This window comes from Myotis nattereri (assembly GCF_964212035.1).
Source record: "Myotis nattereri genome assembly, chromosome: 16".
Classification (NCBI taxonomy): domain Eukaryota; kingdom Metazoa; phylum Chordata; class Mammalia; order Chiroptera; family Vespertilionidae; genus Myotis; species Myotis nattereri.
Window position 1 is genome coordinate 3,938,290 of NC_138091.1, and position 118,173 is coordinate 4,056,462.

Sequence of the window (118,173 nt, forward strand, 5' to 3'; positions counted from 1 at the left end):
CACCAAGGTTCCCTGCCTGCCGCTGCAGTCTAAGAAACAATGTTGCAATTATAGAAGCTAAACAAATCCCAGAAACCTGCTTTCAGCCAGCCGGGCCTCAGAGCTGGAGTTGCAACAGTGTTTCAATTATAGAAGCCAAACAAACCCAGATACCTGCTTTCAGCAGCCGAAGTCTAAGAGCTGGAGCTGAGCCTCAGAGCTAAAGCTGGCTCTCAGTTCCAGTGACAGCCATAGAAGGTAAATAGATCCCAGAATAAAAGAAAAAAAGGAGAGGTTGGGAGCTTCAGTCACCCGCCAGCCTGAAAACGGCCCTCAGCCCCTCACCCAGACTGGCCAGCCACCCCAGTGGGGACCGCCACCCTGAAGGGGGTGTGACCAGCTGCAAACAGCCATCATCCCCTCACCCAGGCTGGCCATGCACCCAAGCGGGACCCCCACCCTGATCCGGAACACCCTTCAGGGCAAACCAGCCTGCCCCCACCCATGCACCAGGCCTCTATCTATATAGTAAAAGGGTAATATGCAAACTGACCCTGACAGCAGAAAGATTGGGAATGACTGGTCACTATGACACACACTGACCACCAGGGGGCAGACACTCAATGCAGGAGCTGCCCTCTGGTGGTCAGGGTGCTCACATGGGGAGCTCTGCTCAGCCACAAGCCAGGCTGATGGCTGCCAGTACAGTGGTGGTGGTGGGAGCCTCTCCTGCCTCCTCAGCAGCGCTAAGGATGTCTGACTGCAGTTTAGGCCTGCTCCCCTCTGGCAAGTGGACATCCCCCGAGGGCTGCTGGGCTGCCAGAGGGTTGTCTGATTGCCATCTTAGGCCCAATCCCCCGGGGAGCGGGCCTAAGCCAGCAGGTGGTCATCCCCTGAGGGGTCCCAGACTGTGAGAGGGCACAGGCCGGGCTGAGGGGACCCCCCCCCCGCCCCAGTGCACAAATTTTTGTGCACCAGGACTCTAGTATATATATAAAAGGCTAATATGCTAAGTGTCCCTCCTACCGTCCGACCGGTCACTATGACACACTGATCACCAGGGGGCAGACGCTCAATGCAAGAGCTGCCAAGCTGCAGTGTCTTGGCAGCGGTGGTTCTTGGGTGATGCACCCCAAAACCAGAGAGGAGGGAGCCTGATTCCTTGTGGGGCTGCGTGATTCCTCCTTCAGCCATGGGTCATGTTGCTGGGGCACTGATGACCCCGAATCTGGTTTACTGCACACTTGCGTTTGCTTTCCACACCCTATACGACAGCAACTTTGCAGAGAGCCCTCTCTCACTCCGGAACTCCTCAGGGGATGTTGGAGGGCCAGTTTCAGCCTGACCGAGGGGCCCCACCTGCTGGAGGGACCCCACAGACTCCCTTTGAGCCACGGCGACACACCAGGTGCAGTCGGCCAGGGAGGGACGGTGGGAGGTTGGCTCCAGGGTATGTCCAGCCCGTCTCGCCCAGTCCTGCCCCACCGGTCACCTAGTTAATTTCCTTTTGATGAGCACGAATCTGTGCACTGGGTCACTAGTATGGAATAAAATAGTCGACTGAACACAAAGTTGAGTTTAGCCACTTACTGTTTGCCATGCTGGGGTTTCTTGGCACTCCCCGAAAGTAGGGTGGCTGCTGGGAGCAGGCCTGGAGCCCTGTGTGTGCTGAGCACCGAGAGACCCCCTCCGGCAGCTCCCGGGCTACTCGAGGCCTGCACATCCCTTCCGCACTCACCACATGCAGTGCCCAGGCCCCACATTTTACTCCCGAGCAAAGGTGTCCTCACCACCTCCCTTCCCATTTCCTAATCCAGTTCCTAACAGAGGTGTCCACTTTGAACATGTGTTCTTGCTTTTTGAGAACCTGTTCCTAGAAATGGGGGTGTCGATCTTCATAAATGAGCTTTGGAAATAGCACAGGGAGAGCTGGCCAGTGCAGCTCTGGTTAGCAGGTGTCATCCTCTGACCAATCACCACATTTGGAAGAAGAGCTTTGGGTGTCAGGTGTCTCAGTCACACACACACACACACACACACACACACACACACACACACACGCCCCTGAGAGGAGCCAACCGGTACCTGGTGGGCCTTCTGAAATGAGTTCTGTGAAATGGCTGAAGCAGCTTCACAGCAAACCTCACATCCTCCGACTCGGCTATGTTATACACACACACGCCCCCCCCCCCCCCCCATCTTGTGCCCTTTTGCTACCATATTACTGTTGAGCTCATTCAGCAGGAAATTTCCTATAGGTGGCTGTGTCCCATGAGGTTTGACCTGCATGATTTTTCTTTTTCTTTTTTAATTGTTATTGTTGGAAATATTACATATGCCCCTTTTTTACCTCATTGACTCCTAGCCCGCCCCCACCCCAGGCCTTCACCACCCTATTGTCTGTCCATGGGTTATCATATATGCATGATTTTTCTTGGTGTTTCATGAAGAAAGGTCAAATTTATAGAAGAGAAGTGAATGAAACCTGTAATGGGATGTTTTTCTCGTGTGATGCACTTACGGTAAAGCTAGCTAGGGCCCTTCCAATCCACGAAGACAGGTATCTGCCCAGAGCTGCCTCTGGAGGGATGTGCAGAACCCCTGAAAGAACGCCATGAAGTGGGGGCTGAGGCCGGGCCCCCTCGGGCCTTAACGGGGTGGAGGGGCATGGCGAAGAAGCGGCTGTGCGTGTCAGGCTCAGCAAGGGTAGTAGGTGGAGAGGAGGAAGAATGAATGAGGAGCAGAGGCCCAGGGGTGTGGTGAGCGTTATGTCATACCCCACGGCTAGAGCAGGAGAAAAGGTGCTGCTGGGGCTGCAGGACGGAAGCCCTCCAGGGACAAGTGCAGGAGGTGGGAAGCACAGGGGGTCTGAGGGCCAAAGAGCACAGAGCCCCTCAGCCACTAGGTCCCCTCCCAGAGAAAACCAGGGTGACCAGATTTTTGTCTGTTGTAGGGTTTTCCTGAGCCAAAGAAGTCCCGTTTACCCTCCAAACTACCATCTCTACTTAATCAGCCAGAAATATGGGGAGTTGAACTTATAAATTCTGTAACAACAAAAAAAACCACGCTAATAATTTCTATTCTTGATTCTGTGATGTCGTCACTCTGGACAAACAAATGTGGGTGAGAACTATGCTCTTGGAATGAACGCAGGCACAAACATCAACTGAGCCACGACTGTGTGCCAGCATGGCTCTCATTTGGTTCGCATAATTTCTTGATTATATCAAAGGCTCACCACTGACCCATGGAGCCAGGATTCAGACGGAAGCTCCCTGCTCCACAGCCCCGTGCTCTTTCCAGTCATTCCAAGCACATCCCGACCACGAGAAAGCCCTGAGATCTCCTCCTTCACTGACCCTGGGCTCTGCCCAAGCAAGCAGGGATGGCTGAGTGCGGAAGGCATGTCCCAAACACATTTAGAGCCCATCTGAAGACAGATTTTATTTTTATTTTGGGGGTTTAAGGCTTTTAACACATTTCGTACCGCACAGAAATCTCTTAAGACATACGCCAGGGGCCGCACGTTTTTGGGCAAACTGCACGTTATTTAAATCATCATAACTACAGATCACAATGCACTTTAGGTGTTGTTTTTTTCAATAATTATAACATTTTTATTTACAAAAACAAAGTTCCTAGTACTTTTTTAACGTATGGTACTGTGTAAAACATTTTCCTCTATGAAGAGGGACCAAACAAAATTTACATAAGTATCTAGATTCGCTCCTTTTTCCATGGGCGGCACAAACTGCAGGCTCTCGTAGGAAATGTTTTCTTTCCGCTCGCTGGAATACACGTAGGCTCATGCTGCTTCATGTCACCTGACAACCTTTTGGATGGATCTTTACGAGGTGCTCTCCTTGCACCCCCAAGGGAAGGGCTGGACAGATTTGCCTCTGGTTCCGGAGAGCCTTCATTATTGTCATCCGTTATCCAGTCTCTCCACCGATACAGAAACTGTTTATACTTCATTTTTGCCTGTGGATTGAGGACGTTGTACACTCTAAATGAATTGGAAAGTCCACAGTTTATAAGGCACAGCACTGCTTTTTTTGTCCATTTCATCGTTTTCCTTAGAATGGAACAACACGAAAGGAAGTGTATCAGTTTCGTTGGTTTCCTTCCTTTTTCTGAGAGAGGGCATTGCTAAAAGCGCCAGGAACTTGAAGGTGAAGACTATTCGAATGACCAAAATACAATGTAACTGCAATGCTTTATGGGTTCGTGCAATGATATAGTTTTTCGTAGACTGACCTGCACGGTTTCCACCAATGAGATCGCTTCATTCGATGTGGACAAGACAATGTGTTGACATCTAGGGTCCTTAACAGATGGTGCGCGAAACACGAGAAAGCTCATGAGTGGTACGAAAGATGTTAAGGAAGTCTGTGGTGACTCACCCGTTGACCACTGAGCTAACTCAACAGAGGCTTCAGTTGCCACAATCAACAAAGACTACAGACTTTACAAAAATAGTTCAGAATAGCCACCACACAGCTACAAGCAGCAATAAACCCTGGGGAAGGAAGATCATTTGTATTCCAGGCTTCCTGATTATAATATGCAAAATGTCCAGTTTTCAACAAAAAAATTTGAAGGCATGAAAAAGAACAAGGTTGGGCCCACCTGTGAGGAAGTCCAATCAGACTTACCAGACAAAAATATACAAAGAACTACCTTAAATATGCTCAGAGAGGTGAAGGAATCCGTGAGAGTGATGTCTCACTCCATAGAGAACATCCATAGAGAGAGAAACACTAAAACCAAACCGCATTTGGGCAACATGGAGCAGGAAGCACCAGGTACCCCCCTATCTGCACAGACTGCAGTGGCAAAATCTGCCCAATGCAGCGCCTGCAGTCTTGACTGTTGGCACCTTCCAGGGAAGTCTTGAATGGCACATCGTGGTTACTTTTGGTCCGTTTGAACTCTTAGCATAGCAGCAAATACCCATTCCTCAGCCCAGCCCCGTGGCAAGCAGAAGTCTGCACAAGCTTGTGGAAGCCAGAGTCAGCAGCGTGGGCAACTGTGCTCATGGCTGCTTCTGGTCAGAGGGATACACACAAGGGGTGTGCACTAGGAGAAGAACAGCAAATGAAATCCAAGTAAGCAGAAGGAAAGAAATAATTAAAAATAGAGCAGAAATCAATGAACTTGTAAGCAGGAACTCAATAGAGAAATCAATGAAACCAAAAATTGGTTCTTTGAAAAAGATGAATAAAATTAGTCCTGGCCAGTGTGGATAAATGGTTAAGAGTGTAGGCCTCTGGGCCAAGGGGTCGTGGTTCTGTTCTGGTCAAGGGTACGTATCTGGGTGGCAGGTTCATTCCCGGGCCCCAGTTGGCATGTTCTCTTGCATAAATGTTCTTCTCTCTCCCCCTCGCTGCCTTCCACTCTCTCTAAAAAATCAATGGAAAAGGTATCATCAGTTGAGGATTAACAATAACAACAAAGAATAAAAATAAGCCTCTAGCCAGGCTAACTAATAAAAACGAGAGGCCATAAATGACTAATACCAGAAACAGGAGAGGGGACATCACTACAGACCCCATGGATATCAAAGTGATAATGAAGAGGTGCTATACACAACTCCATGTCCACAAACTTGATACCCAGGTTAATGGACCAATTTCTTTTTCTTTTTCTTTTTTTTTGGTTAATTCTCACCCAAGGATATTTTTCCATTGATTTTCAGAGAGAGTGGGAGAGAGAGGGAAAGACAGAAACATTGATCTGAGAGACACATGGATTGGTTGCCTCCTGCACAAGCCCTGACTAGGGCCGGGGTGGGGGAGGAGCCTGCAACCAAGGCACATGCCCTTGACCGGAATCGAACCCAGGACCCTTTGGTCTGAAGCCCAACACTCTATCAACTGAGCCAAATTGGCTAGGGCTGAACCAATTTCTTTTTAAAAAAATTCTCATCCTAGGATATGTTTTTTCTATTGATTTCTAGAGAGATGAAGGAAGGGAGAGTAAGAGAAACACCAGTTGCCTTCCATATGCATACCGACCATGGATCAAACCCGCAACCTAGATATGTGCCCTGACTGAGGATCGAACCCGGAACCTTTGGTGTATGGGTGACACTCCAACCAAGCCCCCAGCCAGTTTCTTGGAAGATAATAAATGGCTCAAATAGTTGGTCCTTGTTTATTTTGTCTCTGTTTCCCTTATTTCTCTAGCTTCTTACTAACACTTCTCAACATGGTTCATGGCAGACTTTCCAGGTAAGGAATGAAGGTTGCTTTCCTGAGAGATGGCAAAGGAGGAACCTTAAGACCAGAACTTGAGGAATTTACCCAAACCTATTGGTAATTGAAGTCAAAGCCTGATGACAACAGTGTGACTTGGCTTCTTTGGCCTGAGGGGATGAGTAAAGCTCAAGCTGGAGATTCCAGCAAAGCAGACTTAAAAGAGCCTATGAAGCCTGCCCTGCCGGTGCTTAGTGGTTAGAGCATCGGCCTGCGGACTGAAGGGTCACAGGTTCAATTCCTGGTCAAGGGCATGTACCTCAGTTACAGGCTCAATCCCCAGCCCCGGTCTGGGTGCAAACAGGAGGCAACCAATTGATGTGTCTCTCTCACATCGATGTTTCTCTCCCTCCCCTAGCCCTTCCACTCTCTCTCTAAAAAAAAAAATCAATGGGAAAGTAATAATAAAAATAAAAGAGCCTATGTGATCAATTTCTGTTCTTGTGTTTATGCAAATAATCAGGCCAGATTGAAATTAGACTCAATGCAGACTCTTTCGTGAAAATAAGGTCATTTTAGGGGGAGGAATTGTGTTTCAATAGAAATTACAGCGCCCCGTTGTGGACATTGGACTCACTTGCAGGTAACTGTCTTCAGGTTTTGTTTTTACCTGTGAGCTAAACCGGTTCCTGACTTCGCCAGTCCTCCAAACCTGTTTCATCTCCCATCTCCAGACTAGGAATTATTGAGAACTAAAACTTTTTCCTAAGGCTGTCAGGGTTGCTGAAGGAGGAACGCACGAGGCCGAAAGGGGTAAAGAATTATGAATTTATCAGGTCATCTGGAAACCAGAGGGGCTGAGCCCCAAAATGGCGCCAGCACCCAGGAACCGCGGAATTAGAGGTTTTAAAGGACTCCAGGCCGGCTTTTTTGGCGGGCAGGAATTCTCTGGGCCTGTCGGACCCTGGGCAAGTCTGGAGGGGAGAGTTACTCGTCTTAGCAAGTGGAATGTGGTCTAAGCGAAAGGGAATGTCAGTTGCAAAACCATCTAAAAGTCGGTGTCCCAGGGCTATCGATTCGATGATTTGACCAGACCTAACAACGCCATGCAGAATGTCCCTCAGCACCTGAGGACGTCGCCAGAGACGTTCAAACTGGAGACAAAGAGAATCTATCAGGCTGTCACTGCGCTTCATTCCAGCAAAAGCCTTGCATCTGAAAGTCTTCTCAGCTGAGTCTTGCAGACTCAGAAAGTGGTTTGTGACGTGCTGTGCTCAGTAACCTTCGTGTCTTCTTGCGCCTGTTTCATAGGCTGGGTGCCGGTGACCTCATTACCTGTTGCTGTTTACACAGGTGAGGCCTCTCTCCGCCCACCTGCAGGGCTGGGTTGACTGGCCTGGACGGGACGGTGGAGTCGGTGACGTACGAAGCGGTCTTTCGGCTTTTCTGTCCCTTCCGCCCAAGTGGTTCAGACAGAAACGGCCCAGAGTTCTTAGAGGGAAAATCTTAGCATGCTCCCCTGGCTGAATTTGAATTAAGGGTGGTAAACAAGAGGCTTCAGACAGGTGGGACACCCCTTCATACAGGGACGTCCCTCCTCCACCCCGACCTGGGGCACTGCAAAGTTCGTCTCTCCTTTTACCTCACCAGACCGTTATTGGCTATATTTCTCCTCAGTTTGGATGGCACTGCCAGCTTGTCCAACAACGCCGTCCCCTTACTGCCCTCAGGATGATCTGGATTTGCAAACCCCTCCTCCAGGTGTGAAGATGCCCACTCCCTTCTGCTGCTTTCTCCCTTGGCAGATCCGAAGGACTGAAGGCTCCTGGGCCGGGGCAGAGGCAGGACTGTGCGCCTGGACAGCAAGAAGATGCTAAAGAAGAGGCATCACCCTTTACCGTCTAAGATCACAGGCCCACGGTCTTCAGGAGGGAAAGGTGTTCATAGGGGGCTAGTTGTTAATAAAGGAAGGGAGCTTAAGACATTATCAGCCCAGCAACGAGGGGGCAGAAGCCTGCTCAACCAGGAAGCAACCGCTGCACCCCCTCCAGGGGCTCCCCGCATTGCCCTGTCCAGGGGACTAGCGCACCCCAGCGCCCCACCTCATGTACGGAGCAGCCTGCCCTTCGCTGGTGGGGAGAGCGAGCGTGGGGGGAGGGGGGCGGTAAGCCCATGCGCAGAAGTAAAGTTGGGGCCGTAGGGGCCTGTGGGTGCAGCCTGGGGAAGGGATGGGGCTGGTAAGGACCATCAGGAGGTCTAGGAAGCCGGTAGGTGGGCTGGAGACCGGAAGCCAGGAGCGCTTGGGAAGCTCAGTGGTTGGTTAGCATCACCTGGTCTGTCCCGGGTTGAGATGAGTATCAGCCTGATGGAGACGCGCTCCTCCCTGTGAGCAGCCTCTCCTCCTGGCAGCCCCGTGGGCCTCCAGCTGCGGGGGGCGGGGGCGGGGGGCGGATGGGCACCAGCTGCCAGCCGGGATGCGCTGTGCCAGCCGGACCTTGGCAGGGCCTCGGCCTGGGGCGCAGCGCCCCTGACACCGGCTGAGCGCGGGCCTGGTGAGGACGAGACGGGACGCAGAGCGGTGGGCCGAGGGGGCAGGGGACCCGGGGGCGGTTCGGAGACCGGCCTCCACGGTTCGTCCTCATAGACAGGAAGCAGCAGGCGGCCCGTCGGTCCCGAGCTTCCCGGGCGAACAGGACGCGGGAGGCTGTGCACAGGGGACTGGAGCACGTTCTCCTGGAAGGTCCGCCTGGCGAAGGGAGGAAGAGAAACCTAGAAGAGGACTCCGCCCATTTTTAAAAACACCCAAAAGGAGACCTAAGACCTGGGCGACCTACGGGATAGTCTGGAAACTCCACAGGACTCGGCCAGCGAGGCCCCGGAGGGACTCCCGCGCAGTAGGAGAAAACTGCCCGCTGCTGCTCCGGGCGAGCCCGCCCCCCGCGTGAGCCCGCCGCCCCCCCGTGAGCCCGCCCCCCGCGTGAGCCCGCCGCCCCCCCGTGAGCCCGCCCCCCGCGTGAGCCCGCCGCCCCCCCGTGAGCCCGCCCCCCGCGTGAGCCCGCCGCCCCCCCGTGAGCCCGCCGCCCGCGTGAGCCCGCCCCCCGCGTGAGCCCGCCGCCCCGCCTGAGCCCGCCGCCCCCCGTGAGCCCGCCCCCCGCGTGAGCCCGCCGCCCCGCCTGAGCCCGCCGCCCCCCGTGAGCCCGCCGCCCCGCGTGAGCCCGCCGCCCCCCGTGAGCCCGCCGCCCCCCCGTGAGCCCGCCGCCCCGCCTGAGCCCGCCGCCCCGCCTGAGCCCGCCGCCCCCCGTGAGCCCGCCGCCCCCCCGTGAGCCCGCCGCCCCGCGTGAGCCCGCCGCCCCCCGTGAGCCCGCCGCCCCCCCGTGAGCCCGCCGCCCCGCGTGAGCCCGCCGCCCCCCGTGAGCCCGCCGCCCCGCGTGAGCCCGCCGCCCCCCGTGAGCCCGCCGCCCCCCGTGAGCCCGCCGCCCCCCGTGAGCCCGCCGCCCCCCCGTGAGCCCGCCGCCCCCCCGTGAGCCCGTGAGCCCGCCGCCCCCCGTGAGCCCGCCGCCCCCCGTGAGCCCGCCGCCCCCCGTGAGCCCGCCGCCCCCCGTGAGCCCGTGAGCCCGCCGCCCCCCGTGAGCCCGTGAGCCCGCCGCCCCCCGTGAGCCCGCCGCCCCCCGTGAGCCCGCCGCCCCCCGTGAGCCCGCCGCCCCCCGCGTGAGCCCGCCGCCCCCCGTGAGCCCGCCCCCCCGTGAGCCCGTGAGCCCGCCCCCCCGTGAGCCCGTGAGCCCGCCGCCCCGCCTGAGCCCGCCGCCCCCCCCGTGAGCCCGCCGCCCCCCGTGAGCCCGCCGCCCCGCGTGAGCCCGCCGCCCCCGCGTGAGCCCGCTGCCACGGACCCGCTGAGAGCTGGTAGAAGGCCATTTGCCACCCCTCTGTCTCCCAGCCCAGGATTTGAATTCGGACAGGTGAGCATTTCTCACAGGCGGCCTTCCGTTTCCACCCAAATACGTCTCACCGCCAGACCTCACCCTCCCTGGTGGGTCCCCGAAAATGTTTTTCTCTGCACATTGCAAGGACCCCACTTCTACTGGCGACACTGTGTTTATTGCGAAAGCAGGAGCCACCAGCGGGAGGGTGCAGCCCACAGCTGTAAGGACGCGACAGCACACCTGCTTTAGCTCGTTCCAGCTCATCCATGTGGGTCGCCGCCGCTAGACTCCTGCACATTCTGAGGCACCAAGAGAGGAAATAACCCCATAGATGTCTCCCCCCCACCGGAGAGGGGCTCCCAGCCCCCCTGCTTTGGCCCCAGCCAACCCCCCTCCTGCCCAGCCCCCTCCTTGTCCAAAAGACGTTTTATCATGAATCTGGGGCTGTAACATAATAAAAAAATGAATACAACTGTGCCCCTTAATGACAGGGATGCGCTGAGACATGCATTGCTAGGTGAATTCGTCATTGTGTGAACATCATAGAGAAAAGGCTAAAAAGGGCTAATTCCAATGTAACCCTGCTTTTTGGGGGGCTAGCAATTGGAATCCATGCCAGCAAGCCCAGTGTACAGTCCTGATAATCTATAATTAAGCCACTACCTCCTTCCCAGAAACTGGTCTTGCAGAACCTGTTACAGAGGCCATAAACCTGAGAACAATGCACTGCCCCAGAGGGAGGATTATTAACGCTGGCGCCAGGCCAGACCATCAGATACGGCCTGGAGACCCCCAACACCTGGGGGCGTTCTTGCAAGGCCCGCGAAAAGGACCGGAAGCATAATCCATATTTGCAGGACAAAGACCACAGGGAGATATAAAGAGAAGCCCCCTGCATGTTTCTTCACTCAGATTTGGAAAGTTATTCCCTGAGTCCGCTGGCATATTAAACAGTGTCCCTCCTTTTCCTTAAAGCGTCGCTTGGTTTTTCTGTGGTCTTCTGCAACAATAGAGCACCTACATGGCTCTATGGCTACCACCAGAATACATGCAGTTCATCCTTGCCAAAACCTGGTTATGAGGGGAATGGCTGTACTTGGTCTTTGTTCCAGATCCTGGCACATAGCTCCTAAAACCCTTGGAATTTCCAGAGTGATAAGAGTGTCTTTTGTATGATAAAAACAAACAAACATTGAAACCTGTAAAGAACTTTTGTGAGTTTATTTGAGCCAAACTGTCGACATATGCCGGGAAGCACAACCTCAATGAATTGAGATAATGCTCCGGAGAATGGCGGGTTACATCTGTATTTATACTTTGCAATCAAAGGAGGGACGTAGGTGGGTTACATGAAATCCATTGGTGATAGACGAGAGAGGCGGGAGAAAGCAAAGCAGGGAAACCTCTGGGATTGGATACAAAGTAAAATGATAGACACACACTTAGGTGGGTACAGGATCAATTAACATGATAGTGAAGGAATTTGTGGTCTCTGTCCTGGAACCCAGGCACATTAGGTTGTGGCCCAAGGGGTGCAGAGAAAGAAGTTACACGTTACCCAGACATGTCAAGGGTGTGTAATCACAGATGCAAAAAGACAGACGGGCTCAGTGAAGGTAAAGGCTGCCCTTGTCAGGGAAGATTCCGGCCGAGGACGTAACGGCCCCCCATCACTGCTGTAGTTACAGTTTCATTTCAGACCGTCCTTTATGCTGACTGTAGGTCTGAGTCTGCAAGACCGCCACGCGGGCCGCCCCTGAGCTGTCAGGTCAGCACGTGGCCCCTTCCGTCCACAATGAGATAACTTGTTTCTGGGGGCCCCTAGATAACTTAAGGATGGGGGACGGTCACCCAAAAAACCAAGCCGATTAGAGGGTAGGAAACTGGCAGCCTACCGCCCACCCAAACTCCAGGAGAGAGGGGCTGGAGTTGGTCACCAGTGGCCCATGACTTCAGCAGCCCTGCTAGGCGATGAAGCTCCTTAACCGTCCACGGTGAGTGGGATTTGGAGAGCTTCCAGGTCGGTGAACACACCCATGTGCCAGGAGGGTGACGCACCCCAGCTCCACGGGGACAGAGACTACTGCGCTCAGGACCTTTCTGAACCCCCCTTCTGAACCCCCTTCTACAGGCCTCTTTGTCTGGCGGTTCATCTGTAACCTCCATCAGACCTTTATTATAACCATAACAGCAAAGTGTGTCCCTGAGTTCTGTGAGCGGTTCTGGCAAATTATAACCTGAAGAAGGGCTGCGGGAACCCTGATTATGGACGTTTGGCTAGAAGTACGGGAGGCCTGGGACTGTCATGGCGCCTCAAGCAGGAGCAGCCTGATGAGTCTCTGGGAGACGGCGTCAGAATTGAATTGAATTGCAGGACACCCCGTTGTCCAGAGACGGAGAATGGTTGGTGTCGAAAACCCCACACATCAGGTGCTGGATGGTGTCTCCGATATGACAGTGATGCTTGCTCTCGGGACGGATGCAGCTCACCGGGTGTGATCTGGTTGGCTTCTTGGCTGGGCAGAGTCCCGACCAGAAGAGTTGGGTCTGTGTGTGTGAGCATGTTGGACCGGATGGGGGCGGGATATAGACGGTGAGTGGGCTTGAGCGTGGAATTGCTCCCTCATGTCCCCCCTGCCACGCTCTCCCTGGCTCTGCCCACCGGCTCCTCCTGACCCGCTGTCTTTGTCCAGGACTTTTGATCAGAAGGGAGTCGGGGTGTTCTCTCTAAAAGGTTTATTTCCTCTGAGACCCAGGCTGAGGAGAGGGGATCAAATACTTTATTATTTTTATTTTAGAGAGGGGGAGGGAAGGGAAGAGAGAGAGAGAGAAACATCAATGCGAGAGAGATGCATTGATCAGTTGCCTCCCATATGCACCCAACTGAGGATTGAACCTTCCACCTAGGTATGTGCCCTGACCAGGGATTGAACCTGTGCCCTCCCGGTGCACAGAACAACGCTCTAACCAACTGACCCACACTGCCCGGGGCACTGTTCTTTTCAATTGCTTGATTTTTAAGAGACATGTTTAATACATCTGGATCCTTCTGCCGTCAGAAGCGGCCTTTTGATTTGTGGTACACTTCTAGCGATGGCTTGGGAAATAAATGCCACCTGAGGGGTTAGTTGATTGAAGGCGAAGGGAGTTGGGGAGGGCAGCCTGAGCCTTCCCTAGCTTACTATAAGCCGTGACTTAATGTTTCCTGCGTGGGAGGGGGTTAATTTTAAACCCCGCACCCCCTGTTACTAAATAACAGGCACAGCTGGGTTTGTAGGCCAGCTTGTTCCCAGTGGCAGCCGCTCACCCATGAAGGCTCTGGAAGGGCTGAGTGTCCTGGTCAAACTCCAAAGGTGTTGCAAAGCCACAGGCCCTGTCACTGCGATGCCCGCAGCCGCACATGATTGAATTCGTGAGTGAGCACCAGGGCGGAAGGACGACGGCATCTGACGGGCCCAGAGCCATCACTGCCACCAACAAGGAGGGCCTGGAGTCAGGTCTGGAGCTAAACCCCGGCCTTGTCCCTTAAGTGACATGACAGATGGCGCAGCCTCCTGCCCTCTGTTCCCGGCTGGGGTGACGTCACCTGCGTGGTTTGCTGAGCACAGGAAGGGACAGTGTGCAGAAAGCTGAGCCAGGCCTCGGCCTGGCAGGCCCGCTGGATACCGGTCGCTTTATGGCCCTAAGAAGACCACACCGGCCCGGAAGAGGTCACCCTGGGGGGCCTGGGCCTGCTTCACGGTCTAGAAGGGTGTTGGGGCAGGTCCTTACTGCCCCTCATGGGTGCCATCTGGGGCCAGGCTGTTGGGCGGGAAGCAAACCACGAATGTGAGAGTCGCCGTCCCAGTCCCCTCGCCCAATGCCAGCCCTGAAGGGGCGCCGCCTGTGGCCTGTGCCGGTGGGTGCGGTGGCCTCTGTCCCCGCCCTCCGTGCTTCTCGCAGGAACTACACGGAGGTCGGGCCACCCATTGGGGAGCAGCCTTTCTGGGAACATTCTGGTGGCTTTGGATCCACTGCACTTTCTTTATTTCCCCCCAAACCTCCTCTGAATTTAAGGAGGCTCCTTGCTCCCCCGCCCTTTCAGTTCTCCCCGAGGAGAGAACTCTGAAGCAGTTGCCCTGCCGGCCACAGGGGGCTGGGGACGCCCTGTTCTTGCTCGGTTTAATGATCAATTTATTGCTGCCAGGAAGTCCTCTCTGCCCGGCTCGGCCCCTGTTCCCTTTGGCTCAGAGAAGGCACTGCTGCAGGATGGCGGTGGACAACTCCACGGGCGACCCCCGGGCCCCGAGCTCGCAGCTGAGCCTGGCTGACATCATCATCATCACCGTGTACTTTGCCGCGAATGTGGCTGTAGGCATATGGGTGAGAGACCGGCGGGTGTGGGACCTGGCCGTGGGCATATGGGTGAGAGGCCGGCGGGTGTGGGACCTGGCCATGGGCATATGGGTGAGAGGCCGGCGGGTGTGGGACCTGAGCGCCGGCAGCATCTCCCCGGTGACCAGGGCGCATTGGGTCCTTCTCCCAGTCTGGGATGGATGTGGTCTTCATTTCTGGCTTCGAGCCTGACTCTGAGGGCTGGGAGGGAGGATGGTGTGTGCGCTCTGGAATCCTGGGAAGTTGCTAGGCTTTCTGGGCCTCGGAGTCCTGGTCTGTAAGATGGACACACCACCTACCTTGTCCTCAGTCCCAAGTCCTTGAAGTGGGGGGAGGTCTACCTAAGAGTCCACGGGGCTGGACCCTGCTGCTGCTGCTTCCATAGCTGCAGTGGTGCTGGCAGCTGCCGTGGTGCTGGTGCTGGTAGTGGTGCTGGTACTAGTGGTGCTGGCAGCTGCCGTGGTGGTGGTGCTGGTAGTTATGGTGGTAGTAGTGCTGGTACTAGTGGTGCTGGTATCTGTAGTGGTAGTGGTGGTGGTAGTAGTGGTGCTGGAGGCTGCAGTGGCAGTGGTGGTGGTGGTAGTGGTGGTGTATTAGTGGTGACAGTTGTGGTGGTAGCTGTGGGGTATTGGCAGTGTTGTTGGACAGTGTGGTTAGAATATTAGTGGTGACAGTTGTGGTGGTAGCTGTGGGGTATTGGCGGTGTTGTTGGACAGTGTGGTTAGAATATTAGTGGTGACAGTTGTGGTGGTAGCTGTGGGGTATTGGCGGTGTTGTTGGACAGTGTGGTTAGAATATTAGTGGTGACAGTTGTGGTGGTAGCTGTGGGGTATTGGCAGTGTTGTTGGACAGTGTGGTTAGAATATTAGTGGTGACAGTTGTGGTGGTAGCTGTGGGGTATTGGCGGTGTTGTTGGACAGTGTGGTTAGAATATTAGTGGTGACGGTTGTAGTGGTAGCTGTGGGGTATTGGCGGTGTTGTTGGACAGTGTGGTTAGAATATTAGTGGTGACGGTTGTGGTGGTAGCTGTGGGGTATTGGCGGTGTTGTTGGACAGTGTGGTTAGAATATTAGTGGTGACAGTTGTGGTGGTAGTAATAGCAACAACAGAAGCAGCAGTTGAAGTTGATCCTTTTGTGATTAAATTGTGAATTCGTTGGTAGCTGGGTTTGGCCCTGACTTTCTCTATGTACGTGGAGCTCTTTACGGAGCCTCTGTGGCTCGGTTTCCTCAAACACACAGTGTGAACGTCAGTGCAGTCCAGGCCCCTGGCTGTTCCAAGGAGCACAGGGACGTGTCTGGTGCCGACCATCCTGGCCATGTTCCGGGAGAGCTGGGACCTCGGAGGCGGGGCCTGTGCACGCACCGAGGGGCCAGCAGAGGCTTTCTGCGTGGGACAGTGGGAGCGAGGCTGAGAGGTCAGCAGACCTCAGCACGGACAGGAGAGGAGAGGAGGGACGCTTTCCCGCCAGCACCAGCGGGGCTTTAGCGGGGAGCGCATCCCTAAGGAAGGCGTTTGGGGCCTCTGAGGCCAGGCACTGTGCCACGCAGACCCGCCTGTCCCAGCGCAGCCTGGCTGTGGCCCGGGCAGTGTGGGGTGTGGGAGTTATGGCCTGCCCCTCCCGGAGGCCATGCCAGCCCCACTGGGTGCCGCTGGCAGAGAGCTGTGAGCATGTGCAGGATATAGCAGGGCTGGAAGAGGGGGGTGCCGAGCCAGGTCCCACAGGGTTGTAGGTGCTCATGGCCCAGAGGCAGGTGGACCAGCGGGGCAGGTGCAGCTCTGCAAAGATGCTCTGGTGGTGAGGTGAGGCGAGGAGAGCCAGGGGAGGGCCTTCAAGGACGGTTCCTGGAGGAGAGGGCTCTGAGTTAAACCTTTGCACCCATTAGGCCATCTGTTAACAAGTGACAGGAAACCTGTTTCAAATGAGCTAGAGCACTGAAGGACATGTAAGGCATCCACCCTGAAAAGTGCAGCAACTTCAGGTACCGTGTGATCTGGGGGTTCGCAGTACCATCAAGGCTAGGGCTGCACGCACTGTGGTTCTCTCGCCTCCACCTGCTGGCATGTGTGGCTTTGTCCTGAGTCCACTTTCCCTCCGGAAGGGGAGATGCCCAGCCTAGGGTCCAGCCTGGGTGTAAATTCCGAGTTCACTTGGAACCGACTCTGCCACAGAGGGGCTCTCCGTGGGTGCACACGAGGTGTCCATGGTGCCGGCAGCCCCAGAGCCCAGCTTCCTCCTCCACCTCGCGGTCCAGGAGCAACCCAGCTGCATGTGCTCTGACTACCGCCTCTTAAGCCAGGACTGCCCCTGACCAGGTGTGACAGGCGCAGGGCCCGGCGCTGGGGATGGGGGGGCGGGGGGGGGACACTCAAGCCAATTGCTGGGAAAAGGGGCCCCTTTAGGAATGGAAAGGAGAATAAGGAGGCAATTGGCAGGGCGCTGTGTCCTTGAAAGATGAGAAGACGTTAGGAAAAGGCAGGGGCTACGGCCAGAGCTGCTCGAGCTGTGGGTGCGCAGGCCACGCTGCCGGACGGAGCCTTCGGACTGCGCTGCTCTCAGTTCCGCTGGTCACAGGCAGGGGAAGGAGGAGACGCGAGTGGACTTGGGGCCGGAGAAAAGCAGGAAGGAGCCACATCAAAAGCCTTGGCCTAGTCATCTTGAACATGGCCTGGGGGACAATGAAAAGCCAGGAAGACAGAAGCCTACATTGGGACTGGTAGTTTCTGATCCAGCCTTGAAATGTGTATCCAAATACACCTCCTGGGTCCCCTTTTCCATATTTCTCCTGTTTTCAATTTTATATCTTTCCAATTTCTCTCATCCAGGTAGCGTGAGAGGCCCTCCCCTGGCTCTCCTCGCCTCACCTCACCAACGGGGCGTGAAAAAGCCACCTGATCACTGACCCTTATTCAACACTCACCGGCCCCAGGCGCCAGGGTCAGAGCTACCTGCCTTCACTCATTAACCTCCTCAGAGCCCACGAGGGGAGAACTCCTATTAGGGCCACAGTTCGGAAGAGGACACGGAGGCACTGGTTACACTAAGCCGCTTGCCCAGGCACTCTGATTTCCGATTTTAAATTCCAAACACATAGAGCCAAAATCCATACTCCCCCCAAATAAAAGGCAGGCAGGACACTCAAGTGATCATTTGTTGAAATGTATTAGAAATATAAATATTAGAAGGAATCAAGACCAAAGGGCTTTCAGCTTCCAGAGCAGAAATAAGAAAGCCCAGCTTAGCTGCGCACTGGGGCACGCTCTGAGGAAGGTCGAAGCTTGACCTTCAGGGCCACAGCAACCTTCCTGAAGCAGTTTGGCTGGTCAGGGATAAGAAGCCAGGAGGAGCCGGCTCAGTCAGCGCTGGCCAGCTCTGCTCGTGGTCACAGCTCCCCGTTATGTCTGTGTCCATCCCTGCCTGAGGCCCAGAGCTCCCCCTGCCCCTGGGGTGGCGGTGGCGGCTCCAGGGGCGTTGGGCAGTGGCTGGAGTGGGCTGGACAGAACTGAAGCCCTGGAAGCTGACTGCTGCGCCCAGGGCAGGGGGAGCGGGCTGTGGATGGGGAGCTGGCTGCCTCTGCTCTTTTTTCTTTTAATGGGTAATATTCACGTAACATAAAAGTCACCATTTTAACCATTTTTTAGTGTTATAATTTTTTTGTGTTTTTTCTATTAGTATTCAAAATCAGGTAGCAAAATGATTAATAGTTGTATCCATCTCATGGAGCTACAATCATGAATGGGGAAGCGTGTAGGATGTGGGGTTAGGAGTGCAGTGGGAACCTCTCGTGCTGCTTGCTCACCGGCCTCTCACTCCATTGAGCTCACCGTCCTGCCCATCTTTGGAGGAGCCTGCAGGGCATAGTTAAAGCCACATGCAAACGTTAGTGTCTTCCCAGACCAAGACCCAGCAACACTTTTTTTTCTTTTTTTTATTTATTCATTTTTTTTATTGTTGACAGTATTTCAGATTCCCCCCTTTTCCTCCCTTTGCCCCCTCCCCCCAACCCCTGCCTCACCCAGGCCTTCACCTCAGTATTATGTATCCATGGGCTATGCATATGTTCTTTAAGCTAATCTCCTCCCCTGTTTCTCTCTGAGATCTGTCAGTCTGCTCCATGCTTCCCTGTCTCTGGATCTATTTTGTTCATCAGTTTGTTTTGTTCACTAGATTCCACATATGAGTGAGATTATGTGATATTTGTCTTTCTCTGACTGGCTTATTTCACTTACCATGATACTCTCCAGGCCCCTCCATGCTGCTGCAAAGGGTAAAAGATTCTGCTTTTTTCAGCTGCATAGTATCCCATGGTGTAGCTGTACCACAGCTTTTATCCACTCATCTACCGATGGGCACTTGGGCTGTTTCCAGATCTTAGCTACTGTAAATTGCGCTGCTATGAACATCGGGGAGCATATAGTCTTTCTAATTGATTTTTGGGGCTCTTAGGATATATTCCCAAAAGGGGGATTGCTGGGTCAAACTGTGGTTCCACTTTTAATTTTTTGGGCAACTCCATACTGTTTTCCACAGTGGCTGCACCAGTCTGCATTCCCACCAGCAGTGCAGTACGGTTCCCTTTTCTCCACATCCTCGCCAGCACTTGTTGTTTGTTGATTTGTTGATGGTAGCCATTCTGGTAGGTGTGAGGTGATACCTCATTGCATTTTAATTTGCATCTCTGGGATGATTAGTGACTTTAGAGTATTTTTTCATATGTCTCTTGGCCATCTGTATGTCTTCTTCAGAGAAGTGTCTATTCGGGTCCTTTGCCCATTTTTAATCGGATGATTTGTCTTCCTGGTGTTGAGTTGTATGAGTTCTTTGATTTTTTTGGAAATTAACCCCTTATCAGATGTATAATAGGTGAGTATGTTCTCCCACACAGTGGTTCCCTTATCATTTTGATGCTGATTTCTTTTGCTGTGAGGAAGAGTTTTAGTTTGATGTAGTCCCATTTGTTTATTTTTCCTTTGTTTCTGTTGCCCTAGGAGATGTATCGGTGAAAATTCTGCTACATGAGATATCTGTGATTTTACTCCCTGTTTTCTCCTAGGATATTTATGTTTTTGTGACTTATATTTACGTCTTTTATCCATTTTGAGTTTATTCTTGTGTATGGTGTAAGTTGTAACCTAGTTTCATTTCTTTTTCATATACCTGTTAATTCTAAGCACCGTTTATTGAAGAGACTGTCTTTGCTCTATTGTATGATCTTGCCTCCTTTGTCAAATATTAATTGACCATAATGGCGTGGGTCAATTTCTGGGGTCTCTGTTCTGTTCCATTGATCTGTATGCCTGTTCTTGTGCCAGGACCAGGCTGTTTTGATGACAATGGCTTTGTAGTATAGTTTGATATCTGGTATTGTGATCCGTCCAACTTTGATCTTCTTTATCAAGATTGCTGCAGCTATTCAGAGTCTTTTTTGGTTCCTTATAAATTTTTGGAATATTTGCCCTACATGTGTGAAATATGCCAATTATATTTTAACTGGGATTGTATTGAATCTAAAGATTACTTTGGGTGATATGGACATTTCAATGATGTTAATTCTACCAAACCATGAGCACGGTATATGGTTCCACTTGTTTGGATTGTCTTCTCTCTCTTTTTTCAATGTCCTGTAGTTTTTCAAGTACATGTCTTTTACCTCCTTGATTAAGTTTATTCCTAGATATCTTAATTTTTTTGGTTGCAATGGTAAATGGGATTTTTTTTTTTAGTTTCTCTTTTTGATAATTCATTATTGGTGAATAGAAATTCCATTGATTTCCGGATGTTAATTTTGTATCCTGATACTTTAACAAATTCATTTATTAAACCTAGTAATTTTTTTTATGGAGTCTTTAGGGTTTTCTATGTACAATATCATGCCATTTGTGAATAATGAGAGTTTTACTCCTCCCTTCCAATTTGGGTGCTTTTTACTTGTTCATCCTTTCTGATTACTGGGGTTAGGGCTTCCAGTACTATGTTGAATAGAATAAGAGTGGTGAAAGCGGACATCCCTGTCTTGTTTCTGTTCTTAATGGGAATGCATTTAGTTTTTGGTCATTGAGTATGATATTGGCTGTGGGTTTGTCATACATGGCCTTTATCATGTTGATCCCTCTATTCCCACTTTGCTGAGAGTTTTTATCAAAAATGGGTGCTGGATTTTGTCAAATGCTTTTCTGCATCTATTGATATGATCATGTGATTTTTAAAAAATATGTTTTTACTGATTTCAGAGAAGAAGGGAAAGGGGGAGAGAGATAGAAACATCAATGATGAGAGAGAATCATTGATCAGCTGCCTCCTGCATGCCCTCCACTGGGGATCGAGCCCGCAACCAGGGCATGTGGCATTGATCAGAATCGAACCGAGAACCCTTCGGTCCTCAGCAGCGCTCTATCCACTGAGCCAAACCAGCTAGGGCAGTGGTCGGCAAACTCATTAGTCAACAGAGCCAAATATCAACAGTACAACGATTGAAATTTCTTTTGAGAGCCAAATTTTTTAAACTTAAACTATATAGGTAGGTACATTGTTATTAACTTAATCAGGGGACTCCTAAGCTGGCCTTTGCTAAAAACATCCTCAATCTGATTGAGGTATGTTCGCTGAGGTCGACCCCTTCCAATTCTCCCATCTACACTCGCCTTGTATACTTGTTTCAGATAGACGAGTGTGGATGGGAGAGTTGGAAGGGGTCGACCTCAGCGAACATACCTCAAAACAATGTACCTCCCCGGAGCTGCATATCCCGCACCCAGCTTGCGCTGCGTCTCCCGTCGCCCAACCGACACACCCCCACTTCTTCTAATGCCAGTTCTTCAAAATAGACTCTCCTAGGCCGAAAACTGACTTCTGCACATGGGCCACGGAGTTTCAATTGCACTGTACGTGCGTGCCCGCACATGGTATTTGTGGAAGAGCCACACTCAAGGGGCCAAAGAGCCGCTTGTGGCTCTCGAGCCGCGGTTTGCCGACCACTGAGGTAGGGTGGTTTTTATCCTTCATTTTGTGATGTGATGCATCACATTTATCGATTTGAGAATATTGTACCAGCGTTGTATCCGCAGAATAAATCCCCTGGTCATGGTCTATGATCTCTTATTTTTTTAAATTAAATTGATTGGGGTGACATTGGTCAACATGAACATAGGTGTCAGCTGTGGGTTTCTATGTTATAAGATCTGTATATGGCACTGCGTGCCCACCACCCACAGTCAGATCTTCTCCTGTCACCTTGTATTAGGATCTCCTTCTCCCCCACCCCCTTCCCCCTGGCACCCGCCACACTGCTGTTTGTGTTCACGAGTTTCGTTTTTACATCCCACACATGAGTGAGATCGTGAGATGGTGTGGTTCTCAGCTTGTTCTGACTGACGGGTTTCACTCGGCATCATGTTCTCAAGGCCCGTCATGTGGTTGTAAACGGCGCTGATGCATCTTTTCTCGTGGCTGAGTATATCCACTGTGTGCATGGACCACAGCTTCTTTACCCATCCTCTATGGCCGGGCACTTTGGTTGTTTCCATGTCTTGGCCACTGTGAATAATGATGCAATAGGGGTGCATGTATCTTTGTGAATACAAGATTTCGAGATCTTGGAGTATATACTCAGGAGAGGGATTGCTGGGTCAAATGGTAGTTCTATTCTTTTTTAAAAAAATTATATTTTTATTGATTTCAGAGAGGAGGGGAGAGGGAAAGAGAGATAGAAACATCAATGATGAAAGAATCATTGATTGGCTGCCTCCTGCACACCCACTACTGGGGATTGAGTCCGCAGCCCAGGCATGTGCCCTTGACCAGAATTGAACTTGGGACCCTTCAGTCTGCAGGCTGACGCTCTATCCACTGAGCCAAACCAACTAGGGCAGTAGCCCTATTCTTAACTTTTTGAGGAATCGCCAGACTGCTTTCCATAGTGGTTGTACCATCTACATTCTCATCAGCAGTGAATGAGGGTTCCCTTTCTTCCACAGCCTCTCCAACACTTGTTGTTGCTTGTCTATTTGAGAATGGGCACTCTAACAGGTGCGAGGTGGTATCTCACTGTGGTTTTGATTTGCATTTCCTAATTGCCAGTGAGGTTGGGCATCTTTTAATAGATCTATTGGCTGTTTGTATCTTTATTAAAAAGGCAAAGCAAGTAAATTTATACGTTTGACCCATGAGGCACAGATGCTGCCCTACCCCCAGCCTATTTAAAATGCAGGCTGCTTAGGGCTTTTATTTGCATTTTATTTTTAAAATTTTGCTGGTGAAAATTTCTGGTTTTACTTAAGAAATATTTTATTACTTGTTTTGCCCTTCCTTAGAGGCCAAAACCTTCATTGCATATAAAATATATGTATATAAGTAGAATATAGTTATTAATTTTTATTTGATAAAGCTTTCCATGTGCTTTCAAGTATACTAGATCAGTTTAATTTAAAATTATTTCCTTTAAGAAGAGAGAACAAACTTTTGAAAACCTTTTAGGGCCCGTGAAATGTCCCAAAGGTATCTCTCATTAAAGTCTTGAAATTTAACTTGGAAAGATCATCAAATATATATATATGTATGTATATATATGATCTAAAGATTTTACATTTTTTATAATTATTTTAAAAGATAATTAAATTTAAATTGGTTTTTATATTAAAAATTTAGTTGAGATCACAGAATTAATCCTCTTTTTCAATTAGACCAGTGTTGAAATTTTACTACAATCATATGATTTCTCCCAATTTAATTTGAACCTTAAACTCTTAGAAGTCTTAAATTTTTTTGCTAATAAAAGTTAAATATTTAGCATTTCTCAGATTAGTAATACCTTTACATTTTTAAGAATACAAGATACAATTAATTCAATTCTGACCTCTAGATTTTTCATGAGGCAAATTCAGATTAATATTTCAGTATTTTGTCATTTCAAAATACTTAGACATTTAATTTTATTATTTAACTCAGCAAACTTCCAAAGTTTTAAGCAGCCATAGTTTGGCAGCAGGTCGGTAGCCATTCAAATGTAAATTACTACCTTCTTCCTTAAGAGATTACCATGGGAAGCCAGCCTTCTAAATTGACAAAGGGTGTAGCTAGTCTTTACCTGGGCTACTAGGACCTTTATAATTAATACTAGGGGCCCGGTGCACGAAATTCGTGCACTGGGTGTGTGTGTGGGGGGAGTGTCCCTCAGCCCAGCCTGCCCCCTCTCACATACTGGGAGCCCTCAGGCGTTGACCCCCATCACCCTCTGATCACCTGATCGGCCCCTTGCCCAGGCCTGACGCCTCCGCCAGGGGTGTCAGGCTTGGACAGGGGACCCCCATCTCCCCCCGATCACTGGCTCTGGCCCCCGCCCAGGCCTGAGGCATCTGGCCCAGGAATCATGCCTGGGCAGGGGACCCCCATCTCCCTCTGATCGCTTGCTCCAACCCCCGCCCAAGCCTGACGCCTCTGACCCAGGCTTCAAGCCTGGGCAAGGGGACCATCATATCCCCCCAATCCCCGGCTCCACCCCCCGCCCAGGCCTGATGCCTCGGCCAGAGGAGTTGACCCTCATCACCCTCCGATCACCAATCACCGGATCGGCCCCTTGACCAGGCCTGAGGCCTCCGGCAGAGGTGTCAGGCCTGGGCAGGGGACCCCCAGCTCCCCGCGGTTGCAGGCTCCGCCCCTGCCCAGGCCTAACGCCTCTGGCTGAGGCATCCGGCCCGGGCAGCGGGGACCCATAGCTGCAGCGGCCTCGTGATCGTGGGCTCCGCTTTAGGCCCAGGCAAGGGACCCCTAGATCCCGGGACTGCCAGCTTCGACCGTGCCCAGCTCCCATCGCTGGCTCCACCCCTACTTCCTGCTATCACTGGCCAGGGCGGCAAAGGCGCCTGATTCTCCGATCATGGCTGGGGGGCAGGGCAAAGGCGGCCCTGCCCCCCAGCTCTTAGCTCCCCCCTGGGTTTCAGATCACTGTCAGTGGCAGGGGGCTTCTTCCTGCTTTCCCTTTCCCCTCCCTGCATTGTGCCTACATATGCAAATTAGCTGCCATCTTGTTGGCAGTTAACTGCCAATCTTAGTTGGCAGTTAACTGCCAATCATAGTTGGCAGTTAATTTGCATATAGCCCTGATTAGCCAATGAAAAGGGTATCGTCGTACGCCAATTACCATTTTTCTCTTTTATTAGTGTAGACTAGAGGCCTGGTGCACAAAAATTTGTGCACTTGGCAGGGGGTGGGGTCCCTCAACCCAGCCTATGCCCTCTTGCAGTCTGGGACCCCTCGGAGGATGTCCACCTGCTGGCTTAGGCCCGCTCCCTGGGAGATCAGGCCCAAGCTGGCAGTCAGACATCCCTCTGGCAGGCTGGCAGCCCTCGGGGGATGTCCACTAGCCAGCGGGGAGCAGGCCTAAGCTGCAGTCTGACATCCTTAGCACTACTGAGGAGGCGGGAGAGGTTCCCACCACCACCGCTGTACTGGCAGCCATCAGCCTGGCTTGTGGCTGAGCAAAGCTCCCCCTGTGGGAGTGCACTGACCACCAGGGGTGGCTCCTGCATTGAGTGTCTGCCCCCTGGTGGTCAGTGTGTGTCATAGTGACCAGTGATTCCCAGTGGTTCTGCTGTTAGGGTCAATTTGCATATTACCCTTTTATTATATAGGATAGAGGCCTGGTGCATGGGTGGGGGTCAGCTGGTTTGCCCTGAAGGGTGTCCCAGATCAGGGTGGGGGTCCTGCTGGAGTGCCTGGCCAGCCCGGGCAAGGAGCTGAGGGCTGTTTTCAGACTGGCCAAACCCTCTTCAGGGTGGGGGTCCCCGCTGAGGTGCCTGGCCAGCCTGGGTGAGGGGCTGATGGCTGTTTTCAGGCTGGCCAAGGCCCCTCCCCCCCGCCCCCCGGCAACAGAAGCTCCCAGCCTCTTCTTTCTTTCTTTCTTTCTTTCTTTCTTTCTTTCTTTCTTTCTTTCTTTCTTTCTTTCTTTTTCTTCCTTCCTTCCTTCCTTCCTTCCTTCCTTCCTTCCTTCCTTCCTTCCTTCCTTCCTTCCTTCCTTTCTTTCTTTCTTTCTTTCTTTCTTTCTTATTCTGGGATTTATTTACCTTCTATAATTGAAACTTTGTAGCCTTGAGAGGAGCTCAGAGCCGGCCAGGGCGGGTGGGAGGGAAGCCTCCTGCTCGCTCCATCTCTGTGGCCATGCTGGCTGAAAGCAGGTATCTGGGGTTTATATATCTTCTATAATTGAAACTTTGTTGCTTTGAGTGGAGCTCAGAGCCTGCCGTGGCAAGCGGAAAGCTTGGCTTCCTCCATCATTGGGGCAACCAAGTCTTCTGCTTGCTCCAGCTCTGTGGCTGCCAGCCGCCATCTTGGTTGGGTTAATTTGCATATAGTCGCTCTGATTGGCTTGTGGGCATGGCTTAAGGCATAGCGAAGGTATGGTCAATTTGCATGTTTGTCTTTTATTAGTGTAGATATTATTTAGCTATGTTTTAGCAATTTTGAGATTCTAGAGCCAATTACAATGATCTAAGGCATTTACTTTGGCAAATTCTGTAACAGAGATAACTTACTAACTGTTTAATTTTTTAACTTTAGAATGCAATCCATTATTATTTAAAAACTACCCTTTAATATGGAAATCTTTGGGTCATCTCTGCCATCTTTCTTTTGAAAAAAAACAGTCTTTGGCTTTTATTCTGTAGCATCGTAAAGAGATTAAGGTTAGCTCAAAACTATCTAACATCCAAAATCGAACCGTGTGCACACATTTTTTAAGCTAACTTCTCTCTTTACACGTGCACAGAAACCTCAGATGCATTTCTAAATTCTGCAAAACTTTTCATGGCGAGAAGGAGACTTTTCCTAGAACACTCGTGAGGGGGCGTACATGTTACAGGATCACCACGTGTCTCCCTTCCCCCACCTCCTATTTGCTTTAGGGGAAAATTCAGTAATGGTCTGGTTGTCTACTGTTTGTTTGTTTTTGTTTTTAAATTAAAGGCATGCTTGGAATTAGCTGGCCTTTGTTTAAACTTCCCTGGGTTGCAATTTTTTTAAAATTAAACCTTTATTGTTCAGATTATTACAGTTGTTCCTCTTTTTCCCCCCTATAGCTCTCCTCCACCCAGTTCCCACCCCACCCTCTGCCCTTACCCCTTCCACTGTCCTCATCCATAGGTGTACGATTTTTGTTCAGTCTCTTCCTACACCCCCACACCCTTTTCCCCCCAGGAATTGTCAGTCCACTCCCTTTCCATGCCCCTAGTTCTATTATATTCACCAGTTTACTCTGTTCATCAGATTTTTTATTCACTTGATTTTTAGATTCACTTGTTGATAGATGTGTATTTGTTGTTCATAATTTTTATCTTTAACTTTTTTTCTTCCTCTTCTTAAAGAATACCTTTCAGCATTTCATATAATGCTAGTTTGGTGGTGATGTACTCCTTTAGCTTTTTCTTATCTGTGAAGCTCTTTATCTGACCTTCAATTCTGAATGATAGCTTTGCTGGATAAAGTAATCTTGGTTGTAGGATCTTGCTATTCATCACTTTGAATATTTCTTGCCACTCTCTTCTGGCTTGCATAGTTTCTGTTGAAAAATCAGCTGACAGTCGTATGGGTACTCCCTTGTAGGTAACTGACTTTTTTTCTCTTGCTGCTTTTAAGATTCTCTCTTTGTCTTTTGCTCTTGGCATTTTAATTATGATGTGTCTTGGTGTGGTCCTCTTTGGATTCCTTTTGTTTAGGGTTCTTGCACTTCCTGGACTTGTAAGTCTATTTTTTTTTTCACCGGGTAGGGGAAGTTTTCTGTCATTATTTCTTCAAATAGGTTTCCAATATCTTGCCCTCTCTCTTCTTCTGGCACCCCTATAATTCGGATGTTGGTATGCTTGAAGTTGTCCCAGAGGCTCCTTACACTATCTTCATATTTTTGGATTCTTTTTTCTTTTCGCTTTTCCGGTTGAGTATTTTTTGTTTCTTCGTATTTCAAATCTTTGACTTGATTCTTGGGATCCTCTTGTCTGCTGTTGGATCTCTGTGTATTATTCTTTATTTCAGTCAGTGTATGCTTAATTTCTAGTTTGCCTTTTTTCATATCCTCCAGGGTCTCACTAAATTTATCAGCGGTTTCCAGAAAATTCTTGAAAAACCTTGTAACAGTGGTTTTGAACTCTATATCCAGTGGTTGCTTTCCTCCATTTCTGTCATTTGTGACCTGTTTCTTTGTCTCCACATTTTTTATGCTACGCTGTGTTGGTAGAGTGGCTTTGTGTGCTAGGTGACCTATAGGGCCCAGTGGCTCAGCTTCCCCAATTACCTGAGGTGGACACTCTTGGTGCACCCCTTTGTTGGCTTTGTGCACAGTCTTATTGTAGTCTTGTTGTAGTTAAGCCTTGATTGTTGTAGTAATCACTGGGAGGAATTGACCTCCAGGCCAATTGGCAGTGAGAATCAGCTGTGTCTGCAGTGGGAGAACTTCTGTGCTGAAGACACCCTTCTGGGACAAGACTTGCTTCAGTGGGGCTTTGGTGCTCACTGAGTCTACCCCCTGAGTGTGTACCTTATGGATCTAAGGAGTTGTAATGTGGATGGTTCCACTCTGACCACTGGGTACACTGGCTCTTGGATCTAAGGAGGTGCTAATTTAGCCTCTGCCTGAGGCTACCCAGCAGGAGCTACAAAGAGATCTGCAGATTCCCCTTCCTTTTTGGGAGTTTGGAGATGCCCAGTTGAGGCCCAGCTGTGAAGCAATGCAAGCTGCTGTGGGGCCTTGGGCCTTCTCTTGGAAGTTCTGGGTCTGTCTGGCCCAGCTGCAATTTGTTAGGTAATTTTCAGATTGCAAAGGGCCAGGGCATTCATATGCAAAAGCCTCTGCCACAGCCTGGGTGGGGCAGGGTCTCAGGGAATCAAAGGGCGGAGCAAGCAGCTATGGCTGATCCTCAGCCCTGCTCTAAGGGGCCCGGCCACTCAGGAAGGGAGCAGCCAGGTGAGCTCTGACTCTTCATACAAGGTTAGTTGGAAAACTACTGTGACCACGAAGCAAGGCCCGGGGTCAGAGGAGTTTATGCAGTTGCTTAAGGTGCCGTTGCACCAAAAGAAGGTACCGGGGCTGGCCTTGGTGGGACTGGCTGGTAATTGCTGCAAGTACCTCTGAGGGAAAGCCGCCCTCAAGTTCTGAGTTCTGCCTGATGCCAGACAGTCCAGTTTCTCCCTGTATGAGTCTGGGTCCCCAGAGACTTTCCGGGACTGGAGTTCAGAGCAGTTGGGAGCTTGTGACTCCCTCCTGATTAAAAAAAACAGCCGCGTCCTCAGGTGCCAGCCCCTTTCTGCGCATGCTCAAGCCTCCATACCTCTGCACTTTACTTCCGCAGCTCCTCTGAGTTTCAGTGTGCTTTTCTCTTTCCTTCTAGTTGTAGAATTTCCACTCAGCCAGCCTTCCTGTGGTTCTGGATGATGTCCGTTTTGTCTTTTCGTTGTATTTTTGAAGTTGTTGTGAGAGGCAGCAATTTCCGGTGTTTACCTATGCCGCCATCTTCATTTTTCCTGGGTTGCAATTTTTACAGATTTTACACTTTTCAAATTAATCTTAAAATCTCAAAATATTAACACAGCACAATAAAATCATAAATCAGAGAAAAGCATATTAAATTTACAATACAGACACATAGAAAGAATTTAACTAGCTAAGAGTTTCTGGTGGTCTGGGAGGGAAAGAAAAAAAATTTAAGATAAAGAATTATTGGCAGTTGCTGAGAAATTCCTTTAATACTTTCTACTTGGCCCAGCCCGGTACAAGTAGTTTGAGCCCCCAGCAAAATGAAATATGAAGTCGCTTTCACTTTCGGCCGAGCTTCTGCATCCAGCTGTAAAGGCTGGGCAACTGTGAGTAAAACCTTTCTTATTTTAAGGTTCGCAACACAGGAGACAAGGTCAGAGAGCCAGGCAGGTCGAAAAGAAGGAACTTTAATCTGCATTCCCGGGTGAGGTTCATGGGTCCAAGGGTGGGGCCAGTGAAGTCTCGCCAAAAGGGAGTGGAGGCACTTTTTTTATACAGCTGTTCAGTGAGGGCATGGGAGCATGAGCTGTGGGAGTTTCCGCCGCGGGCAGGTCTGTCATGGGTTCCAGGAAGGAACCAGTATCTGTGTCACCATCTACCTGGTGCACTGGTTTGTTACGGGTTCCAGGAAGGATCCAGTGTCTGCGTGACCACCTGCCTTGCGGTTGCATGCAGCGGCTCCTGGACTTCCCTCCGACCTAACACTTATCATCTGAGTTATCCCATCACAGTGATGCTTCTCCTGCTCTGCCTCAAACTCCAGCTCCTGCTCATAATTACAAGGCGAATCTTTATCAGGTGGGCTCTTGACTGCGGTTGCAGGAGCGACAGGCGGAGGCGAAGGAGGCACAGAGGGGGGAAGTGGTATTTTTAGAGATTCGCACCTCTCCACTGTAGGCTGTGAAGCTGTGGCCACATCCTGCTTAGACATTCTTAAACTCTCCTGCGCTGGATCAAGGTAATCGTGAATTAAAGACCATAATGTGAATGTAGAAAGGGGAATCTTCTCTGGACCTTCTGCTGTGTATCGGTCATGCAACTGCTTTCCGACCTTTTCTCACGTTTGAAAGTTGATGGTTCCCTCTTCAGAAAACCAAGGGCACGTTTCATTAACAAAATTTAAGAAATCAAGAATCTGACTACTCTTAACAGAGCATCTTCGAGCTTTGAGCATATTTTAAGCATTTGAGAGTAGAGGTCTTTCCTGAGACCCTGAATTGCCCATGTTTTACACATAGCCAATGCAACTTACAATATCCACTCCTTTCCTTACTTCTTTAGTCTGTTGTGCAGCACACTTCTCGTAGCAACCCCCTCGCTTGACTTTTGAGAGTTCCCCTGTAATCAAGTCCCTGGATCCGAGTGCCAAATGTAAATATTTCTCTCCTTTCTGCATCCAGCTCAGCGAGAGAGTGGACCAGTTCCTGAGTAGGGGCTGCTGGGGATTGAGAAAATGAAAGAAAGAGACAGACACAGAGTTAGAAGGGAAAAGCTGGGGCCGGGTGGGACAGCTGTCCTCTGACCCAGAGCCAATACAGCGCATTCATTTTATACAGCAAAAACCAGGAAGTTTTACTACAGGTCAAGACAAAGGAGATTATGTGCATTCTTGGGTGGCCAGAGTCATATTCATTCCTGGCGCTTGGCTGGATTTAGATAACGAAACCCACCCGCTGGTGCCTGGGCTGAAGCTGACAACACTCCTGCCTCAGGCAAGGTGTGTTTCCAGGACGTGGCTCTGCCAGTGCCACTGGATTCAGCTGACAATAATTAAAGAAATGACCATGTGCCTTCCCAGGTGCTCTCTACAGTTTCTGTTGACAAATCAGCAGATAGTTGCATGGGCACTCCCTTATAGGTAACTAACTGCTTTTCTATTGCTGCTTTTAAAGTCCTCTCTTTGTCTTTTGCCCTTTGCATTTTAATTATGATGTGTCTTGGTGTGGTCCTCTTTGGGTTCCTCTTGTTTGGGGTTCTCTGTGCTTTCTGGACTTGGGAAGTTTTCTATCATTATTTCTTCAAATAGGTTTTCGATATCTTGCTCTCTCTCTTCTTCTGGCGCCCCCATAATTCAGATGTTGGTATGCTTGAAGTTGTCCGAGAGGCTCCTTACACTATTTTCATATTTTTGGATTCTTTTTTCTTTTTCCTCTTTTGGTTGGGTGTTTTCTGCTTCCTCATATTTCAAATCATTGATTTGATTCTCAGGATCCTTTAGTCTACTGTTGAATCCCTGTATATTATTCTTTATTTTAGTCAGTGTATGCTTAATTTCTGACTGGTCTTTTCCATTTTGTTGACATTCTCACTAAGATCCTTGAAAGTCTCAATAAGTCCCTTGGAACAGCGGTTGCCAACATTTCAGACCTCATGGACCACCAGTGGTCCGTGGATCACTGGTTGGCGACTGATGCTCCAAAAGTTTCCTTAAACCAGCAGTTGCAACCTTTTGGACCTCACAGACCACCAGTGGTCCGTGGACCACAGGTTGGCCACCACTGCCTTGAAGGTTTCTAGAAGATTCTTGAGTAACCTTATAACTATGGTTTTGAACTCTATATCTAGTAGTTTGCTTTCTTCCATTTCTTTCATTTGTGACACGTTTCATTATCCCTGCCTTTTGGCTGCTTCCCTGTGTTTGTTTCTATGTGTTGGGTAGCTGCTAAGTCTCCTGAGTTGATAGAGTGGCCTTGTGTAGTAGGTGTCCTACAGGACCCAGTGGTTCAGCCTCCCCAATCACCTATGGTGGACACTCTAGGTGTGACCCTGTGTGGGCTGTGTGCACAGTCTTGTTGTAGTTGAGCCTTGATTGCTGTTGGTGTCACTGGGAGGAATTGACCTCCAGGCCAATTGGCTGTGGGGACCAGCTGTGACTACAGTGGGACAGCTGCTGTGCAGGAGACTTGTTATGGAGCAAGACTTGCTTCAGTGGGGTTTTGGTGCTCACTGATTCTGCCCCTTGAGCATATCACTTATGGATGTGAAGAGTTGTAATCTGGTATGGTCTCACACTGACCACTGGGTACACTGGCTCTTGGGTCTCCAGGGAGTTGCAAAGTCATCCACTGCCTGGGACCATCCAGCAGGAGCTACAGAGAGATCTGCAGATTCTTCCTCTTTGTTTCAGGTTTGGAAGTGCCCAGACAAGGCCCAGCTGTGAAGCAAGGCGGGCTGGTCCTGAAGCAAGGCGGGCTGGTGCTGGTGCCAGGTCTTGGGGCTTTTATTGATAGGTTTGTGGCTCCCTGACTCAGCTTCAGCTTGTTTAACAGGTGTTTAGGCTTTGGAAGGACAGGCCATTCATATGCAAAAGCCACTGCGCACAGCTTGGGTGGGGTTATAAATTGGGTGGGGCAGGGTCTCAGGGAATCACCAGGGCAGAGCAAACAGAGATGGCTGCCAGTCAGCCCTGCAACAGGGGAGGTCCCTGCATGAGAACAATGACTGCTGTGAGCACCTCTGTCTGGAAGAAAGCCACCCCCAAGTTCCTGCCCCAATGCCAGACAGTCCAGTTTCTTCTCATATGTGTCTGGGTCCCCCAGAGACTCGCCCGACACTAGAGCTCAGAGGAAGCAGGGGCTTGTAAATTCAATTTGTGGTGCTAGCCTTTTAAGAGGAGCAGCTGGGTCTCAGTAGCCCGTGTGTCATTCAGCCCCAGTCCGCACTGGTTTTTACAGCCTGTAGTTCTTACTGCCAGCCCATAGGAACTTCTTTTCCCAGCTCTGGGACCCTAGGATGGGTGTCTGGTGTGGGGCTGGGACCCCTTGCTCCTCTGGGCAGCCTCCGCAGAGGTGCTCTCCCTCCTGATTAAAAAAAGCGGCACACCTGGGTGCCGGACCAGTCTGTTTTGTGCCTCCGCACCTCCTACCAGTCTGTGTGCTTTCCTCTTTACTTCTCTGGTTGTAGGACTTCCATTCAGCCAGCTTTCCAGCAGTTCTGGATGATGGTTGTTCTGTATTTTAGTTGTAGTTTTGATGTGGTTGTGGGAAGCAGTGAGCACAGGCATTTGCCTAAGCTGCCATCTTGGGTCTCTCAGTGGTTCACTCTTAATCTACTTAATTGCATGCTTAATTTCCAGGATTTCTGATTAGTTCTTTTTTAAAGTTTCAATCTCTTTGGTAAAGTACTCGTTTTGTTCATTGATTTGTTTTCTGAGAGCATTGAATTGCCTGTCTGTATTTTCTCATATTGCATTGAGTATTTTCAGAACTGCAAATCTCTGTCATTTATGTCATATATTTCCATGTGGTGTAGGTTGCTTCTGGGGGTTTTTCCTTTTCTTTCTCATCATCCTTGTTATTCATGGTATTTGCTGTTCTTTGCCTAGGCATTTATATCTGTCTGTATATGTATATGGCTGATAGCAGCTTCCTCTGAAGAGGTCTTTCTACTATTTTCCAGTAGATGGCACTGAATTGCAAGATTTTGTTTTCCTCCGTGATCTCCCTGTCAACCTCCATAGCTTCTGTAAGAAAGTACAGCTGTGCTGCTTGGGAGTGGGGTTTGTTTTGCCCTCACAGTAATGGCGACCCCTGACCTCCGTGGGGTCCCACCCCAAGCACCCCACCTGGGGATCAGTCACCGAGGGAAACAGCAGGTCTACTGCAGCAGCTCTTGGTTTACAGATAATATGCTCCTCCCTGACCCCAAGGGCAATGGGAGGCACGTTTTGGGAGCCCAAGCGGAGGCAGTCCTCTGTGGTTCCATTTCTTTGTCTGAAACTCCACTGCCTGCTCCAACAGTGGAGCTGCGCGGCCAGACCCTGTGCTCTGTCAGGCATCTGCTGGCTCAATCATTGTTCGCTCCCTTGCTGCTCCCCCTGCTGGACGGCTCCTCTCCCTCCCCACCCCTGCTTGCATCTCTCTGTTCCTCCGGTGGAAGAAAGCACCTGCTACTGCTGGCTTCCTCCACTAGGCAGAGCCTCCAGCTCCCGGCTGCAGTGCTGCACCTGCAGGCCATCTGTGCTTTCCTCTCTTCTTGTGTCCTGGTTTATTCTTGGTTGCCCACCTGTAGATGTTTCAGTATGCAGGTGTCTGAGGCCTGGGATTTCTTTGTTAAATTATAGTTGGTTAAGTTGTTGAAATTGCTATGATCTCTTTAATGTATTGCTGGATCCGATTTGCTAATCTTTTGTTGAGGATGTTAGCATCTATATTCATCAGGGATATTGGCCTATAATTTCCATTCTTTGTAGTATCTTTAGTTGGTTTTGGAATTAGGATAATGCTGGCCTCACAAAAGGAAGTCTCCCCTCCTCTTGAATTTTCTAGAGTAGTTTGCGGAGACTAGGTGTTAGTTCTTCTTTGAGTGTTTCGTAAAACTCGCCTGTGAAGCCATCCAGGACAAGTTTTTTTGTTTTTTTTATTTTTATTTTTTATTTATTTTTTATTTTTTTAATTTAATTTTATTTTTAATTAAATCTTTATTGTTCAGATTATTACATTTGTTCCTCTTTTTCCCCCCATAACTCCCCTCCTCCCAGTTCCCGCCCCACCCTCCGCCCTCACTCCCCACCCACTGTCCTCATCCATAGGTGCACGATTTTTGTCCAGTCTCTTCCCGCATCTCCCACACCCCTTTCCCCCCCAAGAATAGTCAGTCCATTCCCTTTCTATGTCCCTGATTCTATTATAATCACCAGTTCATTCTGTTCATCAGATTATTTATTCACTTGATTCTTAGATTCACTTGTTGATAGATGCATATTTGTTGTTCATAATTTGTATCTTTACCTTTTTCTTCCTCTTCCTCTTCTTAAAGGATACCTTTCAGCATTTCATATGATCCTGGTTTGGTGGTGATAACTCCTTTAGCTTTTCCTTATCTGTGAAGCTCTTTATCTGACCTTCAATTCTGAATGATAGCTTTGCTGGATAAAGTAATCTTGGTTGTAGGTTCTTGGTATTCATCACTTTGAATATTTCTTGCCACTCCCTTCTGGCCTGCAAAGTTTCTGTTGAGAAATCAGCTGACAGTCGTATGGGTATTCCCTTGTAGGTAACTGAGTTTCTTTCTCTTGCTCTTTTTAAGATTCTCACTTTATCTTTTGCTCTTGGCATTTTAATTATGATGTGTCTTGGTGTGGTCCTCTTTGGATTCCTTTTGTTTGGGGTTCTCCGCACTTCTTGGACCTGTAAGTCCATTTCTTTCACCAGGTGGGGGAAGTTTTCCGTCATTATTTCTTCAAATAGGTTTTCAATATCTTGCTCTCTCTCATCTTCTGGCACCCCTATAATTCTGATGTTGGTACGCTTGAAGCTGTCCCAGAGGCTCCTTACACTATCCTCACATTTTTGGATTCTTTTTTCATTTTGCTTTCCGGTTGGGTGTTTTTTGCTTCCTCGCATTTCAAATCATTGACTTGATTCTTGCGCTCCTTTGGTCTGCTGTCGGGAGTCTGTATAATATTCGTTATTTCAGTCAGTGTATGCTTAATTTCTAGTTGGTTCCCCAATATAACATTGAGGGTCTCATTAGTTTTCTTGTAGATCTCATTAAGTTTATAGGCGGCTTCTAAACAGTTCTTGAGAGACCTTAAAAGTGTGGTTCTGAACTCTATATCTTCCATTGACAATTTTGTCCTGTTTCTTTGTCTCCACATTTTGTTATGCTTCTTTGGTGCACCCCCTAGTGGTCTTTGTGCGCAGTCTTATAGTTAAAACTTGATTGTTGTAGCTAATACCAGGGAGGGTTTGACCTCCAGGCCAAGTGGCTATGAGAATCAGCTGTGTCTGCAGTGAGAGAACTTCTGTCCTCTAGGGAGGTGCTAATCTAGCCTTTGCCTGAGGCTATCCGGCAAATGCCTCTGTGCAGGGCTTGGGCAGGGCGGGTTGCACAGGATCAACAGGGTGGGCTGGAGAGAGCAGTTATGGCGGCTCTCAGTCCTGTCCCCAGGGGCTCTGCCTCTCTGAGTCCCAGCACCCGCTGCAAACCTCGGAGAGAAAGCTGCACTTGCTCTGACCGAAGCCAGACAGTCCCGCTTCTCCCGTTTGAGTCTGGGTCCCTAAAGACTCACCCGTATCTGGAGCTCAGAGTCTGCGACTCCCTCCCGATTGAAAACGCCAACCTCGCCCTCCGCCACCAGCTCGCGCCGCGCACTCCGCACCTCAGAATTTGACTTCAGCACTGCGCCTCCTCTGAGTGTCCGTATGCATTTCTCTTTCCTCCTACTTGTAGGATTTCCACTCAGCCAGTGTTCCTGTGGTTCTGGGTGATGTCCGTTCCGTTTTTTAGTTTCACTTTTGAAGTAGTTGTTCAAGGCAGCAAACTCCGGCGTTAACCTATGCCGCCATCTTGTTCTCCCCTTGTTTGTTTTTTTATTACTGCTTCAAATTCATTAGTTGTTATTGGCCCATTCAAGTTTCCTGATTCTTCCTGATTGAGTTTTGGAAGATTGTATATTTCCTGGAATTTGTTCATTTCACCCAGGTTGTTCAGTTTGTTGGCATATAGTTGTTCATAGTATTTGTTTTTGTTTGTTTGTTTGTTTGTTTGTTTTTTACAATTCTTTGTATTCCTGTGGTGTCAATTGTTACTTTGACTCTTTCATTTCTGATTTTATTTGACTTCTTTCTTTGTTTCTTGATGAAGTCTGGCTAATGGTTCATCAATCTTGTTTATCTTTTTAAAGGACCAGCTCTTGATTTCATTGATCTTTTATGTTGTTTTTTATTCTCTATGCCATTAATTTCTGCTTTGATATTTATTATTTCATTTCTTCTACTTCTGGGCTTTTCTTGTTGTTCTCTTTCTAATATCTTAGTTGTGGGTTTAGGTAGTTGATGTTTTTCTTGTTTCATGAGGTAGGCCTGTAATGCTATGAACTTCCCTCTCGGAACTGCTTTCACTGTATCCCACAGCTTTTGGGTAATTGCATGTCCCTTTTCATTTGTTTCCAGGAAGTTTTTTATTTCTTTCTTGATCTCACTGTTAACCCATTCATTGTTTAATAACATGCTATGTGGTCTCCATGTGTTTGACTGGTTTTGAGATTTGTTATTATAGTTTCATGCCATTGTGATCTTAGAATCCTATATAATAAAGAGCTAATATGCTAATTAGATAGATGGAGGAACAACCTTCTAGAATGACCAGTGGGTGGGGGTGGGGCCATAGGGCTGAGAGGCAGCCAGGGCCATGAGGCAGCTGGGGCTGCAAGGGTCAAGCCCCTTGCCCAAATTTCGTGCATTGGACCTCTAGTATACTTGATATGATTTCAACCTTCTTGAACTTGTAAAGGCTTATTTTGTGCCCTAACATGTAGTCTATCTGTAAGAATGTTCCATGTGCACTTGAGAATAATGTATATTCTGCAGCTTTGGGATGAAATGTTCTATAAATATCAATTAAATCCACCTGATCTAGTGTACCATTTAAGGTTGCTGTTTCCTTGTTGATTTTTTTTGTGTGAAAAATCTCCAGTGATGTCAGTGAAGTCCCCTAGTATTGCTGATAATCTCTCCCTTAAAGTCCTCCAGGAATGTTTTTTAATAATTTTTTTATTTGCTGAATCCAGATTGGTTTCTAGTGCCCTGAGTGTACATCAGCCTCTTTTGTACTTTGAGGGTTTTATTTCTATTTATTTATTTTAATATATTTTTTTTATTGATTTCAGAGAGGAAGGGAGAGGAAGAGAGAGATAGAAACATCCATGATGAGAGGGAATCATTGATCGGCTGCCTCCTACACGTTAGACTGAGCCTGCAACCCAGGCATGTGCCCTTGACTGGAATCGAACCTAGGACCCTTCAGTCCACAGGCCAATGCTCTATCCACTGAGCAAAACCGGTTAGGGCTAGTTCTCCAGGAATTTTTAGATATATATTTATGTGCTCATTTATTGGGTGCATATATATTTACCAGGGTTAAATCCTTTTGTTAGATCAATCCCTTTAGTATTATGTAATGACCATCTTTGTCTTTTTTATCACCTTTGTTTTGAAGTCTATTTTCTCAGATATAAGTATTGCTATCCCCATCTTTTTCATTTCCATTTGCATGGGAAATTTTTCCCCATTCCTTCATTTTCATGTTGTGTGAGTCTTGTTCTGAGGTGGGTCTCTTGAAGAGAGCATATATATGGGCCATTTTTTAAAAATCCATTCAGCTACCCTATGTCATTTGGAGCATTTAAGTTTATTATTATAGGTACTTATTTATTGCCATTTTTATTCTTTATGCCTATGCTCCTCTAGTTCTATATTTTTCATTCTTGTTCCAACAGTCCCTTCAGCATTTATGCTATGCTGGTTTAGTTGTAATAAGCTCATTTAGCCACCCCCCCCCTTTTTTTTTGATCTGGGAAGCTCTTAATTTTCCCTTCAATTTTATTTGTTTATTTTTAAATATATGTTTATATCAGAGAGGAAGGTAAAGGGAGATAGAGATAGGAATATCAATGATGGGAGAGAATAATTAATTGGCTGCCTCCTGCATGCCCCACACTGGGGATCAAGCCTGCAACCTGGGCATGTGCCCTAACTGGGAATCAAAAACATCTTGATTGGGTCTCTCTCTGCCTCCTGAATTTGTGTGACTTTTTCCTTCACCAGGTTTAGGAAGTTTTCTGTCAGTATTTCTTCAAATAGGTTCTCTACCCCTTGATCACTTTCTTCTCCCTCTGGCACTCCTATGATGCAGATGTTGTTACAGTTCATGGTGTCCCAGAGTTCCCTTAAACCAGGGGTCCTCAAACTTTTTAAACAGGGGTCCAGTTCACTGTCCCTCAGACCGTTGGAGGGCCGGAATATAGTTTTTAAAAAAACTATGAGCAAATTCCTATGCACACTGCACATATCTTATTTTGAAGTAAAAAAACAAAATGGGAACAAATACAATATTTGTATTTGCATGTGGCCCACGGGCCATAGCTTGAGGACCCCTGCCTTAAGCTCTTGTCATACTTTTATTCTTTTTTAAAATATATTTTTTTGATTTCTGAGAGGAACAGAGAGTGAGAGAGAATTAAAACATCAATGATGAGAGAGAATCATTGATTGGCTGCCTGCTACATGCCCACACTAGGCATGTTCCCTAACTGGGAATTGAACCATGACCTCCTGATTAACCACTGAGCCATGCTGGTCAGGCTGTCATTACGCTTTTTAAGTGTTTTTTTTTTTTTCTTTTTGCTGCTCTAATTGAGTTTTTTCTACCTTGTCTTCCAAATCACTAATTTGATCCTCTGCTTCCTCCAGCCTCTTTAAATTCCTTCTAGTGTATTCTTGATGTCAAATATGGTATTCTTCATTTCTGACTGGTTCTTATTCATGGTTTTTCTATGTCCTTTTTAATGCTGATGTCGTCCCCACTAAGTTCCGTATAGTTCCCATTAAGTTCTTTGTAGTTTTCACTAAGTTTCTTGAGCACCCTTATAACCATTAATCTGAACTCTATGTCTGATAAATTGCTTACCTCCATTTCATTTAGCTCTTTTTCTGGAGAGTCCTTCCCCCACCCCATTTCATTTAGGGGTTGTTTCTTTGTCTCTCTATTTTAGTTGTCGCTTTGTGTTTGTGTCTATGTATTAGGTAGAACTGCTATGACTCCCAGTCTTCGTGGGGTGGTCTTTTGTAGTAACTGTCCTGTGGGACCCAGTGGTACAATCTTCTTGACTTCCTGAACTGGATGCTCTCGGATTGTCTCTTTTGTCGCTTCTTTGGGCTCTCCTGTGTAATTGGGTCTTTTTAAAAACATATATGTTTTTATTGATTTTAGAGGAAGAGAGAGGTAGAAACATCAATGATAGAGAATCATTGACTGGCTGTCTCCTGCATGCCCCCCACTGGGGAGTGAACTCACATCTGGGCATATGCCCTGATTGGGAATCAAACCATGACCTCCTGGTTCATAGGTTGACGCTCAACCACTGAGCCATGCGGGCTGGGGCATAATTGGGTCTTGATTATTGTTTTCCCATTCTTCGGTGGGATCTCCTCTCAGGCTGGTTGACTGTGAGGCTCAACCCTGACCATGTCATGTGAGCTGTTGTACAGGTACAGTTGTTCTAATACTCCACCAAGAAGTTAGTGTCCCCACTTGTACAATTGGTAAGGCTCTGTTGATTGCTGTATTTAAGGATATAGTCTAGCCCTGGCCAGGTAGTTCGGTTGGTCGGAGCGTTCTCCTGATTCACCAATGTTGCGGTTTCAATCTCAGTGAGATGAGAAATGAGTAAAGCTGCAGGAGACCATGAGCCAGGAGTCAGAATGCAGAAATCAGAATTGGAGTGAGAACCGAGAGGAAGCTGTGTGTCCTTGGAAAGTTCGTTAATATTTTAAGTGTCAATTTCTCTGTCAGTTACCTTTCTGTGAGGAGAGAAGCTATTGTGATCCATTTTAACCATTTTAAAGTGTACAATTCAGTGGCATTTAGTACATTCACAATGTTGTGCAATCACCACCCCTATCTAGTTCCAAAATATTTTCATCACCCCAAAAGGAAACCCCACACTTATTAGCAGTCATTTCCTATTGCCCCCTCTCCCTAGCTCTGCACTGTTACTTTTTGTTTAAGGGCTTACCTATTCTGGACATTTGTATGAACAGAACCACACCACATGTGGTCTTTTGTGCCTGATTTCTTTCACTTAAAAGAATGTTTTCAAGAGTCACCATGTTGTAGCATGTATTAGTATTTCATTCCTTTATATGGATACTATTCCATTGTGTGGAGAGACCATATTTTGTTATCTACTCATCAGAGGGTGGACATTGACTGGTCTCTACTTTTTGGTTATTGTGAATACTGCTGCTATGAGCATTCATGTGTATGAGTTTTGTCTGAATGCCTGTTTTCAGTTCTCGTAGATATGCACCTAGGAGTGGAATTGCTGGACCATAGAGTAATTGTATGTTTAACTCTCTGAGGAATGGTCAGACTATTTCCCACAGCAGTGGCGCCATTGTACATTCCTTCCAGCAATGCAGAGTTTCCATTTCTGCTCTGTGCTTGCAGTCCTCCTGTCGAGCCAGCAGGAACACAGTGAGCGGCTACTTCCTCGCGGGCCGGGACATGACATGGTGGCCGGTGAGTGCACCCGGACTCCTCCCACCCCTCCTTCTATTGGGGCCACATCTGACCTCCAGGTCAGCCAGCATCTGCATCCTTGAGGTCACTGTCCAGTCCAGTTTAAGCAGGTGGTGATGGGGCAGGCTGAGGCTGTCAGGGGGTCCCCAAGCTGGGGGTATAGGAGTGGGATCCTGGAAATTGTGTGAAGGGCGGGGGCCTTGGAATCTGGGTGGCTCACAGCTGATTCCTTTTCCTCTCTCCCCACCAGATCGGAGCCTCCCTCTTTGCCAGCAGCGAGGGTTCCGGCCTCTTCATTGGACTGGCCGGCTCAGGCGCAGCTGGAGGCCTGGCTGTGGCAGGTTTTGAGTGGAATGTGAGCTCCCAGAGTGGGTGCAGGGTGTGGAGAGCACAACCATCCTGCAAGGCCCTGGATAGGGGCTCCACTGGAGTCCACACCTCGATGGCCAGAGGGGCACCTCCCAGCAACTTAGGTCTGCCAGTGTCCAGATGTGTTCTGTGCAGCAGTGTTCCTGGCGGGGAGGGGGAGGTCTGGTCTTCAGAATGCCAAAGTGCTGGGCAGACCAACAGGAAGGCAGCTGCTAGCCTTGGCCCAGGCCATCTGTTTACAGAGGTGCAAGGAGAGGAAGGGGCTGGCCTGAGTTCTCCTGGCAAGTCAGGCCTCCAGACCCCTGGTCCCAGTTTCCCCTGTGGAGCAGGGCTGTGGGGACTGTGCCCCCTGTCCTCACCCTGCCCCTGTCGCCCGCAGGCCACCTACGTGCTGCTGGCCCTAGCGTGGGTTTTTGTGCCTATCTACATCTCCTCAGAGGTAAGTCTGCTCCTAGAACCTTGGAGCAGCCTCCCTTGGGTCTGGGCCTTGGTCCTAATTGGTGGTGGTGATGGGCAGGACCCTCTGGCTTCACTCACAAGTTGGCAAACTCTCCCAGCTGTTTATTATGCAATTAGCATTCCTATCAGCCCAGCAAGGCGGCCCCAGGACGTCAGTCCAGGTACCTTATCTGCTGGTTTGCATCTTGGAGTCCACACCTCAGTGGCCAGAGGGGCACCTCCCAGCAATTTAGGTCTGCCAGTGGCCAGATGTGTTCTATGCAGCAGTGTTCCTGGGGCACACAAGCCACACACCTGGACAGCACATCTGAATGGCACATCTGGATGGCACACCTGGGTGTTAACACCTGAGCTGCACACCGATGCGGCACACCTGGGCTGCAGACCTGGGCGGCACACCTGGGTGGCACACCTAGGCAGCACTGTCCTTGACTCGCCCACTCTTTTAGCCCCAGCTGAGCCATCACTAAGTCTAGGGGATTCCATTTCCTGGATGTCTCTCTCTGTCCCCTGCTCTGCCCCTCACAGTCACCTTCTCCATTCAGCCTCACATAACTCATCTGGTTTTGTCCTATCAGCTTCCGAGCCTGTCCCTCTGTCCCCAGCAGCGGCCCCTCCAGTCCATTCCTCATGTCAGTCTTGAACAGCCCACGTAAGCCTGCCCGCCACTCCCCTGCCTGGAACCCTTAGGAGATGGTGAAAACCCTTCGCCTGAGTTCAGTGCTCAGTGTGGGCCCGCGCCTGCCCTTGAGCCGCTCCCGGCCCGCGTGCTGGTGTGGTCTCAGGAGAGTGACCCTGTCCGGCCTCCCCAGATCGTCACCATGCCTGAATACATCCAGAAGCGCTATGGAGGCCAGAGAATGCGCATGTACCTGTCTGTCCTGTCCCTGCTGCTGTCTGTCTTCACCAAGATATCGGTGAGCCGCCCCCACTCAGCTTCTAGCCAGCAGAGCCGGGGCACATCCCACTCTGGAGGCCCCCCAAACAGACCTGACATCCTCTCACCCTTGTGTAACATCTGGGGAAACTGAGGCCCAAAGCGGGACAATGACTTGCCTAGGGTCACACAGTGAGTTTGTGACAACTGGCCCGGGGCCCCCAGAGTGTAGGCTCAGCAGCCAGCATAGTTGGGGGACGCATGTAAGTTCTGTGACTCCTGATTCACCGCGGTGCTAGATGTGGGGGCCCCAGGGGGGTTGGTGGTGGACATCCCTGGTCAGCCTCTGGTCTTCCCTGGACCTGAACTGAGGTGAGCAGGACTGCCACGAGGGGGCGCTGAGAGCCCACCTGGTCTGGGCTGAGTTCAGAGGCTGCATGGAACCCACCTTCTGCCTCTCACTGTGGTTGGTCAGCTCTGTCACCAGCTGGTCCCCAGCAGCACCCCCACCCCCTGGCATTGGGCTGCCATCACAGGCCTCTCCCCCGGGGGCCTGGACCTGGTCCCGCTGGAGGGTAAGAGCAGAAAGCACACCAGAATGCCAGGCAGCACTTGCTGGGGCTTTCCTGCCCGAATCCCTGATTTTACAGGCAGGGAGCCAAGGCCCAAGGAAGGCATGGACTGGCCTCAGGCTTGCTGATGATGTCATGGCAGTGCCAGGATGCCAGGCCTGGCTCTCACTGCCCTGGCGGGGTTCAGGAGAGGGGACCTGCTGCGTCCTGGGTCAGCCTGCTGTCAGCTGAGTGAGCCTGGACGAGACCCGAAACCCTAACCTTGGCCCCCGAAGGCGGTGGATGGCTGGCCTGCCTCCCAGGCTCTGTGCAGGGGGGTGGGCTGGCATGTTGGAGGCGGGACATGCTCCGTGAGCCCGGCTTTCTCCTCAGTGGTGCTCACATCCTGGGCTTTCTTCAGGTCGGCTCTGGGACTGGGAAAACCCAGACATGCCATGGATTTTGAGGAGGGAGTGGAGGCTTCACTGGTCAGCCAGGACCTGCAGGCAGGGCTCCCTGGAAATGCGGTCCTGGGAGAGTGACTGCTCCTCAGCGGCCCCGAGGTGGCCTGGTACTGGCCTGGGGCGTCCTGGGACTGGCCTGGGGTGGCCTGGGACTGGCCTGGGGTGCCCTGGGACTGGCCTGGGGTGGCCCTGGGAATAGCCTGGGGTGGCCTGGGGCGGCCTGGGACTGGCCTGGGGCGGCCTGGGACTGGTCTGGGGTGCCCTGGGACTGGCCTGGGGTGGCCTGGGACTGGCCTGGGACTGGCCTGGGGTGCCCTGGGACTGGCCTGGGGTGCCCTGGGACTGGCCTGGGGTGCCCTGGGACTGGCCTGGGGCGGCCTGGGACTGGCCTGGGGTGCCCTGGGACTGGCCTGGGGTGGCCTGGGACTGGCCTGGGGTGGCCTGGGGTGGCCAGGGACTGGCCTGGGACTGGCCTGGGACTGGCCTGGGACTGGCCTGGGTGGCCTGGGACTGGCCTGGGGTGGCCTGGGACTGGCCTGGGGTGGCGTGGGGTGGCCTGGGACTGGCCTGGGACTGGCCTGGGGTGCCCTGGGACTGGCCTGGGGCTGGCCTGGGACTGGCCTGGGGTGGCCCTGGGACTGCCCTGGGACTGGCCTGCGACTGGCCTGGGGCGGCCTGGGGCGGCCCTGGGACTGGCCTGGGGTAGCCCTGGGACTGGCCTGGGGTGCCCTGGGACTGGCCTGGGGTGGCCTGGGACTGGCCTGGGGCGTCCTGGGACTGGTCTGGGGTGCCCTGGGACTGGCCTGGGGTGCCCTGGGACTGGCCTGGGGTGGCCCTGGGACTGCCCTGGGGCTGGCCTGGGACTGGCCTGGGGTGGCCCTGGGACTGCCCTGGGGCTGGCCTGGGACTGGCCTGGGGTGGCCCTGGGACTGCCCTGGGACTGGCTTGTGACTGGCCTGGGGCGGCCTGGGGTGGCCCTGGGACTGGCCTGGGGTGGCCTGGGACTGGCCTGGGGTGGCCTGGGACTGGCCTGGGGCGGCCTGGGACTGGTCTGGGGTGCCCTGGGACTGGCCTGGGTGCCCTGGGACTGGCCCTGTGGCCCCCGGCATCCAGCCTGGCCTCCTTGCAATCTCGTGAACATGCCAGGCGTGAGCCTGCTTCAGGGCCTTGCACGTGCTGTGGTCTCTGCCTGGAACCTCCGTTCCCTGGGTATCCACATGGCTCACCCCCTGACTTGTCTCAGGTCTTTCTAACCTCACCTTCACCATGACGGCTAGTCCTGCCCAGCAGGCCCGGACTCCCTTACCTGCCCCCTCTTCTCCACCCGCGGACTATCTTGCAGTATGCTGCACAGTTTGCTTAGAATGTCTGTAGACAACATTTCTTCTCTTTGTTCATTGATGTATCTCCAGTCCCACTTCATGGGAATGAATGAGAGAATATATGCCAGGGATCAGCTGTTTTTATTTATTTTTGGTAAAGGGCCAGGAGCAAGTATTTGTGGCTTTGCAGGCCACATGCAAACTAGTTGACCCTTCAACAACCTGGGTGTGGACCGTGCAGGCCCACGTCGACGTGACTTTTTTCAGTAAATACAGTGGGCTCGCCATTTTCTGGGCTTTGCATCCACGATTGGGAGTCCACAGACATGGAGGGCCAACTGTATGGATTCTTCTTACTCCACTTCTACCAGGGACTTGGGTGTCAGAGGACGTGGTGTCTGTGCGGTCCTGGAATCAATCCCCCGCAGGTACCGAGGGACTGGAGTTAAGTCTCAGGGGGTCAGAAGTTATAGGTGGATTTTCAGCTGCACAGGCGTCAGGACCCCTAGCCCCCAAGTTGTTCAAGGGCCATTTGCCGCTGAAGTGGAACGACACCACCAGTGGCGTGGCGGTTGGTCTGTGGGCTCCGGTGCCATCTCTGACACAGTCCGTGCTTGGCGGCTCCCCAGGCCCTGGCTGAGCCTGTGATGATCTCTTTTCTGGCTCTCAGGGAGCTTACGTTCCAGACAGATGAGATAAGTAAACAGAGCGATGCCATCTCAATAAACAGTGAAAGTGCGAAAAAGAAGCGAAGGCTGGGCTGAAGTCTAGAGAGAGAGGACTGGAGAGGGACCAGGCTCGCGTTGGAGATGAAAACGCAGGGTTTGCAGCAGCTGAAGGGAGCTGGTGGGGCTGGAGCTGCGGAGCCGCAGCTGGGAGAGGGGTGGCTTTCACTCTGCACGCAGTGGACATGCAGGCCTCCGGGGGCACGCGCTCGCTCATGGGGATCCGGGGGCCCAGCAGGTCCGCCCAGCAGGGGAGCTCAGCGGCACAGCCCCTCGCTGGGCCTCGCTCCCTGCTCCCTCCGTGTCCTAGGCTCTGGGTTTCTTTCAAGCTCCAGGAGATGGTGCCACAATGGGGTCCGCTGGCTCTAGGGACCTGGGAGCTCAGGGTCCCCAGGGCCAGCCCAGCGCGAAGGCTGCAGCCATGGCCCCGCCTCGTGACTGCAGGGCTTTGGGCAGCGTGTTTCCCTCCATAGTGCGCCTCCTCGTGGCGGAGCCCGGTAGGACACCCACCGGGTAGGACAGCCGAGCCTCAGAGATGCTCAGAATAAAGCATAGGTGTACCAGGCACCAGCGGGCACCGCCTGGGGGAAGGGGCCTTCCGGAGGGGCAGGGTTTCTGTGGGGTGAGGTGCCTGTGGGCAGAAGGCATGGTGTGGGCGCCGCCAGGCCTCACGCTTGGGGAAGAAGTAGCAGGAAGTGGCAAGGACAGCTGGCGAGGAGAGTTTGAGGTCAGATCACAGAACAGCCCCCACAGCGGGTCCTGAGTGAAGGTGGGCCAGCAGACCTGGCCAGCCTGTGCCCTTGAGGGGCCTTCCTTGAGCCTCCCGTCCTGCTGCTGTCCCTTCATCTTCCCAGGGTTTTGCCACCAGGGCAGGTCCCTCTGGCTTCGCCTCTCTGTGAGCACGGAGTTCAGGAGACTGCGCTTTCCCGGGCCCAGGAAGAGAGGCGCAGGGGGAGTGGCCCGCAGGGGGTCTGGAGGGGCTTGGGGAGCTGAGTGCGCCTGTGTTCTCCCCTCTCCCCCCATTTCATAGATAAGAGCCAGCGGCTCAGGGGGTGAAGCAACCTTTAGCTGGGACAGTTGACCAGGGACACAGACCCAGGTCCCTGCAGCTCTGGGTTTAGGGCTCTGAGCTTCTACCAGGTTGCAGCTTGCCCCGCTCTGCAGAGGAGAGTTCTGGTCGGCTTAGACCCGGAGACGGACCGGGTGTCCCTGAGATTCATCGGGGACTCCTTCGGAGCCTGCAGGCAACTGCACACTGGCGGCTGCGCCTCGGTGACAGCAGCAAGCCTTCGCTGGCCGCTGTGTGCGACCCGGAGCGAAGACAGGGAGCGTCCCACCTCCACACCTCGGCTGTGCTGCCCTGCGGCCCGTCAGTCCTCGCCCTCTTTGGGGCCTGCTGCCACCAGGGAGGGTGGAACTGGCCTTGAGCGGAGAGGGGGGATCAGGCAGCTGGGGAGAGACTTCTGGAGGATGAGATGCAGAGACTGGGTGCCGAGGCCTGGAGGCGGCAAAGTGCTGGGCGCTGGATGGTGTGGCCAGTGTCACCTGTGCTTGAAGGGATGTGTGGCCGGAAGGTCAGGCACAGACCAGGGCTCCACTCTGAGGGCAGCTGGGGTTCAGGGAGGGTCTTTCGTGGCGGCCGGAGGAGGGCCGGAAGGAGCCTGCTCTCTGGAGCCTCCCGCACCCCCTGCCCTCGGCCTCCCGCCCCCCCTGCCCTCGGCCTCCCGCCTGGCATCCCGCTGTCTTCCTGGGTCTGACCTGATGAAGTCCTTCCCTCCCTGTGCCTCCGTTTCTCCTCCAGTCTCACGGGAGCTGGAGGTAGATGCCTCAACACACGCGTGCACGCACACACAAACACGCGCACACACACAAGCTCACACACACAAACGTGCACACACGCAAACACGTGCACACACACAAACACGCGCACACACACAAACAAGCACACACACAAGCTCACACACACAAACGTGCACACACACAAACACGCGCACACACACAAACACGTGCACACACACAAGCGCGCGCACACAAACAAGCGTGCACACACACAAACACGTGCACACACACAAGCGCGCACACACAAACACGCACACACAAGCGCGCACAAACAAGCACACACACACAAACGCACACACACAAGCGCGCACACACAAACATGTGCACACACACAAGCGCACACACACAAGCGCGCGCACAAACACGTGCACACACAAACAAGCGCGCACACAAGCACGTGCACACACACAAACAAGCGCGCACACGCGTGCGCACACACAAACAAGTGCACACACACAAACGCGCATACAAACACGTGCGCACACACAGGCGTGTGTGCACACACAAACATGCGCGTGCACACACATGCACACACAAACACGCGCAAACACAAACACGCACACACACAAACAAGCGCACAAACGCGCGCACACAAGCGCACACACACGCACGCACACACAAACGTGCACACACAAACACGTGCACACACACAAACATGCGCACACACAAAAACGCACACACACATCAGTCTCCACACAGCTGGTGTCCTCCCCAAAAGGGAGGAGGAGCCTGGAGGGAGGCGCGGGAACGTGGGCTCTGTCCTAAGGCCCGGGAGCAGGGTGTCTGCAGGCCTCACCCCCCGCAGTGCTGGCAGCTCCAAGTTGGACCGGGCGCTGGGGCAGCTCCGGGGGCTGGTGCCCCTGGCCTTGCAGACTGGCCCACAGCCCGCCCAGCCTTCTCAGAAGCTTGTGCCCCAAAGGCTATTTCGGGTGCCTCCCCCTCGTAGCCAGCACGGAATGGCCGGCCTGGCAATGGGCAGGGCCCTGCCCTTCTCTTTCTGGGCCCCCTACACAGGGGGACGGGCAAGCTCTGGGGGGCTGGGTCCAGAGCTCACCCTGGAGCTCTGGTTCTTGTCCCAAATGGGTCCTGGGCTGGCAAGGGCGGTGTCGAGCCCAGCCCCTGGGTCCAGCCTCAGCCTCAGTCCTGACTCAGTCCAGTCCCGCCGGGACATGAAGCAAGACCGCCTTCCCCTGCCCACCCCGGTCTCCTCTCAGAGGCTCCGGCTGACAGGGAGCAGGGTCCAGACAGGCTCCCCTGGACAGTGGCATGTGCACCCGCTTCCTGAGGCCCCTAGAAGCCCTCCTTGGGTCCTGCTCATCAAGGATCCCCTGGGAACCACAGGGCCAGGGCTCTGCCCTTACCCCCGGCAGGGGCCAGGTTCAGCAGCCAGGCTGCTCCCGGTGGGCGCGGCTCACGAGGACTTTCCATCAACACTAGCGTCCCTGCTGCAGTGGCCCGGCCAGGACCTCCTCCGCCCTCGCCCAGCCCCTGGCAGGTGGGGTCCCTCATCCACAGGGCGCTGCGGCCACTAGGGGAGTGAGCAGCAGCGGGGGGCTCGCTCACCCTGCGGTCCCCCCGGGCCTCTACACAGATGCCTTTCCCACCCAGATCGATCTGTACGCGGGGGCTCTGTTCGTGCACATCTGCCTGGGCTGGAACTTCTACCTGTCCACCATCCTCATGCTCGCCATCACCGCCCTGTACACCATCGCAGGTACAGCGCCAGGCCCGGTCGGGTGGCAAACTGGAGAGAGGGTCCTGACCGCTGGGCTGGGCATTGGTGCAGCCAGCGGACATGTGCCCGAATCTGAGAGGCCAGCAGAGCCCACGGGCATGAGCAGGAGGCAGGGCCACCTCCCCCCACAGCCCTGGACAGCTGTAGTCCGGCTGTGCTGGCCCAGCTGCCTGCTACCACTGCTCACCCACCCGGGAAAGGGCAGGGCCTGGATGTGGAGCAGTAGGCCCGCCCGGAGCCCTGGAAGCGCTCCCTGTCCCTGCTCTCTGGGTACCAGGCCGCTCCAGCTCCCTCTCCCCCGCAGGAGGCCTGGCTGCCGTGATCTACACCGATGCCCTGCAAACGCTCATCATGGTGGTGGGGGCTGTCATTCTGACGGTCAAAGGTGAGGGCTACGGACTGGCAGGGCCGCCCAGTAGCACGCCCTTCGGGGTCTGGGCGTCGGCGTCTGGTGCAGAGCTGGCTCAGGGCTGAGGGTGAGGTGGGGCCCAGGGCGGATGTGCAGACACACAATGTGACCACAAACCTGCCTGGGTGTCTGCTCCGATTGTTAAGAACCACAGACAAGAGCCCAGAAGCGCTGGGCAGGGCGGAGGAGCGCAGGGCGAGGCAGACCTGACCTGGCAGAGGCTGTCCCGGGGCTCTGGGGAACACCTTGTTCCTGGAAGGTGCCAGCAGAGCCAGGACCCCACAGAGGGGGGCCAGTTTCTTCCAGATTCAGGCGCCAGATCCCGTGGCAACATCTGCCTCTTGTGTAGTGTTTGTACCTTTGCTCTGAGCACAGGTGGCAAGAATGCTGGGCCCAGGGTCCGGGCAGCAGATGTCCCGCGTGGGAAAGGTGGGGAGTAGGGCCTGGGTCTCCTGTGTCCAGGCTTCTGGGTGTCTGCTTCCTCAGACCAGGGGCCTGAGACCCTAGAACCCCCTGCAGGTGAGAGGCCTGGGCGGCCAGGCCCGGTCTGGACGGAGGGGAGTGACTACAGACACAGCCAAAGCCACAGGGGGCCAGGCGGGGCCTGAGGGGCTGACCCTGAGGCAGACAGGAACAGTGAGGGGGGCATGTGGTCTGGGCTTGAGGCCCAGCTGGCCCTGTCACGCCCTCCCTGTCCCCTGGGACTGGTTTCCTCTCTCAGGCCGTCACTGCCGGCCACTCTCTGCCTGCCCCAAATCACGTCCTTCAGAAGCCCCTGGGGCAGGACTTTAACACTAAACTCCTCAGAAGGTCCTTACGTGCTGAGAAAAAGTACTTTTCTTCCCTGAATTGAGAGTTTAAAGCCCGTGCCCACGGCCAACCAGCATGAGAGGCCATAGGACCACGTGCTCATTTAATAGTATTTAAATACATAGAAAACAGTGGGGGACTCACCTCTGCAGAGCGCCCCCCCGCCCACGCTCTCCCCGACGCTGGGAAGGTGGAGTGGGGAGGCCAGCGGGACCCACAGGAAGTTCCCTGCGAGGTGAGGGCAGCGGGGGGCTGGGAGTCAGGCCACCAGCCACCAACCGCCCCGTCCTGCCCCGACCCCACCAGCTTTCGACCAGATCGGCGGGTATGAGCAGCTGGCAGCCGCCTACGCCCAGGCCATACCATCCAAGACGGTTGCCAACACGACCTGCCACCTGCCGCGTGCGGATGCCATGCACATGTTCCGAGACCCCCACACGGCCGACCTCCCGTGGACCGGGATGACCTTCGGGCTGACCATCATGGCCACCTGGTACTGGTGCACCGACCAGGTGAGTGTCCGCATCATCGCCTGCGGCCTTCCTGCCTTCCAGGGTGGGCTGCAGGTCCGGCGCCCACCTGCCCGTCCCGGTGCAGCCCCAGGAACACCCCACGGCCTGGGCTTCGGTGAGGCCGGGATGACCGGGCTAGGGGTCCTTGTGGTCCCGAGGGGCCTGCACCCTCCGCCTGGAATCGGAGGCCCACTGGCCGCTGCCTGGCCGGGCCTTGAGGTGCTTCGACTGGGACAGTTTGGAGTACGGGATCCCCAGGGGACTGGGACGCGCGTCGGGGGCCAGCCGTGGGCTCCCGGGGTCGGGCAGGGTGTGGGGCCCGAGGCTCCCCTTGGCCTGCCAGTAGTGGGGACCCACTCTCCTGGCAGAGCTCTGGGCGCCCTCGGCAGCGGGGCAGTACGGCGGGGGTCCCGGGGTCCTCAAGGGCCGTGGGAAGCCATCTTTATCCCCCGTCTCCAAGGCAGAGGGTCCCCGATGGTGGTCCTGGGGGGAGAGAAAAGACAGGTGACATCCGAGGAGCACCCACCTCCGCGGGCTGCCAGCGGCTGCAGCCGCACGCTCGCAGCTGGTGGCCTGACCGCTGGTTTCCTAACTTGGTGCCTCAGCGCCCAGGTGTCCGGTGGCAATAACCGCCTTTCGTGGCTGTGATACGCCAAGTGCGGCTCCTCGCTGCCCCTGCCCCGCCTCCGCCCGCCTGCCGGAGGTCCTGTGCGCAGGGCGGCCCTGGGAGCCTGCCTCCAGTCCTCTCCGAGAGGTGCCGGCGCCAGCTGACCTCACAGCCTCCACCCCTCTGGGTGGCAGGCCCTGGGCGGCGGCGGCACCGGCACCGGCACCGGCGGGGAAAGTCGTCGAGAGGCAGCAGCGCCTTAGCCGGCACAAACCCGGGGCCGTGCCCCTGCACCGAGCCCGAGGGCCCTGTCCTGGGAGTGAGGCGCCAGCCCCAGGGCCCGCCCAGCATCTCTGTGGGCCGGTGGGGACACCTCCCCTTGCAGGAGGTTCCGTGAGCCCCATTCCCAGGCTGGACCACTGAGGCCCAGAGGGCAGGACCGGGGCTGCACCCACAGGGAGGGGTTTCCCTGGGGCCAGGGCTGCCGTCCAGCGAGGGGCTGCGAGGGGCTCTCCCCCACCAGCAGCAGGTGCTCAGTGTGTCTGCTGACAGACCTCCCGGGGCCGTGACAGTGGGAAGCGACCCATGTGGGCGTCCGAGGAGCACTGCTTTCACCGCAGGGTCCGTCTGGCTCTCCTGGGAGGGCCGAGGGCACGCCGGGGGAGTGAGGGCTCGCTATGGAGGGCATACGGCTGAGCTGGCCGGTGCCCCTGTACCCCGGGCACCTCTCGTTTCCTCCCCACTCAGCACAGGCCTGGTGCAGTGCTGGCACGTCTGGGCGGGATATCATTCAGATTTCTCATGGAGGCAGGGCTGGCCTTGAGGTCAGGGCTGAATGGGCCCGTCTGGAAAGAGGGCGACACGGGGAGGCTTGGGCGGGACGGCACCGGCATTGGTGGCCTGCAGCCTGGCCTCAGCCTTACCTCCCATCCTCCTCCTGCCTACGCTGGGCCTGCAGGGGGCAGCCAGGCCGGGTCCAGAGCACCCACAAGGCAGAGACGGGTCCACTGGGTCCCACCTGTCTGGACCTCCTGGGCCTGCTCTGCTGTGACCCACACGAGCACCTGTGGACTCCCCAGGACACCTGGAGGGCTAACTCCACACAGTCCCAGACCAGGATGCCCCTTCGAGATGCCCAGTCTGGCCAGCGCCAGGTGGCAGCTCTGTGCTGGGACCAAGGGTACTTCTCATTCTCTCCTTTAGACTTTTTTCACTGTCTCCTAGCTCAGTGGTCGGCAAACTGCGGCTCACGAGCCACATGCGGCTCTTTGGCCCCTTGAGTGTGGCTCTTCCACAAAATGCCACGTGCGGGCGCGCACATACAGTGCGATTGAAACTTCGTGGCCCATGCGCAGAAGTCGGCATTTTGTGGAAGAGCCACACTCAAGGGGCCAAAGAGCCGCATGTGGCTCGCGAGCCGCAGTTTGCCGACCACTGTCCTAGCTCATCCACAAGGCACAGGCTGCACTCTTGTAGTTAGAAACAAGCAGAACCAGTCACACAGGAGGCCTGACGGCCCCCGAGCCTCAGCCTCCACCTGCAGGCGGCCGAGCGCAGTGACATGCCGCCCGCCGTGCCAGGGCTCGTGTCGTCACAGGGCACCAGTGGGGAGGGTCTACAGAGCCTCCTCATTGTCCAGACAGGGAACCTGAGGCTCCGCGTGAGGCAAAGAAGTGTCCCCAAGTCACCGGGAGCTGGTGGGGAAGCAGGACTGACATCAGCCTGCCCCGAGTCCCCGGCACCCTGCGCCTCGTGCCATCGAGAGCCGTGCACGGAAGGCGCTGCTGGGCGCTGCCCGTTCAACTGGCCTGTGCTTGCAACAGCTAAAGCCTCAGATAATTCCTGCTTCTCCATTGCTGGTAGGGATTTACAATGCAGACAGCAAAGGGAAAACACTTATATTTAAAAGTCATAGGTGCGCCCTGGCTGGTTTGGCTCAGTGGATAGAACGCCGGCCTGCGGACTGAAGGGTCCCAGGTTCGATTCCAGTCAAGGGCACATGCCTGGGTTGTGGGCTCGATCCCCAGTAGGGGGCGTGCAGGAGGCAACCAATCAATGATTCTCTCTCATCATTGATGTTTCTCTCTCCCTCTCCCTCACCCTCTCCCTTCCTCTCTGAAACCAATAAAAATACATTAAAAAAAAAAGCCACAGGTGCACAGTGCTGTGAACATACGAAAAAGCACTGACATGTACACTGTGGCTGAACCAGAGGAGAATTATAGCTCGGTAAAGCTGTTTTTAAGGAGAGTGGATTTTTTAAAGAAGTAGACTCGTAATGTCAGAGTCGGGAGGGATCTCAGATGCCATCAGTTCCATGAGCCCTCCCTCCTCCCATTCTGCAGACCTGGAAGCTGAGGCTCAGCCAGGATCTGCCCAAGGCTACCTGACGATGCCTCAGGCAGACCTAGAACTGGAAGCTTCCCCCAACCACAGGTCTGAGAGCTCCCGACCTCTGCCAGTGACACAAAGCACATGCATGAATATGCCAGCCCCTCCTGTGAGGGTACAGGAGCTGAGGGAGTCCCCTGGTACCATCCTACCAGAGCCCCTCCAGCCCTGCCAACTGCTGGGAGGCAGGCTGGGCAGGACCCACTTTCCCTGCTCAACAGATGGGGAGACTGAGTCCCTGGAATGAGTACCTTGGCCCCAGTCGCTCGGCCAATCAGGATGAGCTCTGCTTCTGGGGGAGCCATCAGGTATCAGGCTTGGGCGTTGGTTGTCTCAGGCGGGTCTGGCACTAGTGGGACAGCACCCCAGGCCTCTCCCTGGGGCTCCCCCGGATATGTCCTGCCCCTGGGACTCACTGCCTCCCTGTGCCCCCAGGTCATCGTGCAGCGGTCGCTGTCTGCCCGGGACTTGAACCACGCCAAGGCAGGCTCCATCCTGGCCAGCTACCTCAAGATGCTGCCCATGGGCCTGATCATCATGCCAGGCATGATCAGCCGTGCACTGTTCCCAGGTAGGGCCGGGGCTGCAGAGGTACCAGGAAGAGGCCAAGGATGAATATGAGCTGTTTCCTGGGTGGGGGTGGGGGCAGGGAGGAGAATGGTCCCCAGGACCGTAATCAAAGGGATCCACACAAGGCCCCTGGAGGACCACTTGCTGTGTGCCTGGGGGATGCCACTGACTTCCTGTAGCACACGGGTGCGGAACAGTGGGTTCCACTCAGCGCCAGTGCTGCAGAGGCTGCCTTGAGGGGAGACTGGGCCCGAAGGTCTCTAGCATCGTCATGCGCCTGTGCCTGCGCCTGCGTGCAGGGTTCCGGGGTGGGGTGCCTACCCACTCCCTACCCCGCTCATCAGGGAGCCCAGCGGAGGCCGCTCTGGCTGCTCAGGCCCAGGGAAGGGGCTCCCAGACCCGCTGCAGAGCCCTGACCCACCTGTGCGTTCTTGTCCACGGAGCGAAAGGCCTGCATCTTCCGCAGAGAGCCCGCTTCTTCTCTCTCCCGACCCTGGGCCCACGGTGAACCACACAGGGGCTCCCCAAAGGTCCCGCGGGTGATGTGGGGGGCGCTCAGCTGTCGGCGAGGGGGCTGGGCCGGCCCATTGGCTTCTTGCTCTGAGTGGCGCCTCCGGAGAGGGGGCGGGTGTCCCCTCACCTCGAAATACTCATCCGACACAGAAGAGGAAGCCACTGAGGGCCGCCGCGGGCCACGGCCAAGGCCAGAGCTGCCTGAGAGGCTGTCCTGGTCGCTGAGGGTTATGTAGTCATCGTCGTCTTCCTCGTCCTCCTGGTCCAGGCCATTGGGGATCCCCCCGCCCTCACCGCCAGGGTCACCCTGGGCCACAGACAGCTGCCGCCGGAGCGGGGCAGGGCCTGGGCCTGGGGCCGGGGTCCTGGGCAGCCTGTGGTCTGTTCTGTTCTGCAGCACCTCCTCTTCCGGGCTTTCTGGGGCCCAGCCGGCACCGCCGCCATCCTGGGCAAGCACGTCTGCCACAGGGACTGTCCGGGGCTTGGGCACAGGGGGCTCTGGCTTGGGGTCCCCCTGGGGGAGGCCGTTCCTGGCTGGGAGACCGTCTTGGGGTGTGCTGGGCTCCGGAGCGGGGCTGCAGTCCTGGCTCTGCCTCCACAGCTGGGCGCCGCCCTGGGAGGTGTCTCGGATCTTGATGCGGTTGATCTGGCTGGGCTGGGGGTTCCAGATGTTGGGGTCGATGATGTTGATGTAGCCCAGGATGTCGCTGCCCGGCTCCGGGTCCGGCTCCACCCACGTGGGCAGGTATTCGAACATGTTGGCCCGCTCCAGGTGGAGCAGCCCCGGGTGCACGGGCAGGGGCGGCTCCGGGAGGTCCCCCGGCTGCTCGGCCAGCCCTGGGCCGCGCAGCCCCGGGGGCCTCTGGCCCTCCTGCTTCTCCGAGGAGACCTTGGCGATCTCCTCGGCGCTCTTGGCCTTGACCAGCGCGTACTTAGGGTTGACGAGCTTCTTGGCCACAGCGCCCGAGGGCGCCAGGGGGACCACGGCGGGCAGCACGATGGGCTCGGGCTCGGGCTCCTTCTCCATGGGGATGCCCTTGAGGCTGACGCCGTGCGAGGTGAGGTACAGCTCCTGGAACTGCCGGTCGAACGTCTCCACCACTTGGCCCGACAGCACGGAGATCACGTTGCGGTCGGTCCGGGCGGCGGACCAGGTGAAGCTGCAACACAGGGCGGCTGCCGGTCAGCGCGGGCCGCTCCCCGGCCGAGCCCCCACGCGGGCGTCCGCGCCCCCAGGCACCCCCCAGGCCGAGGGGCCCTGGGCAGGACCGATAAGTGAGGGGACAGAGGACGGGGCACAGCCTCGGGGTCAGACCTGCCACCAAGCCCTCGCCCACCTGCGCTCCTCTGGGGTTACAGCACCCCAAACGCCACGCCCGGTGCCCAGAGCAGCCCTGGACACCTGGTGTCATTCTGAGTGGCCGTGGGCAGCGCCACCCTGCTGCCCCTGCTGGTGGGGCTGGCAGAGCGGGGCCACGCATGTCCCATCTTGGCCACACCCCCCACCTCCAGGCTGGTGACACCTCTAGGCTGGAGCAAGTCTCAGACAAAAGCCCTCCTCTGCCTCTTCGGGAGAGCTGGGTGGTGTGCGGGCGCGCCCCAGCCCAGCTCACACCTCAGCAGTTTGGGGGCCAATGAACCGGAATAACCAAGGTGTCATAAGGCAGTATTAAGGGCAGAACTAGCTGGGACCCAGAGCCACCTCTTCCCCACCCCAGAAAGCCAGAAGTCACCTGTAGGAGCCACAGACAGCCCGGTCTCCATCCACGAACATGAACTTCTGGGCCAGGACGCCCTTGAACTTGGTAGCTGACCTTGTGAAGAACTCTGTTCCCCCGCTGCTCCGCACCCTGAGATTCTGGGGGCGACAGGAGACAGAATGACATGACCACAGCACTGACCACGCGAAGGGAGGCCCAGCAATCCCTGCCTGGGCTTCGAGGGCTGTGGGGGAGCTGGGACGGGGAGGCTGAGGCTGGGAAAGGAGCTGGTGTGGGACGGCAGCGTGGAGCCAGGGCGGGAAGAGCTGGGATGTGAGTGGGGCAGGAGGGTGGGGCAAGGCCTGCAGGTGTCAGAGAGCACGCCCAGGCAGGACAAGACCTGCAGACCTGCAGCCTGCAGCCGGCGTGGGGAATGCTGCTCCGGTGGGGGCGGGGCCAATGCGGGGTCTGGAGAGATGTGGGCACACTTCAGGAAGGTCCCCATGGCGGCACAGCGGGGCGGGGGGACCGGCCCTATGGGGTCTGGCTCTGGTGCTCAGCCGAGCTGTGGCCTTCCCAGGCCGGCGGCAGGCGGCCTCTCCCGGGGCCTCTCACATGCCGTCTCTGTTGCCCTGATGCCCGCTCACCCAGGGCGCACTGCCTGTACCCAGGAGCAAGCCAGAGGGGCCCTGAGAAGCAGTGGGGGGAGGGGGGCAAGGGGGGAAGGGGAGCCCCAGACGAAGGAGGGGGGTCCCCAGGAGTCACGAGCAGTGCCTCCCGTCCAAGTCCACGACCAGGCCACTCCTGCCCATCTCTGGACTCTGGCCATGAAGGCCCCTCCCCGTGGAGTCTGTGGCTCTGCCCACAGCCTCTGGGTGTGACGGGCTCAGACCCCTGGGCACTGCACGCCCATGCGGGCTCCAATCCTCCCCATGGCGGCAGCTCTGAGGGGCAGCTGTGAAAAGCCAGTGGTGGGCCTGGCAGACACAGGAGGGCAGATGAGCCGGCTGAGAACCAGAGTTAAGGGAAGGGCGGGGGGGAGGGGGCGCCTGGAAGGAGACCTGGGCTCCTCTGGGCAAGCACCCCAGGATGGCGTGTTGGGAGACACCGGCCTGGGTCCCCTGGGTCCCCGGAGCGTTGACGCAGGAGGCTGTGGTCAGGCTGGGAATTTCCTAGTTCACACAAGCCCTAGTGAGTCCAACACCCGCCCAGGCAGGTCTGCGTGGCCGCGAGGCAGGTCCCTCCTGAGGGGCTCCGTGCCAGCTGCGGGCGCTGGGCTGTCACACCTCCTGCGACTCCTGTCACCCTCACCCCTGCACTGGCCTCAGCTCAGTGACTGCCCACCGTTGGCACTCACCAACCCCCACCAAGGTCCCAGCTGCCAACAGAACAGACTGTGATGAGGACCCCGCAGGGCAGGGCAGGGCAGAGCTCGAGCTGTGAGGGGCTGCAGGCCGGTGTGTGAAGGGCGGGAAGAAGGGCAGGGGCAGGGGCAGAGGCAGGGCTGGCATTCCAGACAGGAGCGCAGGCTGGTGACAAGTCTGTTTAAGACACACGAGGACTTCAGGGGCAGCGGTGGGCACTGGAGCCTGCGAGTGGGCTCAGCTGGTGCTGGTGGCAGGCCCTACACCTGCCAAAGCACCCGACTCCGCCTGCGGGACTCGCGAAGTTGGAGCTGGCACCCAGCAGAGGCCGCATGGCATGAACCGAGAGCCGGAGGCTGAGGGCAAGGAGGGGCTGTGGGCAGGGGAGGTGGGCCTGTGTCGGGGCAAGGGCAACAGAGAAGGGATGGGCCTGAGACTGGAGTTTGCCCTCCGCCCCGCCCTCAGCCTCTGGGGGACTCGTCTCAGACCCCTCTGCTTGGGTCAAGGGGCAGGCCCCGTGGACGCCCACCTGGCCAGGCACGAACAGCCGTCTTGTTGTTGGGCCCAACCCAGAAGGCAGATAAGTTCCGTGCCCAGGGCCTGCTCCCTCTGCCCCAGGCCGCCCGTCGCAGGCAGCCAGCTCAGCCGGAAGCTGGCCGCAGCCCAGGACAATTAGCGCTTGTGACTTTGTACCCAACACAGGGCACGCTCAGGACCAGAAATCGGGAGCAAAGATCCTGGAGGCGGTACAAGGCCTCCCTTGTCACCTGTGCCCAACCACAGCCAGCTCCGCGGCTCCTGTGGGCTCCGCGCCCAGCGCTCTGGGCGCCAGGGCCTCAGCCCCTCCTCCCAGGAAGGCCAGCCACTGCCCCACCCACCCCACCTTGTGTGGATGGAGGGCTCGGCTCCGTGCGAGAGGCACCAGATTTGCTGTGTGACTCTAATCAGGTCTCTGGCCCTCTCTGGGCCTCGGTTTCCCTACCTGCATGCTGGGGACAGGCCTCGCATCTCAGGCCCATTAGCCTGGGGCTCAGTGGCAGGCGGGGCCTCGCGGCAGCGGCCACTCCCCCTCCCCCGGCCTCATATCAGCTCAGAGGCCTGCTTCCTGGGCGGGCCCCCCCCATGGGGCCTGGCCCACATGAGGTAATGTCTCAGGAGTCAGGGCTTGGGGAGCAGCGGAGGCTCCCACAAAGCTGCATTGTCTCTGAGCCATGACATCCCTGCCGAGGACACAGCGGCCAGGGGGAGGCCAGGGGGGCCACTGGGCTGGCCCGAGCGGGTGCCCCGGGCAAGCCCTCGGACTCTGCGGAGCCTGTGTCCTCAGACCCGAAAGGGGCAGCGATGGGTCCCTGAGGGGATGTCAGGGGAGGGTGGCCGGGCGCACAGCACCTGTCCCCAGGGAGCTCTGCCCCAAGCATGTGTGGGGCAGGGCGGGGTGGGCACTAGCGATGGGGCAAACCCTGCCCCACACCCCATCGTGACCCCTGTTCTCATCCAGAGCTGGGACTCGGCCGGGTGCCAAGTCCGCCCGAGACCAGGCCCGGGCTGTGGGAGGCAGAGGGGACAAGCGCAGGCCCCTCAAGCAGGGTGGGTCTGGGTATTCTTCAGCTCCGGTCAAACAGGGCTCCAGTCCTGGCTCCAGCCAAAGAGTTGGCATCTCCACACCCCAGTCTTCTCGTCTGTGAGATGGGCCTCCCCACCCTGATGCTGCAGGGCTGCTGTGAGGCCTGAATGAAGCCACACGCATGCGGGTGGGCCCGGCAGGTGCCTGGCGCGCCGTGGGTGCCCCACACGTGCAAGGTGACAGGCGGCTGTGACTGCGCCTGCCTGGGTGTGATCCCTCCCACTGAGCGGAGGGGGCGGGGACAGGTGGGGACCGACACCGAGGAGCAGAGAGTATCTGGAACGACACGGACGCGGGTCCGGGGAAGCCAGCACTGTCAGCTGTCCGTGACGGCCAGGGCTCAGAGGAGGGACTCACCACAGCGCCCCAGTGGCATCCACCCCCGGACTGAGGACAGCCCCCAGCTGTACCGTGGGGACTTCCGCCCACACTCTGAAGGGGCCTGCTGGCATCTCCTGGGCCTGAGGACGAGTGGGGAGGCCCACGGGAGCGCAGTGACCAGGCCTGGAGGTGGCAGCCATTAGGCCAGATGTGTGGAGCAGAGGAGGGCGTGTCCCCGTGTGCTGGGTGCCTGGCCAGCATCCACTCTCTTCTTTTTTAAAATTATATGTTACTGACTTTCAGAGAGAGGAAGGGAGCAGCATGGGGAGATAAAAACACCAGCTGCCTCTTGCACGCCCCCTACTGGGGATAGAGCCCCAAACCTGGACACGTGCCCTGACCATGACCTCCTGGTTCACGGCCACGCTCAGCCACTGGGCCTCCCTGCGGGGCCTCCACTCTCTTCTAAAGGGTCTGTTTCACTCTGCAATGGGGGGGGGGGGAGGGGAAGGGGAAGGGCAGGGCACACCCTGGCCTCCCTGGCCGTCTGACCTGGGATGGAGCACCTTTGTGCACCACCACTGGGGATGGGGAGCGGGCAGCGCCGGGCCAGCCCAGACCCTCCCCTCGGCCGGCTGCTCAGCTCAGCTGCGGACACTCTGGGCAGGGGATTCTCTGTTGTGGGGCTGTCCTGGCATCGCAGGGCACTGAACAATGCCATGCCTTTACCGCCAGGCGCCAGCCGTGCTCCAGCCGTGACCATTAACAATGGCTCCAGCACTGCCAATGTCCCACGCCAGGCAAACCCCTCTGTCTGAGAAGCACCGAATACGTTACACACCCTGAGTCCATCACAGACCCAGGCCAGGGTCCGAGCAGCGAGGCGGGAGGGAGGGAGCGGGCACCAGTGGAACCTGCGCTGCTCACCCGACCGAGCACCTTCCCACAGCCTCCGTGGCTGGGATGTCTTTGTTCATCAGAAATGGGTCCAGCCTTTGCCCAGGCGGCGACTGGTTTTTCCCGTCTGGCTGCACACAGCCGACAGCTTTCAGATCAGCCAGGCACCCCACAGCCCCCGTGCCCAGCTCTGAGCCTCGAGGCCCAGCCTGGCTCCCACTCGCTCTGGGACATCCCTTGGCACCCAGTCTCACCCCCAAAAGTGGTTTGGCCACATGGCCTGGTCCTGGGAGGGGGGAGGGCTGGGTCTTCTCCCGAAGGCCTGTTGCCCATTTGTAATCTGGGGCGTCATTCCCACACTCTCCACCTGGGGGGCCGTCAGGGGCCGGGGCCGGGGCAGGCTGAGAACCTCATCCGTGGGGAAGTGCTAGTGTACGTCCTCCTGCTGCACCTGGAAACCAGAACAACCGTTTCCAGAATGTGCTGGTGGGGCTCAAAGCTCAGGAGGCAGGTGGGAGCGCCGCCTGGAGCAGGCGCCTGAGGTGGTCCCAGCCCACGACGCTCCGAGGGGAAGGGAGCCCCTCGGCACTCGACCTGAGCTGAGTGTCCTGGGAGGCGTGGTGCCTGTCCCCAGCCAAAGGCAGACTGCGTGTCCTGCCCACACGGCCTCCTTCCCCTTCACAGCAGCCCTGCCAAGGACATGGCCATATTCCCATTTTCCGGACAATGAGACTGACGTCCAGAGAGATGCAGTGTCTCTGCCCCCGGTTTCAGTGCAGGTGGCAGAGCTGGGGCTTAGGCCTGGTTCCCCCAGACTGGCACCCGACAGGGCCACGGTCACCAGGATGACCCGCCACGCGCCTCCTGTGCCCTGGGCCTGGAGGATCTGGGGGCAGGTCGAAGCACAGCCGGCCGAGGACGGCGGGCGGCCGAGGGCGAGCCCGGGATTACTGGCAAAGGAAGTGCTCCCAAGACAGGTCCGGGCCCAGCCAGCCCGCGGGCAGGGAGGTGGGCCGTGTGGGCAGGCCCTAGACAAGGTGACACTTGGCCAGGGCTGGGCCCACGGAGCCTCTAGCCGCCCGCCCAGGCTGTAGAGGGGGCGGCTCAGAGGCCAACGTCCTCCATTCCTTCCCATGAAGGCACCCAGCTCTGAGCACAGCACCCTGCAGACCATGCCACCTTCCCCAGTGCCAGGCGGTGGTGAGGGGGTGGGCAGGCCCAGGACCCAGGGCGAGCTGCCGCTGCTGCGCCCCAGCTGTAGCTTCGTTTTCAAGCCGGGCGGGGGTGGAGGCCTGTGGTTGATGATGTCCTGTGACTGCCAGTCCTGCACAGCGGCCCCCTCCACCCCACTCACAGAGCACTTACAGCCCTGACTTCATCCTCAAACAACGCTATGAGGCGCCATCACAGTCCAGAGGCGCTGGGGCTCAGGGAGGTGGAACCATGTCCCAAGGAGGCCGCTCTGGCAGGGACGTCGGGCACCAAGGGTCGGTCTGTGCTCCCTCCTGTCCAGGCTGAGTTCTCACTACTGGCTTTTAGGGTCAGCCCAACTTGCAGGAATACACGCCTCAGTTTCCCCATCGGTCCTGTGGGAGCCTAGCATAGACGGCCTCGAGGCCCCTCTGGCTCACGCACTCCAGGCCCCACAAGGCTGTGGGGCTGCAGCGGATCCTAAGGCCCCACTGCACTGGGGAGTGAAGGACGGGACCGGTGGGTGGGAGCTGTGCACCCCGCGGGTGTGTTCTCAGCCCAGCTCCCCTCGCCCTCGATGCCCCCCACGACCGGGAGCTCAGACACTTCGGATACTCTGGGGAGACCAGAAAGTGGGGTGTCCCTGAGAAGAGGCGTGGGCGCTGGAAGGGGCGAGGCCTCTGGGGCAGCCAGCCCCAGTTCTGGGTCCCCGCTCAGCACGGACAAGGGCTCCGGCCTCATCCACACCTGGGAATGCACGGGCTGGGGGAGGCGGCTGTGAGGAGCACCCACCGGCTCGTGGAGGGGCCCGGCGTGGGGGCCTGTCGGGGGAGGGGCTGGGGAGCGAGCCCCGAGGGTCTCTGATCTGCTGGCCACAGGGCCAGGGCCTCTACAGCGCCTCTCAGAGACGCCTGTTCCACGCCCTGGACTCACGGTGAGCTGTCTGCCCCGGACCCGACCCTCGGTGCTAATTACACGGCGGGGAGTGTGGCGAGTGAGCGTGGGGCTTGGGGTCAGCCCACTAAAGAGCCCACATTAAAATGCCCCAGCAGCTGGAGCCTCGCCCCGGGGGAGCTCGCAGCCACTTGAAAAGGCGCAGTGGGATCGGGGGCACACCTGACAAAAGCCGACAAATTACAGGACAGGTGCCAGCCCCTTGTGACCCAGCCTGGCGCCTCCCCTCCTCCTGGGAGTCTGTTCAGATCGCAGGCCTAAAGCCGAGGACTCCTGACCCGTCGGAGGCTGTTCTCAGCCAAGGGCTCTGGTGCTGCCCCCCTTCTCTAACTTTCTAGCCATGAGTGACACCCAGGCAAGCGCCTCCATTTCCTCATCTGCAAAATGGGAACGACTGGCTGACCTGTACTCTCTGGGGAGCGCGCTGCACACAGAGGTGCCAAGTGGTGTCAGGGTGAAAGGAGGGCAGAGCACCAAACGCCAGGTGTCCGTGCGGAAGAGGCCAGCCACACTGGCCCACACCCCCTCCGCCGGGCCAGTGCGATCCTGGGCCCAGAGGGGAGGGAATGTGCTCACGGACACACAGCAAGCAGCGCTCAGAGCCCAGGCCCACCACCACCCCTCCTCTCTGCCCGACGACATGCCCCTCTCAGGCCCTTTCCACGCTGCCCTCCTTCCTCAAGCCCACTCTGACTCCGCAGCTACGGAGGCCTTCCCTGCCCTCGCCCAGGAGCCTCCTGTCAGAGCCAGGTCCCAAAGCCTGTGGTGGACGTTACAGAGCCAGAGCGTGGCTCACACTCAGGAAGCCTCTGGGAGTCAGATCTCAGATGAGGCGTGAGCTGCTGGGGTCGGGGTCTGAGCACGCGTCACCGGAGGCGTGTAAGCAGACAGGTCACCAGCGTGGCACGGGCTACTAAGAAAAACCACGAGGGGTGGCCCTTGTGTGGCTCTGGCACCTGGCCACGGGCCCTTCGTCAATGTCTGCCGGATCTCTGCCTGTTGGAGGTAGTTAGCGACCTGCCCCTCGGCCCGCAGCGGAGGCCAGGCGGCCCGGCAGGAGGCTCGGGGTTGCCGAACTCCGTGCCGGCACAGCCCCGTCCACAGAAAGCAGGTGCAGTGTCTGCTGAGGGACGCGTCGGTCACTCGTGACCAGCCAGCTCACCTTGAGGTGGCCCAGGTGCATGTGGGCCCGCTCGCACATGTGCAGGAAGTACTTGACGTTGCTCTCGTCCAGGATGATGTACACGGCCACCTTCCTTTTGAAGCCGGCGTCCAGCAGGTCCTTAAAGATGTCCACGTCGGTGAACATGTCCATGACCACGGCCACCACCTGGGACAGGAGAGATGGCTGTCAGGCAGGACGACAGTGCGGACAGGTGCCTCGCAAGGCAAACAACCCGCCCGTGCCTGCCACCTCTCTGGGCCACTCCAGCTCTGCTCCCCACACCTCAGGACGGGGACTGGGACGTGACGAGCTGGCCCCGAAATTCTAGGCCCAGTATCTCAATCGGTGGCACAGACTGGACTCCGAGACCGCAGGGAGGAGAGGAGAAGTCCACTCAGCGTGCCTGCTGCCTCCCTAACATGAGACCCCGAGCTCAGTGACCAGGCGGGGTGGGAGGTGAGGGAGGCGTGTGCTGCACAAGGAGAGGGAGGGGGCAGCTTCAGAGGCCTTGCAGTCAGAAAGGAGCTGCGTCCCGAGGCCTCCTTCCTGCGGTTGCCAGGGTTCCCCGGGCCTGTTCCAGTCCGATCGAGGTGGCAGGTCACACCACTGCCCTCCACCTGCCACCCCAGGTGCTGAGATGAACCCCAGGCGTCAACAGCCAGGAGGCAGGGCAGCAGCTGGCACAGGCTCACCGAGGTCGCCCCGTAGGCCAGGGGGGGTGCGGTCTGGCAGGCTCCTTCGCCGCCCACACCAGCACGGGGCTCTTCCTGTCCTCTGACGACCTCTGCCCACACAGCTGACCTCCACCTTCCTGGCCCTGACTCCGGGTAGAGCCCCAGAGGTCAAGGTGCACCTCCCCCACCCCAGCCCAGCCACAGTCCAACGGACACGCCCAAGGCCTGAGGAGAGAGAGGCGCAGGGAAAGGCCAGGTGACGTGGACAAGCCACTGCCTCAGGGTGGCTGCCAGCCTGGTGGGTGCAGTGCCGCTTGCTGAGTCAGCCCCTGGGCTCTCTGGCAGCCCGAGTCCTGCACATGGGAAAGCTGGGGCAAGAGACTCAGCTAGCACCCAGGGCCCCCCACAGTCCTTCTCCTCAAGGGAGCACAGCTACTTCCAGACCCTGTGCCAAGGGTTGACAGTGCCCCTGTTCAGTCCCAGCCTCTGGGCTGTGGCCGCAGCAATTCCCATCTTACAGATGAGGAAACTGAGGCACCAAGGGGTGCATCCCTTGCCTGGTTCTCTATCTGGGAGGCCCAGACTCTGCCTGGGACAGTGTGAGCTCATCGAGGGCAGAGCCCCTGGCTGGGCCCAGCTTGGGGCGTGGACTAGGGCCCTCCGGGAGCTATTGTCAACTGAGAATGGGAGCTCATGGCTTGGGTTGCAGGAATGAGGGTAGCCAGGGACAAGCCCAGCCCCTCCCGAGCCCTGTCTGCCATCCACCAGTGGGGTGTGGGCCTGGCTCTCCGTCTCTCCAGCTCACACACCAAGGCTTGAGCACAAAGCTGCTGGCCCTGCCTCGAGGGGAACTCCGGCCACTCCTGTAGCCCCAGCCCCGACCCACGAGGCCCTGGGCGAGGCCAGGCCAAAGCCTCCAAGACAGAGGGGAGGTGGAGTCTGGAGACGCCGCTGCCTGAGGTCTGTCGGGAGACCGCGGAGCGCGAGGGGCAGGCGCCTGTGAACTGGCTGTGTCCCCGTGAGCACTGGTTCCAGGAGGGGCGGCAGGCACACGTGTTCCATACGCGAGGCGCCGTGGACACCCTGCCAACTGCACAGCCGAAGCCGGAGGGAGGGAGGGCCCGGGGTCCCGGGTCTCACTGCCGGGAAGATGCAGCCACAGAGCAGGGAGGGGCCCAACACCAGGAAGACCATCGGTCCCCAGCCCCAGGGCGCAGTAGGGTGGGCCGATGTCTTGGGGGGGATGGCTGTGCCAGGACCCGAGTGGAGGGGGACACGGGCAGGGACTGGATCAGTGCTGGGCTCGAGTGCGACTTGTACCCAAATCCCTCCCCACGTCTGGGGGGCTGCATTGTGGGCAAGCCCCCAAAGTGTGCTCCTCCGGCAGCTCCACGCCTCCCTTTCCCCTGCCGCATCCAACAGAGCTGCCTCCTGCCTCCCGCCTCCCGGGTCCGAATCCCCCACCACTTTCCACATGGCTGGGACTGCTCCCCGGTCTCCTCTAATGACCCCATCAATCTGCTGTCGGTTTCAGAGTACCCAAAATGCCCTTGGGGTGGGTGCCCATCCACCTCCACTAGAGACATGCTGACACTGTGGCCAGAGGAGAGGGGACCCCCAGTCCCACCTCAAGCCAGTAGGGGGTGGACAGGGTACCTGGCCCAGGCCCCGGTGCCCACCACAGGCACCTCCATCACCCAGGTGGTTACTGGAGGAGGTGGGTGGGACCCTCCACCTGAGGCCATCGCCTCAATAGCCAAGGCCTCGGGTCTGTGACACCTGTGCTGGCCCTGATGGACTGACGGCAGGGCACAGGGCACTGGAGTGCGCCCCTCCTCCAGGGCCCCTACTAGCAGTCTGAGCGCCCAGGCAAGGGCAGGGCAGGACCAGGGCTGGAGCTCCGGGCTTGGTCCCGGTATGGCATTGGGTGCGCCGTGTCCCTCTCTGGTCTGTCTCATCTATAAAATGGGGAAGGTTGATGTGCCACCCAAGGCCATCCCTGCCAGGGCATTCCCGACTCCCTGTGCCCTTCCTGGGCGGCAGAATGGGCTCTAGACTGTCCTTCTGGGAAGATACGCGACCTCAGGCAAGTGCCTTGGTTCCTGCATAAGGTGAGGACAAGGCAGTGAACGCTGCCAGTGCACAGCTGCTTCCGGCCTCCTCCTCGTCACAGCCACCTGAGACTCTTCCTCCAGACCCACGGCCTCCAGGTGGCCCGGCGGTTCACACGGACCAGGGACCGTTCGCGTCCCCTCAGCCGGGGGCAGGCCCCCAACATGCAGGGTCTGCATGGCAGTCTCCAAAGGGTGCTGCTGCCTGAGGAGTGGGCACGCGAGCCCCAGAGCCTCTGTAAAGGCCAGACAGCAAATATGTCAGCCTCTACCAGTCACGTGGTCTCTGACACAACCACTCAGCTCTGCTGGTGCCGCAGGAAGTGGCCGAGGGCCGCGCGGAGCAAATGTGTCTGTCTGTGCTCCCGTATTTACAAAATCAGGCAGGAGGCCAGGCTTGATCCAACGCCTACCCTGGACTAACCCTGCTGGTTCCACCCAGGACAGCTTAGCAGCCAGCTAAGCACTGAATTGTCTCCAAGCAACTTCACTGCATCCCAGAACAAAGCTCCAAGATACTTAAAGGAAAAAAATCAAACTTCAGCCCCCCACAGCAAAAAAAATGCTATCCAATAAGAAATACCAGACACACAAATAAACAGGAAAATAATGATTCTTGGGAGGAAAAAAAAATCTATCAAAACTACCCCAGAATGGATACAGATGTTAGAACTGGCAGCTACGGACATGAAAACACTGATAACAAACAGTATTCTAAATGTTAAAAAGTTACTTAAGACAGGGAAGATAGTTTAAAAACACCAAACTGAACCTCAAGAGGTGAAACAGTTCAATATTTAAGATGAAAAATACATGGGATGGGATTAAGAGCAGATTAGACACTATAGAGAAAAGACAGTGAACTTGAAGACATGTCCATAAAATTATCCAAAATGACACACAGAGAAGGAGATGGAAAAACGGGGTCAGGGCTTCAGGGAGCTGTGGGTGTAACTGAAGTCACAGAGGTGCCCAGGCAGAGGGCGGGGTGGGGGGCGAGACAGAAAGACATTGAAAAATAATGGCCATAACTTTCCACGCTGATGAGAACTACGCACTCCCGCCTTTAGGAAGTTCAGTGAATTCCAAGCAGAAGAGACGTACAGAAATGACACCAAGGCATATCATAACCACATCACCTAAAGCCAGCGACAAGGAGACAATCTGAAAAACAGCCGAGGGGGCAGGACCATGACACAACAGGAACAAGGCAAGCAGGTTTCACTCAGAACTGACGCAAGCCAGAGGACACCAGCAGCAGCTCCACGGTCCCAAATGGGAAACTGTTAGCCTGGCTGCCACGCCCGGTAAGAACAGCTTCCAGACCGAAGGTGAAGCGAGGACCTTTCCTAGACGGAGGGGCCCACTCGCATGGGCTCTGAGACAGACAGGAGCTGCTGCAATCCTGCCCGACCGCCCGCCTCCAGCAGGGGGCGGGGGCAGACCTGGGTGTGACCTGCTCTCCTCCCCTGGTGCCTTCGGGATAAATGAGACGCTGTCTGAAAGGCCAGGGAGGTTCTCCAAGCAGAGGATGCTTCCTGGGAGCCCCTGGCCCCCTGTGGGCAGCCCCCACGCCTGGTGCTCCCCAAACCAGTCTGCACATCCTCTGGCTCTAAAGGTCTGGCACTGAGCTGGTGTGGGGCAGGGGAGTTGCTGTCAGCCTCTCTAGGGGCGTCCTGTGTGGATTCCAGTTGTGCCGCCACCCACTGCCTCCCAGAGCCACCCTGGGTCCTGAAATAAACCCCTGACCTTGAGCCGCCCAGAGGGCAATGCCTCGGGGCCTCTCCCCTCCAACATTTACCAGCTCTGGCACCTCCCCCCGTTTCTGGAAGATGAAGACAGAAGCCTCGCTAGGAACAATTAAAGAAGGCTCGGGCCTCCTGAGCACCAAAGGGCCGAAGCAGGATGAGGTCAAGAAGCCATACTGGTCCCGCCCAGAGCCCTCTGACCAGGAGGCCTGCCCTGGGGCTCCAGCCTTCCCCACAGACACACCAGCTCCTCACCGGGCTCAGGACTGCGCTGGCAGAGCCTGGGAAAGGCCATCGGGGGGCCAGGCTGTGCCCTGTGGACCGGACAGGAGGACAGGCTGCTCCCGCTTCCACCAGCTCCAGGTGCCCACATCCTCCAAGCTTCCCGGCCCGCGGGTGCAGGACCCAGCCCAGCAGACCGCCCACAGTTGTCAGTGACTGGCATAAACGGAGGGTTTTCAAACTGGGAAATCTCAGAGTCATAATTTCAAAAGCCTTTAAAGCCTTAGCTTCCCCCGAGTCCCAGCGAGCATCCTAAGCCCCCAGAAGACTGGCCTATTAGAGACTTGCCAAGGCCGCCGGCGAGCCACACCCTCTGCTGTGCCCCCCAAGCCCCTGCCTGAACGCCTGCAGGATGGGGAGCTCACCGCTTCTCCCAGAGAGGGGCTGTCAGGAGGGCGGTGAGGAGAAAGGCAGAGGGAAGGCGGGAAGAGGATGCGGGAGGAATGCCAGCTCCATGCCAGATACCACACCAAGTGCTTTACATCCCTATTCCATTCAATCCCACCACAGCTCTGAGGCAGGCGCCGCCATCGCCATGGCACCGAAGGGGCAGGAGTGGGGGTCGGAGGCAGAGGGGCTGTCTCGGGCACGGTTAACAGCTGCGCTGGGCTCGCGCCGGGCCTGCGGGGCAGCGAGCCTTTCCACCGCCCATGCGGCACTTAACCTGGGAAGGTGCCTGAGCCTGGGGTCACCGGGACCCCACAAAGGAGGTGGCGTAGCCCACCCAGGCCAGGCCCGCTGGTTGTGCCCTGCACTCGGCAGCCTGTGGGCACTCACGGGTTACTGCCTCAGGACAAGTGCCCAATTCCCATTGTACGAGCTGAAGAAACCGAGGCCCAAGGTCATGTAGCCAGGACGTGGCTGAGCTGGGCAGGTGAGCCAGGGGCCTCTGAGAAGACCAGCCCCTCTCTGCTGGCCCAGGGCGGAGCCTCGGCTTCAGGGTGAGCCTGTCAGACCAGGGCGAGTGGGGTTCTGTGGAGCCCAGAGCAGGCTGGCCACGCCAAGGCGGCTGGTGCGAGGGCGGCAGGCCCCGGCCTGCTCCGAGCCTCCGATCCTCATCTGCCACAGGACGATGACGCCAGGCCCCACCTCCCAGGGTCGAGGGAGGGCAGGGCCTGCAGGTCTGAGGCTGCTGGCAGGTCTGAGGCTGCCTGCCCGCAGGAACCAGGTGTGCACCGAGGGGCCGCCCTGCTTCCTGGCAGAGCCCTCCTGGCTCTCCCCAAACTCTCAAGATGCAAAGGCCACTGGGACTGTGTTATCAGCTGGCTCCCTGCCTGCAGGGGAGGGCCGTGGGCCCGGGGCTGGGAATTGCCAGGAGGCAGCTCCCTGGACCTGCTGTGCCCTGGGGATTGCTGCTGGCCCTGGGGCCTCTGGGGCGCTGCCCAGCTCAGGGACAGGGAGAGCTCTCCCTCTGGTCCGCAGGGACCCGCCTTGGCTCCCGGTCACCCTGTCCCCGCCAGCCCCTCTCGGAGAGCCGTGTGTGGGACCTGTGGGGACAGGGCGCCCGAGGCAGTACTTTTCCGGTCCCGAGTGCGCTGGGGAGCCGCAAGGCTGCACTGCTCCCAGGGCTGGCTCAGCAGGGACAGCCAAGACGCTGCTGCTCCCGGGAAAGGGTCCGAGCCCGCGACCTGGGTTCTGCGCCCAGCCCCTCGGTGTCAGCTCTGTGACCTCCGACAAGCTATGGAGAGGTCAGCCCTACCAGGCCTGCTTCCTCATCTGCACCCTCGTCTATGGAGTTGCCGGGAGGATGACAGCACCTGGCATACACCTGGTGTTTAATAAATGCCTCATTCAAGTGCTTTCATTCTCCTGGAGGCAACCATCAGTCAGAACTCCAGTGTGTGACGGGGGCCGGAGAGAAAAGACGTGGGCTTGGTCAGGCATCGCGCGACCTGGTTCCTGCCCTTCCTGCTGGTGGCACTTGGCAAGAAACAGAACTTCTCTGGGTCTCTGCTCCCGCGCCCGGCCTGGCTGGCGTGAAATCGCATGCAGGCTCGCCCTGGCCACTCATTCTCCCCCAGTTTCCTCAGGGTGTATGACTCCCCCTGCCCCTGGGGCCTCCCCACGGCTGCCAGGCTCTGGTCCCATGTGGAGGGGGGGGGGGTGCATGCTACCGTCCTGCCACCCAGCCTCTCCCCTTCTCTCTGAGGCTGTAGCCAGCCCCTGGCCTGCAGCTGAACCCCAGAGCAGTTTCTCCAGACAAATCACTGGCCCCTGGGGGCAGGGGCGGGCAGATGACCTCCCACCTAGGAAAGCTGGAGCCCAGGGGGTCCGGAAGATGCCCAGAGAGCAAGCGCTCAGAGCCACAGCCGCAGCCAGTGGTCCTCTGAGGCCCAGGACCACCCATCCCAGCCCAGCCTGGCCCCGGGCTCCCCAGAGGAGTGTAGAATCACAGGGCAGCAGGTGTCAGCGCTGAAGGGGGTAGCCTGGCGGGAACAGGCTCCCAGGCTGCCCACGGTCTGCCTGTCATGCTGACGACAGCCCAGGCGGAGGAGGTGGCGGGCTGGGTTTCCCTGACTCAGTGCCAGCAGCCCCAGCCCAGGGCCCAGTGGGAAGGGGTCCAGTGTTCCAGCCATGCGGCTGAACAGTGGGATCCCCATTCTTGGCCTGGGAAGCGGGGGAGTTCTCCCTCACTGGTACCAGGGGTGAGAGAATTCGGGGAGAGGGGGAAAGAAGTGACTCATGGGAAGAGAGACGGCAGGAAGGGCTCCCAGGCGGGCAGCCAGGTAAGGGCTCGGTCAGCATTTGTCAGCATCCGTCAGTGTCACAGCCCAGCCCCTGGGAGCTGGAAGCAGCCAGAGCAGGGGCAGGGGAAATGGGAGGCGCTCGTGGGCGCTCTGCCCTGCCCTGCCAGGGCCAGGCAGGATGGCCGGGGACCGACCGGTCCTGGAGTCTGAGGACAACACGGGCCTGGCCCCCACGCTCCACCCAGGAACTAGCTAGGTGACCTTGGCGGGACTAGCCAGCCAGGCCTCAGTTTCTACATCTGAGAAATGGGGCAGAGCCACTACCTGAGATCGTGACGCGCCTCGCGCTCGATAAACAGCAGCTGTGGTTTTTACAGATGGCCTGCGCACACATCACCGGCCTCGGGGGCCAGGACGGACGTGGCAGGGAAGCAGACGGGCTGGACGGCAGCTTGGCCTCTATTGCCTCTGAGATCCCTCTTGCTGGCTCGTGAGGCTCCCTGCTGCCTGAGAGGGCGCCAGGCTCAGCAGTGAGCCCCATTCTTAGGGGGATGAAGCAGGGCAATGCCTACCTGTCAGGGGCTGCAGGAGAGCATGACTGTGGTGCCAACAGAGCAGGGTTTCAACCCGAGATGGACTTTTTCCTGGTTATGTCACCTGAGACAGGTGACACCCGTCACCTCGTGGCGCTTTTGCGGGGAGCAAATGAAGAAATGGGAGGACCCACGGGACTAAATGGAGTGGCTGGGTCTCAGCCCTAGCCATCGAGACATGGGGAGGCCACCCTGAGTGCCCAGCCTCGCCCCAGGCGCCCCTATCTGGCCCCATCGCTGAGCCAGGCCGCCTGTCTTTCTGTCTGGGGGAGATTAGATGCTGGCTGTTCCCAGGCCAAGCTGGATCCAGTGTCTGCCTCCTTCCCACTCCCGGTGGGGAGGAGGGGAGAAGAGGAGGGAGAACCCTGACAGAGCAGGTTGTTTTCCTGGCCTCAGTTTCCCCAATTGTATAAAGGGGGTGGAGGCTAGGTAATGGGTCCCAACAGGCCCTCCAGGGAACTGGGTTTCATGACCTCAAGTCAGGCACCCACGTCAGCAGCACCTTTTTATCCCACAGCAGGTCTGGGGCAGGTTATTTGGGCTGAAAACTATGAAAGCCCCTTCCTCCTCCCCCTTCTCCTCCTCTTCCTCACGCCCATTACCCAATTCTATCCTCACAACAGCCAGAGATGCGGCTTTTATCCTCGCCACCTCCATTCACAGCCCAGAGACCCGAAGCCCCGGCGCTGCCTGGACAGGCTGAGAGCCGGCCCCTGGCACAGGCCATCGGCCCCAGCCAGCCCCCTCGGAGACAGACGCTCCGCTCTGGAAGCCGAAGCCGCGGCTACGCCTCAACTCCTGACCCACTCTGCTTTCTTTGCGGAAGAGCTCCCCAGGCCTGTCTGGCAGCTGGAATGGCCCCCACAGCCAAGGTTCAGGTCTTGTGCCATTTACTGCCCCCTCTGGGCCTGGAACCGCGAAGGGGTGAGATTCCACTAGAAATACCTGCCTACAGCCCAGTCACTCACTGCTCTCTGCCGAGCCAGGGCCTGGCCTCAGACTCCTCCTCACACAGCTGGCAGGCAGGCTGTGCCAATCACGCCAGGATGTGCTTTGGAACCGTGCGAAAGGCACTTCCACTCGGCAGGGAGAAGCAACCGCTCAAGGTCATGCTGTCCAGCAATGGCCTGGCTGTCTCTGCAAGTGGTAAGCTCCTCTTCTCAGAATATGCGTCAGGGTGTCAACTGAGTATGGCCACCCACTGCGCAGCTTGGCAGGGGTCTGCAAGGGGAGGTCCACGATGAGGTCCCTTCCGGGGGAGAAATTCAACCCGGTGGACAACCCTCAGCTGCACTCACTGCTCCCACCCGAAGACCAGGCCGTCCCCGCCTCTCACACCCTCGGCTGACGGGTTCCGCCATTGCAAGGCTCATGGAGAAGCTGAGCGGTGGAGCGAGCAGCCCTGTGGCCCACACACCCAGGAAACAGGCACACTTGAACTCAGACCTCCATCCAGGCCAGCCTCAGATGGGCTCAGGCAACTTCTTGGTCTCCATGACGATTCATTCCCCCACCCGACAAAAGCAGCATCAGAGACTCAGGGTGCGTGTGAGAGCTGCACCTCTCAGGGCTGAGTCAGAGCCATCCCCAGGGACAGGGGAGAAGGCACATACTTCCTCCCCCCACCCCACGGCAGCACCTCCTTCTGGGAGACCCGCTCACCAGGCCTCTGGAAGTCAGAACTACCCCCAACAACGCACAGCGGCCCATGCCATGCAGCAGCCCACTGCTGCCACCTGCCAGGACACACAGGCACCTGGTCCCTCTGCCAAGAACCAGAAACCCCATGGACGCAGGCAGCCAGGGGACCCGCGGGACCATGGCCTCTCCACGCGAGGAGTGTTCACCGGTGGGAGGTGCTGTCCCCCCAGGGGCGGCTCACCTTCTGGGCCTGGCTGATCATCTTGCGCACCACCTCTTTGATGTGGGCCTGCCCGTCGAGGGGCGGCTGCATGTAGACGCTCGCCCGGGTCACGCCGCGGTAGGCGATGGTGTCCGGCCAGCCCAGGTCCAGCTGGGGGATGGAGCGGTCTGACTTCTGGGGCCAGTACTCCAGGGAGGGCGGGGGCTCCGCCTCCGTGAGGGCTCCCCCGGCCCCACTGGCCTCCTCCCGGTCCCGCGCTCCATGGTCCTCAGACCCCGGGAGGCAGCCCGCGTCCCGCGGGTCCTGCGAGCCCGGGTCGTACACCTCGATGGTCTCCAGGATGCGCCGCAGCTCCAGCTCCGAGAGGAAGTCGCGGATGTTCTCCCGGCTCAGCACCTCGTAGAAGGCCTCGGGGCCGCGGGCCACCAGCGCCTCCAGCGCCAGGCGCTGCTCCTCGCTGTAGAAGAACTCGGGCTTGGACTCGCTGGAGCGCCAGTTGACGTGGCTGTTGTCCAGACACTGCACCTGGGAGAAGGCCATGGTGCCCGGCGCAGGCTGCTGCGCGGGAGGCGGGGCGCTCGGCTCGGCGGGACCCGAAGTCGGGGCGGCGGGGACAGCGCGGGGCCTCGGGGCGGTCTGCTCCTCTGCCCATAGGCGCCTGCGGAGAGAGCGGGGAGCGCCCGTCAGCGGGGCGGGCGGCCGGGGGGCAGGGAGGGTGAGGGCGGGGCGCGCAGGGCCGGTCCCGAATCTGCCGGGACGGGGTTCCCGGTTCCTGGCGCCGCCTGAAGTCCTCGGCTACTTCGGGGGAACTTCCCCAAAGTCTCCCGGGCGGGGGCGGGAGCCTGAAACCCGACGGCGCTGGTTCAGGTCGGAGCCGCCGCGCTCGCAGGGCTTCCGGGAAGGCAGGGGTCTCGGAACCCCGCGCGCCGCACGGGCAACCCGAGGGGCCTGCCCGGAGGAGGCCGGGGGCGGCGCGGCCGGCAGGCTGGGCGTCCGCTCGGGAGGAAGGGGCCGGGACCCGGGGTGCGGGCCGGACCGCGCTTACCGGGAGACCTCGGCGCGTCGCGCAGCCGGCGAGGAAGCCGGGAGGGCGGAGCGGAGCGGTGCGCACCGGCGGCGGCAGGCGGGTGACTAAGTGCCACCCCGCCCACCCCGCCACCACCTGAGGTCACGTGCGGCCCGGGGGCGGGGCCGGAACTCGTTCACACCGCCGACAGCACAGACCCGCCCCCTCCGCTGCCCAGGCGTGGGCTCCCGAATTGGGAGAAGCTCAGGGAGCAAGTCCAAGAGTTCCTGGAACATGGCATGCGGCCCAGAGAGGGACAGTGTTCTTCCTGTGGTCACACAGCAAGTGGACAGCCTGGGCAGCCCGCCCGCAGGCCTGTGGGCACCCCTGGTCCAGCCCCACCTCTGCTGCTGCCCAGGTGGGAGGGGAAGTGCATGGCGGGCCAGCTGTGGAAGTAGAGGTGGGGTACTAGGCTGGGAAGCCCAAGGCACCAACCTTAGGAGCCTTCCCAGAGCTCGGTGTGGACAAGCAGCTGAGGAGCCCTGCTCCCTGCGGGGAGGGGGCCCTGCCCCAGGACTGGTCCTGCGTGAGGAGCAGGCCTTACCGAAGGCGGGGAGCTGGAAAGGGCTGCTGTGGGCTGGGGTCAGCCCAGCAATGCACCGCGTCCCTGGGGCTTGGGACCCTGGTTATGGGAGGTGTGGGGACCACATCTGAAAGCAGGCTGCCAGGGCAAGGACAACAAAGCCCATTAAACCTGGCCAAACAGCCCACGCCCCATTTTTGTGCCAGGCCAGTCAGCCAGGCACCTGGCCCAGCCTTCCTCCTGTCCCCCAACCCCCACCGCTTGCCCTGGCTCGGTGCTCTGGCTGCGGTTGGGACCCGGAGGACACTTCTCTGGGTGGCTGAGGGCTGGAACCTGCTCCCTGAGACCCTCACCACCCTCCTCGCCTGTCAGGCCTCCCCTCAGCCCACTGCCCTGAGCATGACTGCTTTCTTTCTCCCCGTGGTCCCCGTCACTCCTCCCTGGCCTGGGGCGGTGGGCCAGGGGTGGTGGGCCAGGGGTGGGGGGGGTGGGGATCACGTTGTCTGAACACAGTAGCCCCAGGACCAGGTCCCTGCCTCCCTGAGCACAGTCCACAGGTGCCCCTGCTCCTCCCAGGTACGCGAGCACACACCTGCACCCTCCTCCCCAGGAGCCCGTGGACATGCTGCCCTGGGGGTTCTGACGCCTGGGCCAAGCCTCTGCCACTGGGGACCCAGAACATGACTCTCTCTGGGCCCCAGTCCCCCCTTTGTTCATAGCCCAGCACAAAGGCCCTGGGCTCACAGGGAGTCCTAGCTGTCAGGGCAGGAAGGCCGCTAGCCTCCAACTTCTGCAGTTACCTGCCCATAGTGACATTCACAGGAAGCTGTTTAAAAAACAAACAGCGCGGCTCAGTGGTTGAACCAGGAGGTTACGGTTTGATTCCGGGTCAGGACACAATTCAGCCGTGGGCAAACTACGGCCCGCAGCTGGATCCAGCCCATTTGAAATGAATAAAACTAAAAAAAAAAAGACCGTACCCTTTTATGTAATGATGTTTACTTTGAATCTATATTAGTTCACACAAACACTCCATCCATGCTTTTGTTCCGGCCCTCCGGTCCAGTTTAAGAACCCATTGTGGCCCTCGAGTCAAAAAGTTTGCCCACCCCTGGGACACATGCTGGCTTGATCCCCAGCCGACCATGATTCTCTCTCATCACTAATGTTTCTATCTCTCTTTCCCTCTCCCCTCTTCTCTGAAATCAATAAAAGTATATTTTAAAAATAAAATAAAAAACAAACAAACAAAAAACCCAGAGAACTTGCATGGTAGCCTTCCCCATTCCCCATTGGTACCATCCTGCACAGCTATCTACAATGACATCACAGCAGGGAAGGTGATGGTGCGATGTGCTCGTGTGTATGTGCGTGTGTGCGCACGTGTGCGTGCATGTGCATGCATCCTCTTGGTTCCTGGACCGACATGTACACACACATGCACACACACACACAGATGTGTGCAAGCTCATGTGCAGATCTGTGTAACCACTGTCACAATCAAGATGCAGAACTGTCTGTCACCACTAGACTCTCCCTCTATTCAGCCACAGCCCCCGCAGCGCTGGCCCCCCCGGCAGCCACTGACCTGTTTCCGCCGCTGGGAGTGGTTGGTAGCTTGCTCCTTCTGTGACTGACTGGTACTCCGTGGAGTGGATGGACCAGTGATTTAACCACTTCATCTGTCGAAGGACATTTGCGTTCCCAGTTTGGGGCTATTATGAGTAAAGCTGCTTTGAACATTCATATATATAGTAACTTATGTATGTTTTACATTCCCCCCAACAATGTATGAGTGATTCAACTTCATGGCCTTGCCCTTGCGACATGTTATGTTGCCGCAATGATTTGCTTTTAGCCTTTCCGATAGACGTGTAACAGCCTCTTCCTGTGGTGTTAACGTGCATTTCCTTAATCATTGAGGCTTAATGACTCATGACATTGAACACATGTTCATGTGCTTATTTGTCATCTGTATGTATTCCTCAGTGACATGTTTGTTCATGTGTTTTACCCATTTCCTAATTGGATTGTTTGGTTTCACTGTTGAGTTGAGAGCGCTTTATATAGTCTCCATACCAGGCCTTTGTCGGGCGTGTGGTCTGCAGATATTTTCTCCTGGTCTGCAGCTCTCCGCCTTTCCGTATATAATACAGTTGGCTCAAACAATGTGGGGGTTAGGGACACTGAATCCCCCCCCCTCTGTGGAGTAAAAAAATCTGTGTATAAATTTTGATTCCTCCAAAACTTAACTACTAATAGCCTACTGGTGACCAGAAGCCTTACTGATAACAAATAATCAATGAACACATATTTTGTATGTTATATGGGGTTATATGTGTTATTTTTAAATATTTTTTATTGATTTTTAGAAAGAGAGGAAGGGAGAGGGATAGAGAGATAGAAACATCAATGAGACAGGAACATCATCAATCGGCTGCCCCCTGCACACCCCACACTAGGGATCGAGCCACAACCCGGGCACATGCCCTGACAGGGAATCGAACCAGAGACCTCTTGGTTTCTGGATTGATGTTCAACTGCTGAGCCACACTAGCCGGGCATGCATTATTCTTAAATAAGCTAGAGAAAAGAAAAGGTTATTAAGAACATCATAAGGAAGAGAAAAAGACATTTAAAGTATTTATTGAAAAAATTCATCTATAATTTCAAATCCATGTTCAAATCCATATTGGCCAAGGGTCAACTGTAAAATATTATCTGTACTAATAATAGCCTAGGTGGTCGTCATGCTCTCATGCATCACGCCCTAACGTTGACACAAGAGGGCCATCACAAGATGGTCATGCACACAGTGCAAGCGGGGCCTGGCGGAGGAGGTGGGTTGTGGCAGGGGAGGGCAGTTAGGCGTCAATCAGGCCAGCAGGGGAGCAGTTAGGGGGCAATCAGGCAGGCAGGCAGGCGAGTGGTTAGGAGCCAGCGGTCCCGGATTGCGCAGGGATCGGGCCTAAACCAGCAGCCGGACATCCCCTGAGGGGTCCCAGATTGGAGAGGGTGAAGGCCAGGCTGAGGGACACCCCACCATGTATGAGTTTCGTGCACCAGGCCTCTAGCTAACTATAATCACTATGGTGTACATTAGACCCCTAAAACTCATTCATTTTATAACTGGAAGTTTATTCCCTGTGACTAACATCTCCCCTCTCCCCTGACTCCCTAGCCCAGTGATGGCGAACCTATGACACGCGTGTCAGCGGTGACACGTGAACTCATTTTTCTGGTTGATTTTTCTTTGTTAAATGGCATTTAAGTATATAAAATAAATATCAAAAATATAAATCTTTGTTTTACTAAGGTTGCAAATATCAAAAAATTTCTATATGTAACACGGCACCAGAGTTAAGTTAGGGTTTTTCAAAATGCTGACACGCCGAGCTCAAAAGGTTCGCCATCACTGCCCTAGCCCCTGGTAACCACATTCTGATCTCTGTTTCTACAAATTTGGCATTTTAAATTCCGAATATAAGTGGTATCATACAGTATTTGTCTTTCTCTGACTTATTTCACTTAGCCTAACACCTTCTAGGTCCATCCTTGTTGTTGCAAATGGCAGGATGTCTGTCTTTCTCATGGCTGAATAATACGCTGCTATATATGTATACATGTATATGTAAATTATATATATATGTATATATTATATATTATAATCTTTACCCATTTATCTGTTGGTGGGCAGTTAGGTTGTCTCCAATCTTGACTACTGTGAATAATGAACATGGGAATGCAGATATCTCTTAGAGGGAGTGACTTCATTTCCCAAAGAGTATAAACTAGCCCTAGCTGGTTTGCTTCAGTGGATAGAGTGTCAGCCGGCAGACTGAAGGGTCCCAGTTCAATTCCAGTGAAGGGCACATGCCCGGGTTGCGGGCTCAATCCCCAGTGGGGGGCATGCAGGAGGCAGCCGATCAATGATTCTCTCTCATCATTGATGTTTCTATCTCTTTCCCCCTCCTTCCCTCTCTGAAATCAATAAAAATATGTTTTAAAAAAAGATGTGTAAACTAGAAGTGGGATTGCTGGATTATTTATAACTAGAGGCCCTATGTATGAAGATTCTTGCAAGAATGGGTCTTCCTTCCCCTGGCTGCTGGCACCGCCTTTGCTCCAGCCAGAACCGCCTTTCCACCTTCCCACACTGCCCAGAGCCTGGAGAGGCTGGGGCGGTGTGGAATGCCTGTGTCCCACCCTGCCCCCGGCCACTCAGTGCCTGTGCATGCAAATTAACCTGCCATCTTTATTGGGTTAATTTGCATACTCACTCCTGATTGGCTGGTGGGCGTCGTGAAGGTACAGTCAATTTGCATCTTTCTCTTTTATTAGTGTAGATAGTCCTATCTATAATCTTTTTAGGAACCTCCCTGTTTTTCATAGTGGCTGCACCAATTTACATTCTCACCAGCAGTGCACATGGGTTCCCTTTTGTCCACGTCCTTGCCAAGGCATGTTATCTTGTGTTTTTTTGATGATAACTGTCCTCAGAGGTACAGGTGGTAGCTTTTGGTGGTTCTGATTTGCATTTCCCTGGTGATGAGGGAATTGAGCACTTTTTCGTGCACCTGTTGGCCACTTGTACTTTCCCTTTGGAAAAATGTCTACTCGGTTCCTCTGCTCATTTTTAAATCAGATTTTTTGGTGGTTTGTTGGGTTTTTTGCTGTTGAGTTATATGAGTTCTTCATGTAATTTTGGATATTAACCCTTTATCAGTTATTTGGTTTGCAAATGTTTTTTCCCAGTCCATAGGTTGCCATTTCATTTTGTTGATGGTTTCCTTTGCTGTGCAGAAGCTTTTTAATTTGATGTAGTCCCATTTGTTGTTTACTGTTTTTTGTTTTTTGGTTTTTTTTTACCTTTGCTTTTGGTGTCAAATAAAAAAAATTATTGCCAAAACTGATGTAAAGGAGCTTAACTCCATGTTTTCTCATTGGAGTTTATGGTTTCAGGAGTGAGTCTGTGCTCCCTGGCTCAGGAAGGAGGGAAGGGTGTGCTCCCTGGCTCAGGAAGGAGGGAAGGGTGTTCCGCGGAGAGGGAACAGCAAACAAGAGGCTCGGAGTGTGGGTGAAATTGGTGGAGTGGGGGCAGCGAGCGGGCAGAGGCTGTGAGAGGCACGTTAGAGTGTGACCGGCCCCACTGCGGGATGGAGAGGCACAGAAAGTGTGAGCAAGGAGGAGAGGGCCGTGGTGGTGTTGGAAGTTCCCTCTGCTCTTCCCTCAGAGACCGCGCTGCGACGAGGTGGTGCCCTGGTCACTAAGCCCAGTGCTGCCCTGGGCATTGGCTGCGGGCGGGGGGGGGGGTGTGCGGTGCCCTGGTCACTAAGCCCAGTGCTGCCCTGGGCATTGGCTGCGGGTGGGGGGGGGGTGCGGTGCCCTGGTCACTAAGCCCAGTGCTGCCCTGGGCATTGGCTGTGGGCAGGGGAGGGGGGGTGCGGTGCCCTGGTCACTAAGCCCAGTGCTGCCCTGGGCATTGGCTGCGGGCGGGGGGGGGGGGTGGTGTGGTGCCCTGGTCACTAAGCCCAGTGCTGCCCTGGGCATTGGCTGCGGGCGGGGGGGGGGGTGCGGTGCCCTGGTCACTAAGCCCAGTGCTGCCCTGGGCATTGGCTGCGGGGAGGGGCGGGGGAGGACTTGGGGGCCAGGAGAGGGGCAACTCCGGGCTTCTGTGTGGGCCCTTGGCTGGATGCGGATGCTGGTGGCATTGTGGAGGCCCAGTGGTGGTGGGGGGGGAGGGTCCTGGGTCCACAGAAGCTGGTGCTCCGGCGCACCCCGAGGCCTGCCCGCGCCCTGGCCCTCATTGTTTGGGAAGGTACACTCCTGAGTTGGCACATTCAGGGGACTTTGTTTAAGTGGCGACACCTCTGCTGCTGTCATAAAGGAGGGGTTGTTCTCTCTTGGAGTTCAGCACAAACACTAGCGCGGTGAAGCGAGCCAGCCGGCGGGCGGTGCCGGCCCGGCCTGCAGCAGGCTGCATAGCTCAGCAGAACCTCCTGACTCAGGCTTTCAGCGCTATTATGGGGCTGTGACTCCTCATCTGTCCCTCCCAGGAGGCCCGGTCCTCAGGCACCAGGGCCAGCCAGGCCTCCCAGAACTTGTCAGGAGGGGCCATCACCTCCCCTCTAATGCTGGACCCAAGAGGCCCAGAGTCCTGCCAGGCCCTGGCTCTGTCCTGGGTCTGATTGCGTGTCCCGGGCAAGCCCCTTTGGGTCCCGAGTTCTCTCATCGGCACAGCTGGTGGGGGTGGAGGTGGTAGGGTAGGGAGCTGGGTCAAACGGTGCCTGAGCTCCTCCCTGGATCTTTCTGGGTCCTTTCTCCTCTTTCTTTCCTCCTGTGCCTTTCCTCCTTCCTCACTCGCTTGTTCACTCATTCATTCACAAATGTTCAAAGATGTCTCTTAGGGGCCCAGCCCTGAGCCTGGGACTGAGAAATGATTCAGACCCATTGTGCACCCTCGGGGAGCTCCCAGGCTGGTAGGAAGGTAAAAATGCAAGCAGACAATTGTGGTTCAACCCTTGGCCTAGGAGCCCTTAGGCCTCCTCTGCCCCGGGGAGAGTGGGAGGGAGTCGGGAAGCCTCAGAGGACAGGCTGTTTGCAATGGGCCGTGCAGGCGGTAAACAAGGGTAGGGATGGGGCACGAGAGGAGAGTCAGCACAAGCTTGGAGGAGCCGAAATGCTGGGTGTGTGTGAAAATGCAAACAGGTCAGGGAGGGCCTGGGACCGAGGCTCGAATGCTGTGCAAAGGGCTTTCCCCAGGAAGCCGCGGCTCAGCGCTGGGGTGGGGAGGCGTCCAGAGAAGTGAGTGGGAAGCGCAGAGCTGAGATTCTGAAAGGATGGAGAGAATGGGAGGGAGGCAGTGAGGAGCTGGTGGTGGAGAGCAGGCTCGATGGCAGGAGAAGCCATGGGGCTGGGGCTGGGGGGAGGGGAGGGGGCAGAGGGACAAATCTGATTAGACACTGCGTGGTCGGGCCTGGGAGATGACAGGGGGCAGGTGTCCTGGACCTGGGGCTCCGGCGGCTGGACTGGGCTGGGATGTAGGATAGTGGGGGGACGGAGAGGAAGAGAGCTGAGGCCACACCCTGCCCCTGCAGTTGGGCATCTAAGGAGGGACTTTTCAGAAGGGGCATGTGGAGGGGGCAGTGCTTAACCCCCCAAGTGCCCAGTGCCGAGTGCCGAGTGCCGAGTCTGCCTGGAAACATCGACGCTGCTCTTGGGGACTTGACCACGCCGGCTCCCCCCACAGAGGCCTCCGTGGCCCTGCAGCTCCCTCCCTCCCTCTGGTCCCCTTGTGGCTTTTGTTCTAACTTTCCTGTCATCGGCTCCTCTGCTCCGCACTCCGTGGCCTCTGCTGAGACCCCAGGGAGCGGAGCCAAAGGTGTTTTAAAACGTGTTTTTGCCTGGCCGGTGCGGCTCAGTGGTTGGTCGTCGACGCATGAACCAGGAGGTCACTGGTTCGATTCCTGGTCAGGGCACATGCCCGGATTGCATGATCCCGGCAGAGCAAGCAGTAGGCTTGGGGCAGACAGAGCCAGTAGGGGGCATGCAGGAGGCAGCCGATTGATGATGTTTCTCTCTCATTGATGTTTCTATCTCTCTATCCCTCTCCCTTCCTCTCTTTCTAAAACAATCAATAAAACATATTTTAAAAAAGCATTTCCTGGAGGAACGGGTGAGCACGAGATTGGTGCTACTTGTCACCTACACTGTGAGCTGGCAGAGAGGGACCCCCCGCTGCTGTGGGCGGGGAGGAGCAGGGCCCCTGGGAACCGCAAAAGAGCCAGAGCCAGGCTCCCAGGGCCTCCCGCAGGCGCCCGCAGTGCTGAGGTTCCTGCCCCAGGCGGTTCTGCTCCGCGGCTTGCTAGGGAGGCCTGGATTTAGGGTTTGTTCCAGGTCTGGGCTGAGGCCAGGACATTCACTGATTCCTCCTTCACTGACCAGGGGAGCTGTGTGCCTGTCCCAGCTGCTGAGGGGGCTGCCATAGCAGGTCCAGGTCCCCAGCATCACCACACCCCCCACCGTGGGGAAGAGGCGAGATACAAACATGCCCCCGTCAGGCATCAGGAAGGAAAAGAGACGTGGGAGAGGAGAGGGGCAGGAGAGCAGAGAGGTTTATTTCAGGTGCAGGCGCCCATCCTCTGGGAAGGCCTGGGAGAGCCACTTCAGCCCGAGGGCCCAAGAGGCCACAGCTGAGAGGGAGGCTGGCGGAGAAAGGGCAGGAAGACCAGCTGCTGGCACCGGTCAGAGGGGACAAGGAAGGAGAGGAGCCCTGAGGGCCGAGGGCCAGGAGTCCAGATGAGCCCCCGGAGATGTCTGGGAGGGGTGACGGGTGCGCATGGTATAGTGAGAGTCCTCGGGAGCTCCTGGAGGCAGCTCACCCAGTGCTCCTGTCTGTCTGAAGGGGCAGAGGGGACAGTGTGGAACTCTGGGCATCTCTCACACAGATGACGTGGGCTGTGTGATGCCGTCCGAGTGCCTGCGGGCCTGCGGGGCCGAGATTGGCTGCTCCAACATCGCCTACCCCAAGCTGGTCATGGAATTGATGCCCATCGGTGAGGTTCTGGGGGGTCTGGGGGGGGCAATGAGGGAGCTGTGGGGGCCATTCTGGATCCCACGTGATGGTGTGTGACATCCAGGTAGGATGCTCTGCTCATCGGGGAAGAGAGGAAAGTACAGGCAGACCGGGGTTTGTGTCTCAGCCTCCCTGTGGCCTTGGCCAAGCACTCCTCCAACCCCGTGCCTCGGTTTCCATATCTGTCACGCAGCTAATAGCTCTGCCTCACAGCCTTTAAGGAGAGAAGCAGTTTGCAAAAGCGTTTGGCACCCAGTGGGCCTGAAAGAGAAAGTGGCCCCATTTCTCAAGTGACAGGACAAGCTCTTATCCAGGTTCAGACCTCGCTTTGCAGCTCACCTGCCACGTGACCTTGGCCAAGTCACTTACCCTCTCTGGGTCTCAGTGTGCCCATCTCTAAAATGGGGATGATACTAACACGATCCCTGAGATGAAGAGGCAGGTTACTCACGTGGCATGTGAGTGTTTCTATCAAGCCCGCTGCTGGCTCTGCCAGGATCATGTGATCAAGGCCCCGTGAACCTTCACCTCTGCCTCCCCCGAGACCCTGTGGGCCAACGGGTAAGCCTAGGGGACGGGCTTAGGCCTTTTGCGCATTTCTCGTGGCAGCAGAGGTCCTGCCAGCGGGACCTGGGTGATGAGGTCCCCGTCGCAGGAAGGGTGCACCAAGGCCACTGCAGGTGGGGGGCTCCGCCTAAGCAAAAGGGAGACCCCTTTCTGAGACCCGCTGCTGCCCGGTCCTCAGACCTCTAGTCTGCACCTCCCTCCCTGGGCCTCCGCTGCGGAGGCGGCCTGGCCTGGCCTGCCCTCCCCTCCCCTCCCCAGGGAGCCCGGGCCCAGGGAGGTTAGCACTCGGAGCGGGATCAGATCTTGGCTCTGCCACGGTTGGCTGCGATATGTGGGGCATGTCACATCCCCGCTCCGAGCTTCCGTGTCCTCGTTTGTAAATTGGAGATGATGACACCTACCCACCCTGAGTGTTGCTGCTGGGATTAAACCCTAACGCGGGACTGCCTGGTGCTTGTCCTGGCTGCGTGGGTTCCCCTCGGGCCTGCCTCCTCCTGTTCCGGGGCTGCTGTGACTGGGCCACACCCCTCAGGCCTGAGCTCCCTGTCTGGAATGGGTGGGGTCAGCCCTGAGTTCGCCCACCTCTCTGAGCAAGAAAAGGAAGGCGGAGAAGTGTTTTGGGGAAAACACTTCCTTGAACGCACTTTCCTTTCGGCCCCGTCCCAGTCAGACTGACACATAGACAGCAAAGACCATGGGCGCCCGAGTCACACCTCTGCTCGGATGCAGAACCTGGGCCAGGCAGCGAATGGCACCTTGCGGCCGGGCCCCCCTCAGGCCGGGCGGAGGGCAGGCAGGGCCTGTGGGAGTGGTGGCGGGGGGGGGGGGGGGGGGGCGGAGGGGGGCGATGCTTAGGCACTAGACGGGGAAGCATAAACGCCTGGGAGACAGACGTGCACCAGGACCCAGCGCGGACGTGACCCCCTCAGCCCGCTCCAGCCCGGACTCCTGGGAGGCTTTGCACACAGGGCCTGGCCCACCTCCAGGCCCTCGCTCATTTCAGCCAACCAGCAGGTGGTCTTTTCTGTTCCCATGGGAACCACATCTCTTCCAGAGCCAACAAGGAAGGGACTCCCCTGGGCCTGCCACACATAGGAGGCCAGGGCTGAGCCGCTGCCCCTGCCCACCAGACCTCCCTCACCCCCCGCCCCACCCCATCCCCACCCCGAGTTCTGCGTCTGGCCGGCGGTGGGCCCTGGGCTCCATCTTCCCTCTCTGAACTCTCACTGTCTCATCTGTCAGACGGGGTACTCAGCCTCCGTCACGGGAACTCCCCATAGACGCGAGGGCCGCTGACCGCACCAGGAGGGGCGGTGCGGAGTTCAGTCCTGTGTTTGTCCTCCGCCTCCGGCCCCCTCCTCGGGCTTCGCCCCCCACCTCCAGCGCGGCCCGGCCCGCTGGCAGGGCCTGAGGAGGGCCTCACACCGGGGCCACGGCGGGAGGGGCCGCGCGGGGAGGCAGGCGGCCAGCAGCGTCTCTGACCCCAGGTCTGCGGGGCCTGATGATCGCCGTGATGATGGCCGCGCTCATGTCGTCACTGACCTCCATCTTCAACAGCAGCAGCACGCTCTTCACCATGGACATCTGGAGGCGGCTGCGGCCGCGGGCTGGCGAGCGGGAGCTGCTGCTGGTGGGACGGTACGGCGGCGGGTGCTGGCACGGGCGGGCGGAGAAGTGGGCCCCAGCCAGCGCCCAGCCCGTGAGGCCCGCCAGAGCGGGCTTTACGGGATGAATAGGAGCTTGTCCGTTGGAAAAAGGAGGCTGCCAGGAAGGAGAGGCCAGGAAATCCTGTCCACCCCACCTCCCACTGTCTCCTGCCCCTTCACAGTCCCAGCCTCCTCCGGGGTCCACCCCTGCCCTCGGCAACATCTCTGAGGGGCACCCTCCCCAAGTCGGCCCAGAGATCCTTCCGTCGCCCCAAATCTGAGCCTCTAGCCTGCTGCTGACCCCACTGCTCCAAAGAGAGCCCCAGCCGGGCTCGGGAACGACCACGCTCAGGCCGCAGCTGCCCCTCCGCCCCTGTGCCCTGGCCCCACGGCACTCTGCCCATTCCTCCAAGCCTGCTGTCCGTTACCCAGTGACTCACCCCAAGAGTCCCCTCCTCAGCCCTCCCTGATACACTGATCAGGAACGGGCCCCTCTCCCCTCAACACCTCCCACCAGGGACCTGCCAGGCTCTGTCACAGCCCGTCTGTCACACCCCCACCCCGAGGCGGGCAGGGCTGTTCCCGGGTGAAGTCAGCCGTGCATGAGCACTTGGCCTCCGGGTGCGCGTGTCCGACTGTTTCGCCCTCTCCCAGGCCCCTCCTCTCTCCCACTGAGCCACACGGCTCCTGCCTGCTGGGGGAGGGCCCAGCCTTCCGGTGCTTAGTGTGGCCGACCCCGCACCCTCTGCCGTGGTGCCCATCGGCAGGGTGGGGTCCCCCAGGGCTGCAGGCAGCGGTGCCGGTGATGCCAAGCAGCTGGCTCCTGTGGGAAGGGCCCTGCTGGGACACGCCGGGCAGCAGGCAGCGTGAGCTCATCGGCAGGCGCAGAGCCTCCAAACAAGGAGCCTCGCCCTCCTGCTGCAGATGCTGCTGTCAGCGCTCCTGCCCTCCACCCTCTCCCCTCGCCCCTCCCCGCCCTCCTGGCGCTGGGCTGTGGGGCAGGTCGCGCCCTCTCCAGGTCTCAGCTCCCTCAGCAGCCAGTTTGGTGGCGTGGAAAGGGCCCAGGGCCAGGGCTCAGCTCTGCCCACACCTCCAGCCTCCTCTTGTCTCAAGCAGCACGTTCAAGCTGTGCCCTACCTTGTGGGGTCTGGGATCTGCGGCGCCTCAATTCCAGGAGGAATGGGAATTCTACAGGGAAGGCCTGCGCTCAGCCCGAGCCGTCCCTCCGGCCCCTGAGCACTCCCAGGAGCCTGGGGAGGAGGCCACGTGGGCGGGCGGCAGGGCATGCTGGTGGCCAGAGGAGGTGTCACAGGCCGGGGGCTGGGACTGCTCTCCCTCTAGGACCCTGACCGTCGCCAGCCCCAGGCCCAGGCCCCAGCCTTCGCCCGTGTTTCCCTCCCCGGCTCTCCCTTGTCTTCCCTTCTCTGTTAATTGCAGACAGTGCCGAGGCCTCCCTGCTACGCTGCCTGGGTCAGGGCAGTCTAGGGATCCTGGGAGATCCAGAGCTCCTCGCCCCCAGACCTGAGGGGCTCCCCTAAACTACGCTGCAGCCCAGGCGCACACAGGGGGTCATCTTGTCAGCAGTGTGTGGGGGGGGGGAGGGGTGGGGGGGGGGCTTCCTGGATGAGGAAGGCCTTGAGCTGGGCCTTGGAAGATGGGGGGCTGCTGGGGAGGTGAGAAGGGTATTCCAGGCAGAAGGAAAGACTCTGGCCTTGGGGTCCTCCTGGCAGCTGGGTGGTGGCTGAATCAGAAGAAACCCTAGCCCTGGCCAGTGTGGCTCAGCTGGTTGAGCGTCATCCTATGCGCCCAAAGGGGGGGGGGGCGTTGATGCTTCCCCCACCACACACTCCTGACAGGATGACTGCCCCTGCGTGCACCTGGGTTGCAGCCTAGTTTAGGGGAGCCCCTCATGTCGGGGGGGGGGGAGCTCTGGATCTCACAGGATCCCTAGACTGCCCAGATCCAGGCAGCGTACAAGGGAGGCCTCGGCACTGTCTGCAAATGACAGAGAAGGGAAGACAAGGGGCAGCAGGGCGCACACCCAGGCTGTGCTCAATCCCCAATGTCTGTTTGTGTCTCCCTTCCTCTCAATAAAAAATAGTAATAATAATAATAAGAAGAAACCCCAGAGGCAGCAAGAAGGCAGGGCCCCTCCAGGCTGAGCTGGGCAGGTGCTGAGGCTGCTGTTGGGCTTCGGGAACCTGTGTGTGTGTGTGTGTGTGTGTGGGGGGGGTGTCCCTGGAGCCTGCCTGCAACTTGAAGAGGGCAGGGCCCGTGCCTGCCAGGCTGAGGGTTAATTAGCCTTCATGGAGGTGGCACCTCCTTCTTCCCCCTCCGCCTCCCCCTGAGGCCTAGGAAGGGAAAGGGAGGCAGGCAGGCAGGCGGACCCACCCCAGCTCACACAGAGCCACGGTCACCCTGCTGTGCAGGCTCCAGGAGGTCTCATCCACCCCCTGACCTCCACCTCCTCCGGTTAGGGGTGAGGGGCACTCAGCTGACACAGGGTGCTCAGCCAGGGAGGAGTAGATGGAACGACTTCTGACCCTTTAGCTGAGCTGCACGCCCTTCAGGCTCCAGGCTCCTCTTCCTGGAAGCCCTCCTGGATTGATGCTTCCTCTGGGCTCCTTGAGCCCAGCCCTTAGCACGGGTGACAGGGTGACAGGCTCATCTGCTTTTTTGCTCAATTCTGATCAGGGCAGTGACCAGGGCCCACTCATTATAGAGTCTGGGTTCCTAGCACAGCGCCCCCTCACTCCGGGGGCGGGGGCTCCTCGCACAGCGCCCCCTCACTCCGGGGGTGGGGGCTCCTCGCACAGCGCCCCCTCACTCCGGGGGTGGGGGCTCCTCGCACAGCGCCCCCTCACTCCGGGGGCGGGGGCTCCTAGCACAGGCCCCTGTGCTCCAGGGAGCTCTTGTTGAAGAGCTTGTGGAATGAACAGGTGAAGCGTGGCTGCGTGCAGGGGCCACGCGTGGATGGGAGCTGGTGCGGGTGGGGGGGGCGGCTCCTCAGCTGGGGCAGGTTTGGGAGGGTTTGGAGTGGGCAGCCGGGGAGGGGAGGGGGGGGGAAGGGCTCCTGATGATGCCGCTGCCGCCACAGGCTGGTCATCGTGGTGCTGATCGGCGTGAGCGTGGCCTGGATCCCGGTCCTGCAGGGTGCCAACAGCGGGCAGCTCTTCATCTACATGCAGTCGGTGACCAGCTCTCTGGCCCCCCCGGTGACCGCCGTCTTCATCCTGGGCGTCTTCTGGCAGCGAGCCAACGAGCAGGTGGGTGTGGAGGGGAGCTGGGCGGGGACAGGCCTGGGCCGGCTCCTCGTTCCCCTCTGGCTGGGCTCGATCGTCCCCTGGGCCTTCATCCAGTGGCCCAGCTGTCCTGCCTCCCCCAGGGGGCCTTCTGGGGCCTGATGGTCGGGCTGGCGGTGGGCGCCACGAGGCTGGTCCTGGAGTTCCTGCACCCCGCCCTGCCCTGTGGCGCCGTGGACACTCGGCCTGCTGTCCTGGGCAGCATCCACTACCTGCACTTTGCCATTGCCCTCTTCGCACTCAGCGGGGCCGTGGTGGTGGTCGGAAGCCTGCTGACGCCCCCACCCACAGGGGCTCAGGTAAGCCTGCCTGACCCCGGTCTCTGACCCTTACCAACTTCTGACTCAGGTTCCAATTCTCTGACTCAAGAATTTTCTAGCTCTTGACCTAGCCCTGGCCCCTAGCCCTTTTTGAACTCAGCTGCCCTCTTTTGTCACTGACCCCTGATCCTGTCTGGGTCCACCTCCAAGCCCGCACCCCTCCCCGTCCTGCCACCCTCTCCCTCCCATTCCCTGCAGATCCAGAACCTTACCTGGTGGACTCTAGGGAGGGACCTGCCCCCAGGAGCCAAAACAGGTACGCACGTGACCCTGGGCATCCCTCTCACACCATCCCCGGGGCTGGGCTACGGAGCAACAGGGCCCTGGGGGTGGCCCTGAGATCCTCAGCGTCCCTTTCTTCCCACCCCTGCCAGCTGGCAGCCGGAAACAGGCTTTCTGGGCCCGGGTCTGTGGCCTCAACGCTATCCTCCTCATGTGCGTCAACATCTTCTTCTACGCCTACTTCGCCTGATGTGGCCGGGCCTGAGGCCGCCCCTTTCCCTAATGAAGACACCAGCCCTGAGGCTGCCTGGCCAGCCAGGCGGAGCCTGAAAACTTAGGGAGGGAATGGGTGAAAAGAATGTGACACTTCAAAAGTGGCCGTCATAACGGGCGATAAAGGCGATTTCAGAGGACATCCCTACACTGTTACTGTCTTTATTTTGAGTACGTGGGACCAGGGCAGGAGCAGCGCAGTCGCCAGAGCTCAGGGCCCGGAGGGCCCCAGGCCCCCCTGGGCGGAGGGAGAGCCCCCCACTGTCCCATCTGCTCCCAGTGCCATAGGGCCCCCCTTCTCACTGCCCCCCACCCAGCCTGGCATTCCAGCTGCTTCCGAGTTCCCCTCTCTTCCTGCTCCCAAAGGTGCCCAGACTCCCCGCTGGGTGTGCGTTCCATTCTCAAACTGGGCCTCCCCCAGACTGCCCCCCATGCTGCTGGGCTTCAGAGTCCAGCCCAGGCCCAGCTCCCCTGGCCCGCAGGTCCTCCCGGCTCCCGGGGTCTGGGCAGAGCCTGGGCCTGAAACAAGCCTCCTCGGTGGCTGCGTCCAGGGCTCGCCCCCCAGGCCTTGTCCATTTTGAGGAGCAGCTGCCCCTTGCCTTCTCCATGGTGCCCTCAGGGCCTGACCGCCCAGTGTCAGGGGCCCAGGTGGGGCTGGAGAAGCTGATCTCCACCTGGATCTGTCCAGTGAGCCCAGGCCATCAGGTGGGCAGCGCCCTCGCCTTCCCTTCCCTCGAAACCACCTCCCCAATAGCCAGACACCTCAGGGTCCTTTTGAGGGAGGGGCGGGCGGGCCCGGTGGGTGGGGCCACTGACGGTGGAGTGTGCTGAGCCTCTGTCAGCCCACCCTAGGGTGTCCCAATGCTGGTGACCAGTGGGAAGAGGCTGCGGGAGCCCCGGGAGTGCCCCTTGCCCGGCGGGCACTGCACTTGGTGTTGGCTGTGGGCACGGGGCAGCCCCGGTTCATGTGGAGCAGAGGGCTGGGCTGGGCCGTCAGAGGCCGTGTCCCTACCAGGCCTGGGCCGAGCCCAGGGGGCCCGGAGGGGTGTCCATGGTCTCTCTCTGGACCTCAGCGTCCTGTGGACAGATGGTCTGCTGGCTCGACCCCCAGCCCCGCTCCGGTCAGAGGTGCACCGGCTGGACGTAGCTCCGGGGGAAGAAACCCACCTGCCCGCAGAACCGGCCTCGCCACCAGTGCGGGTCCAGGTGCTCCAGGACCTCGATGATGTCACCGCGGCGGAAGCTGAGCTGGGAGGGGTCCTGGGCCGAGAAGTCAAACTGGGCCTGGGCGAAGCCGGCCCGCGGCGGCTGCAAGCGGAGCGGGTGTTAGTGGGGCCTCAGAGGCCGGAAGAGAAGGGATTTGCCGCCGGTTGGGAAGGGCAGTGTTTTCGAGGCAGAATTGAGGTCAAGGTGATGGCACCCACCCGCATGGGCCTCCTGCTGCCCCCCTCCCCCCCTCAATGGCCGCCACACAGACACTGCCTCTCCTGAGAGCCCGCGCTGTCCTGGGCTCTGCTGGGACTGGGTCCCGGCCGCAGTGAGGGGCTGTGGTTCAGGCCCTGCCTGTTCGGGGCCTCAGTCCCCTGGCTGTGCAACGGCCGTGATAACTGGTTCCAGGCCCCGAGACCACCAGGGCTGACACAGACCGTGGCGTGACGTGTGGCCACCACAGTTCACTGCTGCTGCCCTTAGCCAGGCTCTGGAGCGAAGGCGACGCTTGGAGCTGCCCAGCTCTCGGGCCTGGCTTCCAGTCCTAGCTGTGCCCCAAAGTGACCTTGGTTAAGTCCCTGCCCTTGTGGGACTCAGTTTCCCCACCTTCGGATGGCGCTGGACCAGAGCTCTCAGCCCGACACAGGACACCTCCTCCCAGCACCGGCTCTGAGGAGCAGGAGATAGGATCGGGCACCGGCTGTAATTAGCAGTTCTCTGCCCAGGAAGGAGGAGGCGGCCTGGGTCCCGAGAGACCGAGCCAGCTCTGGAATCTCCCCACAGGGGAGGCGATCCCAGGGCTGGGCCCAGGGAAGTGGTGGGTGTGGGGAGCTCACAATGGGCCCCCAGTTCCATGCTGGCTCCCTCACACTCTTCAGGGTCAGAGCTGGCTCAGGCAGCGAGGGGGAGGGATGAAGGTCTGGGGTACAGAGGCCAGAGGAGGCTCACGGCTGATCTGACCCAGGTCAGGCTGCGGAGGCGGAGCCTCCCGGTGGAACAGGGGGCCCGGGGGGTATAGGGGGCGTGTCTGAGGCACTGCTGACGCCCTGGAATATCAGATCCCAGGGCACATCCTATGGGACAGCGGGGACACTGCGGCCCAGGGAGAGGCTGGGCGGGCCTCCCTCAGCCTCCCTCAGCCTCCTCCCTCTGCAGAGCCCGGGCTGTCTCAGGGTCCTGCCTGGCCGACCCCCCCTGCCAAGGAAAAGAGCACATCGGGAATAATAACCCCATTAGCAGGTGTCGTCATCCTAATGAGAGCTGGCCCCCGAGCCCTGATGAAAGGCTGGCTGGCAAATTGCTGTTCTTGCGAGGACACGGGGTGGCCAACCTCTCCCACACACACCGTGTCTGGCCAGGACCTCGCCCAGGCTGCCCACACCCCACCCAAGGCCAGCGCCTCTGGGGCAGGAAGCAGGACTGAGCTGCCGGCTGGTGGCCTGGGGTGCGTCACATCACTCTCCTTCCTCAGCTGCCTCACCTGCACGACGGGGACAGTGAAGCTCCCGTGCAGAGCCCAGTCCAGTACGTGGCACTCAGAAGGCTCAGTAGGTGTCAGTACCTTCAGCCATTCAACATTTATTGAGCACCTACTGCGTGCCATGCACTACTGACAACAAGCCCGACGGTTTGCCCCAGGGAATAGCCAGTTGGTTCCTTCCTTTTCTCCCCCTCTCCTTCCCAGCCTTGCTTATTTCCCTGCAGCGACACCAGCATAGAACCTCACAACATGGCCGGACCCCCTCCCACGCGGGGAGCTGGCGGGCCGGCCCCGGCAGGTGTCGTGGCCCCTGCACACAGCAGGGCGCCCGCCCGGCCTTGCCCACCTACCTGGAGTGGGGGCTCCTCATCCCGCAGGAAGACCTGGCGCTTCTTGGCGATGGTGGTGGTGCGGTAGAAGTCGACCAGCTCGTTGAGGGAGTTGAACTTCTCCTCCCACAGGAAGTACTTGCCCGAGGCCTCACGCAGCACCTTGAAGTGCTGCACCTGGTCGCCGTAGCTGGAGGGGAGGACCCATGGTCACTGGGATGGGCCCACGGCCAGGGACCCCTCCAGCCCAGCCCTGGTCTCCCCTTCTCGCCCTGGGGCCAGGCTTTCTCTTTCCTGGTGAGACCTGGGCTCAGAAGGGCAGGAGGGCGGACAGTCCGGCCTCCCGCCCAGGCTCCAGGTGAGACCTCGTGAGCACCCCTGGCCGCTGAGGGGTGGACCCTGGGCCAGGCACTTCCTTGCGGTGCGACTTTAGGCAAATCACTCTCTGAACCTCAGTTTCCTCACAACGCCTCCTCCCTCGGTTCAGTGCTCAGGAAACACCGACTGGCTCATGGCAACACGAGGAGGTTTCTCTGAGTGCATTTCCTCTCTCTGTTAATCCTCACCTGGGGATAGCTGTTCTGTGGATTTTAAGAGAGAGTGGGAGGGAGGGCTAGTGACAGAAACATCGATGTGAGAGAGACACATCGATTGGTTGCCTCCAGAATGCACCCCGACCTGGGCTGGAGATGGAGCGTGCAACCGAGGTACATGCTCTTGACTGGAATCAAACCCGTGCTCCGGCGCTCTAACCACTGCGCACCCTCGGGTCACTAGGGCCATTTCCTCTCTTTAACACCCCCCTCAGCCTTCCCTGCTCCTCCCGCTGCGTCCCCTCCCGGCTCTTGCAGTCACTTGAGGAGCAAATCCTCCGGCCGCCCTGACTCAGGCCTATGCCTGTGGGTGGGAGGGGCGCCTAGGCACGTTGGATGCTTCTGTCCTTCCCACCACACCCACCTCGAGGACCTTCTGTGGAATACACGAGCATGCAGACAGCAGATTTGACTTTGGGTGGTGGGCACACGGTGCAATATACAGATCTCTGTAACATAGAAACCTGCACCTAAAACCTATATGTTCATGTTGACTAATGTCGCCCCAATCAATCCTATATAACAAAAGCATAACATGCAAATCGACCGGACGGCCGAACAGTGGGACGACCATCCAGACAACCATCCGGGACCACGCTATGACACCCACTGGCACCAGGCCAGCCAAGGAGGGTGCGATGTGACTGGTCGGGGGCCCGGCCATTGCCCATGATCACCCCGCAGAGGGAGGCTCAGGCCACTGGCCAGCGGGGCAATCAATCGGGGGGCTCCACGATCACCCCAAAGAGGGAGGCCCAGGCCACCCACCGGTGGGCTGCCATGGGTGGCGGGTGGGCAGAGCCTCCCTCTGCGAGGGAAGCCTGGGTCCCGGGTGCCGGAAGGAAGCTGGTGCCGGCAGCCAGGGGAAGGAAGGCCTACTCTCGCATGGCTTTCATGCATTGGGCCTCTAGTCTATATTTATAAAAAGCTAAGTGACCCTCCGACCACCAGACCGGTAGCTATGACGCACAATGACCACCAGGGGGCAGACACTCAACGCAGGAGCTGCCGAGAACCTGAGAACCACCCTCGCTATCCAGGACCCCTCGGGGGATGTTAGAGAGCCAGTTTCAGCCCAATCCCTGCAGGCTAGGCCGAGGGACCCCACCGGTGCACAAATCTGTGCACCAGGCCTGTAGTTTAATAATAAAAAGAAAGAACCTCCTATGACTCCCCATTGCCCTTGGGACAAACTCTTAACACTGGAGACTCAATACTAGGCTCTAACTGGATGTCCGGCTCTTTCCTTCTATAATCTCTGGTGCAATCAGCGGCCCCTTCTCACCCCCCTGCCCTTGCCCAGCCCCTCAGCCCAAGCCCGGCCACCCCATCCTCTCACACGCCTTCTTGCTCAGTGAGGAGACCACCTACCTCTCCCAACTGGCCTGAGGGGTGGAGCCTGCTCTGCCTGGCCTGACCCGAGGGACCTGCCCAGGGCCTTCCCACTCGCTGCATATTTCAGGCCAGGACAGGACATGCCGGTGGAGGCCAGGGGAGATGCCAGGTGGGTCAGGATGGCGGGAGCGAGCCACCGCGCTTCTCCTCCCTGCTGCAGGTGGCCAGGTCTGCACGGTGGGGAGGAGCGAATCGGGCCCTGTTTACTGTTGGGGAACCAAGGCCCTGCGTGCAGCCAGCACCTGGCCAGAGCCCGGCCACATCTGGGCGCCTACGTGTCACTGTAAAGTGTCCCCGACTGGTCATCACTGTCCAACAGCAGCAATGATGCTGGTCCCACTGCGGCAATCATGTCCCAGATCTTGTCATTCCACGTCCAGAGCTACTCCTCCACGTCGTACCTGGGCTCTGGCCCCAGGAGGCGCGTCCTCTCTGCTAGGCCAAGCGGGGCCCCCTCCCTCCTCCACACCCAGCTCCACTGGCTTACACCCAGCTCACTGCTCTGGGCCTCGGGTCCCCCCCTGCAACATGGAGGGGGCGCTGAGGCACCCCCCACAGTGCACGGGGGACCTGGGACTCCTGGCTGTGCAGGTGCCACCCACAGGGCGGCCCCCAGGGACTTCTGGGCATGGCCAGGTGTGTGCACTGGGCAGGGGTGGCCCCTGGGAGGGAGATAGGTTATCATTTTGTTTGCGACTAAATGAGAACTAAATACCGGTCTGGAAACTCGATAATAAAAAGAAAAAACCACCTCAGGTTCTAAATTTCAATTTTGTTAAACGATTTTGGACACAGCGCACTGACAAGCCGGGAAGCCCTCGGCCTGGGTCTGTCCAGGTGGCCCACACCGGGGCTCAGGCCAAACGGGAGCGCATGTCGGTCCCGCTCTCTGCCCACCCTGCCTGCTGCTCGCCTCCCCGGCACCCTGGTGGCTGCTGTGTTAGGTTTGAGATTTACGATGAAGCCCCCGTAGTGTGGGGGGCAGAGGGCAGAGTGGGATCCCCGACCTGCCCAAGTCAAGGGTCCAAACTACGCAGCACCTCCCTCTCCACCTGTACACACACCTCCAGGCCTCTGTACATTCTAGTCCCTCCACATTCTTCTCCAGCCAAACTCTACTCCTTCGTCAAGGCCCAGGTGAAAGGGCCCACCCTCTGGGAGCTGCTCAGCCCATTGGAGGCAGGCTCTGTGGGCTCCGCGGCCCCTGCACAGCCTTGTAACCAACTGCTTCTAGGCCCCCCACTAGCCACCTAGATAGCCCAAGGGGGGTCAGTCCCCGAGGGTCAGCCCCGCTGAGAGCTGTTGGACTCAGGCAACGGCCTGTCAGCCCCAGGCTGGAGCCCCAGGTGCTCTGAGCTGTGGCTCCAGCCTCCAGGCGCCCAGCCCCTGACGCAGGCCCAGCCCCCAGGCTTGTGTAGAGCCCAGAGCGAGTCCCTCTCACCACGGAACTGAGGCCAAAACGCTGAGGCTCTGACCATGGCGAGCAATGGCCCCGAACCCAAGACAAGGCCACCTGTGGGCCATCGGCAAGCACTGCTCCAGGTGCCGAGGCCGCTCGCGTGTGGGCTGCGGGCACACCTGTTCGCGTCCCTGGGATGGGAGGGGCGCGTGGACAGGGCTCCTGCCTGTCTGACCTGCAGCTGCCGAGGCCACACCCTCCCTGGAGCAGCGGCCGGGTGACTTCCCGGCGTCCTGCCCCTCTCCGTGATGGCTCTGGCCCTGGGCTTGGCTATGGTGCGCGGAGCAGTGTCAGCCAAGCAGCAGAGTGAGACGCCAGCGCCAGGCGGCGAGGAGCCGGGAAAGAGGCTTGGGCTCAGGCCTGAGGCGCTGGGCAGAGGCAGAGCTGCATAGCTGCGTGCGGGAGGCGCTGGGCGCAGGGGTCCTCTCCGGGTGAGGGCAGACGAGGGTGTGGTGGGTGGAAAAGATCTCAACCTCCAATGGCCACAACTTTGAACATTTTGGTGTTTGAAAGTTATCCTGTTACCTGGAAAGTTACTCAAAACAAAGCATTCTTGCCCCGGCCGGTGTGGCTCGGAAAGGTTGCGGCTAGATTCCCGGTCAGGGTCGCAGGCGCAATCTATGGTAGGGGGTGTGCAGGAGGCAGCCAACTGATGCTTCTCTCTCATCATTGATGTTTTCTCTCTCTCTCTCTCTCTCTCTCTCTCTCTCTCTCTCTCTCTCTCCTCCCTCTCACTTCCTCTTTCTCTCTCTAAAGAAAAAAATCAATAAAAATATTTTAAAAACATTCTCTGAGCATATAGGAGGGTCAGGGAGTGGAGAACAGGAGATAAGATGTGGGAAAGGGCAAGAGACCCAGGAATTCTAGAACCTTCCAACCTGAGAATTCAAGAATCCTCAGTGCGTGGTGCTCGGTGAAGGGCAGGTCTCATCCTTTCTTCCACCCGTCCCGGAGTCCTGTCCCTGTGAGGAGAGCAGGCCAGAGGGGCCTGCCTGCAGCCAGGGGCCCTGCTGGGCCAGTCCCGGCCTGACAGTGACCATACCGACTGAGGCCCGGCCAGGCCACGTCCATCTGCTGACCCAAGGACTCCGCACCTGGGCGTCTCCCGCCCAGCCCGCCTGTCCCCGGGCTCCCAGGCCTCACCTCGGACTCTCGCCAGGAACCCTGTCCCCTCTTTTCTGCCTGGCCTTGGCCTTAGCCATCCTTCAAGGGGCCTGAGAAGCCGTCACTGGGGCTGCCCTCTGTGGGCTCTCCAGAGCTCCCTCCCCCCGGTCCAGGGAGCTGTGGGCATGCAGAGGACCGACCGCCTCTGGGAACCAGGACCCCGGACTGGAGGGGGCTGAGCCCTCCCGAGCAGCAGGGGAAGGGCAGCCCGAGGGGCTCAGAGCCTGGCGCAGAGCTGGTCCAGGACGGTGGGCGGTGCCTGGGGCGCGTGTGCACGTGTCCTGGCCCGCGGGTGCCAGGCGTCTGTCTCCGTTGTGCGCATCCCTCTCTGAGCAGCTGTGGCTGCATTTGTCTCTGTGTGTGACCCCCACACCCACCCACCCGGGCGGGGGGCAGTTGGGAAAGCCCCAAGGAGCAGGTCAGGCCTGATGCAAGCAGCCAGTCCTGCCTGGCGGGTTTTTCTGGCTTGGTGGCTGCGGCAGCAGAGGTGACAGTGGCAGCCCGGAGGATGAAACAGGCTGGGTCGGGTCACAGGACAGCCCTGGCAGGGACCCGGCGCTGCCTGCTCCCGGGTGGTCTCCATTAGGCCTGGCCCTTCTGCAGCTTCAGTCTTCCCATCCGCCAACAGGGAGGGGCTGCCTGCACCGCCGCAGACGCGAGCGGCATCACCCGGGCCTGGGCTGGGTGTGGGTCTCGGGGAAGGGGTGGCCGGGGAGACCGAATCTGCGGGCACAGGGCCAGTGGGCACCAGCTCGGCTACTCGCTCTGTGCTCTTGGGCAGTTCCTGCACCTCTCTGAGCTTCAGGGCTTTTTGGTTTGTTGGTTTGTTGTCTTGTTTTACCTGTAAACTGTTTCTAGGATCAATTCCTCCTGGTCTTTGCACGTATAAAACCATGCCCCCCACATTCCTGCTTCACTTTCCCATCGGTCTTTATCGCCCTCCTGGATTCTGTGTAATTTGCTAACCATTTATCGTCCCTTTTATCCCAGTGGGACGAGAGCCCAAAGAACGGAAGCTTTGTTCTGTGGTTTGTGCCTGAATCCCGAGCGCGGGCCAGGCCTGTGCACGAGGGTGCTCAGGGACCCGAGGGCGGAGCAGGCCGTGCATTGAGTCCAGGGCACCTCTAGCCTAAGAGGAAGCAAACCCCTCGCTTGGGAACAAATTCTTGTTTACGACAGAGGAGACACGGCAGCCGGAGTGAAGTGTGCGGCAGTCACACAGCACAGGCCGGGCTCCCAGCCAGCTCCGACGCGCTTCTGCAGGGGGAGAGCCCAGCCCTTTGTAAACTCGTAAAGGCCAGCGGCCGTGGCCACTGCTGCTCCTGAGGCCCATAAACCCACTCTGACAGCTTTACGGGCTCAGCAGGCGCAAACAGGAGGTAGCATGCAGGGGGGTGAGAGGCCCCTAGAGCCAAGTCGGCGAGGGAGGAAATGCTCTCTCCCATGAGCCGGCAGCCATCACCTTCCGGATGGCCTTCGGCCATTGTCTCCTCGCAATAGATGAGGGCATCACAGGAGAGAGAGCGGGATCTGCTGGTGCCCAGCAGGTCCTGAGCGAAGCCAGGCAAGCGCTGGGCCCCCACCTCGCGCCACCACCCTCTCTAGGGCCAGGAAGCGCAGGGCGACCTCAGCGGGCTCCTGTGATGACAGTTGCTGGAACCAGCGTTTATGAAGCACTGACCATGTGCCAGGCGTCACACTGTACGCAGATGATCAGTTTACAGAGGCGGAGACAGGCCCACGGGGCAACGTGCAGGGGTTATGCCGCCGTCGGCATCAGAGCTGAGGTTCTTGCCCCGAAGCCCACACTCCTAGCCACATCGGTTCTGAGTCTGCTTTCTTCTCTGACCGCTGCCCGCTGTCCGCCAGGGACCACCGAAAGGCTCCGTGAGAGGCGATGGGCCTCGAGTGGGAGCGGGACCTGGGAGCCCTGGCCCAGCTGGACGAAACCAAGGGCAGAGACACCGCGGCAGCTCCTGTGGCTCTAACCGTGGGGGTCTCGGCCAGATGCCTGGGGAGGTGCTGGGGGCATATGCCAGGATTTCTCTTGGGGGCACTCCTAGGTCCTTCCCCGACAACACTGGTGCTGGCTCCTACGGCTGCCATGTCTCCCGGTCCAACTTGCTCTCCAGGCCCACGCCTCCCGGGTCACCTTCCGGCCTTTGCACATACTCTCCTCCTCAACCATGTGGAATGCGCCCCCCCCCCCCGCCCCCGTTCATTCATCACGAACACCCTGGGCCAGGCGGTACCACCGCCCCCTCCCCCTTGGGTTTGACTCCTCCCCGACCTGCCCTTCCTTGGTGGACACACACTGTAAGCAGGTTGAGATGTGGGTGTGAACCTCGGCCCGCACCAGCTTGGCTGCATTTACAGAGAGAAGCCAGAGGAGGGCAGCGCAGGAGGCACAAAGGGAGGCTTGGCACCTGATTTGTTAGCGGAGGAGGGAGAGTGGAGAGGAGTGAGGGTTGGGAGGGCACCACCTCCTGCTGCTCAGGTGACTTCCCTGTGACCCTGCTTTGCTGGGTGACCTTGGGCTTTGGAGCTAAACCAGGAGCCATTCGAAGGCCGGGGCGGCGCCATGCGCAGGAGACCACCTGGGCAGCCAGCACGGCACTGCCATTTCTGCTCCCGCTGAGGGGGAGGAAGCAGGGGGGGGGTATTGTGGGGGGGGGGTGCTAGGGAGTGGGAGGTGAGACAGTCCCCCAGCGGCCCGCAGCCATCCTGAGGGGGAGTCGGCCAAGCACTCAGTCCCCCCACTTACAGCACCTCCGTTTCTAACACGGGGACATGGAAGCCCAGAGAGAGTGAGAGCCATTCCTGTCCTCAGGGTGGCCAGCCTGCCCCGGGCAGGGGAGTGGGAAAAGCGGGCACGGGCTGCGTGCCCAGCTCTCCAGAGCAGCGCCCCCCTCAGCCCCCCTCAGCCCCCTCAGCCCCCCCAGCCCCCCCAGCCCCCCCAGCCCCGCTCCTCACTCGCCCCTGTTCTCCGCTTCTCTCACAGCAGCCGAGGAGCTAGTATCCCCTCCTGCCCAGTCCTCCCCAGGCTCCTATCGGAGACCAACCCAGCCTCCTGGGCGGGCTCCGCGGCCATCTCCCTGGCTGCCCCTGCCCCGGCTCCCTCTCTCCTCACACCGCCTCCTGGGGGCTCCCCGCGTCCAAGCCCTTTGCCCCCCAGGGCCTCTGTGCGGGGCTCCCTCTGTCCCACAGCCTCCTCGGGGTCCCCCTGCCTGGGGCCTGCGCAGCCCCCTCTCCCGGTTCAGGTTTTTGCTCAGATGCCGCCTCTCAGAGAGGCCGCCCGTGTCCACCTGCGTCTGTCCTGTCTCCCCGACTGAGGGGCAGCCCAGGCCCAGGGCAGCTGGCTCTGCCTGTGGCTCAGCGACTGGGCCCCCCCCCACTGGCTCAGGGGGAGGGAGCCGAGGCTGCCACCTCCAATGTGCCCCTTTGGGACGTGAGTGTCATCTTTAAAAAAACAGAAGACTCGGGGACTTCTGACGTCCCCTTTGCCGAAAGAGCTGAGAGGGGGCCACGCCCGGCAGCGGGATCGCTAGGGAACTGGTGTCACGTGAGGGGTGACGGAGACGCAGCGAGGCCTGTGACAGCGCCTCCCGGGCCATTGGCAGCCACGGCCCGGCGGACATTTCCTCCCCAGCGTCAGCGTCAGCGTGTGGGTTTCCCTCTCCCCGTGAGCTGCCCCCTCCCTGTGAGGCCCCACCCTCAGCCTTCCTTTCTCTTTAGCTCAGGATGGCAGCACGCCTGAACGCCCCGTCTGACTCCAGGTGCCACCTTCTTACGGAGCCCCCGTCTGTGCACATGTGGCTAAATTTGATTATTTTCTCCACTTAGTCTGTCTCGTGCCATTTTAATTGTTTGACCAGCCTGGAGGACTAAAGGGGGAAAGTGGGGGGGGGGGACTCCCCTTCTCACACAGACACTGGCAATAGGAAGGACAGAGACCCACCAGGGCCTGACCCTGCCACCCCACTCCTGCGCCTGCTCCCAACTTCCAGCCTGGACCCCCGTCTCCCCATGTGGCCTTGGGACTGGCTGCCACCCCTGCCTGAGGAGCTGCTTGTTGCAAAGCCAGACACTCCTCTGCAGCCATCTTGCCTGCATGCCAGGCACTATTCTAAATGCTCTCACTATACTGACTTAGTTCATCCTTGCAATAACTCACTGTACGTGCGAGGAACCAAGCACAGAGAGGGTGAGTGACTTGCCCAAGGTGACACAGCCAGGAAGTGGCAGAGCCAGAATCTGAACCCCAGCAGCCTGGCTCCAGAGTCCGCCCTCTCAACTATGTCCCCATAGAGTTAAGAGGCAGGATAGTAAGAAGCTAGAAAAATTCCTTGGCAAGCGAATTGAGGAAAATGAGGCCGAGAGCTGAGCAAACTGGCCCAGCACTTTACAGCAGACACCGCGTCTCCTCCCTAGAGATCACAGCGAGGCCTCCGTGTATTTCAGCTCCAGGCCCAGAAGAGCAGCGAATCCAGGTGGGTGGCACCAGGACCAGCTGCAATGACCAACGCCCCCCTGCCCTGGCGCGCACCAACCAGTGGAGCCCCCGACCCTGAAGGGACACCCCTGGAAAGCTGATGAGTATTCTGTTGAGACTTCCCTTGGGACCTCTCCTAAATGCCCAGCCTTTAAACCCTCCAGGAGGGACCCAGCCTGCACTCTCCCTCCCAGGAGCGCCCATGCCTTTCCCTTCCCCTCTACCCCCTGCAGGAGGGCACCTCCTACACTCCACGGGGTCCCCACCAGGGGAGCAATGGGCAGCGGCAGCTCGTGCCAGGCTCACCCTCTGATCTGATCCTGTCTCCAAGGCCCCTTTCTCTGACTTCTTAGTGAACCAGAGCACCCCACCCAGGCTCTCCTGCTGCTTCTACCCCAGCCCCTTCCTTGTTGCACTGCCCCAGCTTTAATAAACATCCTCTCAAAGTCACCTGGACTCGTGGTGTGACGTCTTCCCTGCACCAAGTCAAGAACCACGCACTCCGGCCGGCCCTAGGTGGATCTGCTCCAGGTCAGGTCCCCCCAGGAACAGCAGGACCCTGTCGCAGTACGTCCTGAAGGCCTGCCCCAGTGCCGGGGTGTCTCCTGTCCCTAGTCGCTCCCACCACACAAGCCACCGGCACCTTCCTCCTCCCTGGTGACAAATCTTTGGCCCTTACTAGTCATAGAATAATGTCCAGACCCCCAGGATGACCCTGGAGGCCCGAGCCTGCTCTTCAAGCACATCCTTCCTGCCCTGGCCACGCCCTGGAGGGGGTGTCCTCCCCTAACCCCAGCTGGTCACTGCTTCCAGGCATTTGCTGGGGCTGCTCCGCTCCAGGGACGACATTCCTGCCACCTCCGTCTGTGAGCCTGTTCGGTGCTTGGACACAGCTCAGGTGCTGCCTCCCTGCCCACCCGCCCTGCCCCCTTGGAGGTCACGACTCACTTCACAGAGATGGAGAATTCCCCTGGGGAGCTCTCGCTCTCCCGGATCAGGAAGGCTCCCAGGTAGTTCCGCTTCATCAGAATCTCTTCTGCCAGCTGCCGGGAAATCCTGCCGGAGTACCACCTGCAGAGAGAGGGGATGGTGAAGGCAGTGGGGGGCGGGGAGGGGGGGGGGGACAGCTGCCTTCTCTGCGCCCAGTGCTCAACATCACTCATCCGCACAGCAATCCCAAAATGCAGGAGATCTCATTGCACCCATTTTACAGATGAGGAACCTGAGGCACAGAGAGACAAAGCAACGAGCCCAAGGTTACGTGGGTTACGTGCCGTGGCAGGCAGGAGCTGGGAACCAATCCCAGCCTTCTGGCTCCCGGGCCCAATCCCTTCCCACCAGGCCAGAAAAACACATATCATCAGGAAAACAGAAATATCAAACCTCAGTGACATCAAACCCAGCTAACTCCAGCTGAGCTTTTCCGTTTTAGATGGTAGATTCTTTTGTATATATGTACTAGAGGCCCGGTGCACGAAATTCATGCACTGGGCGGGGGGAGGTGTTCCTCAGCCCAGCCTGCACCCTCTCCAATCTGGGACCCCTTGGGGGATGTCCGGCCGCTGGTTTAGGCCCGATCCCACTGTCCTAAACCAGCAGTCAGACATCCCTCTCACAATCCAGAATTGCTGACTCCCAACCACTCGCCTGCCTGCCTTCCTGATTGCCCCCAATTGCCCTCCCCTGCTGGCCCGGTCCCCCTAGCTGCCCTCCCTGCAGGCCTGGGCCCCAACTGCCCTCCCTTGCAGACTTCATCGCCCCCAACTGCCCTCCTCTGCTGGCCTGGTCGCCCCTAACTGCCCTCTCCTGCCGGCCATTTTGTGATTGTTGGTGCTGCCATCTTTGAGGGTGGGGCAATCAATTAGCATATTCCCTGTTTATTAGATAAGATATATCTTTTTATTGATTTTAGAGAGGAAAGGAGAGGAAGAGAAAGAAAGAAACATCAATGATGAGAGAGAATCATTGGTCGGCTGCCTTCTGCATGCCCCACACTGGGATTGAGCCCGCAACCTGGGCATGTGTCCTGACTGGGAATCAAACCCAGGATCCTTCAGTCCACAGGCCAACGCTCTATCCACTGAGCCAAACTGGCTAGGGCTGGATAGTAGATTCTTAAAAGTGAAAAAAATAAAATAAAAATGATGACAAAAACAATAGCAGCTTTGATCTGATGAGGAAGGATCTCACCCTATACCCATTTCACAGATGCCCAGACTGTGGCCACCTGGACTTTTTCTCACAGGTGCAAGTCCCTTTGCCCGCTAACCAAACAGAACTGGGTATACAGAAGGTGCCTGATTAATGCTTAGAATCTTGCAAGGTCCCCACCGCCCCCAGGGCCTGGGAGTAAAAGGCTGGGGTCCAGCTTCTCGTTCAGTCCTGTCCGTCTGCCGCAGGGCGCCAGGCAGTGCCCGTCCCCACCCCACCCCTGCCTGCCTGGGTCCCACCCTCGGAGAGCCCAGGTGTCAGCCCCGCGTTGTTCGGGGAGCGGTGGGAATGAAGGCCGGAGCAGCCAGTCTCCCGGTGGGACCGTGGCCACCAAGGCCGGCGGCAGGTGCCGCGGCAGGGCTGGCACATCCTGCCCATCCCCACGTGCCACGCGTGTCCCATGTGCCCGACGCTTGCAAACACTGAGGTTGTGCCCGCGGGCTCTCCCCGGCGCCTGGCACACTGGGCCCGGGTGCTGAGCCCTGGAACACTCAGCGGCGCCCGCTGACCTGGGCACAGGTGGAGCCACAGCCAGCCCCGCCCTTCCTGCCGCCCTGGGACCTGAGCCTCTCCGGCTGCCCCGTCCCAGGGCGTGCGCAGCGGCACTCACGCCCCCTGCCGGCTCCTGCCCACCCACTTCCCGCTCCCAAGCCAAGCCTGGCCTCCGCCGAGCCCACACCTCAGACCAAGTGCTGCCCCAGACAGTGGGCGTCCCGGGGGCAGAGGCAGGAAGTGGTCGCTGCGTGTGGGGGGCCTGGGGCCCTGGCGTTGGGGAGTCCTGGACAAAGCTCCCGCCAGAGGCTGAGCTGACCATGGTGGCCAGCTCGGGGCCAGGCAGGGAGCCCCTCTCCCAGAAGCCTCGGCGGGACCCAGGTGCAGGGCCCCCGCAGGGCTCCACGTGGGCGTTTCCTGAGGGCCCGGTGTCTTCAAAGAACCCACAAAACCCCACAGGAGGTGTCAGCATGTGGGCGGCTGTCACCCTCAAAGGGTGCTGCAGCCGCACCTTCAAGGAGGCCAGCCTGTCCCACCAGGGGGAGCGGCTGGTCCCGGGCCCCTCCCTGGGGCGGCAGAAGCGAGCACTTCTCTTCTGGCTGCCCAGAGCCTGCTCCCTCCACCGCCAGCTCCTGCACTCGGGGCACCCAGCCTAGCCCCCCTTCTCACTGATATGGAAACAGCCCAGAGCAGGTCACGGATTCCCTGAGAGGTTACACAGTAGGTCCCTGACCTTGGGCTCTCCCTCAACCCGAGTTGCTCTTAAGGGCTCCCCCACCGCCCTTCCTGGGGAGCACAGCCCGGGCCCACAGCACCGGCTGCAAATCCCACTCTGCCTCTTGCCAGCCGAGTAACCTGAACAGCCACTGGACCCCTCTGTGCCTGTCTGTGCTGCACACGCGGCTTTTCCTGCAGCTGCTGCTGCCATGGGCCGGCTCCAGCCCTCACCCTGTGCCTCCCTCCTCCCCTGTGCCTCCCTCCTCCCCTGTGCCTCCCTCCTCCCCTTGTGCCTCCCTCCTCCCCTGTGCCTCCCTCCTCCCCTGTGCCTCCTCCCCTGTCCATCTCTCGGGTAGGGCTGCCTGCTGCCCTCCCTGGCAAACTTCTGCTCTGACTTCGGGGCCCCACAGGGCATGCCCTTCCTCTGGGCAGTTCTCCTTGGGAACCCTGGGCAGGGTGGTGGGGGGGGGGGGTGACGCTGGGTGCTCAGGGAACCAGTGGGCCTGGGGGAGGCACAGGGCTTCAGGGGAACCTGGCCCGCTCCGCCCTCCACACACCCTGGGCCTGAGGGGCTGGGTCAGGCCCTGAGCTGGAGTTTCCCCACCGCGTTTGGGGCCAGGGCAAGGCTATGGTTGGCCAAGGACAAAACTGGGCACGGCCTTGGTTGGGTCGCAGGGGGCGGGGTGGCTGAACCCTTTCCTGCTCTGTCCCAGACACAAGCGCCAGAGCTGAGCCCAGGGTCACTGCATGGAACACTCCACGCCCCCAACAGCTGGTGCATGCTTGCCTCAACCACCAGCTTTGCCCGACAGGCCTGGCCCCAGGCCACACCTTTGCCAGCCTCTACCCCCCCCCACCCCCCAGGGCTCCTCAGCAGCTGTGGCCTTCGGGTCGGGTCTGCCCCATCGATCCGCTGCCACCGGGAGACCTCCCCAGCCCACAGCCACGCTCCTGCCTGTCCTCCATTGCCCGCGGATGCCTGGGCAGCTTGCTCTTGGCCCTGCCCTGGGGTCTCCCTGTCTCTCCCCTCAGGCTCTCCCTTTACTGACAGGAAGATTGACAGCCCTGGGGTCAGCCGGGGGCTGCAGCTGGAGGGGCTGGCCCAGCGTGTGAAGCCGGAGGCCCCATCGGCTTTGGAAATAACTCAGAGACAGAGGAAGAGGAAACACTCCCGGCCCCACCCTGGCCCTGCAGCCCTCCCTCCCACCCGCCGGCCTGGCCGGGCCACTGGCCTCCACGGCTGACTGAGTCCCTCCCCGGCGCAGGCCTCCGGCCGCCCCCAGCCAGTCATTGCGCCCCCGCTCCCCCCGCGGGCTCGCCCCCATAGTTTCCCCGCGCCTCCCTCCAGAACGGCTTTCTGTTTCCACTCGGCTGACTCCCTGGAAGCCTCACTCGCTGCACCTCTTCCAAGACGCCTCCTCGGTGGCTGCTCAGCGCTGCCTGGCCACCTGCTTCTGTCCCGTCTCCCCGGGGCGGGCTGCTCAGCCCCAGCAGCTCAGCATGTCTCCACGCCACCCAGGGAGGCCCTGGGCCGCGGCTAGTACTGGGCGGAGGGCTGAGTGAGCAGCTGGACTTCCCAGAGTCTCGGCCACTGAGGCCTGTTCTGGGCTGGGCCCTGCTCCGCCATGCTCAGGCCGCGGCTTTGGATGGCGCCTGCTGGGAGCCTGACCAGGAGCTCCCTGGGCCAGCAGGTCCCAGGCCCTGGGGTACCTGGGCCTCACATAAGCCCCCTTCGGCCCTGATCCAGGTTCTGCTTGGCCAATGTCCACTCTCTCTCCCGTATGCCCCAAACGGGCACGCCCGCCGCCCTCCCCTGCCGCCCTCCCTCCCACCTCTCAGGGCTGGGCCTGGGGGGACATTCGGCTGCAGGGGGTGGGGGGTGCCCTGAAGCTGCAGGGCTGGGGCGATGACAACTCACGGGTGGGGCTTGACTCGGATGTAGTTCTTGGGAATGAACCCCTCGGCGCCCCGGAGCTCAGCCTTGTACCAGTTCTGGTCGTCTTCCATGTTCAGGATCTGCAGGAGGAGAGACACTCAGCCACCCGCCGGCGAGGCCCCCGCTCAGCGCCTGGCGTCACCCGTTAGCCCTGGGCATTCCACAGGGGCCTGCCACTCAGGGTCAGGCCTGGTTCCTCAGTCCTGCACCCCCAGCCCGGGCCAGCCTGTCCCCAGGAGGGCACCGTGTCCCTGGTTCCTCAGTCCTGCACCCCCAGCCCCGGCCCGGGCCAGCCTGTCCCCAGGAGGGCACCGCGTCCCTGGTTCCTCAGTCCTGCGCCCCCAGCCCCGGCCAGCCTGTCCCCAGGAGGGCACCGTGTCCCTGGTTCCTCAGTCCTGCACCCCCAGCCCCGGCCCGGGCCAGCCTGTCCCCAGGAGGGCACCGTGTCCCTGGTTCCTCAGTCCTGCACCCCCAGCCCCGGCCCGGGCCAGCCTGTCCCCAGGAGGGCACCGCGTCCCTGGTTCCTCAGTCCTGTGCCCCCAGCCCGGGCCAGCCTGTCCCCAGGAGGGCACCGCGTCCCTGGTTCCTCAGTCCTGTGCCCCCAGCCCCGGCCAGCCTGTCCCCAGGAGGGCACCGCGTCCCTGGTTCCTCAGTCCTGCACCCCCAGCCCCGGCCCGGGCCAGCCTGTCCCCAGGAGGGCACCGCGTCCGTGGTTCCTCAGTCCTGTGCCCCCAGCCCGGGCCAGCCTGTCCCCAGGAGGGCACCGCGTCCCTGGTTCCTCAGTCCTGCACCCCCAGCCCCGGCCAGCCTGTCCCCAGGAGGGCACCGCGTCCCTGGTTCCTCAGTCCTGCACCCCCAGCCCGGGCCAGCCTGTCCCCAGGAGGGCACCGCGTCCCTGGTTCCTCAGTCCTGTGCCCCCAGCCCGGCCAGCCTGTCCCCAGGAGGGCACCGCGTCCCTGGTTCCTCAGTCCTGCACCCCCAGCCCGGCCAGCCTGTCCCCAGGAGGGCACCGCGTCCCTGGTTCCTCAGTCCTGTGCCCCCAGCCCGGGCCAGCCTGTCCCCGGGAGGGCACCGCGTCCCTGGTTCCTCAGTCCTGCACCCCCAGCCCGGGCCAGCCTGTCCCCAGGAGGGCACCGCGTCCCTGGTTCCTCAGTCCTGTGCCCCCAGCCCGGGCCAGCCTGTCCCCAGGAGGGCACCGCGTCCCTGGTTCCTCAGTCCTGCACCCCCAGCCCCAGCCAGCCTGTCCCCAGGAGGGCACCGCGTCCCTGGTTCCTCAGTCCTGCACCCCCAGCCCGGGCCAGCCTGTCCCCAGGAGGGCACCGCGTCCCTGGTTCCTCAGTCCTGTGCCCCCAGCCCTGGCCAGCCTGTCCCCGGGAGGGCACTGCGTCCCTGGTGGGGCTACAGCTAGGCTCAGGCGCTGGCACCCAGACCCGGCAGCCTGGGCTCCTGGGCTGGGCCTCGAGCGCAGGGTCCCAGAGCACTCACGCCCAGCACGAAGCCCAGGGGCAGGTCAGAGTCCCCAGGGGGTCAGGGAGCCCCAGCCCGGGCCCAGCGCCTGGTGGCCCCTCAAGTCTGCACTTGCACCGCCCTCACAGTCTGATTCGGGGTGACCACTCAGCAGGAGGCGGTGGCATTTAGGCCCTGGGAGCAGGGAAAGGAGACCCCGGGGCTGGGTGAGGCTGCGGCCTGGCCGGCTCTGGTCAGGGGCTCCTCGCCCACAGCACAAGGGCCCTGCACCCCGCAGGTGGCTGTGAGGAACCGAAACGGCGGAGTCGGTGGGAGTCGCCGCGGGTGAGCAGTCAGGCGGCTGTGGGACCCGCGGCCAGGCCTGCAGAGCCCCGCATGAAGCGTGGGGCTCCTCCTCCCTTCTCTGGGCAAGCTTTCCATGCATCACCCTGATTTCCATACAGCCCTCTGAGGTCAGCATCACCAAAGGCTACCACACTGCACAGATGGGGAAACAGCCCCCGAGAGGGGAGTGAGCCAGGCCGCAGCCGGGCGAGGGTGAGGGGCGAGGGGGGCCCACAGCGGCAGGACTCCGGGCCTGGGGTCCGGCTCAGCTGGTTTAAGGGCGACCCTGCTCGCCAGGTTTTACTCTCACTCTACCTCCCACTTTGTCTCGGACCCGAGCCTGGGAGGCGTCTCTCCTGTTAGTCCTGCAGCAGGCCCTGCGTTGCTGGGTCCAGTGGGGACATCGCTGGAGGAAATACTGGGTAGAGAGCAGTAAGGGCACTGCCAGAGCGGAGGCTGGGCGGGCTGCCAGAGGCAGCCACTCAGACAAGCATTTTCCAAGAGAAGCTGAGATGGCCTTCCCGGGGCCCAGCCCGAGCCTGACCCAGCAGGCAGGCACCTCGCCTGCCCAGGCGCTGTGAGTCCTTCCTTCCTGCCCTGTAGCCGGGGCTGGGGCAGCAGCCCAGGCACAGACGGAAGCAGGTGGCTGACTCAGGAAAACTTTTGCTGAAAACAAAACAAAACAAAACAATTCTTCCAATTTATTAGAAAATTAAAGCCAGATTCCAGGAAGATGCCTGGAGCCCTGGGCTCCGGCCGCTGCCTGCCCGCCTCTCCCCGCCGCCCGTTTCATCACCTGGGGAGTGGGATGGCTGTGGCCTGTACTGACCGTGGCCGTGTCTTGTGAACGCGAAGCCCCGCGGACGTGTGAATGTAATATATTTAATCCAGTCGCTATCTTGTTTTACTTTCCTATTATCTTCATTCTGAGGACCCAGAATGTTCTTGTTGTTTACATTCGCTGAATCCTTCCTGTTACTGTGGTTCAAAAGCCCTAGACCTCAGAGACGTGGGGATTCCTGCCTGGTGAGCTGGCTTTCCCCTGAGCCTCCCGCAGGGCCTCCCCCAGGGTGCGGGCCACTGCGGTGCCCGGGGCACCTGCTACCTGCCTGGGCTGGGATCTCACCATCTCGCTCCCCTCATGCTCTCCCTTTACTGACAGAGAGACTGCTATCTGCTCATCTGCTATTTACTGTGTGCCAGGCACCGTGCTAAGCTCTAGCAATACAGCAGGGAACAAGGAGCTTGCATTCTGGTGGGTAAAGGTAGTAATAAGAAAGGAAGGTGAGCGTGGGTGAGGGTGGGGGTGGGGGAGGGGGAGGAGGCGGAGGGCCTATAAATGGTGGTGGACCGGGACTTGACTTGGGCTGGTGAACACACAGTACAGATGATGTGCAGACGATGTGCTGTGAAGCTGTGACCTGAAACTTGCGTGATTTTGTCAAACAGTGCCACCCCAGTAAAGTCACTAAAAAGGAAAAAATGTTTTAAAAGGAAGGAAACAAGTCAACGAGGTAAGAAGGTAGCAGTAGGTGGTCTGGGAACAACAGGATGGCACAGCTGGAGGCGCCTGGCTGGGGGCAGGGCGGCTTGCAACAGGGTCAGACAGGGTGGCCGAGAAACACCTCCCTGAGACCCAGATCACAGGAACCGGACACAGAAAGATGTGGGCGACAGTGTGCAGGGCAGAGGGAGCAGCCAGCCGGTGCAAAGGCCCTGAGGTGGGTGGATATTCGATGAATAGGGAGCAACTGAGACAGTTCTGAGGGTGTGGGCCTGTGGCTGCAGGGAATGGCTGTGGGCAGCAGGCAGGGTTGCCTGTATTGGGTCCCAGGTGCCCTGGCCTTTCCCGTGGAAATGCCACAGAGCCCTAGGCTCCTCGAGTCTGGGCCTCGGAGACCAGGTTATCCTTGGAGATATGGGGGTGCAGCCACACCCACACCCTCCTCCAGCGAGGAGCAGCAGGCACTGTGCCCCCAGAAATGCCCGCCCCTCAAGGAGGGTCTTCGCTCCGGGAGAGTGTTTGAGGCCCTTTGTCCCAGCGGGCAGCCCGCCACCGAGTTTTTCTCTAAGACCAGGGCTCAGATTTGCTCACTGGCTCCCGGCGGCTGGGGGCGGGATGGTGGGCACTGCTGTGCAGGCCTGGTCCACGCCGGGCTCCGGAAGCCGGTTGGATGGGTGAAAGGGCCAGGTCCCAGGGCCAGCGTTGCTCGCTGCTGTGAAAGGACCACCAGGCTCACCCCTGGGCCGCCCAGGAGAGGACGCGGGACAGTCACATTTTTATAGTCACAGAAAGCGGCCCGACTCCGCGAGGTGGGCGAGGCACCTCAGGAGAAAATTAAAGGAGCTCCAAACATCCCAGGAGTCAAGATAAATAGTATTTTAAAGACAATGTGTTATAAAAATAAGAATGAATGCACAAACTCTGGATATGATCTCAGTTAATAATAACGTATCAATATTGGTTTTCAGAGACAGAGTAAGAGACACGTGGATGTGAGAGACACACTGATCGGGTGCCTCCCGCACTCACCCCGTACCTGCCCTTGCCTGGACCTGAACCCGGGGCCCTTCAGGGCCCCTCTGTCATCTTTAAAACGTAGCCGAGGAGGCCCCTCATGAGTTTAGCTCACACTCACAGAGACCCGACCCTCAGTCCTGCCTCCCGCCTGCTGCCACGCTCACTGGGCCTCCTCGCTCACTGTCTTCTGCCACAGACCTGCCTTTCAACTCTTCGAACATGTGCACAGGGTCCTGCCTCCCGGCCTGGCACCAAGTACTCCCCAGCCAGAGCCCTGGCTGCTTGCATGACGGCCTCCTGCTCATCCTTCAGGCCTCACTCAGGGGCCACCTCTCACAGCGTGGTCCCTGTGCATGCCCTCTCCCTGTGTCCACTCCCCAACCCACTAGAACCCCTGGGCCAGCGGCCGCTGGACTGGCAGGCCCAGGAGGGCAAGGGCTCTGCTGTGCTTGTTGCTGCGCCTCCACACTTAGAACAATGCCTGGAACGGAGCAGGTGCTCGGTAGCTTAACACAGAGCACACTGCTTGTTGCCAGAGGCAGCGGGTGGGGTTGGGGGGAGTGGGGGAAGGGGTCAAAGGTACACATTCCAGTTTAAGATAAATACGTGATGGGACGGAATGTGCAGCATGGAGATACAGCTAATATCACTGTGTTGCATGTTTGAAAGCTGCTAGGAGAGTAGATCTTAAAAGTCCTCAAGAGGAAAAACGTGTTGCTGGTGAGGCGATGAACCTTACCTGCCTAGCTCATCATGGCGACGTTTCATATAAAGGCGTTTATCAAGTCACATGCTGCACAGCTTGAACAACCACACCTTATAGACAATTATATCTCAACTAGAGGCCCAGTGCATGAAATTCGTGCACTGGGTGGGGGGGGGGGGTGTTCCCCTCAGCCCGGCCTGCACCCTCTCGCAGTCCGGGACCCCTCGCTCCTTACTGCCCACCTGCTCACTGCTCCTTAGAGTTGCTGCGGCAGCAGGAGAGGCTCCCGCCACCACCGCTGTGCTCACTAGCCGTGAGCCCAGCTTCGGGCTGAGCAGCGCTCCCCCTGTGGGAGCGCACTCACCAGGGGGCAGCTCCTGTGTTGAGCATCTGCCCCCTGGTGGTCAGTGTGCGTCATAGTGACTGGTTGTTCTGGTCGTTCCGCCTTAAGGGTCGCCTAGGCTTTTATTATATAGATAAAACCAGGACCAAACAGCTCAACAAGTGTTTGCTGAGTGAACGAAGGGGAAGGTGGCCCCTGCCTTCATTCCTCCACCATTTACCATTTTCTGAGCTTGAAAGGCCTCTTCCTCAGCATCCATCCATGGGGGCGGCGGGGGGGGGGGGGGCAGGGGGCGGGGGGGGGCAAGTCCCACTGGAAGGCACCCCAGTGTCTGCTAACACTTAGTCCTTCCCTCCCTCCCTTCCGTCCTCCTTCCTTCCTTCGCCGTTTCCCTTGTCTTACTGAAGCCTGCTGTGTGTGTGCCAGGCCCTGATCCTGCCCTCATGAGCTCACTCCGTCCTCAGCAGCCAGTCCCTCTAAGAGAAGCAAATACACCAGGAATTGGCTAACACTTTAGCAAAGGTTAGTGGGAAATGACTAATCTTGGGGTAGGAAAGGTGGGCACCGGAACCTGGGGGGCAGGGCAGTGGGGAAGTCACAGTCACCTTGGGGACCCCTGCTCCACCCTCTCCACTGCTGGCCTTTCACCCTGAGCCCCATTCCTCTTTCCGCACCTCTAGGTTTAGGGGGGCGGTGGGGGCAAGCCAGCCTCGCCGTGGCCCTCACCGACAGGGCCTCGACAGCCCTGAGCTCAGCCTGCCTTCGCCCCCATCGGGCCACACGCCCTGGGCCTCCAGCCAGCCGCGCCGGTGTACCGAGGAACCCGCATCCTGGCATAGGGAGGGGTTGTGGGTCCTAAAGGGACGTGGTTCCTTCTGCGAAGCATCAACCTCCCACCAGTCCTTGAGCCTCAGGGACAGACAGTAGAGTCAAAGGACACACGTTCAAATTGGACCTCATTCTGAGCAAGTCCTGTCACCACCCTGTGCCTCAGCTTAGTTAACGGGGAGGGGGGCGCCCAGCCTCCCATCTGGGCAGCTGAGGTGGGACACGGGCACACGGCTGAGCGGGGATGGCGACAGCAGGGTGGCCGCAGGGTGGCCCAGGATGTGCTTGAAGCTCTGGGCCAAGAGTAGGCCCAGGGCTCAGAGGGTGGGACATCTAGTCAAATGCCACTGCTGGGGGCGGGGGTCGGGGGGCCGGGGGGGCTCAGGCCGGGAGGGGCGTGGCTTCCTCAGCGCATGGCCGCTGGCCCCTGGGTGCTGACTCCTGGCCTGGCCACTCCTGAGCCCAGCCCCTGAGCAGTCTGAGGAGCCAAGACATTTCCAGAGAGAGATCCCACAGACCCCCTGTCGGGCCGCCCTGGAAGGCAAGCCGTTCCTTACAAAGGCCCAGACCAGAAGCGACGGCAGTGGTAGGACTCCCCCCTTTTCTCCCGGCCGCTGGGAGCTGGTCTTAACACTGAAATCACAGCTCTTCACCCGCAGGCCAGCGTGCACTCATTACTCCCCTAGGACTTCCTCCGCTCCCCCTCGCTCCCTTCCCCACCCCACGCGCCTCTCCTCTTGGCAACTGTCTTCTCAGATTCTTCCCTGGGAACCCCCTGCCAGACACCATGCGAATGTCTCCTTGGACCCTCACCGTGGCCCCACAGGAGGGATCGCAACCTCCCACTTCCTAGATGGCTTGTCCCGGCAGCTGGAGAAGCTGGGCCCGGCCCCCAAAGACTGGATGGACTCTTTTTTGGGGGGGGGGGACTGTCCTGGGACCCTGGTTCTTAGCCTCCCTGTCCCATGTGGGGCCACTCGGCCCGTTCTGACCACCCTACCTTGAGCGTGTCCCCCTTGTTGAAGGCCAGTTCATCGCTCTCTGTGGCCTGGAAACTGTACAGGGCCACGGACTCCATCCTGCTGCCCCCGTCCCAGCAGCCGGGCTGCGAGCGAGCGAGCGAGCGAGCGGCGGCGGCTTCCTGCTTCCTCGGCAGTCAGGACTGTCTTCCTTTGTTTGAGGGCGGGTTTGTTCTTTTGAAGCGGAGGCTGAAACTCCCCTGACAGGGAGAAACAGGAAGCAGAGCCGTGTCACCCAGGAGGGGTGGGACCCCAGGCACAGGCACGCCCGGGGGAGCCCCTCTCCCTGTACCCAGGTCACAGAGGATAAACCGAGGTCTCCAGCGGAGAATGCTGCATGCCACCCGCCAGCTCAGGCAAGTGTCTTGTGGTGCCAACCGCTCCCATGACTTCGCCAACCTGTCTGCCTGCATATGATTCTCCCGTGCCCACTGCAGAGACCCAGGCTCGTTTCCTGGCTTTCGAGGCCCTTCCAGACCCCACTGCACCCCATGGCCACCTCTCACCTCTCCACACTCACTGTTACTCACCTTCCCTCTATTTTTAAATATATATATATATATATATATATATATATATATATTGATTTCAAAGAGAAGAAGGGAGAGGGAAAGACAGACACATCAATGATGGGTCAAGCCCGCAACCGCAGGCACTGCCCTGCCCTGACCCGGAATTGAACTGTGACCTCCAGGTCGATGCTCAACCACCGAGCACACCGGCCAGGCACTTTGGATAATGATAAAGGCAGTGTTTACTAAAATACATTGCATTTTCAAAATTGAGCTACCAGCTGCTAAAGTGTGTATACATTTTTGGAGGATACCCTGTATAATAGACAGAATGAGTTTACCTATAAAATGAGTATATTTATATTAATTGAGCGGACACCTGTATATATAATGCGTGTGTGTTAACTGAGTGGACACAGGTATATATGTGAGTGTGTGTGTATATATATTCTCCCCCTCCCCCCGCCCCTCTAGCTTTGTCTGCAGAGACGCTCTAGAGCAGTGGCGGCGAACCTTTCGAGCTCAGCGTGTCAGCATTTTGAAAAACCTTAACTGTGGTGCCGTGTCACATATAGAAATTTTTTGATATTTGCAACCATAGTAAAACAAAGACTTATATTTTTGATATTTATTTTATATATTTAAATGCCATTTAACAAAGAAAAATCAACCAAAAAAATGAGTTCGCGTGTCGCCTCTGACACGTGTGTCATAGGCCCGCCATCACTGGTCTAGAAGCAATGTCACCTCCACAGTAAGAAGCGCATCCGCACCGGCTTCATCCTGGTTTCTAGACACCGTCCTCCACTAAGAAGACCACGCTCCATCTCTTTGGCGAGATGGCTGGTTCCAGGGCTGCGGCAGGAGGGTCCTGGGTGAGCCTGGAAGTTAGGAAGTGCTCAGGGGACAATGGGAACTTGTCAAAATGACAAGGAGGCAGCTGGAAGGGAGTTCCGTGGCCATAACTGGGACACTAAGATGGCCAGGCAGGTGGAGCTGCCCAGGAGGGGAGTGCCAGGCTTTGGCTCGGCCCATCCTGGAGCCACTGCGCGCCTCTCCTCCCAGCCCCTCCCTGTCTTCCGCCCGCCCCAGACCCCAGAGTGACAGGATGTGATAATGGGGCTCTTTCCGGCTCAGTGTCAGCTGAGGTTTCAAAGCCTCAGAATGGTACAGTTGGGGGAGGGGTTGGGATCCACTTCCCTCCAAATCTAAGGCGCCTGGAGGCAAAAGTGTGGCAGGCTCCCTTCCCGAGGGTGAGCACCTGTCCTCCGGGGCTTGTGGACCAGGTGGCCGGTTTATTCTGTTTGTCAAAGTGCTTATTCTGGGCCAAGCCATGCATGAATGGGTGAGTAGCTCTCTCAAGGGCCTATGACTGGTGAGTGGCAGGACTGGAGTTCAAATCCAGGCCTATCTGAGCCCAGGCCTCTGCCTAGCCGCTGTGCCACATGGCCTCAGCCTGGGCTGCTTTTTGCCAAGCGGGTCAAGAGAGCTGTGTGGGGGTCCTGACCCATGTTGCTCAGTGGTTAGAGCGTCAGCCCGGGCACAAAGGACCTTGGGTTCAAATCCCAGTGAAGGGCACATACCTGGGTTGCATGTTCAATCCCCGACCCCAGTCAGGATACGTGTGGGAGGCAATCAATTGATGTTTCTCTCTCTCCTTCCCTCCCTCCCTCCCTCCCTTCTCTAAAAATCAATGGAGCCCAGCTGGTGTGGCTCAGTGGTTGAGAGTCAACCTATGAACCAGGAGGTCACAGTTCGATTCCTGGTCAGGGCACGTGGCCTGGTTGTGGACTTGATCTCCCGTGTGGGGTATGCAGGAGGCAGCTGACCAATGATTCTCTCTCATCATTGATGTTTCTATTTCTCTCTGCCTCTCCCTTCCTCTCTGAAATCAATAAAAATATATTTAAAATAATAAAATAAAAATCAATGGAAAAAATATCCTCAGGTGCGGATTAACAAAAACAGAGCCGTGGGGGGAGCGGGGTGTGAGCAGCAAATCTTTGTTGGAGGGCAATCAGCCCAATTCTGAGACAAAGCAGGACCCTGCAAATAGGACCCTTGAGGGGTTCAGGCACCAAAACTGAGGCTGGATGCTGGCGCCTAGAATGAGGGCCATCAGGGCTGGCAGCTGGGAGCATATC

At 57.8% G+C, this 118,173-nt stretch overlaps 3 protein-coding genes across 3 annotated transcripts; 1 reads left to right on the top strand and 2 right to left on the bottom strand.

Annotated features, from left to right (window-relative positions):
• Positions 1–14,288: 14,288 nt before the first annotated feature.
• Positions 14,289–90,980, top strand: SLC5A10 (solute carrier family 5 member 10). Its single transcript, XM_081108816.1, has 15 exons — positions 14,289–14,458; positions 40,939–41,010; positions 41,261–41,365; positions 41,759–41,818; positions 42,651–42,755; positions 49,225–49,330; positions 49,656–49,736; positions 50,877–51,082; positions 54,516–54,651; positions 84,375–84,482; positions 86,557–86,707; positions 89,813–89,981; positions 90,101–90,316; positions 90,536–90,593; positions 90,712–90,980. Exons 1-15 carry the CDS (start codon positions 14,345–14,347, stop codon positions 90,807–90,809), a joined length of 1,785 nt encoding a protein of 594 aa, XP_080964942.1. The 5' UTR covers positions 14,289–14,344; the 3' UTR covers positions 90,810–90,980.
• Positions 50,612–74,878, bottom strand: FAM83G (family with sequence similarity 83 member G; the record flags this gene model as incomplete). The annotated part of the gene is made up of 5 exons (XM_081108815.1): positions 50,612–51,565; positions 55,072–56,323; positions 56,897–57,021; positions 64,377–64,544; positions 74,357–74,878. 5 exons carry the CDS (start codon positions 74,876–74,878, stop codon positions 51,218–51,220), a joined length of 2,415 nt encoding a protein of 804 aa, XP_080964941.1. The 3' UTR covers positions 50,612–51,217.
• On the bottom strand, positions 90,981–115,669 carry GRAP (GRB2 related adaptor protein). The gene is made up of 5 exons (XM_081108817.1): positions 115,499–115,669; positions 108,292–108,389; positions 103,902–104,024; positions 93,872–94,040; positions 90,981–92,140 (listed from the first exon to the last, which is right to left on the bottom strand). The coding sequence occupies exons 1-5, from the start codon at positions 115,574–115,576 to the stop codon at positions 91,955–91,957; spliced, it is 654 nt and encodes a 217-aa protein (XP_080964943.1). The 5' UTR covers positions 115,577–115,669; the 3' UTR covers positions 90,981–91,954.
• Between the last annotated feature and the right edge of the window lie 2,504 nt (positions 115,670–118,173).

What these genes read in the sequence shown, in the direction of transcription:
- SLC5A10 (XM_081108816.1), top strand. Translation starts at nt 14,345, where the DNA reads ATGGCGGTGGACAACTCCACGGGCGACCCCCGGGCCCCGAGCTCGCAG. An exon ending in CTATCTACATCTCCTCAGAG is followed by an intron (nt 41,819 to 42,650) that starts GTAAGTCTGCTC and finishes CGGCCTCCCCAG; the next exon opens with ATCGTCACCATGCCTGAATA. An exon ending in CTGTCTTCACCAAGATATCG is followed by an intron (nt 42,756 to 49,224) that starts GTGAGCCGCCCC and finishes TTTCCCACCCAG; the next exon opens with ATCGATCTGTACGCGGGGGC.
- GRAP (XM_081108817.1), bottom strand. Translation starts at nt 115,576, where the DNA reads ATGGAGTCCGTGGCCCTGTACAGTTTCCAGGCCACAGAGAGCGATGAA. An exon ending in ACAAGGGGGACACGCTCAAG is followed by an intron (nt 108,390 to 115,498) that starts GTAGGGTGGTCA and finishes CTCCTCCTGCAG; the next exon opens with ATCCTGAACATGGAAGACGA. An exon ending in GAATTCTCCATCTCTGTGAA is followed by an intron (nt 94,041 to 103,901) that starts GTGAGTCGTGAC and finishes CCTCCCCTCCAG; the next exon opens with CTACGGCGACCAGGTGCAGC.